Consider the following 144,179-nt stretch of genomic DNA (forward strand, 5'->3'; position numbering starts at 1 on the left):
GAGCCATCTAGTTTCAAATTCTTATTTTGTGTTCTTTATCCTTTAAACCACAACCATTCCTTTGACCAGGACTCAGATTTCCTTGGCTCCTGCTTTCTATAGAGAGGGGAATTTCCAGGCGTAAATCAATGGGACACCACCGATGTTTTAGAATAGGAAAGTCCTGCCTGCCTGTCTCACACTACCGTTAGAGATGGATTCACATGCGTAAGGACTGCATGTTGTAATTCTTGCTATTTGCAGGGACACAATAGGAAAATGATTCCTTCCGAACCTCTGGCTGCCTCCTGCGTGGTTCTTGGGTTTCCTATTGCCTCTGATAGCTCACCTAAGACCCATCTGTCTATCATGGCAAGGAACCTGACCACCTCTTCATTTTTTCCTCATTACTCAGAACTGATCATATTACTAACTACAGAAATAGCCATCAGTCATTCCCTGGCTCACCCTAGCCAGGTGTCTGCCCTTTCTGATCTTAGAAACCACTAACAGATTGCTTACAGCAGCTTTCCCAAGCTGGTACACCCTGTGGTGGTTTACGTTCCCACCAGGGGAGTTTTCACTTTATCCTTTCCACCCAAGCAAGCCCTGACTGGAGCTAGAAAACACAGGTCTAGGCTTTGTGTGCTGGCACGTCCCAGAGGGATAGGCTGGGCTGGGCTGAACCAGCTAAGGAGGGAAGGATTCCTCAAGACTTTCAGGTGGGGAGAAAAATCATTCCTTAGGCTGTTTCTGAATTTCCCAGATAATGCCGGGGATTAGAGAGGCTGCTGGCTAACTTCCCGGTTTCCCTCTCACAAACTCTGAATTGAAGAAGTCCTGCTTGGGAAGGTCTTTTATTTGTCAATACTATGGTTGGTAATGCAGGAGATCCAAGGGAGTTCTAGGGGTACAGACATATTTAGGATTGAAGGTTTAGAGCTGAAAGGGACTACAGAGGTCCTTTAGTCCAATTATCCCACTTGTCTATTTTCCATTTCTCTGTGTTCTCTAGAAAATAGAAATGATGACCGAGGTCAAACAATCCAACAGTTGAGCTAAGATTTGAACCCAACTCCTCCACTGCCAAATCCAGTATTCTTTCCATAACTTCACTCTGCCATATAAACTGCTCACTACTCTTTTTCTGACTTTTAAAGCATGCACAGATTTAGACTTAATGCCCACTTCTAACCACTCCTGTTTAAGTCACCTTATTCTTCAAGGTTCATTAGTTTTACCTCAGAATGAATAACAATTCTTCTCTCCAGGAAGCAATTCCAAGTTGAACTCACCTAAAATGGTATCAAATGGCTCAGTGTGTTGTGTACAACACCATCAGGAATGAAAATGAAAGCTTACAGTTTTTAGGATCCAGACTCAAATGGAAGCAGAGTCAAGACCATGTCTATCCTCAACAATTTTTCCCCACTTAATTACAATTTACTCCAAAAATGTTCCTAATCTTTTTCTCTCATTACTAGGTCTCTGGGCAGTTTTACTGAATCGATGGTTTTTGGCATCTGGTCACCTCGAGGTTCCAGCCAGGAATAGGACATGGTTGGCTTCTCTATAATGGCTGCCATTACTGTACAATTACACAGACTGCTTGGGCAGGAGGGTGGCCAAGCAATTGAAGTGGTCATTGGGGAATTTTGAGGTTTAGGCTCCTTGCTACATTTTCCATTAGTATTCCATACAAAGATTTCTTTTTGACTAGGATTTCACCTTGGAAATCCCTGGCTGGACTAGATAAATATACTTTATCAACTGGTCTAAGTGATAAAAAAAAAAAAAAGGCTTATCTTCAGGATCCCTCATTGAGGAGGGGCTGTAGGGTGAGCAGAACATCTGGCAAAGACTTAAATCTCCTCTTGTCCGCTCAGGCCCTCTAGTAAACAAGTCATCCTCTCTCCCAGCACAATTGTACCTAAGAAATATTCTCCAACTCCACCCTCCCCAACACACACACCACTCAGTCTCACTACAGTTTTTGCTGTAGGTTTAAAAAACAAACAAACAACTTTTATTGTTTGTTCAAGAGGATTAGTTCAGGGATTTCCTCTGAGAAGTCCCCATAAAAGATGTCTCTTACCAGTTCACTCAGTTGCCTATCTGACAGTGCTTACTCATGGAACACACTATCCAGACTCAACTGACTGTATCTTCATTTAGCAACCATTTATTAAGAACTGGGCGGTATAATGGATAAAGAGCCTGGCAGAATCAATATGACTCATCTTCAAGAGTTCAAAGCTAGCTACAGACACACTCACTAGCTATGTAATCCTGGGCAAGTCACTTTAACCTGCCTCAGTTCCTTCATCTGTAAAAGGAGCTAAAAGAGGAAGTGGCAAATCATTCCAGTATCTTTTCCCCAAATGAGCTCCCAAAGAGTTGGACATGACTACACAACAACAGTAGAATATTGTCCCAGGGCTGAGAATAGAAATATAGAATGAAACTTAGATTCTACTGAGAAAATATACATTGTTTTCCTGGCTTCTCTTACAGTAATATTACATTACTGTACCACAGGTACAGGTACCACAATTTGTTTTGCCATTCTCCAGTCAATAGGCATCTATTTTATTTCCAATTCTTTGTTACTACAAAAAAAAAAAAAAAAAAAAAAAAAAAAAAAAAGTTTTAGAGCAGAGATATGTTTGAAGGCATGAGGGCTAAAAATGGTTTAGATATAGAATGGCATTAAATTAAAATCCATGGGAACTGATGAGTTTATCAAGACAGAAAGTATATAGAGAGAAGAGAATCCAGGACAGAAACCTAGGAAACACTCAAGAATTAGGGGACTTGATGAGGATGATGAGGCAAGAGAGAAGAGTGAGAAGAAGCTGTCAGACATTTAGGAGGTGAACCAGGAAAGAGAATTGTCATGAAAATCTAGAGGAGAGAATCTCTATCCAAGAAAAGAGGGTGGCCAAGTGTCAATTGCAGTAGATAGGTCTAAAAGGATTGAGATATCAAATATAGCCACTAAGAGATAACACTTACAGAGCATTTCAGTTGAGCGATGAAGTTGAAAGCCAGATTACAAATATCTGAGGAGAGGAGAGGAAATGGAGGCAGTTAGTGTAGATCACTTTTCCAAGGAATCTGGATGCAAAAGGGAAGAATATAAGGCTACGGTATGAGGGGATAGCAGAACCTAGTAAAAGCTTTTAAAGAAAGTAGAAAGTAGAATTCTGGAGAGCAATTTGGAACTATCTCCAAAGGGCTATCAAACTGTGCATACCCTTTGATCCAATGTCTCTACTGGGCCTGTATCCCAAAGAAATCATAAAAAAGGGAAGGGGACCCACATATGCAAAAAAATGTTTGTGGCAGTCATTTTTGTAGAGGCAAGAAACTGGAATCTGAATGAATGCCCATCAGCTGGGAAATGGCTGAATAAGTTATGGTATATGAGTGTTATGGAACATTATGGTTCTATAAGAAACAATCAGCAGGATGATTTCAGAGAGACTTGGAGAGACTTACATGAATTGATGCTAAGTGAAATGAGCAGAACCAGGAGATCATTGTACAGGGCAACATCAATATTATACTATAATCAATTCTGATGAACATGACTCTTTCCAACAATGAGATGAATCAGGCCAGTTCCAATAATCGTGTGATGAAGAGAGCAACTACACCCAGAGAGAGGACTGGTGGGAACTGAGTGTGGACCACAACATAGCATTCTCATTCTTTTTGTTGTTGTTGTTTGCTTTTTTTTCTTTCTCATTTTTTTCCTTTTGATCTGATTTTTCTTGTGCAACATTTTAAATGTGGAAATATGCACATGTTTAACACATATTGGATGGCTTGTGTAGAGGAGGGGGTGGGAGGAAGGGAGGGAGAAAAAGTTTGAGCAGCAGGTTTTGCAAGGGTAAATGTTAAAAACTATCTTTGCATATATTCTGAAAAGAAAAAGCTATTATTTAAAAAAAGAAAAAAATAATGAGAGAATCAGTAGGCAGAGGTTGAATTTGAGCTGTGGGAGGGGATGACTGAGATGAGAATGTAATCTGCAGAAGATGAGAAGGAATGGGATCAAGTACACACACAAGGGCTGGCCTTGATGAGAAAGGCCTCTTATTTGTCAGAGCTAAAGGAAAAAGAGCAGTATTTGATGTCACAAGATTTTGAGATGAAGAGAAGGGGAGAAAGAACTCATACCAAATGGTTTCAATGTTTTTAGTAAAAAAGCAAGGCTCTACTGAGAGAGAAGGGGAACAAAGGAGGTAAGGGAGGGGAAGATTAAAAGGAGAGGAAGACAAGATTTGGGGTAGATTTTCTGTGGAGAAAGAATGTCAATTTTAGGGAAGGAAGAATAAAAGAGCTGTCTTGCTGGAGTAATGAATGGCCCAGTTGAGGTTGATGAATGTGAATTTATGATGTACTTAGTCAACATAATTGTGGCACTTCCTCTAGGTTTATCTAACAATTTGATAAAGTTTTTTTGATCTAATAAAACTGAGGAAGTGGAGGATGGGGGTACTCCAGGGCTGAGATTTTGCAAGGGAAAATGATAATGAGAGAACAAGGGACTTAGGGTTCAAAAGCAGAGAACAGTATATAGGTGAAATTGTGATCCACTGGAATGTGCTAGTATCCATCATTATACAAACCAATAAAATAACAGTTTTTCAGAGTTTTAACTCATTCTATTAATTCTGATTGCATTTCCCCTGTACTCCTTCAAGATATCTGAGTCATCCCTTATAATAAAGAATAAAAAGAAAGATAGAAAAAAAAATTCAAAGTTCAGCAAACTAAGCAACTTATCAAAAAAGCCTCATGTTACATACAGGTTTATTTCCATTTTTTTTTTTTTTTTTTTAGATTATATCATTGTCAATTCTTTTTTTTTCCCTTATTTATTATAAAAAATTTTTTATGACAGTATATATGCATGAGTAATTTTTTTTAATAACATTATCCCTTGTATTCATTTTTCCAAATTTTCCCCTCCCTCCCTCTACTCCCTCTCCTTGATGACAGGCAATCCCATACATTTTACATGTGTTACAATATAACCTAGATACAATATATGTGTGTAAATCCAATTTTCTTGTTGCACATTAAGTATTAGATTCCGAAGGTCTAAGTAACCTGGGTAGATAGACAGTAGTGCTAACAATTTACATTCATTTCCCAGTGTTCCTTCTCTGAGTGTAGTTGTTTCTGTCCATCATTGATCAGCTGGAAGTGAGTTGGATCTTCTTTATGTTGAAGATTTCCACTTCCATCAGAATACATCCTCATACAGTATTGTTGTTGAAGTGTATAGTGATCTTCTGGTTCTGTTCATTTCACTCAGCATCAGTTGATTTAAGTCTCTCCAAGCTTCTCTGGATTCCTCCTGCTGGTCATTTCTTACAGAGCAATAATATTCTGTAGTCTTCATATACCATAATTTACCCAACCATTCTCCAATTGATGGGCATCCATTCAACTTCCAGTTTCTAGCCACTACGAAAAGAGCTGCCACAAACATTTTGGCACACACAGGTCCCTTTCCCCTCCTCAGTATTTCTTTGGGATATAAGCCCAATAGCAGCAATGCTGGATCAAAGGCTTAAAGATTTATTTTAAAATGAGGTTGTACAAATTTGAAATTTGACAAGTTCAGGCTCTGTCAGGAAAGATGGGCATTTCCATAGATACTAAAACTTCTTATTCTATATTTTACATTTAAGACTTAAGACTTATCACTTTCTTTTTTTTTATTTTATAATTATACATTTTTTTGACAGTATATATGCATGAGTAATTTTTTTATAACATTATCCTTTGTATTCATTTTTCCAGATTTTCCCCTCCCTCCCTCTACTCCCTCCCATAGATGACAGGCAATAATTTACCCACCATTCTCCAATTGATGGACATCCATTCATCTTCCAGTTTCTAGCCACTACAAAAAGGGCTGCTACAAACATTTTGGCACATACAGGTCCCTTTCCGCTCTTTAGTATTTCTTTGGGATATAAGCCCAGTAGTAGCACTGCTGGGTCAAAGGGTATGCACAGTTTGATAACTTTTGGGGTATAGTTCCAGATTGCTCTCCAGAATGGCTGGATTCTTTCACAACTCCACCAGTAATGCATCAGTGTCCCAGTTTTCCCACATTCCCTCCAACATTCATCATTATTTGCTCCTGTCATTTTAGCCAATCTGACAGGTATGTAGTGATATCTCAGAGTTGTCTTAATTTGCATTTCTCTGATCAGTATTATCACTTTAATTCATTAGAAAAGTCTTCCAGCCTCAGATCCAGATCTATGTTCCTCTGGCTCCAAAAAGTGGATCTGAGCTTATTTATTTAAATTTTGACTTAAAGGTTTAAGAGGCAAATAAGGGAATCAGGTTGTACTCTGATTTCTAATACATTTAATAAACATAGACCCACCACTGGTCAGAGATTTAGAGATAACAGACATCTATATTTTGGTTTCTGTTGCCTTTTTTTTTTTTTTTTTAACTTAAAAGGTTGGTTAAAAACAAGATTTTTTAAAAAATTAACTTTTTGTGATTTTTGGCTTCATATTTCAAGCTTCACTATATTATTTTTTCTTGTAATGAACAGAAATGATAATTGACAGTTCAGTTGTGCACAGCCTATCTGTCATATTTATTTGATAAACAAATAATAAAAGTGCTTCTTTGGACCATCCTTATAAAATGTCATTTCTAGCAAACAAGCTAATTAACATTTACAGACATATTATCCATTGGAAAAAATGTGTTTGTGTTCTTTTTTAAGCCCTGGAACCAATTTGGCTTCTCACTACTGGGCTTTTTTGGGAGAAGAAAGGTAGGGAGAGGAGGGAAAGGATGTTCCTTTTTGACCATCATTCTGCACACCAAAGGTAGACAAATAATTAAATGTGTTATAGTTATGTACCCTATGGATACAATCCAAGAGCTTCAAGCAAATTCTTGAACAACTGGCAAGTACTTTTTTTTGGTCTTTCCTATATAACCTATTTCATGAAACCTGAAACATATGCTTATAGATTGCTAAGGCATGATGCTTGTTGAATGTTTCTCCTTGCTTCTATGATACTTTTATAAAAGATTTAACAATTTCAATGCTTTCTAAATGTTACAAGAATAGAAAACACATTGGAGTCTTGGATTTGAAACAGGAAGATGCCAGTGCTGAACTTAAAAGTGATTTAAATCCTTACTTTTTATCTGGAACTCTGAGCAAGTCACTTAACCTTTGTCAATTTTGCTTTTCTAATCTATAAAAAAAGGGACAAACAATAGCATCTACCTCATTTTATTGTTGAAAGGTTCAAATGAAATAACATGTAAAGCATTGTACAAACCTTCTAGTGCTACATAAATTCTTACTATTAAAAAGCTGAAAGCCAGTGGTAATAAGGGAATATTCCCTTTAGTGCCTCATCTCAGGGCTTTCCTGTTAAGGGCAAAATGGACATTTGTCTCTCAATCCTTTTATGACATAACCTTTTTACTAACATGGTCCTCCCCAAAATGACAGAATTGAGAGGAAATACTTAAGTACATATAATTCCCCTTTTGACTATATTATTTGGAAACTATTCCAAATGCTTAAGAACCAATTCTATAGGTCCCCTTTCTAACTTCAGAATTACTTCTACAATTTGAATTAGAAGATGACAGGAGCTCTGTCACTGGGCATAGAAATTTGAGATTCTGGCTACCCACAGTTCTTCAGTATACAAAAACCCAAGCTCAAAAATAGGACACAGCTAAGTCTTTCTACTCTACCAACACAATTAAATGGCCTGAGGTATACTTCCTCACTGCCAGCAGTCATTTTTCAGGTCTCAGATTAATGCTATTATCCTTCATCATTTAAGACAAGTTGCTGCATCATTCAGATTTTCCTCCCTTTTCACATTTATCCTGAGTAATGCAAGACTCTACCTGTTCTGAGCATGTTAAAGTTTCTGGTGTCTTGAAAACTATACTCCATTTCCAATTTATTTTATGCCAAATGCCCCAGGTGCAAAAATTGCTAGCAATGGCTCTGTTTGGGTAACTGTTTTATTATGCGCTGGGCAGAGACAAGTTAATGCTGATAATAGAAAGCTCTGGTACTAGCTTTCAGCATTTATACACTTAAGTTCATCTAAAAGGCTGGGTTGTTTTTTTTTTTTTTTTTTTTTTTTCTTCCTCCTCTGCTCTAATTCTGAAAATGAAAATCATTCAGCTTTAACTTGGAGAAGATGCACAATTCTAGACAAATGTAATTTCTAGCAGAGACACTTGAGTTTATTAGATCAAAACTGAAAGGCTACAAGACATGAGACAAATGCAAAGGTGCCTTTTTTGAAATAATTGAACTTAATACCAATTCTTTCTCCTATTTTTTCCCCAAACTGATACATGGATCTCTTGCCTCCTGTTAGGACAAGTTGGTGCATACTTCGGATGTTTTTTAATTCTCTCTTATGACAATGCATGACTCCACCTGTCTGAGAACATATTGAGAACTTTGTCTGGTGTCTTGAAAACTGACAAGTCTTAAAATATATCAACTATGGCTTTGATAATTGATAATTGAGTAGCCAAGACACTGTGTTACAATGACTCTTACCTAAAATGCACTTTTCTTCCAGAATAGATTTGAGCACATCATCCATCCCAGGAGTAGAATCCATGTCTTTTTCTTCTAAGTGATCAGCTACAGAGTGGCCCAGTTGAAGGTAATCCAAATTGTGAAGGACTTTGAGTCCCTGCCACTAGGAGGACTAACTAAGAAAATAAGGATATTTATAGCCTGGAGAAAACTCAACTCAGGGGTACATGATAAGAGTCAGCAAGTAGGTGAAGCTCTCTTTGAGGAGAGGGAGTAGCTTTTTTTCTGCTTGGACCCACAAGGCAGGTGTATGAGCGATTAGAAGAAATCACAGAGGCAAATTTAAGTTTAGTAACCAAAAAAAAAAAACCAAAAACAAAACACAAACCCAAATAATTAGAGCTATCCAAAGTTAGAATGGGCTGTCTCAGGAAGAAAAGGGTAGGAGATCCTTGGAGATCAGAGATCTTGAGTCAGTAGCTGGAGAACTAGTCTAGGACAGTAGGTTAGACAAGCAATTCTTTTATAGTTAAGAGTCAGTCAGTCATAAAACAAGCCAGATATTTAAGCTAAATGCTGGGGACACAAAGAAAGGTAAGAAATGATTGCTTCTCTTAAGAAGCTTACAGTTTAATGGAGGGGACCAATGCATAAGGATCTATATACAAATGATATACACAGGAAGCAGAAGCAAAATGGGGACAGCCAATAAAAAATGTAAGACGTTGGAAAGGCAGTGAGAAACAGCCCATTCTTGTGAACTTAGCATATTTTGTGAATTATAAGCTGAAGTCAATAGCTGTGAAGTTTGTTGCTATATTTTTTAAGTTCCTGAATGAATTGATTATACTATAAAGTAAGACATTAGCTGGCAATGTCCCTAGTTAAACAAGGCAAAGGGACATTAGTTCAGAATGGCCACTTAGCAATCCACCAACTTTATTTTAATACTCTGGTTGGTGATGATTGAAACAGCGAATCATATAGACATTTATAAAGTCAGGCTAGATTGTTGAAGGGTTTGTGGATTCACAACAACCAAAATCAAACAGTATTCTTAAAAAATATTTTTTTAATTTTTATGTTGCATTTTAAATTCCAAGCTATCTCCCTTCTCCCCACTACAAACTAGAGGTCACTAAATGACACAGATCAAACTGTATTTTCAACAGTTATTGCTTTCATATTCCAGTGCAAAGTGACTTTCTACCAAAGTTGGAGCCACTTTAATATTTTAAAATGTGATAAAAGAATTCCATGGCCGTCCCTGAGATGACTTGTTTCAAAAGCAGATTTCTTGATAGGTACAACTCTTGTCCCTATCCTCTAGTCTAAGAGGCTATCTTGTCTCAGAATTAATTCTTTCCTCTCAGAACGCTGTGTAGTATCTTTCCATTGTGCTGACTATTTCACTCTTGTCTTCCAGGAGATCCAAAACCTTCTGTAGCATCGCCTCACTCATGTTGGGGTCGTGATGCAGGCGGGCACAGGTCAAGATGTGAAGGAAATGGCAACCCTTCTCAGAATCTGTTGGAAGGAAAGAGACAGACTGCTAAGCCAGGACATGTCTGCAAATCCTTACCTAATAAAGTCTCTTCCAAATGATGCTGAGTAAAGCAAGCAGAACCAAGAGAACAACAAGATGATTAATTCTGATGGACCCATTGGCTCTTTTCAACAATGAGGTGATTCAAGGCAATTCCAATAGATTTGGGATGGAAAGGGCCATCCACTTTTACAGAGAGAATCATGGAGAATGAATGTGGATCAAAGCATAATATTTTCACCTTTGTTGTTGTTTGTTTTTCCTTCTCTTTTTTCCCCTTTTGATGGGATCTTTCTTGTATAGCATGATGAATATGGAAATAAAGAATTGCACATGTTCAATCTATATTGGATTGCTTTCTTGGGGAGGAGGGAAAAAAATTTAGAACACAAGGCTTTGCAAAGATGAAACTATCTTTGCATGTATTTGGAAAAATAAAATGCTATTAAAAAAAAAAAGAAAGGCTCTTCTGTCTCATACTGAATTGAAGCAAACGGTGCTTGTGGTAATGTGATCTAATGGAGTGAATACTGGATGTAGTCAGGAAGACTTGGGTTCAAATCCCACTTCTGATAGGTATTAGTTCTGTGATCACAGGCAGGTCGCAACTTCATTTCATGTGTAAAATGGGGCTAATACTTACACTGCTTATTTCACAGGGTTACTGCTAGGATCAAAGCTGATAATGTGCTTTGTAAGCATTGAAGCACTACATAAATATCATTAATAACAATAATAAGTGGGTAACACATCTCTGCAGACTGTTCAAATCCAGCATCCACATATACCTAGTAAGATGTGACCTGGTAGCGGGTATTATTTAGTGAATGTTCATCATTCAGGGCTTTGTCTTATGCCTGGCATATAATAAGTACTTACTACTTGATTATTAACTGACGAGTCTTCATATACCAGACAACAGCAAAACCTCCATACTATAAGCATATGTCAAAAAATCTTCAAAAATATCATCCAATAAAATGTATTAGAACCAGACCAAATTACAGACCAAATTGTTGTCCACAATTCCTGGACATAATGATTCATAAATACTTAAGAATGACATTTTAAATAGATGTCACCAGACCAAATACTCGTCGCCTCTGGGATGACATTAAATGATGAAGTTTACAAATCATAAAGACTTGGCAGAAGAGATTAAAATAAAACGGGAACTCCCTTACCCTCATACTCTCCCCCAGAGCAATATGTATATATACACACAGAGAAAGAGAGAGAGAAAGAGAAAGGGGGGGGGAGGAGAGAAACAGAGAGTTATTTCATGTGTAGCCATGTGGGGAAAGAAAACATGACACACAAACAACCCCACCCCCCAGAAAAATAAAGTTTTTAATGTTTCCATCTGCACAAAAAAAAGAAAGAAAGAAATGGGAATAAGATGAAACGTATATCACCTATTTCTTAAGGGAAAGGTGACCAGGATGCTTCTAGTAAGGCTAAGAATATATGTGCATTCTAATATTTTTATTCCACTAAAAAGACCATTATTTTATCCACTTGTGCAAGAATCTTCAGAACATGAATGATCAGAAAAAAGTAACAGCTGTTCTAGGACCATTCTTACTGCGCTCCATTGAAAAAGATGAGAAGGATTAGGCCATCTTCATCATTACCTGAACTTCTCACCCAAAGAACCTGTTCCTAGGAACTTATTGGAAACCTATCAAACACAGAAGTGATTCAACAGTTACAACCTTCCAGATCTCAGACTATAACTTAATGATGTTCTTTCTTCCTGCAATCTTTCTAGTATAATCCTAGGGATTTTAGAGCTGGAAGGGATCTTAAATACAACCTCGTTCCTTGACTTTATAGATGAGGAAAGTGAGGCTTAAAGAGAGGGACCTGCCGAACTCTTGCCATGTGGCAAAACAAAGCCAAGACTGGGTCCCATCCCAGGGTCCCATAAGGGGAGCTAAGTGGGAGAGTGGATAGGGCACCGGGCCTGGGTCAGGAAGATTTACGCCTGCAAGTTCAGATCCAGCCTCAGACTCTGACTGGCTGTGTGACCCTGGGCAAGTCACTCACCCTGTTTGCCTCAGTTTCCTCATCTGTAAAATGAGTTGGAGAATGGCAAATCAGGCCCAATATCTTTGCCAAGAAAACCACAAGTGGGGTCACGAAGAGACAGACATAACTGAATAACAATATTTACTAATGTATCCCCTATTTTCTTGAAAGTATGTCGTATTTACATTAAAGTAAACAAATACATTAAAAGCCAACTGTGTCCCATTAACTGCAGTAACCAATTGTGATCCTGGAGAACATCATGGTCAAACACTTTGCCTCTCTACGTAAACTTGGGAAATTAACGGGAAGAGAGAGGGCCTAACTGTCTGAGGCCTCACTTTATTAGCTGGGCTTAAGCCCTTGGAACTGGAAAAGGTCTTAAAGCTCTGTCATTTCTCGGTTTTCCATGTGAGGAACAGGAGTTAGAGGTGGGATTTCTTGTCAAAAGCTGCACAGCGTCCATCCCGACTCCAAACCCGGTGTTCTTTGTATGACAATGTTCCCGATGTAACCTTACACCCCGATGACCTTCAGTTATCACGTCAAACCCAGTCAGAGAGAACTGCCCGGAGTTACAGTCACTGCTCTCATTCTGGACGAATGTCCTCCCAGTTTGGCCAGAGGTGACGCGGCCTTTTCCGCGCTCTCCTCAGGTCTTTTTTTCAGACTACCGGGCCTGTGGCTGAGGTGCCTGATGTCGAAGCTGGAACCCCACCTAAGATACCATGTGGCCCTGAGCAAACCATTTTACTTGTCTCAGCGTCTGTTTTTTATCTGTAAAATGAGGACAACAGCACCACCAGCCTCGGAGGGTTCCTGGAAATCACAGAATTAAGGCGCTACATAAATGTTGGCTACTACAATTAGCCGCGGTCCTATATTCTAGGCTACCCCGAGCCCTTCGTCACCCGCCCCGTGCCGCCTGCAGCTCCGGTCAGCCGCCATCTCTGCCCCAACCAGGTCATCTGGGAAATGAGAGGTCAGATCCCCATGTAGGTCTCATTCATCTTCCACTGTTACTGTGGGTTTGCTCCTCCAGGCCAGATCTTTAAGGATGCGGGCTTAACTAAGCAATACTTGCTAAATGCTGCCATCTGGCGGTCATCTTGTCTCACCACTCCCACTTTTTTGGGAGGACCCACTAGCAAAAGAAACTACCTGGGCAGCTTCTGTTAGGATGAGATGGATCAATGAGTGTCTGTGTCTGTGTTGTGCTCGGGCCTTGCCAGGCGTGGTAGGCAGGGCAGTGCATCACGTTTCACTTCTAGGTGGAAGGGAGGGCAGGCAGACACAGGCCGGAGGGGTCTTGGGAGGGCCTGGTAAGGAGGGGGATGGCCCCGTTCTCAGAGGCCGGGCAGGCTGAGAGGAGGTCGAGTAAATAGGAGGGAGGGACTCCCGGGTAGGATGGCTTCAGCAAGGCAGAAAGGAAGACAGAAGTAGAGGAGAGAGCAGGCCTTTTGGAGACTCGCTGAGTTCTCTGAGTAAGGAAGTGAATGGCAGTGACTGGTGAAGTCTTCTCAGTTTGAGACTAGGCCCAAGTCCCTCCATCCCTGATCCCAGAGCCAGGAGATCAGGCCTGGAACCCTGGGACGCAGGAAGTGACAGGAAGTCCCACAGGAAGCAGATACTATCCCATGAGAAGGCTTGGGTCTTTTCCTATTTAACCCGGTGTTCTACTTCCTACTGTTGGCCGGGCACATGACGGGTGTGCTGGGCCTCTCCCTGCAGGGACTGAATAAATGCTTTCTCTTTGTACCTGGAGAGGTCCCATCAGTTAATCTGGGAAAGTGTTCCACACAGGCTGTGAGAGAGAATTCTGAATTATTGAGGGCCTATCACAGTACTAACTGTGGAATTACTGTGTCTCATCACCCACTACAGGGGATTCAGAAACCCCAAACTCCTACTGCCAGGCTCCCCAGCTCCCTTAGCACAGGACCACCGGCCCAAACCAAAATTGTCATCTTTCCACCCAAAGCTCCCATCTCTGCCTCCAGCACACACACACACACACACACACACACACACACACACACACACACACACACACACACACTGCTAGTGGAGATGAAACAGTAACTATCTGTGAGAACCATAACTTTACACACATGGACAGGGAGAAACAGGTAACTTACATTCCCTCTAATGATACCGTAGAGTCAAGGAAATAGTTTCAATAAAATAACTTGAGAGGGGACTCTGAATCAGACAGGAGAAGTCTAGCTGTTGATATTCAATTGGGATTATATAAATGGATCTGTAAAACGGGGTCAGAAATAGGAAACAGAACAAGGATTACAGGATTTGAAGATAGATCTGAACCTTCCTAGTACCTCATAAAGTGCCTCCTTACCCTATAGAGGGCCTCAGACAGCGGGGGAACTTGGGTGAGGTATATTCCATTTAATTTATACATCATAATTTATTCAGTTATTATATCCCCAATCTTGAAACAAATCAAGTTAATATTCATGAAACATCTGCTGTGTGTGAGGCATTCTTCCTGGTGTGAGAATCAAAAATGAAAAATGACCCATCCTTAAAAACTTACAGTCTGTTCTGGGACTACCCCTCCCACACAATAAAAATAATACAAAGCAAAGCATAAAGTATGAAAAGCCAGAGAGAAATACAGTCAAAAGTGCTTTAGGGAAAATCGAGAAGGGCATAAACAGCTGCAGCTGGAAAGATCTGTGAAGGCTTCATGGTGGAGGAGATACTGAGTTGGACCTTGAAGAGAAGAAGAGGATTTCAGCAGAGGAAGAGAATAAGGAGTGGGTTGGAAGGAAACAGGGAAAATATAATAGCTGAATACATTATGGTATATAAATTAAATGGAATATTATTATACCATAACAAATGACAAAAGGTTTCAGAGAAAGCTGGGAAGACTTTAACAAACTGATGCACATTGAAGTAAGATGAACCAGGAGAACAGTATATACAATACTAAACACATTATAAAGAAAAACAACTCTGCAAGTCTTGAGAACTCTGAGCAACAAAGACCAGCTGTGGTTCTTGAGGGCTGCTGATGAAGCATGGTACCCTCTTCTTTTCAGAAAGGTGTTGGGCTCAAAGTGAAGTATAAGACAAAATTTTTGGAGATATAGCCATTTCAGAAATTTACATGTTTGTTTATTGTTAGAAGGGTCCCCTCCCCTTTTTTTCATTGGGGTGTGTTAGGGTGGGAAGGAAGAAAAAATAGATTTTTGTTAATTGAAAAAAATGAAATTAAAATTTAAAAAGATTAGTAGTAAGGTCTAATTAATTATCATTTTGCTATTTCAGCACTTGATGAATCAAGCTTACATATTTATTAGCTATGTGACCTTGTTCAAATTAGTTAACCTTCTTCACTTTAGTTTACTTTTCTGTTAAAAAAAAGAGTACTATCTGTATTAACTATCTCATATGGATGAAGCTCAAATAAAACATATGTAAGTTTGCAAATTTTAAAATATTGTATAAAGTTGGTTTTTCTTACTATAAGAAATTGATTTATCAAATATTATGAACTGTTGCCTCTGAAAACAGGAAAGAGAATCTTAGAACAACTCTAGCAGGAATTCTTCAAAAGTTCAATATAAAACATTATTAATCAATTCATCCAAGCATTTAGTACTCACTAAGTACAAGCCACAGTGCAAGCTATTATTGATTAACAAGGTATGATCCTGATCTTCAAAGAGCAGTTAAATAAGAGAGATAAGAAATGTACATAGAGAAGTGTAATTCAAAGTGTCTCTGGCTTCCTTCAAGACTGTTCAAATATCTACTAAAGGAGCCTTGTCTGGTCCCTCCGTAGCATTATAAAGTTATCTCCCATCTCCTAGGCACATATCTTTATTGTACCAATTCATGCATGTGCCCTCCTTGAGGACAGGGACTGTTTTTGTGCCTTTTCTTTGCATTCAGCTAATCATTGGGTCTGGTCCACAGTAAGCACTTAACAGATGCTATTGATTGAACAAATAAAAATGTCATTAGTACTCTAAGAGTTCAAGGAAGGGAGAAGTTTTAGGGAGTGTATTAGGGAGATGATGAGTAAACTGGTGAGAAAACTCAAAATTACTTTAAATTCCATTGAAGAAACTGGAGAGAAGAGTTTAAGGATGAACAAGTCTCTACCTTATTATACTTTTCTCCCCTTCAACACATGCTACAATCCAGTGAGACTAGGTGCCTCAAACATGATTTTGTTTCCCAACTCTTTCCACTGTCATAGGCCAACTCCTGCACCTGGAATGCTCTTCTTCTTCCACCATCTCTGCCTCCCCACTTCTCAGTTCCACTCCCATCTCTGCCACTCACTGAAGCAGCCTTTTCTGATCCTTTAAATGCTAGTGCCTCCCTTCTGAGACAACCTCCAATTCAGCCTCCACACCTTGTTTGTATATAGTTTTTTTTCTTCTTTGGCGAGATTCTTCTCAATGCATTACTGATGAAACTGCAGTCTGGTTACAAATATTTTGAAGAACTGGCTAGTAACATGAGAGTTGCTCCCCTATCCTAATGCTGGATTATATCCTGAAGTCAGTCTGGAACACCTAGTGAAGAAATTCTCTCTCTACAATTTAGGTCTCAATCTGACCATGTCAAGGACAGAACCTAAACCCAAGTTTTCTGGACATGGAAGCTGCCCTTCTACATTCATTACTCGGAGGTGCCTCACATTTCTAGTAATGATATAAAAATAACTTTTATGATTCTAGTGTTTTAAGCAACCTGTTTGCCAAGAGACTCATTGAAGAGCACTGTTTCAAATCCTTCTCTCTGTCAACCAGAGAAAATTAAATACAATGGAATAACTATTTCTTGAGCATCTGAGGAGGCAGCATGAGCTTCTAACATAGTCTCTAAGAAGGCTTGGGCTTTTTAAAATTTGTTGGGGGTGGAGAATAGCTGGTTATTGTTTAATAGCTGATGTCAGCTCATCACTCTACTGGATTTAGCTTCTGAAAAATGTATTAGTTTCAGTCAATTCAATGCTGGCTTAATAATGAGACTCGGATTTATCATGCAATTGGCAGAGCCTGTTCAGCAGACACAAACCTTCAGGAGCCGCCTTGCTGAGAGACATGCCTAAGAACTGCTACCCTGCAGGTGACAAAAGGCCATTTGTTTTTTGTAAGAAGTGAGATGCACATTTCTTTCATTTGCTTCTCTATCTAGGCTCTTAGCTAACTTCAATCAATTCTGGTCTTCATACAGATCCAGCTAAGTGTTAATGGGCATACATCAGTTCCTGAAGAATGTAGACCCTTATACCTCTTCTTTTCTAATGAAATATGTGGCGCACTGATGCTCTGGCATCATGATTAAATCATCATTCAAAATTCCAAAGGTGAGCCCAAAAGAAAGGCAACGTTTTCTTTTTATCTTAAACAAACTCGGGGCTATAGCTCTGAAATCATAGGAGAATAAGATGTGAGCCAGGGAATAAAAACAAGACAAGAGAATGCCCTGCACTAACAGGTCCCTCTGCTCCCTTTAAAGTACAACAATCCTGCCTGCCTACACTGTGAGCTCACCAGTTCTTCAAAGCTAAACAGGGTTGGGCACTGCAAAGACCAGTTTAAACCTCCATGCTCCTCTCCCCTGAATCAGACATGGGTGGATGCAAGCTTCTGGAACTGAAACTTTCAGATGACAGAAAGCCATGGGGGACATGAGCCTTGGTCACTGGGGAACCTCACACCAAGCCATTCTTTGGAGACAAGTCATTTCCTCCCCACCAACATTTCCAGTAGAATTTGCACATAGCAGGTATTCAGTGATAATGGAAGAATTATCCCTTTCTAAAATAGTCATGAAATGTCTCCCAAGTTCCTCTCCACAGTTCTGATTTAAGGGAAAAAGAGATTATATGGGAAACACTGACCCCACCCCCACCCGAGAAACTACCCACAAAACTGAAATGTGCACTGAGAATTACAACGTTTTTTGTCTATTTCATGGATTGCCATGGCCTAAAAAATATTCCATCACAATAGTGGCCAACCAGCCCCTGCTCTTCCCTAGGCTGGTCCTTGGATAAGAGTGTGCCAAAAGCTTTCCTGTTTGTAGAACCTGTTAGGCCTTATACGCCCACTTGTGTAGAGCAACCAAGGTCAGCTACACACAAGGACATATTTAAATTGTTTGTGAAACCACCATTTAAAGTGGCGTATTCTAGATAGGGATTTTAAAATAAGTGACTAACCTGTTTAACACATAGTAGACTACTTGCTGTCTGCTGCAGGGGAATAGGGGGGAAGGGAGGGAGAAAAATTTGGAGCACAAGGTTTTGTAAGGGTGAATGTTGAAAACTATCATTACATGTATTTTGGAAAAAAAAGAAACTAAAACTTCCGTATTCGTGAGAATATGGGTGTTGCCTACTCTGCAGTTTGATATTTTAACCACTAGAGGCTGACCTAACTCTATTAAAGTAAATGACTTTCCAAACCAACTTTTCCAATCTTTGATGGTAGCAGAAGGAGTACTGGGTTTAGAAATAAGACGCCATACCTGTGCAATCTGGAGTAAGGTGCTTGGCCACTTTGAACCCCAGTTTTCTTATTAGTTTGCAAAAAAAGGCCTGGATATTAGACTTAGATGACCCCTTAAGGATTCAGTTTCTAAAATGGTTTGTTGCTTGCTAAAAGTCATATTTGGCATGTCAATGAGCGCCAGTGCTCAGTATAATTTCATTAACTTTGAAATTTATATATGGGAAAATAGCCTTGGTCCAAAGACAAAAGAATCAAGAAATTATGATAGACGAGGGAGTCTTTGGCGTTCGCAGGATCACAGATTATGAACTAGAATAGATCTCTGTGGACATCTAAATCTAATCTCTACCCTTCCTTCCTCCCCTTCATTTTATATTCTGATGAGAAAACTGATGCCCTGAGAGGTTAAATAATCTGCTCAAGGTTTTACAGGAAATTTAATTTACAGGAAATAAAGGTCAGAATCTGAACCCTGGTTTTAAAGGATCACAAATCTAAAAGCTTGAAGGGCCTTTGGAGGTCACTCACTCCAATTTCTCTTCCTAAGCCTCCCCAATCATTTACCAGTAAAAATATAAGTCTAGTAAGGTCATAGACTTTATCTAGCCTATCTAGTACCTTAGAAATGGAAAAAGTTAAGGTACAGAGAAATCAAGGGAATTTCTCATCATCATATAGCCTGGTAGGAGTGGAGCAGGAACTAAAGCTTCTGCCTCCTTGCTACACCACATTGTCTTCTACATTTTTTAATATATATTGGCAGCAAATGTTCCCTTCTTAAATCATCAAAGGATCTATTTGTACAACTTACGCCTTGGTTTCTGACAATCATTTTGAATGATTCCGAGGATTTTTTTGTGCAGTTCCTTATCTTGACTTGTCACCTAAAAAGGAAATATTGAGAAAGGGGAAGCTTCTTAATATATAAGCTGTGATATCTAAAGCTCTAAATCAATATTTTGAATAGATTCCAAAGGAATTCCACTATCCATCCAATGCCGATAACATGCTTTGAACACTCACCATTTTACCAAATCATTTCTATCCTTATGACTTACTTGAACAATAGGGCTCACTGTTATGAGCTATTTGAGCTATTAAAGGAAACAAAAAATAATTCTGTATCTATATGACAACTTTCTTCTGAATTGATTTCATAATATCTGTTTGAATGTAGACATAATTTACAGAGGAAATCAGTCAAGGTCATACGATTAGTGATAGAGATGGGATTAGAACTGATTTGCCTAACAGATTGAAAGAAGGAATTTCAGTTCATCTTTCACTCGACTGTCATATTAATCTTCCTAAAGTGCAAATTTTTCCTCCCCTTACCCTTATTCAATAAACTCCTAACTTCTAGAAAAAAAAAGTGCATAATTCTCTGGTATTCAAAGCCTTTCCCAACCTGATACCCCCTAACCTTTCCTAACTTTCTTATACCTTACTCCCCTGACCATATACTATGCAATCCAGTGACACTGACCTACTTGTTTCTTGAATAATTGTCTCTGATGTCTAGAATTCTCTTTCTCCTCATCTTTGACTTCGGGCTTCAAGCTCTAACTAAAATCCTACCTTCTTCCCAATTCCCATTATTGTTAGTCTTCCCTTTGTGATTATCTTCAATTTATTGTGTGTGTGTATATATAAATATATATATGTATATAATTTGTATATATAAATTGCTTGTAGTTGTCTTCCCATTAAACTGTCAGCTCCTCAAGGGCAGGAACTGATTTTTGCTTTTTGTGATTTTTGCTTACTGACTCCCAGGCTACGGTTATTTCTGCCAGATTATATAATCTTTTGCTTTGTAGGAAGAATAAAGATAGCTAATAAAATATGGGAGACAAAAAAGTCACCATAGGAAAAACAACCAAGTAGGTTCACAAATGAAGCCTGCCACAGAATTTTAGAATTAGAAGGAATTTCAGTAGCCTTTTACATCAAACTATAGAAGGGGATTTTCTTTCTTTTTTTCCCCTGAGGCAGTTGGGGTTAAGTGACTTGCCCAGGGTCACACAGTCAGGAAGTGTTAAATGTCTGAGACCAGTTTTGAACTTAGGTCTCTGTCTACAGGGCTAGTGCTCTATCCACTGAGCCACCTATCTGTCCTTAGAAGAGGATTTTCTATAGAACATGTGAGCAGCAACTAAATGGCTCTCACCTGTGCATATGTCTTATTGTCTACATCACAGTCAGGAAAACAGATGTCACTTTACATGTCTACCAAGGCCAGCTGGTGTCCTAGAGAGGTCCTCTTTCTGCCAGCTCTGACACGTTCTGGCCGGGTACCCTGCTCAAGCCACTCTGACTCCTCACCCATTTAAGAGACTGGCTCCGAGCCTCACAAAAGTTCCTTTCTAATTTTCCTCCTCATGGCCCCAGTTCCCACAGGTCTCTGCAGGGTAACTACTGCAAGGTGCCCAGGATACAGCAGTCACTTCATAAAGGATTGTTGAACTGAACAAAAAAGGCGGCCTGGCTTAACCAAACTCACAGAATATACAAAGACTTCTGGAAGAAAATCACAAGCTACAAAGGGTCGAGTCTCATGCACCGGGAGCGGTCCCGGCAGGAAGAGTCAGCCATGGCGATAGTGTCATGTATCCCATCAATGCAGATCCCAGTGATTCATAGGAAGAAGTGGCACCGGCCATCCACACCCTGACTCCATCCCCAATTACCCACTTGGCTCTCTCAGGAGTAGTTGCTCCCTACAGACTGGGAGGGATACAGAGTTCAAAGGATGACAACAAAATAAGTATGACCACAGGAACCACTGTCTACTGAAGACTTCACAAGGAGCAACTGCTGATTATATGCTTTAAAAAAAAGGGCAGGTTTCTTAATCACCATAAGGGAGAAGTCTGAATCAACTAGCAGGGTTTACCTTCCCGCAAACCAGGAAAAGATCCTCTCCTCTGGGACATTTCACAAAGATGTCCCATAGGCTTCTCAAACTCATTATCTTCCCCCATATCTCAACCTGTCCATTTTTCCAACTTTTCCTTTTGTTTTTTTTTTAATTCCTTCCAGTTTTTCAATTTACAGTTCTAATTTAAATCCATGAGTCTATCTTCTTCCTTACTCTCCATATCAACAATCAATCTATAATCCATAATCTAATCTAATCTATTCATCGATGGCCAATTTTTGTCACATCCACAGTATCTCTTGAATCTATTTCTTTCTCTTCACTCACATGGTCATTACCTTTATCACTTTTTATGTATACTAGCTTTTTAATTGGGCTCCTTGCTTCTACTCCTCTCTTTATCAATCCATCTTCCAAGCAGCTGCTAAAATAATCCTCCTAAAGCACAGGTCTGACCATATCACTTCCCTACTAAAAAAAATCTCCAATGGTTCCCTCCATGAGAAGTATGGCCTAATTAAGGACACTCTACAAGCTGAGATCCAGCCAGTGGCCAGTAAGTTTGGGTCCTGAAGTATTAGAACAAGGATAGGGTTGCAGCTCTCTTACATAGTATAGGTCAGTAAAGTCACCCGTTTTCTGGAAGACGATTCCCCTTTTCCGTAGTAGTTGTATAGCTTCCTTAAATATGTTGTGAATTGCTTTGGAAGTTGGACGACTTTCTAAATTCACCTGTGGGAAAAAAAGTAATCAGAAAAAAAAGAAAGAAAAGGGGGAAAAAAACTCTTCCCTGTATTGTGCCTAGAAGCAACTTTCCCAAACCAACTGGTTTCTGAATTAGCCTAACAGGATTGTTCTACACTGAGTCAAAAAATGGGAGGTCTAAGAAGAGAACTTGAACTGGGCAGGTTAGCAGGAGTGCATTTGAGGAGGACATTTTCAGAGGTGTAGGACCAGTAACTACTCTGAAACTCAGCCTGAGGGTTTTTGTTTTGAAACCATTGGGCAAAAAGTCTCAAGTCAATCCCAGTGCCTCTTAATTTCTCTCGAGAGTGACAAGACTTTATATTAGTCTCAGCTCTAATATTTACAAGTTCCATTTCCTTGTTCTCATAGAATCACAGCTGGAGAGCTGGAAGGGATCTGAGAAGTCATCTAGTTTGAGTCCATCTCATTTTTCAGGGCAAACTGAGGCCAAATATATGGACATACCCTGCAATAAGCCCAAAGTTCAAAGTGGCAAAGCCAGATGTTGACCCAGATTCTCTGACTCCAGAGCTCTTTCTAGTTTATCAAGGTCCCAGAATTGCAAATTCTGAGCTAAGACTTCAGAATTCACTTACAGCTCCCTCATTTTGAAGAAGAAACGGAGCCCAGAGGTTATTTAAGTGTTTTGCTCAAGATAGTAATGTGTAGAATCAAACTGGATCCCTTGCTTACAAATCTAGTGTTCTTTGACCTTATACTGTTTTTTTTCCTCACTTCCCCCAAATCTGTTTTTACACCTGTAAAATAAAGATAATATACATGTATTACTATCTTATAGGGTTGATGTGAGGAAAGTACTTTGTGAAACTTAAAGAACTGTATCTGAAATTCTTGGGTTCCTGCACAGGCCTCTGGTAGCTTATAGACATGAGTTGTAGACACTCCTCACAAGGGGCAGTTTATATAAAATCTTTCTCCCAAGGATCTCAAAGATATGGACATACTCTGCTATAAGCCTGTCAATGCACAATACTAGGACTACTTTTCTACTTACGAATGGTAGAGCCCAGACCGTTAAGGAAAATATTAAAAGCTACTTGGGGTGTTAGAGTCCAGAAGGTGGTCAGGGACAGGTCTGAAACACAGAGGAAACCAATGACTATAGAAGAAAAACAGTAGCGTTGGAAAGAAGTATTCTGTATTTCCTACTTCTCTGATATCCCTAATCTCAACATCTCTCCGGTTCAGTTGAGTGGCAATGTGGCAGGGCAGAAAGGAAAACAGACCCTAACAGCAGAGATGCGGGTTAGAATTCCACCTCAGGCAGCAGAATAGCCCTGTGACCAGGGACAAATGCTTCACTTTTCAGAGCTGACTCTTACACATGTACTGTGGGGCAAGAATGCCTGTGGCGCCTACCTCCCAGGTTGTAGTGAGGCTCGAGGAAGACGTGTCTGTAAAGGGTTTTCTAAATCTTAGATCATTATATAAATGCCAATTATGATATTTCTTCTTCCTCAAAAGATAGAAGTAGAATGGTTTAGTCTAAAATCAGGGAAGACCTAGGTTCAAGTCAGGCTTCTGATTCACCAGAGAGGTCATTTAGCCTCCTGGTGCCAAGTTACAGAGCAAGGGCTAATATGCATCCCTGGTGGTAATTTCCTCCTTGGGAGTTCCCCACATCAAGGAAATCACAGGTTCAGATTTTGTAAAAACCAACATTCTCTAAGAAAAGGCTTTATCTCCAGACGCAGCCAAAGACACCATTTTGTATTCCTAAAATAGCCTGGGTGTTTCCTCATGCTGCTCAGCTAAGAGCAGTGGGAAGAGAGAGCTCTGGGCCCCTCCCATAGCCAATTAAAAAGGCTATTTCCTTCTTGTCATTCAGATAATGACACCCAGTTTATTTCAACAACAGGAAAAGCTGCTGGCCAAGGAATTCTCTCTCCAGACACCAAGCAATTTTTAATATGAAAGAAATGAAGCAAAAAAGCAAAAAAGCAAAAAAAAAAAAAAAAAAAGACAAACTACTGAAGAAGTGCCATCATGAGTCAAGTTCCATTTCATGCCAAAGCCCCAGCTGTAAAAGAAGGGAATTAAAGAGAATTTTGTCTGTGCAGGCCTCCTAAGCAGCAGAGGCAGAGAGCTGCAAAAGGAGGGGCCTGGAAGAGGGGCAGGAAGGAAGATTTCTGGAAGGTCATCCCCGAAGAACAGGGCCTCACATCCACAGCTTTATAAAAAAGGGCTCCACCCAAATAGGAATTTCTGTAGCTAATACACAGGAGAGGTGTCCAAAGGAAAGTCTTAAGTTAAGGCTGATTTAGCATTTAACTACGTGAACGAATTGATTCACTGGCATACTCAGTCTTCAGACTATTTGGAAATTAAAAATTTGCCAAATAATTGCTAGAGTGGCATCCATTTTTAGGACAGGCAAGAGAACTATCTGGTGACATCTCAATGACATTGGCTCCGGGGCTTGGGGAAGGAGTGCCCCACTCAGTATTCCGGGGGCCCCAAATCCTGTTACTCAGAGGGGGGGGTTGTAGCAACAGCTTTCTTCATCTTTACTCTCTTACCCATAATGATCATAATGGATCTAAAGAATCCTGCCTTTTGTAGTGATCATCAAAATTCTGTGCAATCTTAATTTACTAACACTTGATAAAAGTGTGGTCAAACAATTAAAATAATTTTACTGAGGTTGAAATTTTCTGACCAGAATTGGTAATACAATGACACTTTTAACGATCATTGCTGGGTATCACCTAGTAAAGTAAATGATATATACTAGGCAATGTAGCTGCTGGATATAGTACTGGAGTCAGGAAATCCTAGGTTCAAGTTCTGTCTCTGACATTTACTAAGTAACCAGGATGTCAAGTGAACCTTTCTCAGGCTTGGTTTCCTCATCTGCAAAATAGAATAATAATTAAATGTGATGCTATATATTAAAGGTTTTGTGCCACATGAATGTCAATTGTTGTTATTATTACTAACTATTACTATTACAGACAATATACAAGTATGGTGCTTACTTTTAGACACACAACAGAAAGATATTTTTTAAAAAGTTTGAATCGTGCATATAAGTGAGCCCTACCAGAAAAGCTTTTTGGAAACATTAACTGTGTGAAACTTCATCTCCAACCTAGCCTCAGATGACCTAAAAGCATATTTGTCTATTCTGATTATAAACAGCCCAGGATCCAAAGCACGGGCAGCCTTCTCGTGAGTACAACAGCTGCATTTCAGTCTTGGACAAGAAGATAAAGGCCAACAGATGAGGTATGGAACTCAGGAAACAATGCTACAAGAAAAAGCAGCCATTATAAAAGGGTGGGCAGCTCTTGTCTCGTGTCCATAATCCAGTCCAGGATCCCCAAACATTTACAAGTTCTCATTGTCAAATAAATTTAATATCCTTCATCTGGCAAAGAATTTTTGAAATTAATTAAAATGTGGATAGTTATTAATCAGATTCAATTGATTATATTTGTGCTCAGTGTTAAACTTAAAAAAAAATTTTTTTAATGAAAATGGGAAACAACCATTCTGTAAGCTATATTGTCCACAATGAGGCTGTTAAGAATGAGCCTCTCCTGCATTTGCTTCTAAACTCCAGGCTGTCATTAAGCCTTTGTGGAAAGCTCCCATTTGTGCCACAAGAAAAAAGAACAGAAGATCTAGGGTTACATCAGATTTCACCACCGATCAGTGGCTTTATTTTTCAGGGACTCACTAAGCAGAATTTAATCACACTGATCTCCCTAACTGGAGTAATATGAGGGGAAGATTCATGAATGATTGAAAAACTGTTTTCAAAAGACAAGAGGATCCACTTCAAACGCGTAATTTCCATTAGAACACTCTGCAATGGGTAGACATGGTAGATGGTACAGTACTTTAAAGACATCAACTCAGAGCTCCTTAGATCCTTTTGGAGAAAAGTTACTTGGACTTCAAAATATAAAAATTAAGCCTGATTGTAGCTCTTAGAAAAAAAGCTCATTTCATACAGAGTATATGATCTTCATACTTCCCTTTGGGGTATAAAAACTCACTTCCAAAATGCACCATTATCTATTCTAGTCACCAGAAAGTCAATATTGTCTGGAGACAATCTCCTTGCAATGATTTAATTTGGAAAAGTTCAGTGTTCTGAGGCTTCCAGAAAATCAGAAGAATAAGAAGATACCTGGGAGCTGGTACCTCTCAATTCCTACCTAAAATCCCACAGAAATACTGAAAACAAACAAAATCTCTACAAAAAAACAAGATAAATGAAATTCATCTTATAGACAGGAAGGGAATCAAAGAAATCCTGGTATAATTTTAAAATTCTATAGTAGATATTTGAAGGCAGGAGATGGATATTTATGGTCTAATTATTCTTCACAAAAAAAGCGTTTATCAGGTATATAATGTGTGTAAGGTACGTGAGAGCTTGGGGAAATAAAGACAAAATGAAAACAGGCCCTACTGTCAAGGGGCTGATATATTACTAGAAAGGCTCTAGTTTGTAAAGGAGATCACCTCCCACCCCATCTCCAAACACCCCTCCCACAAGCACAGATGATGACAAGATGAAGGAGAGAACACTAACCACTGGGGGGAATCAAGAAAGGACTCCCTGAGGACTCTCAGATCAACCTTGACCAGAGGTACAGACTGTATGTACATTAGTGGCAGGGAGGAGGATGTACAACCCAGGTATTGAAGACAACCTAAACCCAGTCATGGATGCAGAGGAAACAGCAAGAGTTTAGTCTGGCTGCAATGCAGACTACAAGGAGGGAAGAAGCCCTGGGAGGGGAGAGGCTGGAGAAGTGCTAGACGGGAGGTGCAAACTTTTCAAGGGGAAAGTGGAAAACTTTCCATCAGAGCAACTTAACTTCAAACCCAAGTAGTTTTCTAGCAAAGATTTCTCTGAACCTGCCTCCCCATTTATAAAATGAGGATAATCTGCATTCCCTGTCTCATAAGATTACTGCAGATGGCTCATGTTAGAGAAGCTGCAATATATCATGCAAAACTGTATAGGAAAAGAAATATTAGGATAATCTCTAAGATATACAACCAGAAAAATAGCACTGAGGACACAAAAACAAACAAAAAGAGAATTCCTGTTCTCAAGGAACTTGTGTTCTAATGGGGAAAGATGGCACAAAAAAAAGAGCTGAAAAGGGGAAGGGATTTGAAAATGGGGGAGGGGCTTGATTTTGAAATCTAGAAAGTGAGGATAAGGAACAGGGTCAGGAAGAATGAAGACAATATTAGTGCCTCTTTATCACAAGACCATTGGAACTGGCCTGAATCATCTTATTGTTGGAAAGAATCATATTCATTAGAATTGATTATCGTATAATATTGATGTTACCGTGTACAATGATCTCCTAGGATTGAGCACATTTCAATGGGCATCTACTTTAATAGCAGGTAAATCTTTCAGGCAATTCCAATAGATTTGTGACAGAGAGACATCTATACCTAGAGAAAAACCCTGTGGGGACTGAATGTGGATCACAACAGAGTATTTTCACCTTTTTTATTGTTGTTTGCTTGTTTTTTGTTTTCTTTCTCATTTTTTTTCCTTTTTTGATCTGATTTATCTTGTGCAGCATGATAAATGTGGAAATATGTATAGGAATTGCACATGTTTAACATATGTTGGATTACATGCCATCTAGAAAATGGAAAGGGAGAAGAGAGGAAGAAAAATTTGGAACACAAGATTTTGCAAGGGTAAATGTTGAAAACTACCTTTGCATATATTTTGAAATAAAAAGCTATTATTAAAAAAAAATTTAGTAGGCAAATCCTGAGCTTTTTTTTTTTTTTTTTTCCCTGCCCACATAGAATAAGCCAAATGAGATTAAATTGAGTCAGGTAAAAACTGGTTCATTGTTATCTCAGATTTCTCTGTGGCCAGGTACACTGCTGAGAGGGAAAGAAGGCCCCACAAAATTATACAGTTTTCCTTCCCTGCAGTTTGATGACGGAGCCACCCAATCCTGTCAGGAACCCTGTCACTTACACACTTCATCTCTAGTTTGTGGGCATAGCTGATAACATTCTTTAGAAAAATCCTCACCTGTTCAGAGCAGGACCTGTCAACAACAGGCTGATTGGCTGGAGCCATCAAAGACTCCACAGCTTCTAGCTCTTGTTGGTAAAAGGTATGCACTTTGTTCTCAACAAGGAAGGCTTGGATTTTTTCACTCAGCAAACTTGTTTGATTAAAAAGGTCCAGAGTACCTGGATTGCTACATGTGCGAGAATGAGTTTTAGAAAATTTCAGGAAAACATCAAGAGTATATTGGATATCTTTTTTTATGAGTTTTTCTATAGACCATATGTACAATCCATATTACACATACATGTATATATGTACATATGCCCATATGCACATATCGGTTTCTTAAAATCAATAAAAGTACAGTATTTTAAAATAATATACAATACTATAAAGAGAAAAATTGGAAATAAAGGCATTCATCAAGATCTTAGTATTTGGGGCAAGTGTTTGAAACAACCTTAAAGCTACCCTGACAAAAGCATTTCCCTTCTTGAAAGCTCAAAATTGGCTCTAAAACTTACAATTTAGTGATTCATGGTGAATAGGGATAAATGTCTTGGTATTTACATAAGGGAGCTGTGTGAACACAGAAAATAAAGAGCTGGCCTCAAGAGCCTGGAAAATCTGAGATTAACATAAGATCACCTCTACTATCCTGGGCAAGGGACCCCGGATAAGTCATTTAACCTCTCAGTATTAGAGGTGACTTTCTAAGATTTTACACTGTAGAAAAAGTGCTAATCTACACAGGGGTCATGAACAGTCAGGTGTGACTAAAAACACCCCCAGTTCAGGCCAGCTCCCATGATCTTGTGATGGAAAGAGCCATCTGCACCCAGAGAGGACTGTGGGGACAGAGTATGGACCACAACATAGCATTTTCACCTTTGTTATGATTGTTTGCTTGAACTTTTTTTCTTTCTCATTTTTTTCTCTTTTTTATCTGATTTTTCTTGTGCCGCATGATAATTGTAGAAATATGTATAGAAGAACTGTACAATGTTTAAATATATTGGATTACTTGCCATCTATGGAAGGGGGTGGAAGGAAGGGAAGGAGGAAAAATCAATTTTGGAATACAAGGTTTTGCAAGGATGAATGTTGAAAATTATGCATATGTTTTGAAAATAAAAATTCTTTTAAAAAGAATAAACTTGTTGCCCAATTTTCTAAGTACTAGCAAATATAGTTTTTAAAATTTTATTTTTATAATTGATATCTTTTGTTTCTATACCACCCTTTTTTAATTGTTGCATATAATCCTTGAACCTTGCCTATCAAGTTAAAGAGCCATTCCTTTTAGCATTTTTTTTAAATAAAGAAAAAAAATAGATCAGAAAAATAAATACATTCATCAAATCTGACAGCCTTTGTGTTATTCCACACCCCATGGTCCCCCACCTTTTCAAAGAGATGAGGAAAATACATTTTCTCAACTATGGTATCAAGGGTATAATTACATAGTTGAATTAACATTGCTACGCACATTTTAAGTAGTGATTAACAACTACTTACTTTAATGATTCTTCTTTTGCTACTTTAACATTTGAGAAAGGTTGGTCATAAACTTTTCTGTAGATATCTGGAAGCTCCAACATTCTTGCAATTTGAACATTCCACACTGGATCATCTACTTTATCTATCAGGAAATGGAAAAATGCCATAGCAATTATACCGAAGTCTATTCTCCCCCATGGCAAAGGTTCTACATGGAGCAATAATAAATGAGGCCCTTAGTGGCTCTCCTAGCATATCACACTAGGGGATTACTAATGCTGAGATACATTCAATGGTTCCCAAGTGGTCTCCATGAGGGAATACAACTCTTCTATTATCTAACTGACTACCAGAGGAATGCTCTGGGATGGAGAAAACTGCAACAGAATATAATTGTCAATAGGGTTTTCTCTTTCTTCTCCCTTCCTTCCTTCTTATCTCCCTATCCCATCTAGGATGGAATTGTAGAGTTTACTCACAAGCCTGATCCCATCAACTGGCACAAGAGCTTCATCTTGTTCTCTTTCCATCCTGGGTTAATTTGCCCCTCTTTATACAATCAGGTCATATCTTTCTCCTGGGAGCTCATCCTGTTAATGCAGGACTTAGTGAAGATGCCTGATCGTCTGAGTCCACTGTAGCTCAGAACTTCTGACCTCAAGAGACCTGGTCTCAGCCTCCCCACTAGGAAGAATTACAGGCATGTACCACCATGTCCTTCAAAAAGTGCTTTTCACCTTTGGGATTCCCAAAGGAACACTACTGGAACAATGCAAAAGGTGTCCTACATATAACCTTAAGCTATCATGCTAATGATTAACCAATTTCTTTCTAAATGAATAGAATTAACAGTACACAGCAAGGCTTGATCTTAATATACTCCACAAATGAATAAATAGAAATTATATTACAAATTTATACTTCATAATTTATAGTATAAGCATACGCTATAAATTAATATACTCTATAAATGTAGAGTGACTATAAAAGAGCTATTCAAATCCAAATCTCAAAGCATTTTCACAATTATATATTAGACATGACCAAAATCAGGCATTATGACTTGAGGGCTGGTCTTGGAATCAGGAAGGTTCAGGCCCTGCCTCTGACTCATACTAGTTGTGTGACTCTTTTAATCTCTCACACACAATGGTACTTAGAAGTTACAAATCTACACTGGTGGAGGGAATTTCCATAATGAGAGTTCTCTATGTGTATGAAACCATGAGCTGAGATCCCAATTATTACCAAAACCCAAGAGTAATGCAAACTCATATGAGTCTATTAGCATCCTTAAAAATCAAATGAAGAAATCAATATTCCTCTGTAGGAATTTTGAGTAATTTAAATTGAAATCAGTTTAAGTTGCAAGTATTTGTTTCTGAAAGATTTTTTTAAAATTTCAATTTTATCAAAAAAGTAGTGGCTACTTACAATACATGGAGGCATGGATCTCTCGTTGCTCTCTGTAAACACGAACATATCCTCTCATTCGAACAACATCTCCGATTTCCAATTTAGTTTTCTTATCTATGCTTTCTTGTAGTTTCCTAAAGAGTGAGGTTAAATTCTGCCCACCATCCATATTGGAGCAAACTAAATAAAGAGAAAAACAAAATAAACTTCATGCATTTAATGGAAAAAAAAAACCCAAAACAAGAAAACCACCAAAAAGCCTGAACAAAAACCTTATAAAGTTGATTATTACTGTTTTCTGCTTGCTTTTTTTGAGGGGGGGAGGAGAGGGAATAACTATTATAAATATTTATTCTATTTGTAATTTGTTGTCTTAATTCAGGAAATCCACTAAACGTTTCAGTTTGTCAAGGATGAAAAAAAAATACCTTGCTATAGTGGTTTAAAAAAAAAAAAAAAAAAAAAGGTTTCAATCGGGTTTAAATAAGTCAACATTTGAGAGCAGATAGTATATAAGAAGACTGTACATAAGTGAGGATAGAAAAGTATAAATGAAATAATTTTCCCCCTTAAGGGATTTCTATTGTTTTGGAGAAAGCACAAAATTTCAGGGGGGAGAGAAGGAGAGACAGAGACAGACAGAGAAAGAGAGAGAGAAGAGAGGGAGGCAGACAAAGATAAAAACAGAGAGATAAAGAGATAGAGATAAAGAGAGACACAGAGAGACAGAGAGCACAAATGAATTTTATTTCACATATAGGGATTACATCTTTTCTCACTATCCATATGATCACTAGATGCCACCCAGAGATTTCTGCAAATCCTAAAGCAGATTTTCACAATTAGCATCAAGTTGGATATTGATTTAAATATTGTTTTAACATGCCTTGGAAACAGGGGTTCTTTAACCTTTCCTGTATAATTATCTGTCATCGTGACTTTCCCTATCACAGTTACAATATATTGTTGGTCAGCATAAGGAATTACTGTAAATGGGAATTTGAGGGGAATTTTATGAAAGCCACAGATATCACAGAAAAACTTTAGAGATCCAGAAATGCTTAACCCAGATTTTATAATAAGGTATTGTAAACACCCCCTAAAAGAAGAAGAGAAAAATTGGGACTTCAAAAGGAGGGCCAAAAACTTTTATGCAGATTTTTGAGATCATAGTGCCCCATAACCCTATAATGTGGAATGGCTTAATTGGTGTAATTATTTGTATATAGGATAAAGAGAGGGATAATATCACAAGGAAGGCATTAAGATTAAGGAGGGAAAAGCTTCTTGCAGAAGATGGAACTCTGGCTAAGAATTGAAGGAAGCCAGGGAAGTTAAAGAGGTGGAAATGAGGAGGGAGAGAATTCCAGGAATAGGGGACAGCTAAAGAAAATGCTCAGAACAAAGAGATTTAGTATTGTGTTGGAGGAACAGCTAGGGAGCTGATATCAGTGAATCACAGAGTATGTGGAAGGAAGGAAGGCGTAAGAGGATTAGAAATGTAGGAAAGGGTCAGATTATGAAGTTTAATTAGAGAATTTTATATTTCATTCTGGAGGGGAAAGAGAGCATTAGAGTTTATTAATGATGTGTGGGAATTGGGGGTGATGGGGCAGTAGAGAAGGGAATGGTCAGACCTGCTTTTTAAGAAAATCAATTTCGAGGATGATAGGGAGAGGCTGGGGGTAGAAAGACCAGACAGCAGTTTACTGAAATAATCCAGACCTGGGCATATATGAGAAATGTTAGAAAGATAGAAACAAATGAACTTGACAACCAACTGACTATGGAAAGTGAAAGAGAGTGACAAATAACAAGACCCAGCCAAGTGTGATACTAAGAAGTAAAGATGAACTGCTATAGCTAGGTGATGGCTCAAGGAGAAAAGATTTAGTACAGAAGGAATTAAGATAATGCTCCCAACTAGATTCAATGGCCTAGTCTTTGGGAGAACTCTACCCAGACAGAAAGCAAGCAACAGTGAATCCAAAAGGTACCACTTTCCCTCTAACTGTGACGGCCTCAAAAAACAAGAACTTAACAGAGGCTGAAGATAGAAATGGCCAGCCTGGACCACAGACAAACTCAGAACTGGGTCAGTCTGCATGAAAATGCATAATTGAAAACAGGTATAACTGTAAAAGTAACAGCATTCATTACTCAGTCAGTTCCACGGCTACTTTAAATTTGATGAGAAAGAAGGTTACGCATATAGCCAAAGGATATTTATGGAACACAAACACTTTGTATATAACTGCCACACATGATATTATGGTTCTATATGACCAACATATTTGGGTTACAAAACACTTTTTTTTTTTTTTTTTTTTTTGCTATATTATACAAACTTTGCTACATTTTCTGTTAATATGTGTGCATCTATTGTGTTCCTGTATGCAATCTAAATATTAGGTTAACTGTATCAATAGAAAAAAAATGTATTAAGCACCCACCAAAGTCAGGGACTGTGAAAGAGTCTGGAGATAAAATACAAAGAAAGAAATAATCCTTGTTCTCAAAAAGTTTATGTTCTAAAGAGAAAGATAAGAGAGATAGGAACAGGAAGGGGAGAAAAAGAATTTGGAACTCAAAACTTAAAAACAAAAAACAATCCACCAAATAAATGTATAAAAATTATTTTGATACGTAATTGGGGGGGAAATTATATATGGAGAACATAAAGAAATATATTTATACTTATTTTGAATATTAATATAAAATTCTTTATAATAAATAAATACAAAGCATTATGCTATCCTTTATATGAGACAGTATGTGACATGTTTTCATGAGATTTATGTATTTAGTTTACAATAATTTTATTTTATGTTCTTCTGTTCTATGTGCTAAATAGTTTCCTTATATATATCATGTTTGCTGCATAGAATTCTAATGCTGTTCACATGTACTATGTATTTATATTCTTGTCTGGGACTATGTTAGTTAGTTCAGGCACTCACCATTTTTCACCCAGATTACTGCAATGGCCGCTGAATTGGTCTTCCTGCCTCACGTCTCTCCCTGTTTCAAGGCTGTTCCACACAGCTGCCAAAGTGACTTTGCTAAGGTACAGATCTGACCATATTATCCATCTAGTTAATAAGCTACAGCAACTCTTTATTATATTTAGATCAAAAACAGCTCCTTATTAAAGGGGAGGAAAGTAATAGCATATCAACCAACTAGTCAATAAGCATTTATTAAAACCTGGTGCTTAGAATATGCCAGGTACTGTGCTAGTGATAAAAAGACAAAAGTGAAATATTTCTGGCCATCAAAAAACTTACACTCAATCTAGTTGATGGACAGGGGATGACAATAACATATATTTATAGGCATATTCAGCATATAAAATACCAAAAAAAAAAAAAAAGGCACTAGAAGTTGGGGAGATCAGGAAATATTTCCCATAGAAAGTAATGTTTGAACTGATTCTTAAAGGAAGAAAGGAACTCCAAGAAACTGAAGTGAGAAGGGAGAGTATTCTAATGTCTGTCAGATAATGTCCAATAAAAGAGGACACAATAATGAGAGATGGAGTGTTGTATATAAAAACAGACACTTTTTTTTTAGAAGCTGCACAGGAAGGGGAGCAATTTCCAGTGAGTCTAGAGAAAGAGAACTTCATCAGGCAGTGAAGGGCTTTAAATTCCAAACAGAAGACTTTATAGGCTGGACAATAGGAAGTTAGTGGAGTTGCTTGAGATCAATCTGGCAGAAGTATAGAGGAAAGAATGAAAAGAGAAGGCCTTTGAGACAGGGACAGCAAGTAGAAAGCCAAAAATCATGGCAAGAGGTGATGAGGATCTGAACTAAGGTAATGGTACATAACAGCAGTGAGAAGGAACTGGGGGAGTGAGAGAAAGAGAAATGGCTCTTTCTAGATCCTAGCTTCTTAAACTGTGGGTTGCAACGGGGGTCTCATAACTGAATGTAAGTATTTTGTCTCTTTGTTGCAATACTAGCATGCTGTCTATACTGGATGGTGAAATTCAAAAAAAATCAGGCATTCAGGAATAACAGAACTGAGTGATCAAAACTAGTTGCAGTCACTTATAACTTGTGAAATCTTACATGTATAACGCTGGGGTATTATATGTGAAAAAGAAGAGAGCCCAATGCTGTAAATATTAAACTGCTTAAACCTATCCAAATTTCCTCCTCTTGCTTACATCCATAGATATGTTTTTAAATATCTGGTCACTGTTCATTTCGAGCCAACAGCACAGTAGCTTAACTCGAGGCAGTGTGTGTGTGTGTGTGTGTGTGTGTGTGTGTGTGTGTGTGTGTATGTATTTGCTGATGACAACAAAGAGGAAACTAAAAAGATACCCGTCAGTTGAGGAATAGGTGAATTAATTTTGGCATATGAAAATTACTGTGCAATAAGAAATGGCAAAATAGGCAGTTTCAGAGAAACCCGTATGAATATATATATGTATATGTATATATATGTATGTGTGAATGAATGCAGAATGAACTGTGCAGAATCCAGAACAATTCATGACACTATTAATAATACCATTAAAAAAAACTTTGAAAGATTTAAAGATTATGATGAATGCAACGATCAACCATAATTTCAGACAATTAACAATAAAGCATGCTACCCATCCTCTAATAGATACTATAGATTAAGAGAGCAGAATGAAAAATGGATTTTTTTGGATGTGGCCAACATGGGAATTTGCTTTGATGAACTATAAGTATTGTTATATCTGCCTCCCCACTACTACCATGGAGGTGAAGGTGGGGGTGGGAAAATCAAGGTTTGATCCTTTAAAAATTAATTTAATTATAAAAATAAGCACTTGCTACCTAATATGATATAATGAGAAAGAGTCGTGAGTTTGGAATCAAAAGTCGTAGGTCTGTAGCTCTGCTCCTTTAGGGTCCTTGTGTAAAAACCCTGACAGGCCTGGCCAAGGCAGAAAGGGGAATGAATAGTATGTAGGAAACAACTTGGTCCAAGGACAGCGACTATTCCACTGCTTCAGGTTGGGCAGAGAAGACAGAGAAGGAAGCAGGGATCTTGGATCAAAATGGGCCGCAATTTGGTGGGAGGAATGCATGCAGCACCGATCTGTGAGAAGCACGGTGCAGCTGCAGCCACTGATGTCTGCTCTTGGCTCTCTTCCCCCTTGTGTCACCATGAGGCTGTCCCTGGTGTCTGCTGGCCCAGGGTCAGGGCTCACGCCCTCCTGGAGAGTCCACAGAAAGCCAGTGAGACAGAGACACGACTTAAATGATGAAGCCGGCGTGCCTTGTGAACTATCCTAGCTAAGTTACTGAAGTTTTCTCATTCCACGAGAGGGTTTAGCGAGCTTTGGGGACAAGTAACAATTGTTGTTGGGTTTCCCTGTCATTCTGAGTGGTCTGGAGGAGGGGTGGAGAGGGCAGGAAATTGCAGCCATTACCAGCTCAGCTCAGCCCTGCTCAGCAGGGACACAATGTTGCTGTTTACACTTGATGCCCCTCCCATACCAGCTGCATCAAATGAGCTTCTGATTATATATCCCTGTACATTTCTTGGTGACAGCATAAGACATCTGCATTCCTTGGGCAAAGACCGCTTCAACCCGTCTTTGCAAAGGATGAAAATTACTTTGTTATGGAAAATTAGGAAGGACTGTACTGACTTATTAGTATCCTTGAGAAAGGAGGGAACCTCTGTTTGGGGACTACCAAATTTTTTTTTTTTTACTATTATGGCTTTTCATTTACCAGATATATGCATGGGTAATTTATGACATTGACAATTGCCAAACCTTTTGTTCCAATTTTTCCCTTCCTTCCGCCCACCCCAGATGGCGGGTAGACCGATACATGTTAAATATGTTAACTACAATATATGTATACATGCCCATACAGTTATTTTGCTATACGAAAAGAATCGGACTTTGAAACAGTGTACAATTAGCCTGTGAAGGAAATAAAAAACGCAGGTGGACAAAATTAGAGGGATTGGGAATTCTATGTAGTGGTCCATAGTCATCTCCCAGAGTTCTTTGGCTGGGTGTGGCTGGTTCAGTTCATTACTGCTCTATGGGAACTGATTTGGTTCATCTCATTGTTGAAGAGGGGACCACCAAAATCTTGAGGCAGAGTTCTGGACAATGTTTGAATATGGGACACTGCAGTTTCCATGCTGATATAAGGCAAGCAGTTGCACTATTGTTTACATAAATTCTACCAACTTATAGCCACTTGAGTATTAGCAAAAGTGGTACAAATAGAAATTTTTAAAGAGGAGATAATTGGGTCAGAGCAAAAGCAAAATTGTAAAAATAGATAAGCACTAAGATTTCTCCTCCGGTCTGAGTGGCAGAGGAACACAGCAAAATTGCATGTACTGTCAGATGTGGTCACTTTGGGGATGTTTTGGGTCAATTGTTTTTCTCTGTTACATGGGAAGGCTAGACTTTAGCAGGTGATTGAGAGTAAATGTATTTCCAGAAATGGTTGTAATGTAAAAACAAAAGGCATCAATAAAAGTATTTTTAATATAGGAATTCTTTTTTTTTTTTTTTTTTTTTTAAAAGGCAGAGCATCCTTCTGCAGATAATCTGAAATGTCTGATGAGATTATTTCTAGTTCCCTAGTCAACATCAAGACTGAAATATAAAATTCTGGGGCAGGCAGGTAACGCAGTGGATAGAGCACCAGCCCTGAAGTCAGGAAGATCTGAGTTCAAATCTGACCTCAGACACTTAACACTTCCTGGCTATGGGACCTTGGGCAAGTTACTTAATCCCAACTGCCTCAGTAGAAAAAAACAAAATATAAAATTCTGTTTGACTTTTAAAGCCCATCATAATCTGGCTCCTTTCTACTTTTCCAATCTCCTTATATCTTATTCTTCTTCAAATACTCTGTAGTACAGTTGCATTGGTCTCCAAACTATTACTTACATATGACAAGCCATCTTTCAAGTCCAAGCATTTTCACTGACTGTTGGCCATCTCCCTCCTCACTTCCCTTCTCTGGCTTCCTGCAAATCTCAGTAAAGGCCCTACCTCCTGTAAGAAATCCTTTTTCTAAGTCTTCCTTAATCTTCCCTCAGGGAGTCTCTCATGCTCTATCTGTCTGTCTCTGTCTCTCACACATCCTCTCTCTGTCACCATCCCCATATGTATTGCTATATAGATAGATAGATACATACATATCGCTCTATACATATTTAGGTATGAGAAAAGACATACATATAATATATATGTCTATATTTTGTAGAAAGGGTTTACAGTTTCTACCTAGGTTTTTTGTATCTTTTCTTCTTCATTACACTATGAGCTCTTTGAGAGCAGGGGCTGGGTTTATTTTTCTTTGGATTCTCAGGCCAATGGCACAGTGCACAGGACTGCTGTCAAACTCTTCATAGCCACTATGGGGTTTTCTGGGCAAAGACATTGGAGTAGTTTACCAACAGAGGTTAAGTGACTTTCGTAGAGTCATACAGTTAATAAAGGTCTGAAGCTGGATTTGAACTCAGGTCTTCAGTAAGCACTTAATAAATGCTTCTTAACTTGATTGGACAAACAGAAACAGCAGAATAAGAGCTGAATTTAAGCTTAAGATAAAATGAGAATACAGACTGACAGGCAAGAAAGCCCTTAATGCTAAGGGCTGCATGATGCAGTGTTTGGCATTCAAATATTTTCAATTAAATGTTTAAAAAAAAATCTCTCTTTCTCTCCCCCTGCTTGTCAAGATGATATTTCTCAGATTACTTTCCTCATAGCAACCTAAAATAGCTTACATTTACACTGTCGTTTAAAAAGCAAGGTTGCACACCCTTGTTTGCTTGGTGGCCTGTGGAAACTTGAACTTCTTGTATGTTTAGATATTTTACTTATTGTAGGTGAGGCAGCAAGGCAAAATGGAGAAAGAACTGGCCTCTAAGCAGGGAAAACTTGCATTCCTTAAAGAACATTTAATGTTACCACATTTGATCATCAAATATAGGATTTTTTTTACATATATCCCAGGAAAAGGAAATGTCAAGAAGTGGAGTCAAAATAGACAACACTGGAAAGAAAATTCACATTAAGACTGCTTTCAGGAAAATATGGTATGAAGGAGGGATAAAAGTAATTTTTTCTGCAAATTGTTATTCAAGTTGTCCCAACATATTTAATAAACTAAAGATTCCTTAAACAGTATTATGATAAGTCTTATCTGTCACTTACAGAAGTCCTAAGTTTTAATTGATTCTATTCAAATCATGACTTATCTGACTTTTAACTCAACACAAAATGGTTTCAATAAATGTCCCTTTGGAATTTAATGACACACAGGCTGTCTAATTTCATTAAGACTTAATTAACTTCCAGAACTTTTGTTTAACTAGACTCTCTCTCTGACCCTTAATGATTACAGAGTTTGGAGGGGGAAAACAATTTGCTTACTTTTCATCTCTACAAAATCTTTATCAGAATAATCTACATATTCATCAAGGGTATCCTAGATGGATGAATATGAAGGAAAAAGTGCAGAATTTCATAAGAGACATTCTAAAACAAACCTCATCTTTACAATCACCCAACTGAAACATACAGAGAATAAAAGACTCTACTGTACTTACTGTTTGTTGACTATAAAAAAAAAAAGCGTTTTCTTTGGCATATCAAAATGCTTACTTAAAGACTCTCCTTCAACAAAGTGTCTACTATAAATATGCCAAGACTAAAGATTTCCTGAAGAAGAAAAAAATGTAACTAGCGATAACTCTGAGAGAATCTGATTATTATTATTATCGATTGAGGCATGGAATTTGATTGTCTATTCAGCAAGGGTGTTTGGCACTATTGTTTAAGAGAACATTCAGCATAGAGCCCAAGTGGAAAAGGGAGTGATTCCTTTCATATGATGAAATTATACAAATATTTATGGTCTGTGGTCCGGAGGTCATGTAAAGATAAAACTGGAAAATGGAAATGCTCTATTAATATTCAAATATCAGTTAGAGTGAAGAGAACACATTAGAACAATTAACATCACATCATCAAAAGAAACAAAGATGGGAAATGCTTTTAAGAGTCTTCCTTCCTTCCTTCTTTCCTCTTTTCCACATAGGGTATCATATCTATAGATACTCTTAAAAGCATCTTTTTCCTTTTCCTTTGCACCTCTGAACCCCACCCCAAATATCTTGGGGTTTACTGATTTGATTTCTGATTTGATCAGACCATGCCTTGACAGCCCCTTTTTGCAGTGGCTAGAAACTAGAAACTGAGTGGATGCCCATTAACTGGAGAATGGCTGAATAAATTGTGGTATATTAATGTTATGGAATATTATTGTTCTATAAGAAACAACAAGCAGAATGATTTCAGAAAGGCTTGGAGAGACTTATATGAACTGATGCTAAGTGAAATGAGCAGAACCAGACCATTATACACAACAACAAGATTATACAGTCCTCCCTCACTTAAACCCAATTCACTTGCATGTTGTGACATCACTTCCCTGATATCATGGAACTCTTCAAGAATGAAGGACAAACAACAACATATCTTCAAATAGTTGAAAGTCTGATCGTCACACAAAGGACACTGAAGAGGTATATTGAGGCTGCTCCACAGTGCGTAGACTGAAACACATATCATCATCAAACACATATAATTTTTTTCAGTGAAATGATTTCAATAGTCAATAAACATTCATTAAGTCCCTACTATTGTACCAGGTACTGTTCTAAATACTAAGAGATATAAATATGAAAAAAGAAAGTCTTTGCCTTTAAGGGGCATATATTCTAATAAGGGAAGATAGTATATTAAAAGTGAAAAGCTGGGAGGGAAGTGAAAAAATCTGGAAAAGTCCCATATCGGCCCAGCCAGGTGAGAAATGAAAAGATGACTAAACTGAAATCCCTCCTTAGGTAGAAATTCTAAAGCTCATAGCTTCACCCTCCAACCCCCCAAAGAAAGGTAAATGTTATGGCCCAGAATTTGAAACAAGGTACTAATGCTTATGTACTTAGTTCACACCTTTAAAGGAGTTCATACATTAGAGAGAGCATATATAAGAAGAAGGCCACTAAAGGACAAGCCCACTCTTGGACATCTGGGAGATTCACAAGTCAGAAACCCATAAGCCCACTCTCTGGGAGGAGGAGTCAAGATTCATTCCAACTTCCACCTTTGTGCTGGATGGAGACATTCAGAGAGAGCTCTCAGAACCCAGGAGAGAGATAGGCCTCTAAGAAAGCTATCTGGGCCCAGGAAAAGAGACAAGACTTTGAAGGAGAAAATAAAGGCTCTGGACTTTAACTCCTGGCTGCATATGGGATTATTGAACTGAACTGAAACTAGGGTACCTCTAGAAGTTCCCCAAGAAACCTGCTCCCAGAGAATGATTATAATTTAGAGAAGAGAATATTACATTTTGGCAGCCGAATGTGGGATAGACAAAATCCTAATTTCGGTAGAAAAGCCTCTGATCCCGATTTCTGTGGAAAAGTCTCTCTGACCCAGAAATTAGGGTGAGTACAATAAGGAAATTTTGTTAAAGAAATAAAGCTGAATTTCAGCTGAAATGGGTCAGATGTTTAGAAAACATCTTCTGTTACTCTTCAAGGAAAATGGGTAGAGAGCATTGTCAAGGTTATGAAATGCCAAGGTTTGATTATAATTTGGGAGCAGATCACTGAACTTTTAGAAACTGTGCAGTACATATCTCCTTGGTTTTCTATGGGAAAAGAATTGGATCTAGATGAATGGAAATTAGTAGGAGAGCAACTTTGTCAATACTACAATAAAAATGGACCTGACTCAATTTCCAAAGACACACTTAATACAACTGGCTTTAGGAAATTATATAAGTTATAGAATAAGGAACAAGAAGAAAGCAGGAGGGGGAGGTGCCAACTAAACTAGGTGAAAAGGATGAAGAATCAGATAAGAATGGAATTAAGGAGCATTTCCTATCCTCTGGCTTACCTCTCTCAATTAACCCTTCATGGATGGAGGGAGAAGGAGGAGGGGGAGAAGCAGAAACACAATCAGCATTTCTTATGAAGCAGCTTATGACAAGATTAGAAAAGGCATTGGTTAAGGCAAAAAATGAAGGACAGGATGTATCTGATTTTATAAATGCATATCCTGTGATTAAAGAGCTTGACTCTTTGGGTCAAAAAAGGAGAAGATACACTCCTTTTGATCTGGAAAAAAATTAAGGATTTGAAAAAAGATTACACTTTATGGGGCTACATCATTTTATGTTAAAATGTTACTAGATAATTTGTCTTATGAAATCCTAACCCCTTGTGATTGGAAATCCATAGCCAGGACATGTTTTGAACCTGGACAAAACTTGTTGTGGCTTTCGGAGTATCATGAATTATGTAGGATTCAAGTCAGATGCAATAGGCAAACAGGAATTAATATACAAATCACTTTTGACCAACTAGCAGGTGAAGGTCAGTATGGAGAGAATTCAGAACAGATTAATTATCCCATAACAGTATATGAGCAAATTTCTAAGGCTGCAACAAAAGCTTGGGGTTCCCTCCTCGGACAAAAAGATCAAGGGGAAGCCTTCACAAAAATAGAGCAAGGTCCCAATGAACCTTTTGCAGATTTTGTGGGACGTTTGCAAACAGCTGTCACAAGAACCATTGGAGAAAATGCAACAACAGAAATAATGACCAGACATCTGGCTAAGGAAAATGCCAATGAGATTTGCAAAAGAATTATATGGGGACTACACAAAGATGCTCCTTTAAAGGAGATCATAAGATGTTGTGTCACAATGGGCAGAAATGCTTATTATACTATGATGAACATGGGAAGATAGGATCCCTCTTGGCAAGGGACTTCTAGAGAGAGTAGTCGATGTTTTCAGTGTGGAAAGATTGGACATCTGAGAGCCCAATGTTGATATGGAGACAGAGTGATTAGACAGAGTGAGAGAAGACTTAAAACCCTATGTCTAAAATGCCACAAGGGCTTCCACTGGGCCTTAGAATGTAGATTGACCCAGGGAAATGAGAGGCAAGGTCCAGCCCAAGATATCATACAAAAGATAGGTGGGGCATGATGGCAGCTGAGTTTACACCCAGAGAGTCTTTAGAAGGTCAGGACTCTGATGTGATCAATCAGCCAAAAAGCAATCACATGGCAGAAAGGGATTACATGATCAACCAGCCGAAAAGCAATCCCATAGCAGAAAGGGATTACACTTGGGGAAAATACAAACTTTTTAAACCAACAGGGCAGTGTCCAGTGCAAACAACTCCAATGTAATTGCCAGGTGATGAGGAGAGATCTAGAAAGTGGTAAATAGAAGGGAATTAGATAGGTTAACTGCTTGGGAGAAAGGGTTTGTTCGAATTCCTACAGATGGAGAAGGAAACAGATGGGTGGCAATGAGCACCTAGAGAGAGACAGAAAAGGAGAAAAACCTCAAAACAAAGGAGAAGATATAAGACACATCTGATGTAAGGGCCCTTTAAATAGGTGGGCACAGCGCAACAGGAGATTTGAGTGGCCCAGAAGTAATTTCTGTGGATATAGGACTGCCTTGTAGGTGGGATCTTGGCCATATTGAGATAGCTTTGTAATGGGTGATGGCTCTCTCGCTGGTTGGCTGTGTGTGTGACCTCACAGGCCCTCTTAAACCTGGTGCTCTTTAACCTGGCTCCCTAGCCTGGGGTAGCCAAGCCAAGCCAAGTTGATGGATAGCCAAGAGAGATAAGAAGTTTGGTAGTGAACACGTGGGTCTTCAGACCAGCTGTTCACTAGGGAACTAACAAGTCAGGACATTATGTGAGTAGGTATAATAAAGGCTTTTAAGATTACACGTGGCTGTTCTTGAGTGTGCTACTGGTTATCAAACTATAGATTCAAGAAATCATGTCCAGAGATCTTTGAAGGCCTCAGAGGAGGCGAGCCAGGTAGAGTTGACACTGCAAAGGTCAGTGGTCAAAGGTACTCTGTTGGGCCTAGGACAGACTAGTAATTGTAACTGCCCTCGGGCATGTTACAATCTGACACTGAAAGAGCATGGCTGATAATGAGACTGTTGCAGGATTTGAAAACCATCAGGAATTGTTGAATTCCTTGAGATGAAAAATTGTTGATAAAGACTGTTGCAGGACTTGAAATCCATAAGGAATCATTGGATTCCCTAACACAAGATGAGACTATTGCAGGACTTCAAAACTTGCAGGAATTATTGGATTCCTGGCACATGAACTAATGGACAATGGATTCCTTTTGGACTATTTCTAGGACTTATGGACATGTATAATACCTCATGTTGATTCATGTTATTTGTTACATCACTTCTAACCTGTGTTATGTTACTATGTGGTTATATAATTTATGTAATTATGTATAATACCTCCCACATTGATGGATTTATGTATACCTGTTCCAAGTGAGCCCCTTTAGAAATCTGCTTATCTGATTTGATTTCCCATTGCTTTGGTGTTTTCATCTCCCTTCCTGAGAAGTCAGGGAGGGTGTGACCACTTCCTTTTTATAATATTTTCACTTCTTTTTTGGGCAGTCAGAGAAGGCATGATCACCTTCTTTTTTGGGGGTTCTTGCCTCCTTGAGAAGTCAGGGAGGTCATGACCACCTTATATTCTAAATCAAAAGAAAGCGGGAGATGTTATGGGCCAGAACTTGAAACAAGGTTTTAATGCTTATGTACTTAGTTCACATCTTTAAAGGAGTTCACACATTAGTTCACACCTTTAAAGATCATATATAAGGAGGAGTTCACAAGCCCACTAAAGGATAAACCCACTCTTGGATTTCTGGGAGATTCACAAGTCAGAAACCCACAAGCCCACTCTCTGGGAGGAGGAGTCAAAATTCATTCCAACTTCCACTTTTGTGCTGGCTGGAGGCTGAAGGACACACCTTTGGATTCAGAGACATCCGGAGGGAGCTCTTGGAACCAAGGAGAGAGATAGGCCTCTAAGAATGCTAACCGGGCCCAGGAAAAGAGACAAGACTTTGAAGGAGAAAATAAAGGATTTGGACTTTAACTCCAGGTTGCATTTGGGATTATTGAACTGAACTGAAACTAAGGCTGCCTCCAGAAGGCCTCCAAAAAACCTGCTCCCAGAGAAGATTACATCTTAGAGAAGAACATTACAGGTAAAGGGTAGTGATGAGGTAGAATACCAAGGTTGTTGAACTCTTGCATGGTGATGAGGTTTTCCCAATAATAAACTTTCTAGGGCATATTTGAAAAAGCCAGAGAAATCTCAGAGTAATATAGCAAGGTGAGAAATAAAAAATGATGTAAATAATATCATCAGGGAGCTACAGGACTAGAAAAGGAAAGGCAGTCAGCTTGTCAAAGAATAAAAATGAGGATTAGTTGATAATAATCTGTGTAATCCATAGTGATCCAAAAAATATCAAGAAGACTAAAACCCTCACTTGATCCATCCATACCTGCTGGCTACTGTCCAGTGTGGCTCCTATCTTTCATGACAGAACTGCTAGGGAATGTTATCTATTATCAATGATTCCACTTCCCTTTCTTTCACACTCTTCTTATTTTCTGCAGACTGTCTTCTGACTTTATTTTATCACTCATATGGAATACTCTTTGCTCCTCATGATCACTTCCTGGTTCTCCATTTACCATCATTACTTGATAACCTCTCTTCCTCTAGGGGTCATTCAATCCATTTTTATGACCCAATCAAGTTTCTGATGACAAACATCTAAACAGCCTATCATTCTTAAAGAGTCCAATGCCTGGTTCAAAGCTTTCTCTCCTCTCCAAATCCTAGGGGGCCTTCAAAAACATACTGACAATCCCTCAAACACTTGAACCTCTTCATTTCTCAACTTCCTTCTTTAGCTTACCTCAACACACACTGTGTGGTCACCCCCTGGATCTTGCCATCACACCCACAAATGTTTCATATCCATGTTCATGAACTCTGAAATTCTTTTATCTGATCATAAGCTGTTGTCACCTAAATCTTTCTGCCTTGCATTTCCCAACACTTTCTTCATTCTCCCTGGGGCCTTCAGTCCCTCAAACACTCAGTTCTTCATAAGTCATCACCTTTGCACTGATTACACTTCCTTCCCTTCCCTATCTGGATTCTTTGGTGAACCAGTTTAATGAAACACTTCCCTTTTCTCTCACATCTCTTGCCTCCTTATCCTACTGCTGCCCTTGTCCTGCCAAGTCTCATTCTTGGATTACTTTGACCATCTATTGCTTTCATTTCTACTCATGTTTCTAAACAAAGCTAGAAAAAATCATGGAATTAAACTGACAGAGTCCACTACCAATTTATGTTACATAATTTCATTTGGGTCTTCACTGCATCAAAGCAAACTTTACATGTCTCAATTATTTCTCTATCCAACTAACCACTACAAAGCTTTCCATTCCTCTTTCAATTGTTCAAGGCTCCTCCAACCCCCACTCTTTTAGACGGGAAACATGCCCAATATTTCACTGAAAAAAAAAACCAGACATTTGCAGACAGACCCTCCTTTTCTTTTGCTCCTCATCTCACTAAGCTGCTTTTAACTACTATCTCTTCCTTCCCTTAAGACTCATATGAAGAAATGGCCCTTTTTTATCAAGGCAAATCCCTCCCCATACATGAGTGATCCCATTCCAACCTGTCTTCCCCGGCAGAGACTCTAGTTCTCTACTATATACAAACATGATCATATTGCCCCTACTCTCAAAAAACCCTAATCTGAGTCCTCCATACCCGCTAGCTAATGTCCTACTTGTCTCCTCTTTTTCAAAGCTAAATTCTATGATGTATGTGTTTACACTCAACACCTGCCTCAATTTCTTTTCCTCTGACTCTCTTACTGCTCTACTGTCTGTCTTCTGACCTCATCATTCAACTATAACTGCTCTCCTTAAAGTTACCTATAATCTCCTAATTGCCAAACATCAATCTTTTCTTTTTCTTCAAAAAAATTTTGTTTGTTTGTTTTAAGAGATGGCTCTCTGGGATAGGAGAAATCTAGGCAATGTAAAAAATATATATATAAAAATCAAAATCTGTTTTTTGAAAAAAGCTATTTTCTAAGCAATGTTTTTAGATGTTCCCCAAAAGCTAATAGTCTACCCACTCATAGATGACAGAATGCCTGGTACATGACATGGAGCACAAAACAGATCAGAGATGCTGGTGTCATGGCAACTCATGACTTTGTAGAATTTGGGAATGCTACCATGTAGATAAGTGCTATTTTAGAGTGATACTCCTCTGGCCAAACCACATGATCTTATGCTGAACTAGAATAGTTCTGTCCCATTCAGCAATTGCCCTGAATAACAAAGACCCAGAACTGCTGGACTTTCACAACATACTGCCGGTATTTCCATTAGTGTTGATGGAAATAAGCCCCAAATGGATGGAAAGAAGAATCATGAGAATGTCAGTGAACAAACCCGATCAGTTACATTACACTACATTATCAGCTTTCAGAGCAGCAGCAGCAGAAGCTTTAAGTGTGTCACTGACAGCCTACAAAACCCAGTGGAGTCATCTGAAAATACAGACTTAACTACCATTTTGATTCATTTATACAAATACAATGTATTGGTTAAATCAAAGGTGAATAAATGTGGAAAATTAATGTTATCTGACCTGTAGATGACTTAGTTCCTTGTGAGTTTTTCCAGCAGATGCAGTTTATAACTCCTGTACTGTCATCCACTACAAGAGAAACAAACATAGCACATCAGAGATGTTAGTTTTCCTTGCATGGCAAGCATGCTATTATAAAAACACTTTTGTGCTTTTATCAGTGATAGTGAAAAGAATAAAGTATTAATATTACTTTCCCCCCCAAGAGATAAATACCTTAATCTAGTATAAAACATTTATTCAAATTCCCGTACTTCCAGATATTTCTCAACAGAACCCTAATACAAACCATTTATCTGCATGGCAAAGTTTGTACTCATTGTAAACATTTCTCTTTGAACCCTGCTAATTTTTTACATTATAGAAATCAGTTGCACAAATTGTACATTTCCTGTACCCCACTAACCTTAGACACTCAATATTCTTGCCTCCCCAAAATAGGGTTCTTAGAAAGTGTCAATTTTAGTCTCAAGTGCTCATAGACAAATGAATTAGTTAAAACAAAATATTGTCATAATTATTTATACCCTACATTGACAAGACCATCATGTGACGTCTAGAGCTTTGTGCTATCTTATTATTATCATAGAAAGGGACCTTGAGAAAAAAATTTGGAGGCTCTGTATTTCTTCCTGAGATATTTTCCACTAATTTAATTAATACAGAGAATGTAAGAAGTACTTTGAGCTCTTCAGATGAAAAACTACAGAAGGTAAACATAATACATAAAAAACACATTCCTTCACAGTTATATTCCTAAATGCACATACAAATGTACACATGGACACATAAAGTTCCATTTTACAAATAATAATAATGCTTATCATAAACTATTGTTTTCTTTTAGAACCCTGTGGGTTCAACAGAATTAAAGTAACAGGAACAGGCAAGGCCTTTTTGAAAAAGACAGAAGTCATATGGAGCTCTTGACATCTTAGAAGGGGATAAATGAAGGAAAGTGTACTTTGAGACATTAGCCCAGGGCCTTCTCTAGGGCAGAAAATAAAGGAGGCTCAAGCATCATTGTGACCACTCCCCTAAGCTACACAACCTTCAACATATTGCTTAAACAAGAATCTGCTGGTCTGATTGCCTAAGTTTTAGAAATTTTTTTCTTTTTTGATAATGACATATGTTGGAGGGGTGTAGAAAAACTGGGACTCTAATGCATTATTGGGGAGTTGTAAACTAATCCAAACATTATGGAGAATAATTTTTGGACTATGTCCAAACTATCATACCCTTTGATCCAACAGTGTCTCTAATGGGTCTGTATCCCAAAAACATCATAAAAAGGGAAAAGAAGCCATATGTACAAAAACGTTTGTAGTAGCCCTTTTTGTAGTACCAAGGAACTGGAAACTGAATGGGTACCCATCAGATGGAGAATGGCTAAATAAATTGTACTATCTAAGTGTAATGGAATTATTGTTCTATAAAAAATGATGAGCAGGCTGATTTCAGGAAAAACCTGGAAAAACTTATATGAACTAATGCTGAGTGAAGTGAGCAGAACCAGAACATTGTACATAATAACAGTAAGATTATGAGATGATCAAGTATGATAGATATAACTCTTTTCAGCAATACAATGATTCAAGACAATTCCAATAGATTTGGGATGGAAAATGCCATTTGTAAAGGGCTAGAACTGAGCAGATGCACTTAACCTAGCACTTAAGGCTAATTGCCCATTGGACAATTCTCTATTAACATGTTTGGAGGATGACCCTACTCAACTCTATGCTGGCTGGATCTGGGTGTGGTGAGAGAAGGGAGGAGAGATCATCGGGTAGAGTAGGAGAAAGAGGATCATTCTTTGGTGGTGGAGAGAGAAGAAGGAGGTGTAGATTCCTAGATCTAATCACCTGATGGCGACCCCAAAAGATCAAGAATAAAGACTTTTGCTGATCCTGACTCCGGCTCATTCTAAGATATTCAGGGTCTCAACAGCCATTCACATCCAAAGAGAGAATTATGGAAATTGGATGCAAATCCAAGTTATTTTATTTTATTTTTTGCATTGTTATTGGTTCTTTATTTTTTTTAATAGCATTTTATTCAACATTAATTTTTGTAAGACTTTGTATTCCAAATTATTTTCTCTTCACACACAACAATTCAACATAGGTTAAACTTGTACAATCCTTTCAAACATATTTCCATATTTATCATGTTGTACAAGAAAAATCAGACCAAAAGGGAAAAAATCATGAGAAAGAAAAAAGCAAATAAACAAAAAAAGGGTGAAAATACTATGCAAAATCTTGCGTCCTTATTTTTCTCCCTCTTTCCTCTTTTCCCTCTCCCCAAGACAGCAAGTAATCCAATGTAGGTTAAACATATGCAATTCTTTTAAACTTATTTCCATATTTGTCAGTAATGTGCAAGAAAAAGCAGAAAAGAACAAAAAAGGAAGCAAACAACAATAACGAAAAAGCTGAAAATATTGTGTTGATTTACATTGAGTCTCCATAATTCCTTTTCTGGGTGTCAATGGTGTTTTCTATCCCAAATCTGTTGGAACGGGTTTTGGATCACTGCATTACTAAAAAGAGTCAAGTCCATCAGAGCTGATCATCACATAATCTTCTTGTTACTGTGTACAATATTTTCTTGGTTCTGTTTACTCAGAGTCATGTAAATCTTGCCAGGATCTTCTGAAATCAGCCTCAAGTATATTATTTTCACCTTTTATTTTGATTTTCTTTTCTTTCTCATGGTTTTTTTTTCTTTTGTTTTGATTTGTCTTTTACAACATGATTAATATAGAAATATGTTTTAAGTAACTGTATATGTATAACATATATTGCTTGCTATCTTAGGGAAGAGGTAAGATCAAAATCTTACAAAAATGAATGTAAAACTATCATTATATGTAATTTTAAAAATACAATAAAAAGATTAATTTTAAAAATAAATTTAAGAATCATCAAAGAACAAAATATTTCAAATTACAAAGAATAACAAAAGAGAGGATCTACCTATGATCTTATCAGTGTAGAAGACTTCAATATAAAAGAAAGAAGGAAGAAAACAAGCACTTATTAAAGGCTTATTTTGTGCCAGGCATTGTGCTAAATACTTGACAAATATTATCTCATTTAATCCTAGAAGGAAGATGTTATTATTCCCAATTTACAATAGAGAAAACTAAGGCAGACATAAGTTAAACTACTTGCCCAGGATAACACAGCTAGTAATTGTTGGAGACCAGTGTTGAATTCTGGTCATCCTAGCTCCAGGTCCAATGCCACCTAGCTGACTTTTCCCCCAGAACAAAAAAAAAAAAAAAAAAAAAAAAAAAAAAAAAAAAAAAGAAAGAAAAGAAAAAATTCTGTTCTTTAGGAACTTATGAGAAAAACAACGTGTAAACAACCACATACAAACAAGATTAAAAAAAAAAAAAAAGACAGTGCAGATAATCAACAGAGGGAAGGCATGAGCATTTTGGAGCTGCGGAAAGGCTTCTTTGTGTGATTTCAATAGGGACTTGAAGGTAGCCGGGGAGGCTGGAGACAGAAATGAGCACAGAAAGAATTCTAGGCATGATGGATAGCAGTGCAAATGCAAAGGAGTTTTTTGATTGAGGAACAGCAAGGAGGCCAATATTGCTGAAATGCAGAGTACAAAGGAAGGTGGGAAGGTAGGGTAAAGGGGGTAAAGTATAAGATGACTCAAAAGGGAGGAGGGGGCAGGTTATAGAGGTTTATGCATGCCAGCCAGGTTAGCTAGCATAATCTGGATGAAGATGTAGCAAAGGAAATGGAAGAGTGTTCAGATAGGAAGAGCAAAGAAAGTAGGGTCAAGAAAACCTAGTGAGAAAGAAATATTAGGGAGAAGAGGGTGTTTGGGAGTATCAAAGGCTACAGAGAGAACCAAGAGAAGGTCATTACAATTAGCAATGTGAAGATCCCTGGTATCTTCGGAAGAGCAGTTTTAATTGAATGATGAGGCCAGAAGTCAGATGGCAGAGAGGTAAGGAGAAGGTAAGAGGAAGGAAATAGAGACAACAGATTAGAGATGTTTTAATGACACTCCTTATGTTTTTTTTAACTGCCCCACTCTCCCCTAACAAATGTCCCACTTGAAATAAATAAATCAATTCAAGCAAAACAAAATAACTCATTGACCATATCTGAAAATGTATGTATCATTACATATGTAATGATGTGTGGCCTCTTTGTCTTTAGAACTTTCTTGCAAAGCCAACTGTAAGTGTTGGCTATGATATATTAGGTCAATTATTTTATCAGGATGAAATAAAAATCAGAATGTGTTCAAATTAATTTTAAAAAAAAAACTAAGTTTTCTCTATTCTTTCCCTTTTATTCATCATTTTTGCATGAACTCATGTTCAGGATATTTGAGTTATTCTGTTCTTGTGACACAGGAAACAGCAGACTTGGCATGGGGTTCTGCTTGGCAGGCATCAATCTAAATAAAGCCAATCTAGATAGGGTAGGAAAATTGTTTTAAAATATTTTTACAAGGTAACTAAAAAGAACAAAGATAATGACTGACAAACCAAGTTGAAGGAGCTGGGTGAGAACTGGAATCTGAAAACAGGAAAATCTATTTGTTGCTTAAGAAATTATTTTAGCCCCAACAATGATTGAAAATTGATCCAAACATTATTAAATATCTGGATAAACTTCTGTTGGTACTAGGTCTACCTTGTGCTTTATCAGTATAGGGGACTCCTGATGTGGAAACTCCTTCATCAAAGCAGAGAAGCAACTCATTTGTAACTTACAGCCCCAGAGAACTGTCTGAAGCACTGGGAGATTATGGTCGTTGACAATCACACAGCTAGTATACATTAAAGGAAGGACTTAAACCCAGGTCTTCCTAATTACAAGGCCAACCCTCTAGTCACTCAACCACATTTCTGGCCACTTCATATCTAATTTCTGTGTCTTTCACAATTACTATCCTTTCCTTATTTCCTCCTTTTAATTTCTCCAGTTTCCTTCAAGACTCAGCTTAAACCCCACTTTTGCAAGAAATCTTTCCTCATCTGTCCAACTTCTAGTGCCTTCCCCTTGGAGATTACTTTACACCTACCCTTTATAAATCTTGTAAATATCCGGTTATTTACATGTTGCTTCTCCCTTTAGAAGGGGAAGAAGTGTGGTTTTTGCCCTTTTTTGTATCCCTAGAACTTAGCAAAATGCCTGCCACACAGTAAGTTCTTAGTCAATATTTGTCAACTAACTTCTGTATCCAGAAAATACCGACTCTTCAACAATCTGAAATTCTCTCAAGTTTTCAACTGGGGATAAGGAAATTCTTTGAAGCAGGAGGACATCACTCTCCCAGGTTTCTGGACCACAGTGGAAGATACTGAATGGGACTAATTGGATAAAATTTTCTCAGTTTGAGGCTAAATCACATAATCCCTATTCCCAGGGTGAGAACATCAGGTTTTGAATCCTGGGTTGTAGGAAGTCACATGGTCTCTAAAGGTTATCCCTCAGGATATTATAGGAAATGATGAGACCTGTGGGAAGCAGACAACATTGGTGACCATTGGTCAAGGATGGTTATATCCTTTTAGTCTATCCAATGAAAAGGCTCCAGTCTTTTCCTATTTAACCGGGTATTCTACTTCTGGCTAGCCAGGTTCAGGAGCACATGGTGGAAGCTGGGATGGCCCCCAGTTGTGTGTCTGGGCCTCTCCCTGCTTTCTCTTTGTACCTGAAGACGTCTCTGATTAGTTAATTTGGGAAAGGGGGGCTTGTACCCGTCTCACACAATACCATTTTAGGCTGTTTGGGCTATGATATTCAGTCTACTAAGGACCATGATGGAGGCTTATAAGCAAGTCTTTTAGATTCTCTATTCAGATTCTTTTTAAGCCATTTGAGGCTGTTCCTGCTGAATGGATTGGAGGGCTAGATTACCACAGTGCTATGTAAGGCACAACTCTCCAGCTGATGCAATACCAGTTCCTTTCCAGGGGCAGCCCTGGTCACCCTTTTGTTTTTAGCTGAGAGACAAGTCAAACAGTATGAACAGGAAACAGCCCAAGTATAGCTCCTAATGAGTCAGGCTGACCAAAACTGAGGAAAGAACAGGGAGGGGCAGCCTGGCAGGTATTCATTCTAGAAGCTAAAATAAGGTCTCTGGATGCAGAAACAGAAAGAGCTTTGACTCAGTCAGTAGGAGAGAGTAGGCTTCGAAGTTATTTTCATTCTGAATTATTCCACTATTCCAACACAGCCCTCAAAGGTTTCTTTCTCTTAAGGGCTCCTTCTCTGGGAAAGTTTATTCAAGCATAGTCAAACACCCTGAATCTTTCTTAGATCTTGGTTTATTTTAGGGGAGAGACAGCATCTTTGTTTAAGTCTATGTAACGATTCTTTTAAAAATCAATGTTGGTTTTCCAGAAAGTTGAATCTCCAGAGAGTGCTACTGGTATAACAGAAAGAACACTGGATTTACAGCCAAAAGTCCTGGCATCAAATTCTGGCTCTATCAGTGACTCATTGTATAGCCTTAAACAAGTCCCTTAACTTCTCTGAGCCTCAGTTTCATCATCTGAAAAACAGATAAACTATCTCTTCCCCTAACCTCACAGGGCAGTTATGAGGATGGAGAGAGAATGTCTGCAACTTTCTCTAAATGATAGCTTTTAGGAGCAACAGCAAAGTCAGGATCAACCAGCAAGGCTAAGAACAGAGCTGGTACCTAATGTCCTCAAGCAACTGGTCTTAAAAAGAAAGCTATGAAACACATGCTACTGACCTTTTCTATAGACTGACAATAGAGAGGAGGGGGAAAATCAGATGACTTTATAGAAAGAAATTGCTTCATCACAATCACAACTATTAGACTATGCTCACTACAGAAATACTTAAGGTCCTCTCCTGTTTCTTCTAGGAGCTCCTGGAGGGAAAGGAAATAGCTTGTTTTCCATTTTCACTACAGAACATCTAACTCAGGGCTCAGGATAAAGTAGGCTCTTAACATTGGGAATAATGGGAAGAGTCCAGCAAGCACCCTTTGTGCTAGAATAAAAGCATATAACACTAAAAAAATACTCTAGACAAGAAAATCCTCAATAGGGAATACCTAAGCAGATAATCTATACCAGAGTATAATTAGACAATGAGAAAATACAAAAAACTTGAGAAAAATTCTCAAACCCTGTAAATATAAATCAATCTATAGCTAGTAAGCCTAATATACGTCAACAATACAATACAAGTAATTTTTCATCTTTTTTTTTTTTAATACTGCCAATGAAAGACACTAAAAATGCTTATGACCTGGCTCCTTACACCTGTTCCCAGACAGAGCAAAATCTGAAAAGAATACCTCCCATGCACATATACCCTAGAAAATTAAAACGTAAAAATGAGTTCACTTGTCTAAACTTCAGGTACTATTAAACTGAAAATCAAGTTTTCTATAAAAAATTCTCCTGATCTTTTCAATATATCGATTCCAATAAAATCAGCCAATACCATGTTTTGGTTTGATGCCTCACAGTATGATGTATCACCACAATAAAACAATTGTAGGACAACTTATTTATATAACACATTGTAACTTACAAAGTACTTTTGAAATTACTGATCTTACCTAGATAACTTTCAATGATTTTTTAAAATATGCTAGAACTTTAAAAAAAATTGAAACCAGGGATTTTGTATGCAAAAATACACTGTCTCTCTTGCCCTGCCTTCTTAGAAAGAACATACTAAATATAAATCAACCTTCTCATGATTCCCCAGGATCTTCATTTTTCATTAATGCGATAATACATGGAAGTGTGCAGCACTATCTATCCTGACACCAAACAGTTCTTGTTTTCTACTTTCTTTTCAAAGTCTTTCCATGTCCTTTCTCAAATGTCACCCCTCATTGCTAATATCCATGTCTAATCTAATTTGAAGTCTTACTTTCCCAACAGTTCAAAGGTTTCTCTTATAGAGTATAGAATGCAAATTCTAAAAGAGTTTATTTTCCATTCCCCAATATTCTTTGAGACAATGTGCAGAGTAATATCTGGTCAAATTGGGGTACGACTGTAACAAGAAAACTAAAGAAAACATAACAGATCTTACCTCCATAGCTGTAAAATGACTCTCTCTCTCTCACTCCAACCACTGTCCCCAAAACATCCACTTGTCTTATTGGGTGCCCATTGTAAAAAAATAAACCTGCAAAAGTAACCAGAAAGTAGGGTCTTTCATATATCATGTAGGAAATAAATTATAATGTTAATGTATTGTTAACAGCATTTTTTCCTTTTCTATTAAATTGTTAAATATTCAAGTCCCAGACTCAAATGGATCATAGGGTCATAGATTCAGAATTGAAAGAGAACTCAAGAAATCATCCAATCTTATCATCTCATTTTAGAGAAGACCTGAAGCCCAGAGACATTAAATGATTTTTTTTTTTAATGATTTCTTAAATGATTTTTCACACAGCAATAATTGGCAGAATTGGGATTTGAACCCAGGGCCTCTGAATTCACATGTAGTATTCTTCCCAATTCTTCCCACTTTTGCCATTTGGAATGTCAGATACCAAGAAAAAATTTAAAGGAATTCAGAAAAGGATTTTTTTCACTAGTATAAAGAGCTAGAGATTAATTTAAAATAGTTGGAACTAGTGCCTAGAAGAGAAATATGTATATCACTCTATTGATTTTGATCAACTCATAGAAATCAAAATGTTTAACTTTAATGTATGTAATGTAATGTAATTTATCAGGTTCCCATGTGCCAAGCACAGTGCTAGGTGCCAAATCAGGTGCCAAATAATAACAGCAAACATCATATAGCTGTGGTTACTTACTACAAGCTTACTATGTGCTAGGCACTGTTCTTGGTGCTTTACAATTAATCTCATTTGATCCTCACAACTACCCTGGAAAGTAGGAGCTATTATAGCCCTATTTTCATTCAGATGATAAAATTTAGGCAGAGACTGATTTGCTGTATGTATTTAATGTATGAGTCCTAAAAAATGTATGGGGGCAAGTAGATGGTGAAATAGAACACTGGTCCTGAAATCAGGAGGACCTAAGTTCAAATCCAGATCTTAGACACTTAATACTAACTACCTATGTGACATTGGGCAAGTTATTTTATCTCAACTGCCTCATCAAAAAAAAATACACACACACATACTGTGTAATATATTACACAGACTTAAAGCATTGGGGGAAGTATAAAAAAATAATGGTCTGACAACAAATAGGAACCAAGGGAAGAGCTGGGTCATTCTGTATCTGCCAGTGTTTTGAAAATTAGTCACTGTTTCTTGGAAACCTTCCTCTCTTACAAAAAATAATATGAATTGTATCATCTGGGCCAGTCTTCTGAAGCCAAAAGAGTACTGCTTCACTCCAGGGCTCTTGAGTAGTTTTCACATTCTCTGGGACTCAACAGGAATCCTGAATGAAAAAAATTTCCTTGTACACAGCTTTGATTATCTCTTTAAAGGAAATGTTTCTAGTTAGTTAAATACCAAACACTACTTTTTAAAATAGATTAGAATGTACTGTTGATCTTAGGCAATTTTTAGTCTTTTAACCCACTGGAAAAAGTTAAGTCTTAGCAACAGATTCATAATCCCATTTCTCCCCGCCCCCATTTTCCACCTCACCCCCCCTTAGCCTCATTCAACTACAATGGATCTTTCCATATGGGTGGCATTTGGAATGAATTAGTTTCTTCCTAAGGAGATGAGCTATGAAAAATAGTAGACTGTTCTGGAAAACAGATGCCAGTGGAAAAGGCTGGCTGTCTTCCAACAGGAAAAAAGCAAAACCATTTCCAACAATGATTAAAAAAGGTGTAGTAAAAGTTAAAGAGTAAAAGGCTATCTAAATTTTTCCCGGATGTACACAACAGTAAAAATGTATTTATCAGGTTCCCATGTGCCAAGCACAGTGCTAGGTGCCAAATAAGGTGCCAAATAATAACAGCAAACATCATATAGCTGTGGTTACTTACTACAAGCTTACTAGGTGCTAGGCACTGTTCTTGGTGCTTTACAATTAATCTCATTTGATCCTCACAACTACCCTGGAAAGTAGGAGCTATTATAGCCCTATTTTTATTCAGCTGATGAAATTTAGGCAGAGACTGATTTGCTTAATCACACAGCTCTTAGATGTCTGAGATTGAATTTGAACTGAGGTGGCCTTGCTTCAACACATTCGTTATCTGCGAAGTATCTGCGACTGATGTGGCTGATCAGACCAAGAGGAGCTGTGCCACAGATGAGACACAAATAGTCCTATGAAATTTGGGACTGATTCTCTAATTTTGTGCACCTCAGGTTTCTTTGGGGGTACAGTATGGGGATAAGCATAGACTCAGAGGCACAAGAGCTCGGTCCCAGTATTAGTTCTACCAAAGACTAATAAATTGGGACAACCTACTATCACTCCTCTGGGCCCATTACTTCATCAATAAAATCTAAACAGACCCGATCAGAGGCTTATTGTATTGTAGAAGTGCAGCTATTATCCCATCTTTGTTAACTTATGGAGAAACCCTTGGGTTTTGCAAACTGCAAAAGAAAGGTACAAATGAAGCTAAGTGGTCATTCAGACAATTAAAAATCTGATTAAACTACTAAGTAGACACACAAAATTTGTTATTTGGGGAGGCTCCTGATAAAACAAAAATAGATTTAATTTGCTCCTGAGTTGAGTAAAAAGTGCTACAGTATCTTCACAGGCACCAAGGAACCCCTGAAACTTTTTTGCCAAGTATCCAAGGGAGCACTTGTGATAACCCCTGCAGCGAGGTCAAGGGCTAGTTGTGCCAATTGCACTCAGAAACCACATACCTGGAGCTTGCTGGGACTCTTTGATGTTCAGTATATCTTTTATATACAATCTTGCAAATGCTAAAAACACAGGATCCAAACCCCACAAAAGGGAAGGGGTCTCCTCTCCACATTCTCTGGGCTCCCGCTGCATTTGGAAATGGGATTATCAATTCCAATTAACCCTCAATGTCCAGATCGCTGAAAATAACGTAACCTGGATGCACAAAACAGAAACAAGAATCTGTGGGATGAAGCTCGAGTTGGAAATTTGATTAAAGGATCATGGAAAATAAGTTAAACAGATCTTAGCGATGAAGTCCATCCCTCCATTTACAGATAAGAGAACTGACGTGCAAAGATGGTAAGGGATTTCACAGACCTCTGGGGCCACCTCATTTTACATCAAGATCTTACTCCCCTAAGTAGCTGAGCCAGTTTTTGAACCCACATCCCCAGAAGCCGAGCTTGCATTGCCACGGCACGCAAGCCGTTTCTGAAAGCCCGACAGTCCCATCCGGCTTTGCAACCGCGAGCTTGCATGGGAGATTTAAGGGGGGGGCACCCCCAAGCACAGCCCGGGCGGGTGGGCCCCGCCTCCGCCCTATCGCCGGCTCCCCCGCCCCGGGGGCCTGGGCAGCGCAGCGCCCACTTGGCAGTGCTTAAGCCGAGACCACGCCTCGCAGACGCAAGCCAGTTTGGTTAGGCCACAGGGCCTGGGCTCCGGGAGTGGACGCCGGCCACATGCACGTGACCCCGAGCCCCACCTTCCCGCCACCCAAGCAGCTGCGTCGGGCTCTATCTCCCGCAAACTTCCATTCTTCCCATACCTCAGAGAAAAAGGGAAATGAAAAAAGTGTCACGCCCTCTTCTCCCGCCTCCCCGCGCACGCACACTTCTCGGGGACGCGTCACTCGGGGGCGGGGAGGCCGGGTTGCTTTCAGGCCTGTTCCGGGAGTAACGCTCAGCCCGACCCTCCCAGGGCCAGCCCAGGCCCGCTCTTCCCGTCCGCTCCTTCGCCTCCTTCCTCCCCCTCCCCACAGTCATTGGCTGCGTAGGGGGGGTGGAGGGGCCGCGCGAGACAGGCCCGACACCGCCCCTAAGCCGAAAGCCTGGCTCCCCCGGGGGGCTCTAGTCCGCAGCCTCCTCCTGCGCGCGCCTGGGTTCCGCCCTGGCTCCTTTCTCCGCCCTTCTTTCCCCTTTCACAGCCCGGAGTCTCTGCTGGAAGCTCTGGCCTCTGGGCCTGGCGGACACTTCTGGAGTGCGAGGGAACAAAACCTCGATCCTGGGGTCCTGGGCCTGAGCGCTCCCCCGCCCCTCAGGCCTATTCTGCTTTTCCTCTGCCCTTCTCCGGGAGTGATTGTGCCGCGAGCATCCTAGTTTCCTTTTCCCATCCCCCTCCTTCGGTAAAAGAGGAAATATTTCTATCTAAGAGCTCTGAAAAAATGCTATTTTGTTTGTTTTGTGTAACGGTCTTGAGCATGTTTACTTCCTTAGTCGTGGGAGGCCCCAAGCCGAGCGGATAGGGTGCCGGCCTTGGACTCTGGAAGACCTCGCTTCGTCCTGCCCGCTACCTGCGAGTGACACTGGGCAAGCCCTAAGGCTACCATTTGCTAAGCACTGACCTGTACTGCTAGGAGAGGGGGCTCCCTCGACCATAGAGATAAAGGTTCAGCCCCCGTAAGCCTAAAAGAGGAATTAAAGCGTTTGCATCCCTTCCCACCAGTTGTTAAAAAAGACAATAATTAACTCCGGGACGGTTCTATATTGCGTCTTCAACCACAGGAGACAGTTTTCGTTAAGTATTTTGAGGAGCGGTAAGAGGCTGTCCGAAGAATCAAACTGAAAACCATTTAGAATAAACGTGCAGTGGAAACGAGACTGGAATGGAAAACTAGAGCAAAGAGAATAATGGCAATTACATCCCATATCATTGCATAAATTCAGAAGGACTTCTTCGGAGATTTCAACATTGCCTAACTTCATTTCCTGCAGGGGTCCCTGATATGTGGTTTTAGATTTAAGGCTTTTCCTTAAAACTCTTTTGGAAAATAAATATCTCTAAGTGGCAAGAGCCAGAAGGAAGAGGCGAGAGACGGGTAGAACTACATTTTCCTAACCACGTGAATCTCAAACAGGGTGGGGCAGAAACAGAAAATCACTAGCTGTGCATACTTAAAGGCTTTGGATAATTAATGAATTACTCCCACAGGAATAGCACTGGAGATAAGACGTTACCTAGGGAGTTTACTGGCAATTCCCCCAGAACTTTAATGACCACTCCTTGTTTGCATAAAGGAAGCAATTTTCACCTGACTACAAATTTTTTTTCTGGTGTTTAGGGCATGTTGGAAAAGGTTCTAAAATGAACTGGTCTGAGGGATAAAGAACATTATGTTGAGGGAGGTGCAAAGTTTAATTCAGATCCTGACCTCCTTTTCATGGGATTGGAAATGAAAATAGGATGTTTGAAATTTGGTGGGGTTTCATTCTGATTTCAGCACACCACTGTAAATGTAAGCTGAAGCAAAATGTTAAAACACAAAGAATTTCCTCTACATTCCCTGAGAACAGGCAGTTAAATTTAATTTTCTCTTAAAGTTCAGTAAATTGCTTGATAAATCTTTATTGACTTGTATTAAATTGAATTTGTTTGATATCAAGGATTTTTTTATTAAAATGGTTGATAAAGAAAATTTACAGATCCATCCTCTTTGGGATGAATTCCCATTTCCTTCCTCAGGTATGGCACTAATATTCCCATGTATTCATGCCTGTTCTAATTTGTTTTACCTAAATAACCCAGTCTCTAGACTATAAACTTCACCCACTCCCGAAAATATGGCTTATTCCATTCTCCAATTGATAAATGGTCAAAGGTCTGTTCATACAGACAATTCTCAGACGCAGAAATTGAAACTATTTCTAGCCATATGAAAAGATGCTCCAAGTCATTATTAATCAGAGAAATGCAAATTAAGACAACTGAGATACCACTACACACCTGTCAGATTGGCTAGAATGACAGAGAAAGATAATGCTCAGTGTTGGAGAGGATGTGGGAAAACAGGAACACTGATACATTGTTGGTGGAGTTGTGAATATATCCAGCCATTCTGGAGAGCAATTTGGAACTGTGCTCAAAGAGTTATCAAACTGTGCATACCCTTTGACCCAGCAATGTTACTACTGGGCTTATATCCCAAGGAAATACTAAAAAAGGGAAAGGGACCTGTATGTGCCAAAATGTTTGTGGCGGTCCTTTTTGTAGTGGCCAGAAATTGGAAACTGAGTGGATGCCCATCAATTGGAGAATGGCTGAATAAATTGATGGTATATGAATATTATGGAATATTATTGTTCTGTAAGAAATGATCAGCAGGATGATTTCAGAAAGGCCTGGAGAGACTTAACATGAACTGATGCTGAGTGAAATGATCAGGACCAGGAGATCATTATATACCTCAACAATGATACTGTATGAGGATGTATTCTGATGGATGTGGCCCTCTTCAACAATGAGATGAACCAAATCAGTTCCAATAGAGCAGTAATGAACTGAACCAGCTGCACCCAGCGAAAGAACTCTGGGAGATGATTATGAACCACTACATAGAATTCCCAATCCCTCTATTTTTGTCTGCCTGCATTTTTTATTTCCTTCACAGAATAATTGTACAGTATTTCAAAGTCCGCCTCTTTTTGTACAGCAAAATAACTGTTTGGACATGTATACATATATTGTATTTAACATATACTTTAACATATTTAACATGTATTGGTCAACCTACCATCAGGGGGAGGGGGTAGGAAGGAGGGGAAAAATTGTAACAAAAGTTTTGGCAATTGTCAATGCTGTAAAATTACCCATGCATATATCTGGTAAATAAAAAGCTGTAATAAAATAAATAAATAAATAATCTTAATCCTAAAAAAAAAAAAGAAAGAAAGAAAAAAAATATGGCTTATTGATTTGTGTATATTCCTCAGTCCTCAGCCCAGAACTTGGTCATTTGACAAGTATTTATGCTTAGCTGATCCCTTAAAAGTATTTTCAGCTTTGGAATTTTATAATTCTGCAAAGTAGGATTTGCAAAACTCATAAATATGTATCACATGATAAGACCTAAACTCTTTAAATGGCTGCTCAAAATTAAGGGAACATCTTGCTTTGTATTACAGATGAAATATGGGAAATGATTTGAGCAAGGAAAGATCATGAGATAGTGAAGTTGTGGAAAATAAAGCTGGAGAAGTAACTTGAGGCCAATGAGTATGTCTCAAATATTAAGCTAAAAAGAGTAGACTTTATCTTGTAAAGGAGTGGGGGGGGAGGCTACTGGTGTTTACTGAGCAAGGAAACAAATAATTTAACAAATATTTAGTGTTTATGGCACTATGCTAGGCCCTTTTTGGATTTAAATATTGTCATGATCCTTACCCCTTGATTTGCAATCTAAAGAATAAAATTGGAGGCAAGAAAATGTGTTTGGGAAATTTCTACGATTCAAGCATAAATCAATTTGATAGGTAGAATCAAGAAAGAATTGACATGGGGGTGACAAGATAACAGATTGGGAAGAAATGATATGTTTGTTTTCAACTCCTTAAATGAAATCCCCCTTTCAGTTTAAGTTCATCACTTCTAATCTCATTATTTGTTGTCCAGTGGTATCCAACTCTTCATTACCCAGTAGGCCATATTCTCTAGGTGGTTTTCCTGGCAAAGATACTAGAGTAGTTTTCCATTTTCTTAAGGCAAATGGCAAAAAAGTGACTTGTCCAAAGTCATGCAGCTAATAAAGTGTCTAAAACTGGATTTGAATTAAGGTTTTTCTGACTCTCAGGCCCAGAGCTCTAGTCACTAGGCTACCTAGTTATCCCCTTCTATTCTCATCACCATGTCACTAATTCAAGCTTTGATTGATCTCACTTCCCTGAGCCTCCTCTCCCTTTAGGATATCTAGAGAGTGGAATATCAAGCTCCTTTATTGAAGACAGAAAGTGGACTTTAGTTCTCTCCATTTTGCATCTATAGTTTTCCCTCCTCCTCCCCCCCCTTTTGCCTCCTGCTTCATGTTATAACATTTATGTTCTTATTATGACTGTAGGCTTCTTGAGATTAGGGACTATCTTATTATTATTATTATTTATTAACCTTATGTTCAGTGCTTGGCACATAGTAAACACTTAAGAAATGTTTGTTGAATTTATTGTTTATTGGATTATTAAATATGTTCTGAAAATGCCAGAAATGCTAGTAAGACAAGAGAAAAAAATAATGGCTTAAAGAAAAAGAGTCAAAAATTATGTGATGGTAGCATGATGGTTTTGAGAAAATCTAAGGGTATCAACATCTAAACTGAAACAATATCTTCTGCAAATTTGCAGGTTAGAAAATAAAGACACAGAAATCAAAAGAGTTTTTATAATAATAATAACAAAAATCAGGATTTGAAAAAAAGTATCATTCAAAGTAACTACAAAATACATAAAATATTTGAGAGTTCATCTACCAAAACATATTGGATGCTTTTAAGTATCATGTTCCTTAAAGAAATAAAGAAAAATGAAATAGCTGGAGCAATGTTCTATGCCCATGATTGGACCATGCCAGGATAATAAATAATTCTATCAAATTCAATTTACATGTTTAATATTATATCAATTCAACTACTAAAGAGAAATTGTATAATGCTATACAAAATAACAGCAAAATTCATTTGAAGGAATAAAAGAGTCAGTATATTAAGGCACACAATGGAAAAAAGGTAGAATGAAGAAGGAATAACACAATCCTCAAACTATGTAGCAAAGCAATCAAAATCATTTGGTATTGGTTTAAAAAATGTAAAAGCAAATGAATGTCATAAACTAAATAAAGATCAGAAATAACAAACCCCATGCCCTAGTATAGGAAAACTCCCAAAACATAAATTACCTTGGAAAGAATTTCCTTGTTAAAATAATTGGAAAGCAGTTGAAATTACACTTAAACCAGTATCATACCACATTCCACAACAAATTTAAGATAGATACATGACTTGAATATTAAAGACTATAGTATAAAACTAAACAAGTGCTAGAAGTTAATCACAAAAGATAAGTTTGATTATATAAAATTAGAAAGCTTTTGTATAAAATTAAACCATCTAAAATAAAAAGAAACAGTCAACTGGGAAAAAGTTATCAAATATATCTGATAAGAGTTTGATAAGCAGATAAACTAAAAGATAAACAGAAAACTAATAAAGATATAAAACCAAAAGACATTTCCCAATAGATGAATAGTCAAAGGATGCAGGCAGCTCTTAAAAGAATTGCAAATTATTAACCACCATATGAAAGAATGCTTCAAATCACTAATAATAAGAAACTATGATAGAAATTAGAATTGGTCTAATCATGTTGTGAAGCAATTTGGAATTATGCAAGTAAAGTGACTAAAATGTCCATATCATTGCCCCAGAGATTAACCAGGCATATATCTAAAAGAGGTTATTGACAACCAGAAAGGCTTTATATATATAAATCTACAGTATCACTTTTTGTGGCAGCAAAGAAGTAAAAACCAAGTTGATGTCCATTGACTAGGTAGTGGCTAAACAAATTGTGATAGAAGAATGTGATACAATATCACTGGAATATAAAAGAAAGAATAAACACAAATACAGAGAAGCACGGAAAGACTTGTAGGAACTGGTGCAAAGTGAAGTTAAAAGAGCCAAGAAAACAATATAACTAAAGACTACAACAATGCAAATGGAAACAATAGTAACTTGAATGTTGCAGGATTACGAAGACAAAGCTTGACCCCTGAAAAAAGCTAGAAGATACTCAACTCTTCTACCTTGTCAGAAGTGGGTGTTCATAGGTAGGGAACATTGTAATAGATGTTAGATTTTTTTCAATGTGTTTATTGGTTTTGCTGAATTTTTTCTCTTCTTACTCTTAAAAAAATAATTTGTTATAAATGATGGCTCTGTAGGAAAGATAAAGGGTTCTGAGGCAAATATCAAAAGATATCAATTTTTTAAAAAGAACTTTTGTTTTTTTAAAAAAATACTAAGAACTTAAGACTGAAACTTGGTGCTTAAGGGGTGAAAGGAAGAGAATTTGGTAAAGAAAACATTCAGACGGATCAGAAGATAGTGTGGTCTAGTGGAAAGATCAGCATTCAAATCATAGCTTTGCCTGTAATTACCAAAAACAAGTAAATTACTTGATCTCTCTAGATCTTAGTTTCTTTTTTTTTTTTTTTTTAAAGATGGTATTAGATTTGTAGATTACATCTAAGATATCTTCTTTTTTTTTTTTTTTTTTCTTTTTTGCTGAGGCAAATGGGGTTAGGTAACTTGCTGAGGATCACACAGCTAGGAAGTGTTAAGTGTCTGAGATAAAATTTGAACTCAGGTCCTCCTGACTTCAGGGCTGGTGGTCTATCCACCTCACCACCTAGCTGCCCCTAAGATATCTTCTAACACTAAATCTATGATCCTAATATAGTTAAAGAACTAGAAAAATGTAGTGCCCCTAGAATCTTGTGGGTTGTCAGGGTGACAAGGTTTTTCTTTTATTATTCAATCATTCTTCAACAAATATTTGTTAAGTACTTATGTGTAATATTTTGTGTTTAATTCTGGGAAATCATAAAAATATAAAGAAAAATAAAGGAGTTATTTTTTTGCTTCCTTATTTAGGATTTAGGAGACATTTCTTATATGTAGGCAGTAAAGGTACTAGATTAACCTTAGTTAGGGATAAGGAATTTTAGGATCAGTATAGAAGAAAACAAGGAGTCGACCATAAAATGTAAAATAAGGCTGAAGGGGAGGCTTTATGGTACAATGGGGAAAAAATAAAATTTGGAGCTAGAACATCTAGGTTTTGTTGGGATTTTTAAAAATAGTATTTTATTTCTCCAAACAAATGCTAAGAGAGTTTCTGACCTTCACCTTTGCAAAACCATGTGTTTCCAATATTTCTCCCTCTTTCCTCCCTCCTCTCTCCCCCAGACAACAAGCAATCCAATATAAATTCATCTAAACTTATTTCCATATTTGTCATGTTGTGCAAGAAAAATCAGATCAAAAGGAAAAAAGAACACAAGAAAGAAAAAAAAAACAAACAAGTAAACAAACAACACCAAAAAAAAAAAAAAAAAAAGCTGAAAACACTATATGCCAATCCACTTTCAGAGTTCTTAGTCCTTTCTCTGGATGTGGGTTTTTGCACATGTACAAAAATGTTTGCAGCAGCTGTTTTAGTAATGGTGAGGAATCGGAAAATAAATGGATGCCTATCAGTGGAGAATGGCTGAGTAAATTATAGTATGTGAATGTAATGGAATATTACTTTTCTATAAGAAATGATCATCAGTATAATTTCAGAAAGATCTGAAGAAACTTACATGAACTTATACTGAGTGAAGTGAACAGAACCAAGAGAACTTTATACACAGCAACAACAAAATTATGCTACTATCAATTCTAATGGACTTGGCTGTCTTCAACAATTAGATGCTTTAAACTAGTTCTAATAAACTTGCAATGAAGAGAATCATCTGCATACAGAAAGAGGACTGTGGGGACTGAATATGCTTCATGAAACAGTATTTCCCCCCTTTTTGGGATGTTGTTTTCTTGATTTATGTTTTTTTTTTCTCATTTTTCCCCATTTTGATCTGATTTTTCTTGTGTGGCATGATAATTGTGGAAATATGTATAGAAGAATTATACATGTTTAACATATATTGGATTACTTGCAATCTAGGGATGGGGACTAAGGGAAGGGAAGGAGAAAAAATTTGGAACACCAGGTTTTGCCAGGGTGAATTTTAAAAATTCATGCATATATCTTGAAAGTAAAAAACTATTATTAAAAAAAAAAAAAGATATTGCTGGATCAAAGTAGTATGCACAATTTGATAGCCCTTTGGACAAAGTTCCAAGTTGCTCTCCAGAATGGTTGGATCATTTTACACCAATAATATGTTAGTGTCCCAGTTCTCCCATATTCCCCTCAACATTTATCATTATCTTTTTGTGTCATACTAGCCAATCTGAGAGGTGTGAAGTGGTGTCTCAGAGTTGTCTTATTTTATATTTCTCTAATCAATAGTGATTTAGAGCATTTTTCCATATTTTTCATTTTCAAAAATGGCTTTAATGCATTCATGTGAAAAGTGTTCATATCCTTTGATCATTTATCAATTAGGAAATGACTTATATTCTTATAAATTTGAATTTCTCTATCTATTTTAGAAATGAGGCCTTTATCAGAAACATTGTGTAAAAAAATTTCCCCCAGATTACTATTTCCCTTCTAATGGTGGCTGCATTGGTTTTGTTTGGGCAAAATTCTTTTTAATTTAGTGTAATCAAAATTATTCATTTCCATTTCATAAAATTTGCTTGTTCTTCTTTGGCCATAAATACTTCCTTTCTCCACAGATCTGAGAGGTAGACTATACCTTTTTCTCTTAATTTTCTTATAGTATCACCCTTTATGCCTAAATCATGAACACATTTCGATCTTGGTATAGGGTGTTAGATGTTGGTCAATGCCTAGTTTCTGCCATATTATTTTCCAGTTTTCCCAGCAATTTTGTCAAATAGTGAGTTATTATCTCAGATGCTAGCATTTTTGGAGTCATCAAACAATAGATTACTATAATCATTGAGTGTTGTATCTCATGAATCTAACCTATTCTACTAATCCACTACTTGATTTCTTAGCCATATCAAAAGGTTTTGATAACTGCTGCTTTATAATATAATTAGGTCTGGTACTGCTAGACTACCTTTCTTTGCTTTTTTTTTTTTTTCCTCATTAATTTCCTTGAAATTCTTGACCTTTTGAAAAACATCTGATTTTGAATCCTAGTCCTATCTCTATTCCCCTTGGGAAGGACCATGAATAAATCATTTAATTTCAAAGCATTAATTTTCTCCTGTGTAAACTGGGGGCAATAAATAATAGTTTTACTACTTATCTGACAGGGTTGTTAATAAAATACTAATTCCTTCCCTGTCATCTTGTCTGCCATAGACTTTGAAAGAAGTGCCAATGAATTTGCTCATTAATCAAAAAACAGAAGTATATCTGAATTAAGGATAGTTTGAATCAAGATACAGTAATTTGCAGCCCTCTTTGAATTGAGAGAGGAAGAACTCAAAAGGATTATAGTCAAGGAAGAATCAGACAATGAGAAAGCACAATACTTTATCTGAATAATTCCCCCCAGACCTATAGATTGCTTAGATAAAAGGGGATCCAGAGATTTGTTATTTAAGATCCTCTTACAAAGATAAAGAGGGCAGAATAGAAATCTATTGCATCTTATTCAGGAGATAAGGTAAAAAAGGAGCCATTTCCAAGCAGGGAAAGTGGATGGTGTGTGATGAGGTTTGAATTTTACTTTTTAAAGCCAGAATTGCTGAGAATTGAACAGTCTGGTATTTCTGGCATAAAATAATACATATTGTATATGTGGGCAACATAGCTAATGTTTTGTTTAGTCATTTTAATCTTGTCTGACTCTTTATGACCCTAATTTGGGATTTTTTGGCAAAAATACTAGAGTAACATACCTTTCCTTCTCCAGCTTATTTTACAGATTAGGAAACTGAGGGAAAACAGGGTTATGTGACCGACGCAGGGCCCATAGCTAGTAAGTGTCTGAGGTCAGATTTGAACTCAGGTCTTCCTTCTCTCCAGACCTGGCACTCTATCCACTGAACCACCTAGCTGCCCAATATACCTAATATTCTACACTGAATAGCATGTTTACTGGGCGCATCATACTATCTATTTTGCAGTGGGGAAAAGTAGGGGGAAGAGAGAAAAGGTCTTATAGGGATGAATGAAAGCAACACTATTTTGACTCTGCCTTAAAAGATTTAACAAATACCCATTCAATAAAGATCAGAAAAGTGCTAATTTGATAAGGATAGCAGATAAAGGAAATTGATTGTATGGGTTAGTAGTCAGCCCTCAACAGAAGTGTCATCATTCTACCAACAATAATGCATTGGCTAGAAACTAAACTAAACTAGACATGCCTTTATTTTTGCCTGTTTTTTGTTTATAGAGCTCACAAAAATGCTTTAGGAACAATTTTGATATTTTCAAAGATCAGATTCCAAAGAATATGAATAAATGTTCAAATGAAGGTAAAGAGGAACAATAAAAATTTGGGGAAGAGAGGAGAATGTGATTTTTAAGAATTTGAATTTGCAGAATTCCCTATGAAAGTATTATCATTTGAGAGTGAAAAAAAAAATCAGTTTGATACAAGGTCGTCCAAGGGATCTTGACTACTTAGAGAGAGTTTCTACAATAAAGGTATTTTTGTATCATAGAGGACCAATTTAAAATTGGAAGGGACCTTAAGAAAACATCTAATTTAATTCCCTCATTTTTCAAATAAGGAAACAGGCCGAACTAGATGAAATGACTATTGTTTTCTGATAACCTATATCTTTATTCTTTCAGAACTACAAAACACTTTCTGTAACTAAAATGCTCATACTAAACATCATAAGATGCTTTAACATCTTCAAACCTATTGTAAACAGAAACTAAAGGTCATAGTCATGTTTGTATGTTTATCCTATTTTAAAATTTTCTTTGTTAGATTCTATTAGATGTCTTCCTTTATTTTTTTCCACTGTTCACAGTGGGTATTATATACAGTAAAGTAAACATAAATTTATTTATTTTTAGAAAATTATTCCCTAGATATGAAATTTATAGAAATACGTACTTTTAGAAAGGCAGGAAGAATTGTGTGTAATGCAATTTTAAAAACAAAATTTTAAAAAAGATGATATTATACGTTTTGTTGTGCTTAATGATATGTATAAGTGTTTATTTGGCATTGAATGTTACAGAACTAGTGGATGACTCTCTGGAAGAGTTCCATGTACACAGTTGAGAAAGACTGCTTCATACACAGAAATTGTTGGCCCTGAAAAAGTTCCTCTTCATGGTGATGATGCATCTTAATAACCTTGGTGCTGGCATCAGATTCCACAAACATCTATTATTTAAAGATATTCATAGGACCAGCCTCAGAGTCAAGAAAAGTTGGGTTCAAATCTTGCCTCTGACATATAGGAGCTGTATAATTCTGGGCAAGATTCTTGACCCCTGAATACTCTAACTCTTCTGAAGAATATTTGCAGATTTACAATAGTAGAGGGAGTTTCCTTCAGAAAAGTTCCCTATCTTTTTAAACCACAAGTTTATGTGTGTCCCCGTTCTTGAAATATATAGGGCAATTGTTGTTAACTTTTTAAGATTATATTGAAGTCAAAGAAAATGAAGAACAAAAACTAGCTAGATCTTCAGAAGAGACTCTATTTCAGGTTATGGTCAAAGAAAAACCCAATTTTTAAATTAAGTGCACATAGAGAGGAGGTATTACAATAGCCTGCAGCTTTCTCTTGTTAATGGTCCTTCATTACTTAACATTCTGTCCTGGGCACCACCGTTCAGGAAGGACATTGATAAAATAGAAAATGTTCAAAGTCAGGCAACCGATGGTGAAGGTCCTTGAGTGTGTTTCCTACAAGGATCTACTGAAAGAAATAAGGATATTTAGCCAGGAGAAGAGAAGGATGCAAGAGTTCTCTTCAAATCTTTGAAGGGCTGACATGTAGAAGAGGAAATAGACATATTAGTCCCAGAAGTCAGACAGGAGCAATGAGACAGAGCTGCAGCTGGGTCTTTCACTTCATCATCTCTGCATCTTGAAATGCCATTAATTTTTAAAGTGTTTGTATTCTAGGAAGCATTCCTACCTACCACAAGTTGATACCTATTGTTATTTGTTTACAAAAGCATCACACAGTGGAGTATTGTATTGTTCATTGCTTCATATTGCTTGGTTCTGTTTTCTCAAGTAGGTTAAGTGGATTCCCTTACTCTACGGGATCTTGGATCTCAATTTATAGACCCCTATCAGTGATGTCAATGAGATCCCAATTCATCTATGATTCCTTATCCCAATTAATTTTTATCCATGTCTTATAAAATTCTACACCCAACATTCTGGGGGTTTTTCTTTTCTTTTCTTTTTTTTTATGATGGGCTAAATGATAAGAATGACAACTCACATTTACATAGTGGACTTCATTTATAATAAACCTGAGAGAAAGATCATGTAAAATATGACTCTTCCCATTTTACAAAAGAAGAAACCAAGAAACAAACTACCAAAGTAGTTAAGTGACTTGCCTATGATCACATATAAAGTAATTGGGACATGATTCAAAACCAGGACTCCTGACTCTGATTCTATGTCTAACACTCTATCCCTCATACTTTCATATGTTAGAATTTACTCCCTCTTTACCTTTATCTCATGGAATCTCTTCCCTCAAGAATCATTTCAAGCAGCATTCTGTATGAAACCTTTTCTGATCCCCCAATTACTAGTGTTCTTCCTCCCAAAATTATCATACATTAAAAAAATTCTCTCTATATTTATATGTACATAATTATGTCTTTGTAACTTAAGAATCTATCATAGTGCCTGGGATATAGTAAATGGTTAATAAATACTTCATGATTAGTTGAACATTTCTTCTGTATTCCCCATGGTGGTAGGTCATTGTAGGCATTTAATAAATGAGTAGTTGATTGTTTTAAAAGCTATAGGAGAGATGAGGCATTCTGACATAGATACACTGTATATTCATAATTGGCACCTCTAATTAATATAGTACCCATCCCTCCTTCAAGGTTCTGGAATTAGTTCCATTTCTGTACATATAGTAGTATCTCTAGTGATCTTCTCTGCAATATTGCCTAGTTTTGCTGATGTGGCATTTTACTTGCAAATGAATTATTTGGGCATTTTTTGCAGTTTTCTTGTCAAGAGACCTTATAGAAACATGAAGACTGAATACAAATTCTAATATGATCACCAAAATTCTGTTACTTTTTAAAATTAAACTCACTCTGTATTTTGGATCATAATTTTTTAAAAACACATATAAAATATTAATTGACTTACAGTATTATTGAATTTCTTTTTTTAATATTAGTTTTTTTATTTTCAAAATATATGCAAAGATAGTTTTCAACATTCACCCTTGCAAAATCTTGTGTTCTAAATTTTTTCCCTCCCTTCCCCCATCTCCTTCCCTAGACAGCAAGTAATCTAATATATGCTAAACATATGCAATTCTTCTAAACATATTTCCACACTTATCATGTTGCACAAGAAAAATCAGATCAAAAAGGAAAAAAAATGAGAAAGATAACAAAAAGCAAGCAAACAACAACAAAGGTAAAAATACTATGTTGTGTAAATCATAATTCTAGAGAAGAATTGTGTCCAGTTCTCTGTACATAATTCTTCCTCTGATAAGATAAGGTATTATGACTTAACAGTTACTGAGTTCCCAATTTTGTAACTACTTCTCTGTATTACCAAGTCAGGTCTATACAACCAAACCAAATTGGAGGAGTTAGGCAATTGATTAAATCAGTGAGTAGTCCCCAGCCGTAGATTAGAATCTACTGATATTTCTAGAAGAATTGTTTAGTTTATTTGTCTCAGGAATTTCCCTCCCATTCCCAGCCTCTCTTGCTCATGGAGATGGGGAAAAGGTGGAGAGGAAATGGAAGAACACATTGCCAACTGATTCTCTAACAATTTTACTTTAGAATATTCACTCTTCCCTCAGAGATGTCAAAGGGAAAATGAAAAGTTGATCTTCCTCACTAAAAAAGTTATTATCTTACAGATTATACATTTAATTCATTATTGTCAGAATCAGTGACAAATGTTACTAGTATTGTCACTGCTACTAGAAAATAGTGTTAATATGTAGTCACTATTAATTGGTATAGAGCAAAAGAAAAACTGAGTCAAGAAGACACTGACCTAACGAGAAAATGATGTACTAATGACTGCTCAATATTATAGCAGAGAAAAGGAAATAGGAAATATAAGTATTCAAAGATGGGATCATCTAGTTTGTTTATTCTCTGTGACACTGAATTCCTGATTCTATATGACTATATGATATACATACATATATATATATATATATATATATATATATATATATATATTTTTTTTTTTTTTTTTTTTTTTTTTTTTTTTTGGCTGAGGCAATCGAGGTCAAATGACTTGCCCAGGGTTACACAGCTAGAAAGTGTTAAGTGTCTGAGACCAGATTTGAACGCAGGTCCTCCTGACTTCAGGGCTGATGTTCTATCCACTACACCAACTTAATGCCCCTTGTGATATTTTAAAAAGTGTAATAAGGGCACACCCAGAATTCTAATAGTCTAACAGATCATTCATGTGTGATTGGTTGGTTGATGAGGGAATTTCCCTTCAATGATGCAGATGCCTTAAGCTGGGATGGATTTGTGGTATTTTGTCTCTAAAGACTGAAAAAATTTAGAAGGTGTTCCAGGGAGGGCATCCAAGATGATTAAGGTAAATAAAGATGTATTTAATAGAGAAGTAAATACAACTTAAACAGTGAATGTATAAACAGGGAATATAGAATACAAATGGGAAGCATAGAATGGGGAAAGAGAACTAAAAATATAGTCTGAATAATATAGTCATACCCACTGTGTGGGACAATAGCCCTTATCCAAATTAAGCTCAGAGACTCTCAAAGTAAAAAGCAAAAAGGATATTGTGAGAAAGGGCAATTCCCAACAGACAAGGTATCATCAGTATAGGAATTCAAAGTGTAAGTTGCAAAATACAAGATTATATAAACCCTAATTTGGAAGATCTCCCTCTCCACACTTGCCTGGCCTTCTTGCTATTGGCTGAGAGTCTAGACTTACATTATAATGTACCCAGAGACAAAGAATAGTGCTAATGGAAAGATCAAGGGGGACAGGAGGGAAATGTATGTCCATATAAGATAATGAAATACCTGTGGCTTTGGCTATAGCACAACTTGTTTTTGCAAAGTCCCAAGTTATAATTAGGGTATAAATTGAGGCCACATTCTTATGAGACACCTTCATTCAATGAAATGAGTTCAATCCCTCCTCTTATTTTTTAATCTTTGAAACCTCTCACACCTTTCTTGTTACATTTCCTCAAGCATCTTGTTCTCAATCTCCAATCCCTCTGAGCCTAGTCTGCTGACAAATCCAGTGCTTTAATTATTTTTATCTCGGCCTGGAACCTAATTTAGACTATACATTGGGAATCTGTCCCACCAACTTCCATCTAGAGCCACCTATCACCTCAACCATTTATGTCTTCAGTCATTGGAATAGATAACCTTTCACAAATAAAGATGCTTATCACAAAAGTCAGCAATAACAGAAATGCTAAAAGAAACAGACATATGCATCTAACAACAGATAGATGACTAAGCCAGTATTCATTTACCTACTGATTTAGGATATAATGACCACATATTTTCAGATTGAAAACTACACGTTCTTCCATACTGTTGTGCTCATGTCTTCTATTGACTACTTCCTTTGATTATAGAAATTTGCTATAAGAGAAAAAAGCAGGGGCATGATTATAATAGCATCAAAACTGGTCCTTCAGGTTTAATCTGAGAGCATATATATTATAGAATAAAGCATCCTTAGGTTGGTTTGACATTAGGTATTTGTCATAAATTTCCACCTTATAGTCGGATCCAGGAATAATCAGTTTGATTCTTATTCAAAGGAACACCACTGGGAAACTGAGTCAGAAGGATCCTACCTTAAGCAGAGGCCAAAGTTGTCCTCCCAACTCTTGTTCATATACTAATCTCCACCTATAACAATTCAGGATCATATTCCTCTGAGTAGCTTGTGGCATCTTCCTATCAGATGGTGGATTATTAGCTTGATGATCTATCATACAATCAGACAAATTTCCAAATCAAATAAAATTCCAAATAATACAGCTACAGTCTCAAGAGATTTTCTCTCAAATAGCAAGTCTCATTAATCAAAGCTCCAGTTCATGTAAGTCTTTCCAGGCCTCTCTAAAATCATCCTACTGATCATTTCTTATAGAATAATATTCCATAACATTCATATACCACAATTTATTCAGTCATTCTCCAATTGATGGGCATCCAATCAGTTTCCAGTTTCTAGCCACTACAAAAAGGTCTGCCACAAACATTTTTGCACATGTGGGTCCTTTTCCCTTCTTTAAAATCTCTTTGGGATATAAGCCCAGTAGTAACACTGCTGGGATCAAAAGGTATGCAGAGCTTGATAACTTTTTGAGAATAGTTCCAAATCACTCTCCAGAATGGTTGGATTCGTTCACAATCCCACCAACAATGTATCAGTGTCCCAGTTTTCCCACATCCCCTCCAACATTCTTTATTATCTTTTCATGTCATCTTAATCAATCTGAGAGTTATGTAGTGGTATCTCAGAGTTGTCTTAATTTGCATTTCTCTGATCAGTAGTGATTTGGAGCACTGGAGGACTAGAAATAGTTTAAATTTCTTCAACTGAAAATTGTTCATATTCTTATCAATTGGAGAATGGCTTGATTTCATATAAACTTGAGTCAATTATATATTTTGGAAATGAGGTCTTTATCAGAACTTTGAATGTAAAAATGTTTTCTCATTTTATTGCTTCTCTTCTAATCTTGTCTGCATTAGTTTTGTTTGTATAAAAACTGTTTAACTTAATATGATCAAAATTATCTATTTTATGATCAATAATGATCTCTAGTTCTTCTTTGGTCACAAATTCCTTCCTCTTCCATAGATCTGAGAGGTGAACTATCCTATGTTCTTCTAATTTATTTATAATCTCATTTTTTATATCTAGATCATGAACCCATTTTGACCTTATGTTGATATACTGTGTTAAGTGTAGGTCTAGTTTCTGCCATACTAACTTTCAATTTTTCCAGTAGTTTTGTCAAATAGTGAATTCTTATCCCAAAATCTGGGGTCTTTGTGTGTCAAATACTAGATTGTTATAATTATTGACTATTTTTGTCCTGTGATCCTAACCTATTCCACTGATTGAGTACTTTATTTCTTAGCCAGTACCAAATGGTTTTGATGACTGCTACTTTATAATAGTTTTATATCTGGTACAGCTAGGTCACTTGCATTTGATTTTTTTTTTTTATTAGTTCCATTGAAATTCTTGATCTTTTGTTCTTCCATATGAATTTTATTATTTTGTCTGGATCAGCAAAATGGTTTCTGTAAGGGTCAATGTTAAAAATTATCCATGCATATGTTTTAAAAATAAAAAGCTTTTATTAAAAAAAAATGAGGTTTGAGGTCTGTTCTCTGTCTCCATAAAAGCTATCTAAGGTTAGGACTATCTAACATTAGAGTTCCTTTTGCTTTTTTACTTATTTTTTAAAGGTTGAGGTCTGCTCTTAGGACAAAGGGGAGATTGTCCCAAGCTTCCTTTACAAGTGACAATGGCTTTACACTGCTCTGGGCCAGTGCTGCTAACTTTCTTCTGGTGCTGGGTGAGCATGGCCAAGTCCCAATTTATTCTGGCCTTTTGTTTTTGTATTAGATGTCTCACAGCTAATCTGCCGATCCACTAGCTTCCAAACCAGGAGAGTAGCCAACACTGCTGTATTTTGACTAAGAGCCTCTGGATGCCACACTGCCCTGGGTCCCTGCACTGCACTTATGCTTAGTTGCCTCTCCTGTGCCTGATTGAAATACTTTTTCTGAATTTCTTCCAAAATATCTTCTGCTGTAAATTTGTTACACTCCAAATATTTGTGGGTTCTATGACTCCAAAATCAGTTCAGAGGTTTTATTTGATGTTGATCTAAGGGATGCCAAGTAGAGCTCAAATAATGACCTGTCCACTCTCCACCATCTTGGCTCTGTGGACAATTCTAATTCTTTAACAAAGAAATAAGCAAACATTTGGTCCAAGGCAATCTAGTCTTTAGTAATCCATTTCTTATAAACCTAATTCATTATTTCCACTTTCCCTGATGAGGGCAGATGTCCACGTAAATGGAGTTGCCACTCAATTTGCAATCCCTTCCCATTATTTCTTAGAAAACCTTAGAATTAAACTATGTTCCATTATCAGAATCAATGTTCTCTTCTAATTCATACTTAGGTACAATTTGTTCCAATATTATTCCACTAACCCCTCTTAAAGCAGCAGAGGTCAGGGGAAAGCTTTCACCCATCCTATCAATTGGTCCACTATAACTAATAAATATTTCAGTTTTCCCACTGGTGTCATTCAAATAAAACTTAACTTGAATATTCTGGAGCCAGGTTCCCTCCCTCCAGAGTGATACCTCAATACCTTCTTATTTAGCATTAGACATATAACATACTTTTTAGATACAATTTGTTTTGCAATTAAACATATTTCTCTATGTCAAATTTTCTTGCTTTATTGATATGGGGCTGGGGCTGTGCTGGCATGATCTGCATCAGGACTGGACTGCCATCCTGCTGACCTTCCAAATTGCCTTCAGTTAGAAAATATTCTACTCAGCTTTTTGGGGTGTTCTGATGCTCTAAAATTTATTTAGAGTTGTCATTTATTTTTATTTTTGACTTTTTTTGAAATTGATAAAGCTTTTTAATTTTCAAATATATGCATAGATAGTTTTCAACATTCACTTGCAAAACCTTGTAATCCAAATTTTTTCCTCTCTGCTTTACTCCTCCACTCTCCTTCCCTCCTCTTCCCCCCTATCCCCTAAATAGCAAGTAATACAATACATATTTCCACAATTATCATGTTGTTTAAGAAAAAATCAGATGGATGTGGCTCTTTTCAACAATGAAATGATTCAGTCCAGTTCCAATGATGTTGTGATGAAGAGAGCCATCTATACCTAGAAAAAAGACTTTGGGAAGTGAGCATGAATCACAAAATAGCATTCTCACTCTTTTTATTGCTTGCTTGCATTTTATTTTCTCTTTTTTTTCTTCTTGTTTTGATTTTTCTTGTGCAGCAAGATAATTGTGTAAATATGTTTACATATATTAGATTTAACAAATATTTTTATCATGTTTAACATATATTGGATTACTTTCCATTTATGGGAGGGGATTGAGGAAAGGGGGAGAAAATTGAACATAAAGTTTTGCAAGGGTTAATGTTGAAAAATTATCCATGCATATGTTTTGAAGAAAAAAAACTAATAAAAAAAAGAAAAAAAAAGATCAACAGGAGAAAAAATGAGAAATAAAACAAAATGCAAGCAAACAATAACAAAAAAAATTGAAAATGCTATGTTGTCATCCACACTCACTCCCCACAGTCCTCTCTCTGTGTGCAGATAGATCTCTCCATCACAAGATCATTGGAAGTGGCCTGAATCACCTTGATACTGAAAAGAGCCATATCCATCAGAACTGATCATTGTATAATCTTGCTGTTGCTGTGTACAATGTTCTCTTAGTTCTACTCACTTAGTATCAGTTCATGTAAGTTAGAGTCATCATTTAAAAGAATTTGGAGTGGTTTGGGAGAGAGGTTGGGGGCATCCCTGCCTTTATTCTGTCATCTTGGCTCCATCTCCCCACATTTTCATAAAAAAGACATTGCACATCGCTTAAGCTCCCAAATGGATTCCTTAAAACAATACAGCTAAAACTTCTCTTGTCATGACCTTATTTAATGTTCTCCTTCCACCCAGTAATTGTCAATATCCTTCAGGGATTTTTTATTGCTCCAATTAATATCTTCCAACCCTTTTCTTCTTCCTTTTCTAAACCAGGAAAAGGTTAAGTTCCTGCAAAAGTAGGGTGTTTGCTGCCAGAGTTTTTAAAGCTGCAGCAAACTGCTTTTCTATTTCCTTAAAGTTCCCCAAACTCCCAGATCCTCCATTCACACTGTTTCCTTTCTATTTTTCTTTTTTATTCTGATTCAGTGTTTTTCCTACTTTCTTATATTTGGTTTTAACATCTTCACTATGCTGAATATATTTCCTTTCCCTCTCTATCCCCTTCACTTATCCTTGCAACAAGTAGTGGGGGCAATAGGACTTGAGGAAAGAAACTTTTCCCTCACAATCTTCAATCTTATCAATTGCTTTCCCAACCAACCTTTCTTGCTTTTCTTTTCTTTTCTTAAGCCTTAGGTTCAGGCCCTCAGAAGGCTTTTAGTCACAAAAATTAGCCCTATTTAAAAATACAATAGACTAGCAAGTTAGCTGACAGAGAGACAGTGCCAAGAAACTTAATGATTAGTCTCAAAATTCCCAGAATTTGCTAAAATGTTTTAGCAATTCTATAACTTTATTTCTGCAGATCCAAATTGGCTAGTTCTAGATTCACAGAAATATGTCAGTTTTATCTGTTTGATGTGGCAGTTAAAAATGTTGCCTATTTTGGAACTAGTTCTTTCTGTTTCTAGCTAAAAGCTATTTGCATAAATCCAATTATGTACAGATGGTCAGATCTTTTGTAATTCAACTGTGAGAAACATAGAAGACAAAACACAGGTTCACACACAAACACACACACACATACACACACAAATTGCTTTTAAATTCTTACTTCATCCCAATTCTTGAGCCTGTTTCCTAAAAAACTATCTTCTGAATGCTAGATAGGTTTTTCAAGCCTTTCAAATTGTTTCTTTCCCATGCTTCACAGGATCTTGTCCTCTCTGATGAAGTACTCACTCACCTGAGTTTACCAAAGGGAAATGGAGACACTTTTAAGAACTTTGTCCACCTAGAATCTCCCAATCCCAGTACCCAGGCAGCCTACCAGTTCTTAACAAAGGGAAAGCACTCTTATGTACTTCAGCTGCTTAAAAGTCTCCCCCTGGCTCACCAGTTTCTTACTCTACTTGGGTTGTGCACACAACTTAGGTGACTGATTCCAAACTTTTGTCTGCTGGTTAATCTCCTGAGCTGAAATTAATTATCTTTATTAGCCCTGGTCTTGGAGCTCTGTTTTTACTTTTTCCAAGTGCCTCTCTGTGGAGATTATTCCACTGGAGCTTCCAAGCTGAGTCTGAGGATTCTGTATGAGAAAGAACCCTCACAAACAAGAAATGAGCTCCCAAAGCTGTGTGGAACAGTAACCCTTTCCCAAATTAAAATTAAAATTAAAATCAGAGACTCTCAAGTTAAAAAAGCAAAAAGGATTTATTATAATCTTTTGAGAAAGGGTAACTTCCAACAGACAAGATGTCATGTATAGGAGTTCAAAATGTAAATTGCAAAACAGAGAATTATATAGATCCTAACGTGGAAGGTTCCCACCTTCCTAACCCTTCTTTCCATTGGCTGGGAGCCCAGATTTACATTCTAATCTACCCAGAGACAAAGAATAATGCTAAGGAAAGATGGTAGTGATCTTAGGGGGTTACAGGAGGGAAAAGTCTATCTGTCTAAGATAATGAAACACTTGTGGTTTTGGGCTATAGCACAACTTGTTTTTGCAAAGTCCCAAGTTATAATTAGGGTATAAGTTGAGGCCACATTCTTATGAAAGGTCTCCACTCAGTTCATCCCATTCACTACCTAAGAATTGTGCAATTTCAAAGCAAAGGGTACAAGAGGAACATTTTAAATGCATATGACATTTTCCAGTGAACTCTGGAGAAGCACATGAATGTCCTTCATGGGAACTTTTTTTTCCCCCCTGAGGCAATTGGGGTTAATTGACTTGCCCAGGGTCACACAGCTAGGACGTTTTAAGTGTCTGAGGTCACAGTTGAACTCAGGTTCTCTTGACGTCAGGGCTGGTGCTCTATTCATTGTGCCACCTGGCTGCCCCTGTGGGGACATTTTAAATTTAGATTTACAATATGTAATATATATTGTACATTGTAATATATAATATAATAAAATAGATTTAATTTAGATAGAAAATAAGTAAACAAATTATAAGAAGTCATATTTATTTTTAAACCTGAAGTAGAGGAATAGCTTGGAGTATGTTGGGTATGTCTTCTGTGGAAGACCTATGATTGGGAGGGCATTGGTAAGAATCACACAGAATAGGATAACAGGTTTTGATCTTCAGGAATGGAGAGAATACCCAAGAAACATTGTATCCTATACTTGTGCATGACAAATGAACTGAAAAAGATTAGATCTTTGATAGCTTTAGCCTTGAGTTCACAAAAAAGCATAACATTTCAATACCATAGTTTTAGACTATGCAGTTTTCCTTTTCACAGAATTTTCTCTTTTTCCTTCTGCTTTTGGCAAAGAGGAGCAGAGAATTTCTTTTTTAAAAAGGCTTTATCAAGAAAGATCAGCTTTTTTTTCTTAAGCACCTCCCAAGCAAGTCTGTACAAGTTGAATGTGGATAGGGTGGAGTGCTTATTAGAGTTTTGCTTGGGGACATTTCCTGAACTCATTGCCTAGGTAGATAATAATGATTTAGTCTTTATATTGAAGATTAAATTCTCTGTGTAGCCAGGACATGAATTAAATCCATGTTAAATATTGAGCCTGCCATCCCCTTCTATATTATACCTGCCTACTTTTTAGCTTTTCTGCTGGCTTATCTCCTTTTCCCATTTCTCATATCTTAAAAGCAGATTTCCCCCAAAACTTTGTCTTCTACCTCTTTTTCCCCTCTCTTTTTGCTCCATACCTTAGACATTTCTTCAACTTCTCCTGGTTTCAATTATCATTTCACTTTTGCTAGTTCTGTGGACCACTTCCAAATTGATATATAAAACCTTCAAGGCCACAACTAATGGGTATACAGAATGAGAAACACAGTCTTGAGTCAGAAGACTTTGGGCTCAAATTTCATCTCTGGCATTTTCTACTTATATAATCTTGGGCAAGTTCTTTAATCTCTATTTGCCTTAGTTTCCTCATTTGTAAAATGAACAGGGAAAACTAAATGATTTCTTAAGGTCCCATCAAGTTCTAGATCCATCATTCTATGATATCCAATTCTCTGCTGAATATTTTTATCTAGATGTCCCATGGGTGTCAAAGTTAATATGCCCCAAACTGAACTTATTTTATAACAAATCTACTCCTTTCTCAACTTTATTATTTCTGTTAATAGTTACCATTAATTAGTAAGGGCACAACCAATTCAACTTGGCATATTCAATTCTAATTCCACAATAGCTCTTCCCCTCTTCTCTAGATTGACAGTACCATTTTGATTGAGAATCTCAAGACTTCTCACCCAGACTTCTAGAAGAGAAGCTCCTACTCATCTCTCTGGCTCCTGCCTAATTCTGAACCAGTCTTTCATACAGTTACTAATACCACCCAATTGCTTGTGGAGTGTAAAGATGGGGAGGAAATAAAATCAATACAAGCCCTTACAAAACAGTTAAAAATTAGAAATCTTGCCGGAAATATGCTGTACACAGAATATGATTCAACAATATAATCTGAGGCTGCTGTAATAGAAATATACAGTCTAGAATCAAAATCTAATTGTATTGTATTGGGTTTCACATTTGGACATGACTCAGTCAAACCAACAAACATTTATTAGGCACCTACTATGTGTCAGAAAGGATAATGACAAGTTAAATTACAGGATCATAGTTGGCACATAGTGGCAGGGTTAGAATTCCAACTCAGGATTTTGTTTTGTTTTGTTTTGTTTTTACTTCAAATTTAGTATTCCAAGTGTTAGCCTTTCTTCTGTATCACTATTTCCAATTTCTAAGAGAGGGTAACCTTAATGGTGAGGGGACTCAAATCCATGGTACACAAGGATAAAAGTCAGGACACAGTGCTTAGTAACTTGGAGACAATTTAGGAGAACACATGAATACTACCTTCAAATATTTTAAGGAGTTTCACATAGAAATGGAATTATATTTATCTTAAGTCCAGAAGAAAGAACTAAGACTAATGGGGTAGGAGTTATGGAGACATAGATTTTGGTTTAATATAAGGAAAAACTTCCTTAGAAATGTCTAAATGAGTTCCTTATCACAAAAGATTTTTCAAGCAATGGCTGCATTATATTTGCATGGTTGTACTAGAAAGGATTTATACCCAATATGGATTAGTATAGATGGGCCTCAGGTCCTTTCCAAATCTGAAGGTATATGATTCTATGACCATGAAACTTCTGCTCAAGAGCTACAGCTGCCAGCCACTTATTGCTTATATGATAAAATATGTACTTCTCAGCTTGGTATTTAAGGACCCCCAAAATCTGACTCAATTATACCTTTACAGATTTATTTCACACTGGTTGGTGGTTGTCCTCCATTTTCGAAGAGGACCAAAATGACAATCCCTATGTTAGAGTTACAGTGTAACTCCAACTGTGACTAATACGAGCTCAGAATGCTCTGCTACAGGTGGAACACAAATAGTCCCTATGAACATTGGGGGTGGATTCTCTTTGATGAGGGTATTCCATATTGGGCAGCCATGTGCCCATATCTCCCATGTCATATAATCAGTTCTAAAGTTCTTAAGAGAGATCTTCAGGGTGTCTTTATCTCGCTTTTTCTAACTACCTTGTGAACTCACACATTGGGTTTACATTACTTTAGGGTTACATTTAGACATGATAGAGTCAAACCAACAAACATTAGATACCTATTATGTGCCAGAAAGGGCAATGACAAGCTAAATGACAGGATCATAGTTAAAGAGCTGGAAGGTATTTTGAAAGTCTTCTCTGATGAGGGTATACCATGCTGAGTAATGCTGTGCCAGTATCTCCCATGTCATACAATCAATTCTAAACTTCTTAAGAGAGACTTTAAGGATGTCCTTATCTCACTTTTTCTGACACTTTGTGAGAGCTTTCCCTGTGTGAGTTCTCCATAAAATAGTCTTTTTGGCAAGGGTACATTTGGCAATCAAACAATGGAGTTGTGATGTCTTCAATAGAGTTGGAATGCTTGACAATTTACTTTGACAAAGGGTCCTCAGGGGTCTGGTATCTTATCCTGCTGGGTAATCTTCAGAATCTTCTAGATGGTGCAAGGGATAGAGCATCAGCCCTGGAATTAGGAAAACCTGAGTTCAGACTTGGCCTGAGACACTTAACATTTACTAGCTGTGTGACTCTGGGCAAGACATTTAACCCCAATCGCCTTGCCAAGAAAAAATTAGATATTTCAATGAGCCTGCTCTTCTATTTCACACTACATCCTTTCACATAATCTGTGTTCTAGTCAAATCAAATTACTAACCTTTTCCCTAATTTGTCTTACCCTCTCTCTCACTACTAAAGTCCTTGACACTGTCAAATGCTTGAACATCAGAAATAGATATTTTACCAATAAAAGTAACATTAGAGATGCATTATTGTGGAAAACAGGACCTTTTCCTCTGACTCAAAGCTAAAACCTCAGTGTTTTCTCCCTAAATAGGACATGAACTCTTTGAAAGCAGGAATTATATCACTTCTGTTTGTAACTTCATTGCTTAGCATAATGTTTTTGTACATAAGTCTTTTAAGTGCTTTTTTATTTAATTTCTTCATGTGTTAGTATAAATAGTATTCCATTCTAATAATGCACTGCTTTCTTATCTCTGCCCACTGAAATTCTTTGCTTTCTTTGAAGCTCAGCTCAAGTACTGACACCTTCCTGTAAGCCTCGATTTGAAAGTGATAGTGTTCTCTTCAAAACTTTCCAAGAGATCTACTAATTTCTACCTCATATAGTACTTAATTTGTAGCTTGTTTGATTATAGGCTCTAAAAGGCAGGGACTATGTCCTTTTTCAACTTTGTTTCTCTACAGCCTGGTATAGTTCTTTCCACATAATACTACATTTAATGTTTATTCAAATGAATTTAATAGAAATATTGATAATTATCACAATAGACAAAAGTCACTAATTTGAATATTGTACCTGAATTCTATTTACTTCTGGAGAAAGAGTGAAGAGTGACTGACTTAATGAACATTGGATAAGGAAAAATTCTGAAGACTTGAGCTCTGTAACCTGCTAGCATCTTAGACAAATCAAAATCACTGAAACTGACTTTATTCATAAAATTGTGTTAATGATTGCCCTGGTTATCATATAGGGTTATCATTAGCATGAAGTCAAATCAATTAGCCTCTATTAAGTACTTACTAGTTTCTAAGCAGTGAGGGTATAAAGAAAGGCAAAAAACCAACCTTTACTCTAAAAGACCTCACCATTTAATTGGGGAGACTATGTACAAACATATAACCAGGATAAATTAAAAAAATAATCTCAGGATATGCAACAATCAAGGAATTTTATGGTTAGACTTCTTATAGAAGTGGGAGTTGAGATTTAAAGGAAGCCAGGAAGCAAAAATAAAGGGTGGAAATGGGAGATGGGGTGGGGAGGAGGAATAAATTTCAGGCCTGGTATCAACATGTGAAAATATACAGTTTGGAACTGGGGTGTTAATTATAAGCAAAGAACACACAAGGAGGTCACAATCACTGCATTATAGAGTATAGGGAAGGGAGTAAGATATAAGAAGACTGGAAAAGCAGGAAGAGGTAAGGGCTTTAAAAGTCAAACAGGGTTTTATATTTGATCCTGGAGTGTTTATTGAATAGGGAAGTGACATGTACTTTAAGAAGATCATTTTGATAACTGAATGAAAGATTGAATGAAATGGGGAAATGGAGACTTGAGGTAGGGAGACCATCTAGCAGGCTATTGGCAACATGTGATGAGGTGATGAGGGATTGACACTGCCACCAGTGTCAGGGGGAAAGGAGGCAGGTAGGAGAGATGAGCCAAGATGTCTGAGAAGTAAAAGCTACTTTATAAGTATAAAGTATTATATACCAGCATTCTAAAAATTAATAACAATAAAATTGGTTATTTTTAAAAAGAAATATATTTTCCTTCAAATATAATTGAACCAATGAACCTAATCCCTAATTGCCCATAGTTCTCTGATAGGAAGTAGAGACAGTTAAGGAGTATAGCTTCTTTTCTGAAATTTAACAGCTGGTAGAGGACTAACTATGGTGAAAATGACAGTACATTCATGTTTTTTCCTCATAAGTTGAAACATCAAAGCTTCTTTTAAATTAAAACAACTTTAAGACTGTAGGTTTTTTTCTTTTTCTTTGATAAAAATTCTGTCTATAAGATGACATTTTAATTTTGTTTTTATGTTGCTGGCTAAAATTAAGAACTGTGCATAGTGTTTTGATAAATTATTAAAAGCCTTTTTAAAAACATTTTCATAACATAGACTTATGATTCATTGTAATGAATCATCCCTTCACAAGGTAAAATTTTAAAAAAGAATTGGATTATTTTACTTTCTTTAAATGGATGTTTAAGAACAAATAAGTAGTATGTTTTAAAAATATTTTTATATGTATGTGAGTAATTTGACATTTTTACATCTGTTTTTATCTCATACATATGTTTGTTTATTTTCAACCTTATCTCATGTTAAAATAGTCTTTTATATATTTCTCTCCCCCATTTTGTTGTATTAGATATAAAGACCAGAAATTAAATATATAAATTTAAGATTCATGGAATTGATTCATTGTGGTATATAATGCATGGCATAGGATACATCATACACTAAGGCAATAAGTGCCTATACCTATTTTCTTTTTTAAGGAATTTAATTAAAAGTTTGGACTTGATGTGAATTTTTCCCAATTCTTTGTTTCTGTTGAAGAATGGATATACTCCAACTTTGCAATTACTCTGCTGAGCTTTTAGAAAATGTTTTCATAACATTGAAACATATTCAGATGTTATTTTTCTCTACCAGCAAAGTTGCCAAAATCAGGCTTTGGAATCAATCATAAAAGATTAAGTTTTAGTAGCTAGATCTGCAATGAAGGACATATATTATTAATTTTTTACAAATTGCATCTATCCAACAGGCTCAAGGAACAAATGTGGCCAACACCCAAATTATTGTACATTGCAAAGTCATTGTTGCTTTTGACTTAGCCCTTTTCTAAAATAATAAAATTGTTCTCATTAATTAGAATACACAAGGAGTTAAAAGGAAATAAGTATTAACAGAATGTTGGGTTAAATGAATATAAAATTAACGTTATGTTAAATTGCCAAACATACTATCTATGCAGCCTCTAAATGTCCTTTAATGGAAAGTCATTTACTTTGCAATTAACAAAAAACTTCAGAGATATTTTTGACTTTTTTTATTTGGTCCCCAAAACTTAACTTTACATCCTTGTTATCACTTCTCTCTGTTTTTTACCTGAAGAGAATAGAATAAAAGCTTTTTGGGGAGTAATCATACAGTCACTGTTTTCTAGAAAGCTAATAACTTAGAATTTGGTACAAGCAGTATTCTTCTTCTTCAGGATTCTTTTAAATATTTCCTATTCTTACAGATCTCATTTGCCTGGGAATCATTTGTCAAAGGTTCATTTGTTCACTCACTTAACAAATATTTATTAAGTGACTGCTCTCAGCAAAGTACTATGCAAGCACTGTGAGGGATACAGAGAAACACTATACAGTTCCTTTATAGACTAGTAGGGGAGGTAGACATAAAACTAATGATAATGTAAATGTCATATGAAGGATAGATTAATAATACTATCTCACATTAATAGTGTTTTAAGGATTTCAAAGTACTTTACATATATTATCTTATATATTAATAAGTACTATAGTTCTGAATAGGAAGAAGTAAGTTCTTGTTAGATGAGCAACAGCTTTATGGAGGAGCTGAGAAATGAACTACCACTTGAAGAAAGAATAATATTTCAATGGAGAGGAAGCAAAGAAAGATTTATAAACAAGGGAAATATCATGAGCAAAGGCACATTTCATTAATAATGAAACAATATAATTATTAAATATTTGTACCCCATAAGAAACAATAATATGATGGATTCAGAAAAGCATAAAAGGCATATGAATTGATACAGAGTAAAGTGAACAGAAATATGCATAGTGATTATACCAAAAGAAAAAAAATGAAATTTATAATCACCCCAGGAAGAAGTTGAAAAAATAGACCTTTCAAAACTAACAAGGTTATAATTGTTCCTAGACACATCCACAATGAGATATTCATTTATCCAAGATTAGGAAAGAAGAAAACCAAAAGAGGCAGAGCTATGTGATCTGCATGGAAACCAAATGAAAGCCAGGGTAGCTTTCTGGATCTTAAGACCAGTTTCAAAGAAAAAGAATTCCACAAGCTGAGTAAACTTGCTTTTGCGTGCCCTTTGAGTTATCAGTTCTTCTGACTTAGCAACCAATTAAGGAACTCTGTCATCAAAATGAATACATTTCTGCAAATGGCTAGAAGTAGTTCCCTTCTCTAATTTTCTATATGATAATCTGGAGCCAGGTAGGCTATATCTGTGCTACTTCTAAGCATTGAAGGCCTTTCTGTAAAGAAATAGATAGCAAGGACATGGAGTCAAGAAAGCAGCAGCTGTGTTTAGGAAGTGAATAGTACAGTGTTCTCTGAGCTCTCCATGTAGTTCTTTGGAGGAAATATAGCATCACTGTTAGGGAATTGTGGGTTGACTTCCACAGGGAGTGTGATCAACCATTTGAAAGGTTGAAAGATGAATTTTCTTTGGCTTCTTCTGAAATTCCTGATTTGGGGTTGTTGCTAACTCAGCCATACTTACTCTTCACCTATTATAACCTAATGTTCCCCACACCACTGCTTTCCACAGCTGTGCAAGCTCCCAACTTTCTACCTCTCTGAGGGTGGAAATAGGTCTTTTAAGACAGGTATAACCTGATTTGCATATGTTTTGTAAATAAAAAACTATGATTAAAAAAAAAAACAAAAAAATTTCATTGAAAATTTTTCAACATTGACCCTTGCAAAACCTTCTGTTCCAAATTTCCCCTCACCCCCACCCTCTCCCCTAGATGGAAAGCAATCCAATATATGTTAAACATGTTAAAATATATGTTAAATTAAATATATGTATTCATATTTCCACATTTATCTAGCTGCACAAGAAAAATCAGATCAAAAAGGAAAAAATAAGAAAACAAAATGCAAGCAAATAACAACAAAAAGAGTAGAAATGCTATGTTGTGATCCAGAGTCAGTTCCCACAGTCCTCTCTCTGGGTGTGGCTGGCTCTCTTCATCACAAGAATTGGCCTCAATCATCTCATTGTTGAAAAGAGTCATATTCATCAGAATTGATCATCAATTCTTCTTGTTTCTGTGTACAAAAATGGTTCTTCTTATTCTACTCAGCATCAGCAACTATATATATATATATGTCTCTCCAGGCTTCTCTGAAATCATCCTGCTGATCCTTTCTTATAGAACACTAATATTCCATAATATTCATATACCTTATTCAGCCATTCTCCATTTGATAAGCATCCACTCAGTTTCCAGTTTCTTGCCACTACAAAGAGGGCTGCCACAAACATTTTGCACATGTGGGTCCCTCTCCTTCCTTTATGATTTCTTTGGGATATAATCCCAGTAGAAACACTACTGGATCAAAGGGTATGCACAGTTTGATAGTCCTTTAGGCATAATTCCAAATTGTTCTCCAGAATGGTTGGATCAGTTTTGCAACTTCATCAACAATGTATCAGTGTCCAGTTTTCCCACATCCCCTCCAACATTCGTCATTATCTTTTCCTGTCATCTTAGCCAATCTGAGAGGTATGTAGTGGTACTTAAGAGTTGTCTTAATTGCATTTCTCTGATCAATAGTGATTTAGAACACATTTTCATATGGCTAGAAATGGTTTCAATTTCTTCATCTGAAAATTGTTCATATCTTTTCACCATTTATCAATTGGAAAATGATTTGAATTCTTATAAATTTAAGTCAATTATATATTTTAGAAATGAGGCCTTTATCAGAATCCTTGAAGGTAAAAGTGTTTTCCCAGTTTATTGCTTCCCTTCTAATCTTGTCTTCATTGATTTTGTTTGTACAAAAAACTTTTTAACTTAATATAATCAAAATTATCTATTTAATGTTCAATAATGAACTCTAGCTCTTTTTTGGCCACAAATTCCTTCTTTCTCCACAAATCTGAGAGGTAAATGATATTTTGTTCTTCTAATTTGCTTATAATATCACTCTTTATATCTAAATCATGAACCCATTTTGACTTTATCTTGGTATACACACCACTTTTAAAATTCATTAAACATTTTTTAAGTTTATTTTTTTATTATCACTTTTTATTTACAAGATATACGCATGGATAATTTTTCAGCATTGACAATTGCAAAACCTTTTGTTCCAATTTTTCCCCTCCTTTTCCCCACCCCTTCCCCCAGATGGCAGGTTGACCAATACATGTTAAATATGTTAAAATTAAATACAATATAATTCATTAAACATTTTTAATGAAATTGTCAATTAGAAGGTGAAGTTTATATGTCTATTTTTTTTTTTTTTTTTTTTTTTTTTGCTAAGGCGATTGGGGTTAAGTGACTTGCCCAGGGTCACATAGCTAGGAAGAGTTAAGTGTTTGAGATCAAATTTGAACTCAGGTCTTCCTGCTCTGTCCACTCGCCACCTAGCTGCCCCTTATATGTCTATTTAACAATCAATATGAGGGTGTAATCTTCTTGAAATTTGAGAAAGCAAAACAAGGATATTTAAAGTTTTAGGGAAATCATAAAAGTTAATTTAGATGCAAGGTTCACCTTGATATGTGATTACATAAAAATTTGGACCTGGGGAATGGTTAATCATCTTAAAAAACAATTCTGAGAAAAATTTTGCAAGTAAACATTGACACATAAATTGAAAAATATGTATTTAGAACTTAAGCTATTTAATTCCATTTTTACATGAGGTAATATAACAGAGTTCGAAGTGCTGGAACTCAAGACAAAACTCTTATTACTGTAGACAAATTATTTTCTTCACTTGTGAGGATTTTAAATAACTATCACTTTCTATCTAGAACATATAATGACTATGTGACCTCGGGCAACTCTCTAAAACTATAAGCTGTAGAGCAATTGCCTATATGAATAATTAGAGTTTCCTTCCAGGAACTCCCCTTCCCTACATCAATAAAATCATAGATCTGGCCCTCCAAATTATTTTGCCTGTTTCATAGAGATGTACAGATCCAAAAAATTTTTTCTCTTTAAAAAGATCTTTGAGCCATTTAGTTTTTGATCTGTATTGAAAAGGAGGAAAGATCTACTCAAATGTGCATACACAAAGGAATCATACATGAACACTTATTCAATGAAACTGTGGGTTTTTTCCATGGAATTGTAACAAAGTCAGAATATCACATTTAAGCAATAATTTTTAAATCAGTCAGTAAAACTTTTCAGCCAGTATTTTCATTTCTTTTCTTTTTTAAGTCATAGCTTTTTATTTACAAGACATATGCATTGACCCTTGCAAAATCTTCTATTCCAACTTTTCCCCTCCTTCCCTCCACCCCATCCCCTAGATGGCAGGTAGACCAATACATGTTAATTATGTTAAAGTATATGTTAAACACTATAAAAATATATATTTATACAGTTATCTTTCAGCCAGTATTTTCAAAAGTATCTGATCCATCTAAGAAACAGTATTGACACTTGACCTTTGTCTCATATGTCTCAGGGTATTTTTCACATTCAAAGATCCTACCAACATCATTTAATTGCTAGTTTTCCTGGGAGGACAAGTGCTCACTAAACCACATAATAGAAATTATGAAAGATGTGCTGTCTTCCTTATTAGATATATCATATCCCATTTTCTTTTATCAAAATAGATCTGTTTCCATCACCCTTTATTAGTGGGAGGTGCACTCTGTATGTATGTGTGTTTGTATAATCCTCTGATTAATAAAATACATGCTGTAGAAATTAAGGGGTATTACCATGTTTTTCTTCCTGTGATACAACATTGTGCCATAGTTTGGCTACATTGAAGCCCTCCATTCTTAAATTAAAATTATGTTTTATTGAAATTGAAGAAACACGTTAGAGCACTTTCATATTAACAATTGAACTGGCTTGTCTTGCCAGCTCTAATAAAAGAGATAAGTAATTTGAAAATAACTCAGTTGGCCTGGTTTATAAGAGTGTACCACATCACAAATTAGTTTATCTGGAGAAATCTGGATGCCTTCAAAACACAATAGGACATAATGTCCCTTTGGAAAAGTAAATCATATGCCTTAAGGCAGAGAGAAAGTCCAAGCTCTCTGAAAGAAAAATAGTGCTTGAAAATTCATTTATTTTGAAATATTAGTTTTGATGTTGGTTAACAGTAATACTTGGCTGTGAAATAGTCTTTTTCTATTATTAAATTTCTAATCTTTGCTGTTTGCAAAGTAGAGAAGAATTTAAAGGCATAGTTGTAAAACCAAATGAGAACTATCTCATATATATGAGGGAGAAAGTTCAGTTATAATTTAGGAACAATTTAGGATTAGGGGATGCCATTTATAGCATCTATTTCAATAACAATCAGAAGTCAATCAATAAACGTGTATTAAGTGCTTATGATGTGTAAGGTACAATGCTAAGCCATTAGAGATAAAACAAAACAAAACAAAACAAAAAACAAACAAACAAAAAAACTGTAAAATTCCCTCAAGAATTCAGTCTAAAGGGGGAGATAAGAAAATATGTGCAAACAAGCTACATACAAGGTAAGTGACAGAAGACACTAGAATTAAGAGGGTTTGAGAAAGGCTTCCTGTAGAAGAAAGAATTTTAATTGAATTTCAAGGAAAGCAAGGGAAGCCAGTAGGCAGAGTTGAGGAGGGAGAACATTTCCAGAAATGTGAGACAGCCAGAGAAAGTGCTCAGAGATGGAATATCTTGTTAGGAGGCCAGAATCACTGAATTAGACTATATATATGTGGTGAGGATTAAGGTATAAGAAGGACGAAAAACTAGGTTATGAAGAGTTTTGAATTTCAAACAGAGGGAGGAGATAGGGAAGTAATTTATTGAAATGGGAGGGTAACTTAGTTGTTCCTGTGCTTTAGGAAAACCACTTTGGTGGCTGTATGGAAGATGAATTGGAATGGGGACATAACTGAGGCAAGCAGACTCATCAGTAGGCTATTTCAATAGAACAGGTGTGAAATGATGTGTCAGAAAAGAATATATATAGCAGAGATGTTATAAAGGTGGAATTGACTTTGACAACAGATAAGATATGGAGTCGGGGTGAGAGGTAGTGAGGAGTTGAGGATGACTCCTAGATTGCAAACCTAAGGAATTGGAAGGATAGTGTTGCCTTTCACAGTAATAGGGAAAGTAGGAGAGTGGGAAGAATTTAGAAGGAAAGATAATGAATTCTATTTTCGACATGTCTACTGGACATCCAATGTGAGATGTTTGAAAGGCAGCTGAAAATGGAAAATTGGAGATCCCCAGAGAGATTGGGGCAAGACAAGTAGACTTGAGAATCATTAGCATAGAGATAGCTATTGAGTGGCATCCCAAAAACCTACCCAGAAGAGTATCACCTGTGGAGAGGGTGATGAATAGTGTCAAAAGCCGCAGAGATGTCAAGGAGAATAAGGATTGAGAAAAGGCCATTGGATCTGGCATCTAAGAGAACATTGGTAACTTGGATGAAAATAGTTTTGGTGGAATAATAAAGTCAGAAGCTAGATGGTAAGGGGTTAAGAATGGATATTCTAGAAAACCTAAATTTGAAAGCTGATCATAGGTGTAAATATTATCAAAGGCACCTTAGGTACACAAAATGAAAAAAGTTTTCTCACCTTGCAATTTACAAAGTTAATAGTAAAAAAAGCAAGATAATGTTAAGGAAAACATGGAGGAAGGGAGAATTCTGTGACAGAAAAGGAATTAGGAAGGAATAGGGAGCCTAGGGAAGAAAAAAGAGAAGTTTTTCTCTAAGATGCTTGTAGTAAGTAGCTGCCTTACATCAACCGAATAGGTTCTTAAACTAGAACTGGGAAGAAATGCCAGCTGACGAGCAGTAGAATGACACTGGAATTTCTGGTCTAAGATGACAAATGAAGATTAATTTGGGGAAAGAAGTTCCAAACTCATGTACCTTGACTTCTCAACTGATATTTGTTCCTTTCTAAGAGATTCCTATTTATTCTAAGGGAGTCCCATTTATGATCTTGTAACAGACTGACATTTTTATTGGTATCATGTTTGCTGCCTTAAAAACTCTAGAAGCAAGCCATTTTAGATATTACCATGGTTATTTGGGGAATGACATGTTATTTTTTTTCATTCATTTCTAGGATTGGTAGGGAGGTGGTGCAGTTCATAAACTGCTGGTCCTGAAGTCAGGAAAACCCATCTTTGTAAATTCAAATATGGCTTTAGACACTTACAGACCCTGGACAAATCACTTAATCCTGTTTGTCTCAGCTCCATATCTGAAACATGAGGTGGAGAAGGAAATGATAAACCATTCCACTATTTTTGCCAAGAAAACCTCAAATATGGTCACAAATAGTTGGACCCAACTGAACAACAATAACAAAAAATATTGAATGTTGTCTATCTTTCCTCAATTGAGAGGTGAGCTACATCAACTAGGATTGTTTTGATTACTGATTGTTATTCCTGACTTGAGATCAAATAGTCTCTTAAGGGATGTTGTATACTTGCAAATGTCCTTATCTATTGCCTTTTTTTCTGTTAAAGGATCCTTTTGACTGTATGGTTATGCCTATGTGTCCCTTTTCAGAAAGGAAAAAAAACCCAAACCACAACTTTGTTAAATGTATAAAGCAAAATATAAAATATTGTAAAGAAAACCATTATGTTGATATACAGTGTTGTGTTGTTGTTTTTTAAAATAAGCTCATGGACTCTAGGTTAATTTGTAGAGAGATTTTATGTTTCATGTAAGAACTTGGACTAGTATGATAGATGGGACAGAGCACTGGACTTGAAGTTAGGAAGATGTGATCCTATGTGATTCTAGCTATGTGATCCTAGACAAATCACTTAGTCTCCCTTAACTTCAATTTTTAATTTGTAAAATGAGGATAAGAATTGCATCTCACATGATGATTGTGAAGATCAAATATATAATATATTTACAAAGTGCTTTGTAAATAATAAAGCAATATGCTAATACCAGCTATTATTATGTAATTCTAAGATTATGTAGTTCTAAGAATTTAATATATTTTTAAACATCAATTAGAAAAGGCAATTGAAATGAATTTTTGAAATAAAACTTCAATATTACTCAAAAGAAAGTGCATATAGATTTCCTTAAAAACATTAATAGGTTAAAATAGCATTGCATGTAATCAAGCTAAAAATACTGTGGGCCCTCCAAATATTTTTATACCAGTTCACATTTTTATTGATCCTGTTTTTGCTTATCAATATCACCCTTAATTCCCTTCCAGTAGTATTCCTACTAAGACAATGCAAGGAGATGCTATAATCCATTTGGAATTATTTCCCAAAACAAATTCTAATGAAAAATCTAACAATAAAAACATATGTAAATGTACATTAAAACCTATTAAATTATTTTAGGCTCTCCATAATAAAAGACTGCTTTGCTAAGAATGATTATATTAATCAAGGTATTGGAGCCTATGTAAAGGTTTATTTATGGGGTCTTCAAATATATTAAACTTCCTACTATAAAAAACAATTTGTTTTCTTTTAAAATGTAAATTTGAATTGTTTATCCTTTGATGAAAATATTATAAAAGAAGGTAACATCTAGATTGGGTTGAGTGGAGAGGAAGGAAACATCATCTGGACCAAGTGAGTGAATGATAGGAGGAAAAGACCTAATTCAGAAGAGAATAGAAGAACTAACATAAAAAAAAGAGATGGGAGACAGAGCTAATTTATCTGGATTAGCCAGTGCCACAGGTTAATGAGAAGCAATATAGAAATCAGAATTCCTTATTTAAAACAAAAAGGGAATGCCAAATTATTTAGTGTTAGAAATAGTTTATGGAGAAAGCATGATCTTTACTAGAAGTCCATACAAGTCCAAGATAGGAAAGGAGCTAATTTCTTTTTTTTTTTTTTTTTTTTTTTTTTTTTTTTACAGTATCAACAATGATACTGTACGACGATGTATGCTGATGGAAGTGGATATCTTCAACATAGAGAAGAGCTAATCCAATTCCAATTGATTAATGATGGACAGAATCAGCTACATCCAGAAAAGGAACACTGGGAAATGAGTGTAAACTGTTATTTTTACCTTCTGAATCCAATTCTTCCTGTGCAACAAAAAATTTGGTTCTACACACATATATTGTATCTAGAATATACTGTAATATATTTAACATGTATAAGACTGCCTGCCATCTGGGGGAGGGGGTTGGGGGAGGAAGGGAAAAAATCTGAATAGAAGTGCGTGCAAGGGATAATGTTGTAAAAAATTACCCATGCATATGTACTGTCAAAAAAAAAGTTATAATTATAAAATAAAATAAAAATTAAATTTAAAAAAAGACCTAATTTCTTAAAAAAAACAATCATTGAGATAACATTCATTTTTATCAACTATGAAAATTAACTACATTAGAGCCTTACTTCCAAAAGAAGTATAGTCCCAGAATCCATAGTTTATTTCTTAAAAAAAAGGCTTGTTCTCATTTTACACTAGTTGGATATTGACTAGAATCTTATTCAATCAGTTTTCACCAAAACTATTCTTTCTTACAAATATCACCCTTAATTCCATTTTAGTAGTATTCCTACTAAGATAAGTAGATGGTTGTAGACAATTCATTTGGAATTATTTCCCATAATAAATACCCATGGAAATTTTAACAACAAAAACTGTTGAGTTTAGTTAGAACTTACTAATTTTAATTTTTTTTAAAGAGTATTTAAAAAAATGATTTCTTATAATGTGCACATCAGTACACACACACACACACACACACACACACACACACACACACACACACACAGCAATGGTTATTGTTCCCTGTCTAACTTTAAGGAACTACTGCTGGTCCCACAAGAGCTAGGGTTATTTGCACGTGCACTCTGTACTCTGGACCCTGTCATGTGGGTGGCTTAAACAGATTCAGTCCTAGTAAGACACAGACTCCTGATGAGACAGGATCCCCTTTTCTCACATTCATTTACATATTAAAATATCACTTTAGTAATGTTTTTTTACATATGGCTCATATCTAGGGCTTCTTAGTAAGAGGATAATAAAAAAGGTATTCAAAATACATTATGAGTCAAGTATAGGACAAGTAATTTCTTCTTACACATAAAAGAAATATTAAACACAAGACAAGTGCACATTAACAGAATAGGATTCAGTAACTTTTAACTAATATAATCTTCTGGGCCACTGATCTTAAATTTCATCAAAACACAAAGCCGTTTTCAGGGAATTAATTAGTTATTTTGTCTTGGCTCACAATTGTCCAAACAATTCTTTTTTAAATTAATTTTATAATTATAATTTTTTTGACAGTACATATGCATGAGTAATTTTTTTTAACAATATATCCTTTGTATTCATTTTTCCAAATTTTCCCTTCTCTCCCTCTACTCCCTCCCCTAGATGACAGGCAATCTCATACATTTTACATGTGTTACAGTATAACCTAGATACAATCAATATATGTGTGTAAATCCAATTTTCTTGTTGCACGTTAAGAATTGGATTCCGAAGGTATAAGTAACCTGGGTAGAAAGACAGTAGGGCAAACAGTGGTGTAGCTGTTTTTGTCCATCATTGATCAACTGGAAATGAATTGGATCTTCTTTATTTTGAAGATATCCACTTCAATCAGAGTATATCTTCATATAGTATTGTTTTTGAAGTGTATAGTAATCTCCTGGTTCTGCTCATTTCACTCAGCGTCAGTTCATGTAAGTCTCTCCAAACCTCTCTGTATTTCTCCTGTTGGTCATTTCTTACAGAACAATAATATTCCATAACATTCATATACCATAATTTACCCAACCATTCTCCAATTGATGGACATCCATTCATTTTCCAGTTTCTAGCCACTACAAAAAGAGTTGCCACAAACATTTTGGCACATACAGGTCCCTTTCCCATCTTTAGTATTTCTTTGGGATATAAGCCCAGTAGTAGCACTGCTGGATCAAAGGGTATGCAGAGTTTGATAACTTTTTGGGCATAGTTCCAAATTGCTCTCCAGAATGGCTGGATTCTTTCACAACTCCACCAACAATGCATCAGTGTCCTGGTTTTCCCACATCCTCTCCAACATTCATCACTATCTTTTCCTGTCATCTTAGCCAATCTGACAGGTGTGTAATGGTATCTCAGAGTTGTCTTATTTTGCATTTCTCTGATCAATAGTGATTTGGAACACTCTTTCATATGAGTAGATATAGTTTCAATTTCATCATCTGAGAATTGTCTGTTCATATCCTTTGACCATTTATCAATTGGAGAATGGTTTGATTTCTTATAAATTAGAGTCAGTTCTCTATATATTTTGGAAATGAGGCCTTTATCAGAAACTTTAACTGTAAAAATATGTTCCCAATTTGTTACTTCCCTTCTAATCTTGTTTGCATTAGTTTTGTTTGTACAAAAGCTTTTTAATTTGATGTAATCAAAATCTTTTATTTTATGATCAATAATGATCTCTAGTTCTTCTCTAGTCATAAATTCTTTCCTCCTCCACAGGTCTGAGAGGTAGACTATCCTCTGTTCCTCTAATCTATTTATGATCTCATTCTTTATGCCTAAATCATGGACCCATTTTGATTTTATCTTGGTATATGGTGTTAAGTGTGGGTTGTCCAAACAATTCTTGCTGGTAAAATGGCCAGGCTTGGCCCAGTTCTCTTGTGAGTGGCCACAGTGCTTCACTCCAGAGAACTTTTTTCAGTCACCTATTCAGAAAAAGGAAGCATAAAGTGGAAAAGACTGGCAGGAACCTAGGAGCAAACTTACCTACCACATGAGAGCAGCTGAAGTAACCCATCTTCCCACCCCTCCCTTCATGGGAGAGCTAAAGCAAAGACTACCTTTTTTGCTACATAGAAGACTTAAAAGCAAAAGACTGAACTGAAAGCTATCTATTCTTTTAACTGACAGTTTTCCCATCCCCCCTGTTGTTGTAATGGGTCAGGGGGACAAACAAGGAAACATTCAAGGCTTACCACATTATTCTAAAATAAGAAATTTTTTTGGTTCTGTTCCATCATATGGTTAGAAGCTTTTATCATTGATTTAAAGATAAAAGTGATCTTCAAATTTTCTATGTTCAATTCTCTCATTTTATCTTGGCCAATTCAACTTTGCTACATACAGATGAGGAAACTTGAGACCTAAAGATATTGACTCAAGATATACTCAAGATCATATAGGTAGTACATGATAAAATCAGGATTCTAACCTAGGTATTCCTAAATCTAATACTCTTTAGTCTTACTACTTCTATTCACTTCCATAGCATAAAAGGTCCCAGAAATCCCATTCCTTCTTAGAATGGAAGAATATTGGAAAGATACTTTTTTAGAAGGAATGGTTTTGAGGGAAGCTCTCACTATTGCACAGGATCAGGGATTTGCTAAGTTGTCTAATTCTATATGGTTGTGTGAAACCGTGTGTGTTTATTCTCAGCATGCTTCAAAATAGGATACTCTTAATATAACAAGGCTCTCTTTTTGGTCTAATATGATTATACATTGAGTTGAAAATGACCCGAGGGTTCATCTAATCCAACTTTTTCACTTAATAAGTGAGGAAACTGAGGTTAGGAGATATGAAATGTCTTGGTCAATATCTCACAGAAGAGAGACTTGACATTTGCTTTCAGGTCCTCTAGATTACAAATCCAAACTTGTTCTACTGTGCCACTGCCTTATCAAAGTAATATGAAATACTTTGTGAATTGTGTGTTATCTTTGTGTGGGGGCCATTCTAATCATTTTTAAAAAAATATATTTTGGTATGGTTTGTTGCTAGAGCAAATATCAAATAGTAAATGAAATGTTTGTGAATGTTGTGACACTTAAGAGATGTAAATATCAGAATAACAATTATCTCAAGAGAAAAATTACTGGATATTTAGATCAAACTCTTATTAGTTATAAAATTATAAAATATAAAATTAGAAAATGAGAAGATTAGGAGAAATTCAAGAAATGAAATGTTGATGATAATAAAAATGGTTGCCATTCACACAGAGCCATTTAGGACTTGATACATATCACTTTTATATAATCAGTCTATAAACATGTAAAATATTATCTTAATTGATATGAGCCTATAATAATATTTTGCAACTTCCCACTATATTTGTATAGTAATAGGAATCTTTTGAAAGATTGAAATTTGAAAATTTGGATTTATCAAGTTCTAAGCAGATGTAAAATGATTGTGTATCAACCATAATAAGCAACAAATACAGATTTATAATTTATGTGTGAGATCTGTGGGGGAGAAATGAGTCAGATTGAGGAAATTTTTTATTCAGAATCTGGAAGAAAGGTTAGATACTATATGATTATTGTAGTAATAATGTTATTTTGCTTCCTATCACATCAATGGAAGCTTTAGGATCTTGAATATGAATCCTCTGCAGCAGAATCCAGAAATATGCCTTTAGAATACAATAACATATGTATCAATTTGTAAATATTTGTAGATCTTTTTCATTTTTACATACTAAATCTCACTCTACCCAACAAGGTAAACTTCTCAAAGGAAGAGGCTAGGAATACATGGTTAGTACATAGAGAGGGTTCAGTGAATGTTTGATAAACTACTTTCCTTTAAAAACTCCTAGATGTAATTGTACACTCTTAAGTCATTCTCATTATAAAAATACACACGACTGCTTTTAAGATCTGGCTGTCTTAGATTATCAGGAACAAAAAGAACAAAGTTTAATAGTTGGAAGAGACTTCAGAAACCATCTAATCCAAACTTCTCATTTTATGAGGAAATTAAGCCAAGAGAAAGGAAGAACACTTCCGTGTTCTTTCCACTACACTACCATCTCTGAGGTATTTCTATAAAATAAAGATAGAAGAGATGTAATAGATAAAACAGATAACAAATCCTTGATTTTATGCAAGAGTGGCCAGTTCTGTGAATAAAAGCTTTGTATCTCTGCTTCCCTAAAAAAAAAAAAAAAATTCACATTCCCCTCAAATCATCCAAGTATGTTTCCAACATTCTTCCATACTAAGGAAGAATGGGAATTCTGGAACCCTTTATGCTATGACAGTGAATAGTAGTAGTAAGGCTAAAGTGTACTAGATTTGGAAGAACCTAAGTTACAATCTGGCTTCATCAAGAACTGCATGACTTTGAGCATATCACTAATTATCTTTGGGCCTCAGTTTCTTCATCTGTATGTAACAAAGTCGAATTGGCCAATATAAAATGGGAGATTTGATCTAGATTACTTTGAAGTTCACTTTTATCTTTAAATCAATGATTAAAAATTCTATGATCATGATCATTTGAAAAAGATATCTAAATCTATTAATCTATGAAAATATATCCAAGTCACTATGTCTGATAGTCTGGTACATCTTTACTGCTTTACATTCATTTAATTAAGTTTCTGAACAAACTAAGTTCAGTATTGAATGTTTTGGTACTGAACATTAAAAATTGTGTGTGTGTGTGTGTGTGTGTGTGTGTGTATTTTTAACAAGAATCTGAATGTCAATTGTAAGGAAAGATATACAGATGTGGAGTTTTTTATTTTATTTCTTGAAGATTCTGAAAGTTTCTCACTATATTATTACCACACACATAAGAATCAATTTAACAGTGGCGATTTTATGGAGGAGTAGCAATTCAGTATGATGAAGAAAGTGAATTAGAAAGGAAGATATTTTTAAGCCTTTCTGAATACAGAATTAGATCAGATGATTTGATTATATTTTTTAGAGGAAAGATTTTTTTTTTAAACCAGGATTTGATTTTTTAAAATCAGAATTTTGGAGTTTTCTGGATTATCAGTCAAACATTAGTATTTTGAGAAGAAATTATTCTTAGTATATTCCCAGCATTCTTACAAAAAACTGTAATTATATTATGAAATCTTTGTTAGAGCAACTTGCTATTTCCATTTAACTTTGTTAGTTAAGAGCAACTTGCTATTTCCATTTAACTTGTATGGAACAGAATTACAAAATTGCCTGATAAACTTTTGCTGCATCAAATTAGAAAAAAAAAAATTGCATGAGAATTTCCCTATTATTAAGGGAAATATGCATAAAATTGGGTACTAAATAAGTGCCTAAATGACTTGTTAAGAATCATATTGAATTTTCAAGCTAGAAGAGATATCTTAATATCTCATCTGGGCAATATGATCTTATAAGGAGAACTTATGATCAAATCAAAGTTACAATATTGTAAGCAAAGGTTACCACTTCAACCCTCTAATTTCCTTCTCCCTCCCATGATATACTGTGTAAACTTTAAAGTATATATATATACAATTATGTAAATGCTAGTGATTATTGTATTGATAAGTGCATTCCGGGACATTTTATTTAGTAGTACTAACTCTTAAGACATGCAAGAATTTATTTAACACCACTTAATTATCAAGGGAGCTTGCTTAGGTCCTTTCCAAATAGGAATAAAATTGTCACAAAAAAATATAGATTTTGACCCAAGGGACTCTGTTGTGCTGACTGGATAGAGCTGTGGACCAGACTATTAAAAAGACTGAAATAGCCCTTAAGCATGGGCAAGATCATACACACACACACACACACACACACACACACAAATATATATATGTATATATATACTTGTATATGTATTTGTATGTGTGTATATAATCTGTTTAAAGAAGCCTTAGGATCTGACTACAGCATATGGTAGTAGCTCAGTAAAAAAAGCAACTCAGCGGCAGATGACAACATCACTCTGCAGATGAGCTGTAATAACTTTTTAGGTTAAGCAGAATAGCAGTGCAACACAGTGAGTTGCTAGGAGACTAAGTGACTGAATCAGCAAGGGCACAACTCAAGAATAACACAAACTCTTCTACTAACATGATGACAATCTGTGGGAGATTGATCTTTCGCATAAAGGGAATTGGAATTTTTCTTTGTAATTTTCCTTTCTATTTTATTTAATTAAATGCCTTTTAAATTAACATGTCATTTTTTATATAAGATGATATATTAGTTGCAGATTGAAGCTGTGATTTTGAATACATTATTGTTACAGTGTTAAGAATTTGTGTGTAGCTGAGGAAGATATGTCCTTTGGAATATATATTTTAGGGTTTCAAGATCCCATGATGGAGTCAGTCAAATTTTTATTTAGCTCCTATTGTGTTCTAGGCACTAGGTACTGGTGCTATAAAAAGACAGCTCTCAAAAAGCTTTCAGACTGATGAGGGAGACAACATCCAAACAACTATATACAATGAGCTATATCAATCAAGTCAGTCAATATTTCTTAAGTACCTACTATGTGCCAAGTACTGTGCTAAACACTAGGAATGCAAGTATAAAAAAAACTAGTCCTTGCCCTCAAGGCTTCCAATTAATGTCTTTATTTTTCTTAGTTACATGTGACAATTTTTAACATTCTTTTTAATCATTTTTGAGTTCCAAATTCCCTCCTTTTCTTCTCTCTTTCCTTCTTGAGAAGGCAAGCACTATGACATATACATATGCAGTCATGTAAAACATGTAAAATATTTTCAAATTAGCCATGTTGCAAAAGAGAACAGACATCTAATCAAAAAAATTCTAAAAAAACAAAACACAAGAAAAATAAAGCAAAAAATAAATGCTTCAATTTGCATTCAGACTCATTAGTTCTTCCTCTGGAAGTGAATAATATTTTTCATTATAAATCCTTCAGAATTGTCTTTGATCACTGTATTGATTCTAAATCATTTACAGTGGTCTTTGTACAATATTGCCGTTTCTATATACAGTGTTCTCATGGTTTTGCTCACTTCATTTAGTATCAATTCAAATAATTCCTAGGCTTTCTGAAATCATCCTGCTTATTTTGAATAGCACAATAATACAGTATTCCATCACAATCATATGCCACAACTTGTTCAATCCTTTCCCAGTTTATGAGCCTTCAGTTTTCAATTCTTTGCCACTACAAAAAGAGCTGCTATATTTTTGTACTTGTAGGTCCTTTTCATTTTCCTTTGATCTCTTTAGGATACAGACTTAGTGGTAGTGGTTTTTCTGGGTCAAAGCATATTGCACAGGTTTAGTCCTTTGGGCACAGTTCCAAATTGCTTTCCAAAATGATTTAATCAGTTCACAACTCCACCAAGAGTACTTTAGTGAAAGAACTTTTCTGTTTTCTGTTTCTTTCCTTGATGACAGGTCAATGAACAACATTCCTTAGAATTTGCTGTGAGTCTTGGTGGCCCTTTGTTAAGTTTGAGAGTTCTTTAGTTCCTGAGTCAGAGGCCCATCCTGCAGGCTACACATGGTTTCTTAGAGAAGAAATAGGTGGAAGCTATAGCTAAAGGAGTAGTAGGATCAAGTTATTCCTTGGCTGGTCAGAAGATCTGGACCTTGTGAGTTGCTTAAGATTATAGATCTGAGGTGAAAAGGAACACTCTCTTTTGTCCCACAATAGATTATGACAAGTATTAATGCACTTTTGAGTTTTAATCATTTTGTATCAAGTATTTTTTGTGATAAGAGATACTAAATAAATGGCATCTATTTTGTTCATTAAGTACCTTTTCTAAAATGGATCCTGTTTTTTAGGAGAGACCTTAGACATGAATCATGCTTAAGTTTTGTGTTAGTGGTTTTCTCCAGGGTTCTGGAGAGTGGGGCATAACAAATCTTTTTTTGATTCTCTATTTGAGAAGAGTCTGACTTTTTTAGGAATAAGACTCTCCCAGGACTGATTTGTCTGAATCCAAAACCAGAGTTCTAGCTGGAAGAGAGCACCCTCTTAAGTCATAAATAACGCAAAAATTAGAGAGGTAAGTTAGTATGGGTTTCCTAGAAAAGAGGATAGATAACTTGGGAGGCCGTAAGATCACTATTCTCTTATATCACTATATCTTAAGGGTTGTTATATGGAAAATTGACCAGACTTGTTTTGCTTGTTCTTGGAAGGTGGCACTAAGATTAATGGATAGAAACTCCAGAGAAGTAAATTTCAGCTAAATATAACAAAGTTGACCAACAGTGGTATGGCCCACAACTGACATAGGTACATTTCCTCTTCCCCACCCTAAAAAGGAAGTCCCAGCAAAAAAAAATTCTATGCCACATGTTCTGGAGAGAGGGAAAAGAGTGCTAACAAATAGACATTATTCAACTTGTCTTCTGGAATGGAGTTCCTACAGGCCCAAACCTATACATTTTCCAATCTGTTCACTCTAATCCACTTTTGCTATATTTATTTTTATGTTACCTACATTTCTTAGTATATCCTCTTCCAGAGAACTATCCCTTATAATCACAAATGAGAAAAAAAAGTTCAGAAAAATTAAACCATATCAAGTCTAATATCATATATAGAGTTCCATATCCCTAGTCCTTTACTCTTTCAGTGAGTATTTACAATTCAACTCTTTCAACAGCTAACTTGCATATACTTAATGTTTCTGAATGAACTTTTGGGGGCATTTTCTCTCTGGTATTTAGAAAGATACTAACAATATGATTTTCTAGATTTCAGAAGTTGAGGCTTTTCTTCATAGTCTTCAATTCTTTTGCATCTACCTATATATTATTGGGCTACTAACCAGGGCTTAGTGGAGATAGCTCTACTAAAGGACTAAATTAATTTTTTCTCTCTCCTTTGAATCCCTAAAGAATTTCTTTTTTTTTTTTTTTTTTTGTGGAACATAATGCATTCTTCTGTACTTTCAAGCTGGGCAATTTTACTAATGCAAATCACATCATTTCTGTTTCTTAACAGATGATAATTATTTTCTAAGACTCCCCCCCCCCAAATCAGCCACTTTTTTGATCACCTTTTAATGATCAGCCTCTCCAGACTTAAGTTCATCAGTTACCCTTTTCAGTTTGGTAATAACTGCTAGTACTTAATCTGCTCCATTAGCCACTGAGAACCCAGGGTCACCTCTCCACAAGCTAATGAAGTAGTAAAACAGAACTTTATCGTGGCATTGCATTCAGCCTTGACTTTATTCTGAGCTTCTAGTTCCTATTAGTCCTCACCTTTACACCATCTTCTATTACTACTCTATACAGGTTCAGAATGACTTAGTGACTTTTTTTCTTCCCTCTTTCAGTTGAAAACATCACCATCTGTCCGGTGTGTCAGTTTTGTAACACTGGCGTGGTTCTGGATTCCTCCATCCAGTCAGTACCAATCTTTCCACCTTCATAACGTTTCTCCATCCAGGCTCCTTCTAACTTTTACAGCTACCAATTTGGCTCAGAGCCTCATCATCTCCTACGTTATTGCAGTAGCTTTAGTTTGTCACCATTCCAGTCCATCCCCCACAGTGTTGTCTTAGTTTTCCTTCAAAGCGCATTTCATCTGGACCTCCTCTAACTTCAGTAGCTGGGGGGAAAGGGGGATTAATTCCTGTCTCCTTTTTAAAGCTCTACGGAGCCTCTTCTCTCCCTAGCATCTTTCCACCTCTGCAGCTCAGTACTCTGATCAGCCAGATTGGCTTTCTGTTCCTCTTTCGGAAGACTTCACCACACTAGTTCCCCTTCTCGGTGACTTTGCACGGGCCATCTCCGGGAGAGTGCAATGCCCCCTCCCCTTTATCGGCTTCATAGGACCCCTCTCATTCTTCGAGCCATTGCCTTCTCCGTGAAGCTTTTTCCGATTTCAACTATTGATTCCCTTTCTCTTGAATTTCCTTGTATTTAATTTGTTATTTATTCTCTATATATGTTTATATCTTCACGTGTACTTTCCCATTAGATACAGGTCCTTGCCGGTAGGAATTGTTTATTCTTTATACGTAGATCCTTAGGCCTACCACAGTCTCTGGCACACAATAGACACTTTAAAACGTTAACAAATTTAAAATGTGAGGGAATAAGGTTGTGGTGAAATTTGGGGGGATTTTTTTTTTTTTAAACATTTTTTAGCCTTGTACTCCAGCAGGGACAGGAGACCGGGGACGTCCTTTGAAGTCTGGGGCTCTTTCTTCAGGATGCGACGCCAGAAAAGACCGTTCCTCGCCCGGCTCGCCATACTCTGGAGGTTCAGTGACAAATGCTCACACTCCGGGATGAGGCAACTCGGTCTGACTCAAGGGTTTGTGAAAGGGTGGGGTGAGAATGGGCCAAGGCGCCATAATATTTGGAGTGGATGCCTTCCGCGTTCGGCTTGTCACTACCCAAATCATCCCCAGTCGCCGTGATTGGGCGGCAGGCGATCCCCGCCGCCGTCTCCGCCAACCCCCAGAGTCAGACTAAGGAGAGGCATGGGAAGGCGCGTTCCCCGCAAAGTCCCCACAGCAACCGTCCCCAACGGCTTCCCCCAACGGCTGCGTGAGCCAGCGCGGCCGGAGCGCGCGTGCGCGGGACCCGCCGGGGCCGCCGCTGTGTGCGAGGGCGCGGGCGCGCGCCCCAGGCCGAGGCTCTGCTAGCTGAGGAGGGACCGAGGTAGTTGCAGCGGGAGCGCCGCCTGGGAGACGAGAGGAGGGCGGCGGGGGACGGCCGGAGTCCCGCGCCTCGGGAAGCGGCGCCTCGGGGGCCTAGAGAGCAAGCGCCTGGGCCGGCCGCGAGGGAGGCCGGCGATTCGCCCCCGCCATCCGCTGGCCACCCGCTCCGGGACGTGGTGTGGCGCGGGCCTGCCAGCCGCGGCGCCGGGACAGCTCGCACTTCGACCCCTGCTCCTCAGCGGGCTCCTCGGGGTACGGGGAGGGGAACGCGGGGGCCCGGGTCCGGAGGCGAGGCGCCCTCCCCCGCTTCCTTCCTTCGGGACGGCCGCGGGCGGCCCGCCCGCCTGGGAGGCGCGTTGGCCGGGACTCGCCGGGCACGGAGCGCCGCCTCCCCCAGCCTCCCCCCGCTGGGGGCCGGGACCTCGGGAGCGGGTCGCTCCTCCCCGGGGGGTGCGGACGGCCCAACCCTGCCGGGCCGGGCTGCGTGGAGGAGTGGGGCGTCCGGAGGGACCCCGATCCTGCCTGCCTTCCGTTGAAAAACCTGAAGGGAGAAGCCCAAAGGAAGAGAAACTTTGGCTTTTTTATTGTGGTTTTTATTCTGTAACTGGAGGGAGCTTCGACGGGCAGGAAAAATGTCCTTTTTCAATTTCCGCAAAATCTTCAAATTGGGCAGCGACAAGAAGAAGAAGCAGTACGAGCATGTGAAGAGAGACCTGAACCCCGAGGACTTTTGGGAAATCATAGGTGAACTGGGGGACGGAGCCTTTGGGAAAGTGTTCAAGGTAAGAGCCGAAACCGGGGAGCTGCTCCCCGCGGCCCAGAGTGGGGCTGCCCCAGTGGCGCTGTCTGCCCCAGTGGCGCTGTCTGCCCCTGCCCTGCCTCCCATCGCTTCTTCCAGGAGTGTCAAACTGGCGCTGACGGGCCACCGAATCAAACCTGGCTGGGACGGCTGGCTTAAAGAGAAATGGGGCCTGGCTGCACCCTTATAAATGAAGGAGCTTGCTCCATTCCGGCAAGGAAATGCGAGCGACACTGTTACATATTTAGAAGTTTAAACGTCTGCCACGATGTGTTTTAGTGAGATAAAAAGTAGCTTCTAGGTCTTCTGGCCTGTCACTTAATTAACCCTGAAGTATTTTTAATGAGAAAGTCCTATCTGCGGGGCAGTTACAGTACACAGCACTTTGTCTATTAGTTATCCTGGTTGTCTGGATTAAAACAGGTCGATTTTTATTGTGGATGACTTAGTTTTATTTATATCTAGCACACAGCTCCTCTTTCCTTTATGTTTTTGGATGAGAATAGTGATTGTTTTTTATTCAAGGTCTTCATTGGGAAAAGACTCTACGGAATTAAAGTTTCGGAAGGAGATTTTCTGGAAGAAATGTGTATGCAGAACTAGCAGTAAATGGTGGCTTAAATTTTTTTGGATAAGTTAATTTTAAAAAGAGGTTTGAGCTTTCAACTCTTAAGACAATTAGTGTCAACAATTTTTTTGGTGGTTTTTTTTTTTTTTTTTTTTTTAAAGACTGTGTTAAAAAGTATCTTGGATCTTGGAATCTTAATCCTGAAGTCCAAGAGTGCCATGATATTGGATTTAAAGGAAGTTTGAAGCCCATGACATAGGTGTGATGTAAATGGTATTTCACTTCTTCAAAGCTTGCTCTTTTGCCTGGGAAGGATGTGTCATAAGCTGCATATAAAAGTTAGGGAAGGGATCTACTGCTTGTTGTCCAAGAGTAGGAAAGGGATGGCTTGGAAGGTGGGTAAATTGGGAAAGAAGACTAAGGAGATCTGGAAAAAACAACTGGACTGGAAGTTAGCTTTTCGCCTCACTACCTGTATGACCTTGGGCAAGGTACTTCATCTCTTCAGTGTCTTCATCTGTAAAATGAAGTAGTTGCAATAAATGATTTCCAGGGACTTTCAGACTTAATAGTATTATTTTCATAATTTACCTAGGGCTCTGTAAGACAGGGGCAAAACTAAGACTTGATTCCCTTTTGTCATTTTGAATTCCTTAGGTAAAAGGGAAGTGGTGGGATGACTGGGACAGCTTTTAGTAGCTTTATACAATAGGCACCTTAAGTTGTATTTATATAATATTTTTGTGTGTTTGTATTTAGCACACTGGAAAAGGGCATTGAAAATAATATAGTTCCTTTATATGGACCTTTTCATTTTTCAATAAGAATAAAGAACTTTTGATGATGCTGTCAATTAGGATGTTTGTTTTCTTAAACATCTTTCACCAGTTCATTGCTTCTTAATCGAATGGAACTTGAATATCAAATCCAACCCCCTTCACTTTATAGATGAGATGAGACAGGAAGTGGGATAAGCAGATAGTGAATTATTTCACCAATTTCTTCTGCCATAGAAACACTGTTGAAGAAAGGGAAACAGATGTTGAGAACAAATTCCTGCCACACTATCTTAATTGTTTACTGTGTTTTTATGTAACTTAATTGCTGAGTTTTATGATAAAGACTAAATTTATCTTCATTCTAGCAGGTCATTAATTGAAAGCCTTAGAAAAGAATAAGAATAAAAATGAAGATTATAAATTATATCCAGGAAGTGCAAGATAACTTCCATAGTTAGATTTTTGAAGACATGAGTATTTTGAAATGTTTTTGTTGTACCACTTCTTGTATAAGAAGATAATGTTTCTAGGTAATTTTAACTTGAACTAGCCAAAACTTTGAGTTCTGTTCTGTTTTGTTTTATTCCCAAGGTTTATTTACATTAATTTTGTGTTGACAAAATTATTTATAAAAATTTTAACAGAGGCCAGCCTTTAAAATTTTATTAGTTTTTCCAACTTAAAAATTGCCTAGTTTTATTAGAAAATTAGAATTTATGGCTATTATTACACTCTTAGGCACAAAGATAAAATCATAAATAGAATAACATGCCTTGGTTTATGCATTCAAAAAACTACTCAAAATAGTTTTATTGCTTTTACTTCTATGCCACACATCTCCTCCTCTCCCTCTCCCCCCCCCCATTTCTTCTCTTTCTCCTCCCCCTCAATCATTCTGTCTATCTTTTCTCTACCTCCCTCTCATCCCATGTCTGGAAAATCCAATTCTCCCTACTTTAGATTTCCTTTTCTTTTATCTTGATTAGAAAAAGATTTCAAACTTTGTGTTGGAACTATTTTTTGGAAAAAATTATTTCAAAGTAACTTATAGCTTAACTATGGAGCTGATGAAAATATGCATTTTTTTCAAGGATTTCTAAAGTACTTTTACATTGTGATTTGTGATTTTTAAACACAACTTCATCTTGGAATACATTCAGATTTTAATATAAAAAGCTTTTTTAAAATAAATTTTCCTTCCACCTTGTTTTCCTTGAGCTTCTTTTAAGCTTTTTTTGTTTTATGAAATTTAGAAAAATAGGAAGCAAAGTTTTATACACCTCATGGTGATATTACAGAATATCATTTTCATACATTATGGACTTATTGATGATAGTCTTAGTCTTGAGAAATTACTTTTTTGCTATAGCTGTAAATGCTTTTTTCACAAGAATGTAGATAACTTAATTATGAGACTTCTGATTCATTTGACAGCCAAGAAGAGAGGCCTTCTTTTATGAAGTAGGCAAACACTATTAATGTGAAACGTAGTCTTCAAAATCCAATAAAATTAAAATTATATCCCATTTTATTGGGAGCCTATTCCCTTGAGAACAGTAAAGACTTCGAATTTTAAAACCAGAGTTATAGTATTTAAATTTTCAAGTAAATTTAAAAATCTACATGTTAAGGAAACTTTTTCATTCTTAAAATTCTAATTTTTACCCAGATAAGGGAATATTAAGTGATTCTTTTGTTTTGCTATTTGCAACTTAATTTTTTTTTTTTTTAAGATTGGTGAATATTTGTTGGTTTTTTAAAGGATGCAAGAAAACAAATTTGGCTTTATTTTTACATATGCCAGAAATATTTTTAGTATTTACTATAGTTAGATAATATGGCCTTGAATTTCACTATAACATTTTTTTCCATATTTTTAAATTTATGAATACATTTTGTTTTTGACACAACAGATACTTCACAAAAAATACCCAAGCAAACCCCTCTAGAAAGGACTTTTCTTCTTCCCCTTCCACCAAAAATAAAACCACATATACCTAGCAAGATAATTAGTGTTTAGCAGAAAGAAGAAATGTTTTATTTAACTTAGGTATTTTGGTGCTTATAACAATCATAACTGTATTTGACCATAGTTTTGTTTCTTTGTTTATTTTTATTTATATTGTTGCATTAAATATATATGTTCTTTTTTCTTTGTTTTCTATATCTAACATCATTTCATACAGATGCTTTCTCGTTTTTTTAATTGTTCATATTTAACATTACTTATGGCATAATAAGTCTATTATTTTTATATATGTGTGTATATATATAATATGCTTAGCAATTCCCAAAATGGACATATTTTATTTTCAGATTTTATTTTTACAAATAGTGCTTTTTTGAACATTTTTATTCATAGAAGTTTTTTCTTGATGATAGTAACTTGGGGTTTAGGCTCAGTAATGTAATCGCTTATTCAGAGGATTTAAACAATTTAGTGACTTTTTTAATGTAATTCCAAATAATTTTCCAGAATGGCTAAATGAATAAACAATTTTGCAAACAGTGAATTGGTGGACTTGTGTATAAACTTCTAAAAATTAGTTTTTCTTTCTTCTGACAACTTTGCAAGCATTGTAGATTTATAGTAGTTTCAGGGTTAATCAGCATTTCTCAATTTATTAGTTATTTTGGACATCTTCAAGTAGTTAAAGGTAGCTTGTATTTTTTTTTTTTGAAAACTGTTCATTTAGTTTGAATACTTGCCTCTTGGGCAATTATTATTATTATTTTTATCAATTCTGATCAATTCCATATAGATTTTGTGTTACATACTCTTTAGAAATATTTGAAGGAAAGTTTTCCTCCATCTGTATCTTTGATTTTAGTTGCATTGATTTTAATTTGTGCAAAAAGGTTTTACATATTCTAAAATCAATATTATTGTCGTCTGTTCCTTTTATGGTTACTGATTTTGCCCCATCTGTAATTATGAGAGGAAAAAAAAAAGATTTTCTGGTCTTTGTAAAATTTTTGTTGTATGTTTTTACATTGAGATGATATCTATATACAAAAAGCTTTTTCATCAAAATATTATCCAGTTTTCTCAGTGGTTATAATATAAGGAGCCTATTCCTTTTCTCAAAAACTAGTGTTTCTTGTGGTTATGGAATACTAGACTGTTTTCGCACATTTGTTTCTAAGTCTTACTTCTCTAGTTTATTTCTCTAGTCATTCATATTCACAATCATAATAATCCTTAACACTTCCATCTCCTTTGCTACCCATATCCAGTCAGTTTTTGATTCTTCCTCCTCTACATCTTGTGTTTATCTGTCCCTTTCTTCCCAGTCATCCAATCATGAAGCTAGTTCAGGCTTTTATTTTTTGATAGAACTATAGAAACTAGTCTCTTGGTTGAACTCATGGTTTCCAGTTAATTTCTCCCTCCTCTCTAGTCAGTTTTCAACATAGTTGCCAAAATAATGTTCCTCAGGCACAAGTCTGACTTGTTTTATAACTCTCCACCCCTTTTCCTCTACTTCCTCTCCCTCTCCAGACCCCATGAAGAAACTTCAGTGAATCTTGAGAATAAAATAAAGGTTTCATAACTTGATAATTACAATCTGATTCTAGGTTACCTTTCTACACTTCTCATACATTTCTTTCCTTTGTATATTTTGTAATCCAACTTTTGTTGTTCTTCAAACACAACTTTCCCTCTCTAGGATCTGTACTTTTTATAGGCATGTCCCCTATGGATTCCTTTATCACCTCTGCCTCAGAGAATTCAATGTTTAGTTCAAGTGGCTTCTCCTAAGGTAAGATTTTCCTGTTTGTCTTAGTTGTTAGTTGCTGATTTCCTTCTCAGATGACCCTGTGGCTCCATGTTTCTGGCTAAGTCAGTTAATTTCTCAGGACCTATAGCTACTTACTAAGACTAAATTTCATATCAGTGGCTGATCTCTATTGGTAGGTGGAGTTCTTTTTCTGACAGTTACCTACATAAACAAATCAAAGGATCAGAAGTACTGTAGAAAAAGGTCAAATAATAGGGGAGATGGTAGATATCTTTACTCTTAATCTTATCGGGAAAGCTTCTAATGTTTCTCTATTATAAGTAATGCTAGTTTTTGGCTTATTAAAGTATTATTGATGTTTTGTTTTTTTATAGCACATGATCTTTCCTTCCTTGGACTGTGTCTTCTTTACAAAGAAAAGCAATTATTCAAAACCAGCCAAGGAAACACCAAGTAACAATGTATGCAAGATTCTGTTTCTGTAGTTCTCTACTGGGACAGGGGTATCTCTTCTCTGGGATCAAGGTTATTCATTACAATTAATCTTAGTTCAGCTACCTTTTTAGTATTTTTATTTACATTATAATATCATTATGCATATTTTTCTAATGGTTCTGCTTACTTCATTGTACATAAAAGCCATACGGATATGTATGAATAAATATAAGCACTGTGCTAAGGTGCTGGGGATAATAGTAAAACAAGCAAACTAGACCATTCTAGTCTTCAAGGAGTTTACATTGAAATAGAAGAGAAGGACACATAAAAGAAATCTGAAAGAGGGGAAGAGGCTAATAATGAGGCATCTGTATGGTTTGGAAAATCACTGGGAGAGACTTGGTTCTGGGTAAGATAAGGTAAGAGCTCTCCATTACAATCCAGGATCCTAGAGGCAGATTCCAGAAGTTCAGCAAGTTTCATAAGTTTCACTTAATTCCTTTTTTTTTTTTTAATCCATTTTATTCCATTTTTACATCACAGTTTAGCCATTCTTCACTTAATAGACAGTTAACTTTTCCTAGTTTTTTGCTACTACAAAAATTGTTGCTATGAATATTTTGTTACATGTGGGACATTCCCTTTCATCTTTGACCTTCTTAAGGTATAAATTCAGTATTGGGGCTCCTATGTCTGAGATGTTTAGTGACCTTTCTTTTTGTAATTCTAAATTGTTTTTCATAATGTAACCAGATCCACTGTATAGTAGTATACTACTTCTGTAGCCTTGCCAAAATTAAACATTTATGTTGTTATCTTTGCCAAATGACTATTTGTGAGGTAAAAACTCAGTATTGTTTTAAATTGCATTCACTTTTTATTTTAGACAGGTATTTTTGATTGCAAAAAGTCCTTTTCAGTAGCCCCCTTCTCTTTTTCTTCTCCTCCCCTTCCCCAAGTTTCATTGGAAACTTCATTGTAATGTGTAGAATGAAATTAAAGTTTTTCAACAATGTGAAAGATTATAGGAATATGCTTTTAATACAATTGAAAAAACCCTCGAATTCTAGGCAACTTAAATATAATTTTTCTTGGGTATAGTATTTATATTTCAGATAGCTAGATGGTGAAGAAGATAAAGTGCTAGGCCTGATAAAAGGAAGATCTGAGTTCAAATATTGATTACCTCAGAAACTTACTAGCTACCTAACAAGTCATTTAACTTTTGTCTGCCTCAGTTTCTTCATTTGTAAAATGGGGATAATAAAAACAATTATCTCCCAAGGTTGTGAAAAGAACCAATTAGATAATATTTGTAAAATACTTTGTAAATCTTAAAGTGCTATATAAATGGTAGCTATTATTATTGTCCAATAAGTTTCTCTTATATGTTAAGAAAAGAAAAAAAATGTAATGAACAAAAACATGCATAATATCATTATAATATCATAATATCATTATTTCTTTTGTAATTATTTTTATTTCTATTTTCCAAAGAGTTTTAAATACTATTTATATTGATTTAAAAATTGATGCTATTAGAGAATCATATTAACTAGCAATCATGTAGTACTATCTTTCCTTTCCTAACTCCTTTCCTAAATAGTCTCTGGGAAGTTGTGCCTCTTGCCCAAGATTACATAACTAGTTAGTAACAGACTCAAGCCTAGAACCTAACTCTTCATTCTACATAATTCTGTGCATTTTATCATTATTTAAGTTTAAAATTGATTAGTTTTGAGTGTATCTTTGTAATTCCTTCATGCCTTTGGAAAGCTGGGAAAGGACTTCCCCTCTCTCTCCTGTTCTTCCTCTCCCCCCCCCCCCATTTATATAAAGGAAACATTTACTATTAAAACAATTTTTTAATAGCATTTTTACTACCCAATAACAAAAGAAAAACAGTTCAACAGGACCACAAAACATAACTGTCATAGATGTGGGAGTGTTGGACTTGTCTATGGTCATCCTTTCCATGCATACTGCCCTACCTCCCTCACTGTATGTCTTTCTATTTGTGTGCTTGATCTGGCTAAACCATTTGTACTGATTTAATCTTTATTCTGCCATCTGCTACTGAGATGCCAGAGTCCAAATTCCAGTATCAAATATAAGACTAAAGCACCAAAAGTGATAGCAAATTATTTTGTATTGATTAAGTGTCCTTCCAGTTTTATCTTAAAATAGTCTTGACATATAGGGGCCTTAAATTTTTTTTTTTTTAACATTCTTATTTTTCCTTTCACTTTTTTGGGAGATATTCTGTTTATAATCTTTCTCCAACTTTCTCTATTGTATTTTGCAAATAAGCTTGTAGTCTAAACCAGGGCTGCTTAAACTTTTTCCAAACCTCTTTTTGCCTGAGAAATTTTTTTTTTTGCAAACCTGGGTATTTGGATATATAAAATAGATATACAAATCAAACATTACTGATAATAAATCACATTGCGCATTGTGAGCCACAGTTTAAGAAGCTGGGGTCTAAACCATTGTTGCTCTTTGTGTCTTATCTCTTGGCAAGAAAATCAAATGTCTAGCTGAAAGGCAATTTCTGGATACTTTTGGCCTCCTTGTTGTGGCAACTGTTTTATATCTGTTAAACTTTTCTAGGAAATTTTTTTCTAAATCATTATCTTTTGTGTATTTGACTTAAAAAAAGTTTTCCATTGGAATCCTATTCTATGAACTTATAAAATATTCATAATTCTATTTCAAGATAATTTGTTTTACTTGTAATATATACAATTATATATTATAAAATATATGTAATTATATATTATATATATAATAAAAATAATTCTACATGTTTTATTTTATGCATTTAGAAACTTGTTCTAAGTAAGTGGTCTGTATACTTTACTAGACTATCAAAGAGTTCATGACACAAAAATGATTAAGAATCTCTGGTCTACAAGTTGCTTAAATAGTTTTTAGAGCTATTGCTCTAAACATTGTATTGCATATAATATTACCTCATCTTTATCCTTCTCCAAATTTAGTTTTGATTTTTATTCAAGTTAGTGGTCTAAGTATATATAGAGAAAGCTGACTTGTAGATGACTGCTTTGTTAGTAGTAATCAGTTTTATTTGGAACAACATAGATGAAAGTTGTAGGAGATGAGCAGGCATGGATGGTTGAGATGTGCAAGAAATATCCTTATTTATGAGATCACTGTCCATTAGAGTTTTGGAATATTTGGTGTTTGCCATATCTGGTGCCTTTTGGTTCTCTTTGAAGAAGATATTCATGGCATAATAACATAATACTTCTGAGTAATCTTACACTTGTTGTTTGTTCTTATTCTCATCAGGACGGTGATGCTTTAACATGCAAGTAAATTGGGTTTAAGTGAGGGTGGACTGTGCCAAGGTCACCTGCCTCTCTTTCTTTCCCCTGTAGAACTTTCTGGGTCTGTGCCTTTGCATTGACTGCCTTCCATGTTTAGAATGTTCCCTCATGGCTTGGTTTCTTTCAAAACTTTATACAAACTCATTTCTCTATGAAGCATTTTTAGGTGGTCTTCTAAATTTCCTTTTACTGATTTTCAAAAAATATCTTAATTTCCTAGTTATATATAAAACAATTTTTTTACATTTGCTTTTAAAACTTTTGTTCCAGATTCTTTCTTTCTCCTTCTCTATCTCCCCCCTCCCAATTGAGAAGGCAAATATGAAGTTTTGTAAAATATTTCCATCTTTTAATAATTTTGTGTATATTTGGGCGATATACACACATACGTACGTGAATGTACATATGCATGCATGTATGTATATATGTATGTATGTTGTTTCCCTTCTTAGATTGTTAGCTCCAGTAAGAAAGAACTGTTTATTTAGCTTTTTTCCTTGTGTTTCCAATGCCTAGCATAGTGCCTGGAATATAAAAGCATTTGAATAAATGCTTGTTGATTGATTGTAAGAAAGTTGAAAAGACTTTGGTTTTAACCTGATATCATTAGATAAATTCATAAAATTTAAGTGAGCTTAAAAGAAAGCAAGGGAAAATGATTAGCACACTGATTACAGATTGATGATCTAAAGGTCTTTGGCAGACTAGAAACTGAACTGGATTTAATGAATTGAAATTTAATATGAATAAATGTAAAATATTACACTTTATTGTGAAGGGTCGGAGAAGTATAACTAGACAGCAATTTGAAAACGTTTTGGGGTTTTTAATGGACAGCAATCTACCATAAGTCAACAGTGATATAACCACCAAAAAAGTTAATGCTATCTTGGTTTGGATTAAAAGACATAATTTTCAAGAATAAGGTTGAAGTCTGCCCCTATTTTACCATCTTTATAGAGTATTGATTCACTTCTGAGATGTAGATAAGCTAGAGAATACCCAGAAGAGTGCAATCAGAAGCTGTGACTTTACTTAATATCAAACATACTGAACTAGACTGGTCCTTAGACAATAGACAATCTTCCCTTAACAAAACTTTGATCAAATACAGATCAAAAAATTTATAGTATATGATAACGTTATATGCTGTTGATATTGATAAACTATTTCAAAAATTAAAATAAGAGCTAGTCTTTTAAAAAATACTTTAGAAAATTATTCATTGGTTTCCAGTAGTCAATTATTAGGTAGACCTCTTTTGACTGAAATTTAATGAAGGAATAGGTGAAGTTGAAGTATAAATATGAATTTACATATTAGTATTCTAAACAAGACATCTTAAGATGTTTAATTCCTTTCAGGGAATTGTGATTGAATATAATTTTGGAATTTTACTCAGAGTATTTCTCTTAAGTGAAGGGTACGATTGTATATCTAGGTTTCTAATGACTTAAACACACCCCCCCTTTTTTTTTTTTTAAATGAGTTTTATCTCTTTTTGTGTGCCTTTGACTTAAGCCCTTAATGTTAGAATTGGGCTTCTAAATAAAACTTAAAATATATATTTTCTATACATAAGTTGCAGAGTGTATTGTAGAAGCAATAGATTATCTTAAAACTATTAGTGATTATTATTTAAGATGATATGAATTAAGTTAAAGTGAAATCTGATTATTCAGGGTAATTAGATTAATGTAAAATATCTTATGAAGTGTTTTTGGACAGTAACTTCTTAGACTTTAAAGGGATGACCTTTAAAATATTGACATCCCCCCCTCCCTGCCCCTCAAGGTGGGGTTTATGATATTCATTAGTTAAAGAGTTAAGGAAATGGCTTTATCTACAGCTATTGGTCCAGAAGAGCTAACATGGTTACAGTGAAGTACCCAATCCATTTCTTAAGAATTAATGTTGGAGCATTTATATTCTTTGATTCTTCTTTGATATAGGATGTTAAACACTGTAAAACTTGCATTATGTTGATTTAATTTATGTTCTAAGCATTTCCTGTCTTTTTATATCATGATCTTTGCCTTGCTAATAGTAACTAAAACAGTTTGTCCAATTCTTCATTTTTCCTGCATAAAACTTGTGTTTTGTTTATTAGTTTTGATTTTTAAACTTTTTTTGTTTTAAAAAACTTAGCACTAATTCAAACTAATGCAGACTAATATATTTTTTCCTTTATCTTTCTTACTTTCTGGCTTTTTGTGGTATTTAATCTTAATTCTCTTAATATCTTATGGGGTGTTTTTTTTTTTTAAACAAGCATTCCTATTAGAATTCTTTCTTTGCTTGTCTTCTACTCTCCGTATTACATTTAAGACTACTTCCAAGCCTACATAAAATATTTATCTACAACTTTATATTTTGTTCATGTGTGTATGAGCACATAGACACACACATCTTTCTGTCAATATATTATTCAGTATTGACATCCCTTCCTATTGCCTTCTCTATTCCAGTCTTTGATGAAGAGATATCTCTTCTCCTTGCTTTGACCTTCTCTTCTTTTATCTTCAGCATTTGTCTTTATTATTATTTTATGCCTCTCCTCTTCACTTTATCCTTATTTACCACTTCCTTCCGTGTAACACTCAGGCTCCTCCTTTCCTCTCTTACACCTTGCCCCCCTCCCCCAATTCTCTTAGACCCTATCATCTTTGCACGTTATCCTATTTCATTTCTTCTCTTTTCAGGCAAATTGTTTGAAAAAGCTGTGTATTCTCACTGCTTCTATTTTCTATCCTTTCATTCTTCTGGACAATTTGCAGTTTGCTTTCTTCATTATGCAGTTGTAACTGTTTGTTACAGTTATTGATGATCTCTTAATTGCTACATCTAATGATCTTTTTCTGAGACTTATTCTAACATCATTCTGTACCATTTGATGTTGTTGACCATACTTTCCTACCTATTTTTTCTTGAATATTATTATCTCTTCTTTGGGCTTATTGGTGTCAATTTCATCTTTCATGTTTAATTTTTAGTATTACAGTGAGGTTAGTACAGATGAAATACAGTAGTAGTACAGCAAGGTTTAGCTTTCACTCTACTTGAGAAACATGAAACTAATATAGACAATTCAGAAAAAGACTCCTCTCCTTTCCCATCTCTTGTGTGCTGTTATTTGTTTAAAATTATTAACTTATGCTGTTGATTTTTGAGGATGAAGCATTATAATTGTTTAAAGTTCTAACATGATCATCTTAAAATCATTTAAAAGTGAAAACCATACTTTTAGGAAAAAATATTTATCCAATAAGTGTGAAAGATATGGGGTAGCATTGTTAATAATTATGTCCTTTGATGAATATACTTTTGGATAATTTTTATTGAAAATTTGGTTTCTAAAATTTTAGGGGACAGATTTTGTTGAGTGATTAAATTGCTTTCAGATGCTGTTAGATTTGAGATGTACTAAATACGTAAAATTCTAAGATTATACTTATTATCATTCATACAAAATTGTATGTTAAAGTGACTTAATAATGAGTATTTTAGTATACCCAATTAATTTCCAGAGAGTAGTTTGGTTTCCCAGCATTATCTGTTGATTAGCAAAAAAAAAAAATCCCAACAATTAGAAATATCTAAAAGAAGATATGGCAGGTTCCTTTTAAATTCTTTTAGGTAGAATCTGGATGACTACTTCTCAGGCATATTATTGTTTTTAAATTTTAATTTGACTTTTTGGGTTACAATTGAAGTTCTATACTGTCTCTCTCTCTCTCCCTCTCATACACTAAAGAGGGCCATCATGTGACTCAGATATATATGTAAAATCATACTCTGCAAATAATTGATTTTTGATCAGTTCTTTTTCTGGAGGTAGATAGCATTCTCCTTGATAGATGCTTTGTATTTGATTTGAATATTTACAATATTCAGAATAGCTTGGTCATACAGTTATTCTTTGAATAATATTGCTGTCACTGTATCTAAAGTTCTCTTGGTTCTGCTCATTTCACTCTTCATTGTTTCAAATCTTAACATGTTTTTCTAAAATCAGTCTGTTCATTATTTCTTAAAGCATAGCAAATAGTATTCCATTGCAATCACATCCCACAGCATAAAGATTCTTTTCCTTTTTCCCTGGTCACCTTTGAAACATATCTAATAGTGGTATTGCTGTGTCAAAAGGTATGCACAGTTGTATGATTCTTTGGGAATAATTCCAGATTGTTCTCCAAAATGATTGCATAAGTTCACAGTTCTATCAACTGTGTATGTGTGCCCCGGTTTTTTCCATATATCCTCCAACATTTGTTACTTTTCTCTTCCATTTTAGTCAGTCTCATAGTTGTGAGATGATATCTCAAAGTTGTTTTAATTTTGACTTCTCTAATCAACAATGATTTAAAGCATTTTTTCATATCATATATAGCTTTGATTTCTTCTTCTGAAAATTGCCTGTTCCAATCCTTTGCTGTTTTGTTTTTCAATTATTTTAATTGTGTCCTACTCTTTGTGACCTCATTTGGGGTTTTCTTGGCAAGATACTGAAGTGATTTGTCATTTTCTTCTCTAGACCATTTTACAGATGAACTGAGACAGGGTAAAGTGACTTTCCCAAGGTCACACAGCTGTTAATTCGGCTCAGTTTTGGCACTCTATCCACTGTACCATCCAGCTGCCCATATTATTAAAATTTTTTGACCATTTATCAATTAGAAAATGACTCATATTCTTAATAAGTTTTCTGTAGATTTGAGATATGAGACTTATTTGAGAAGCTGTCTATAAAAATTTCCCTCTAATTTTCTTCTTTCTTCCTAATCTTGGCTATGTTGGTATAACTTGTTTTTAATTTAATATGAAAAAAATTATCCATTTATCAGGCATATTATAGTAGTAATTTCAGTTATAGACTGAAGCCTCTAGATGGCTTCTGAAGACTCTTTCAAATTCTATGATTCTTTGGTTCTTTTGTAATAAATTGTAAAACATTTTATTTCTGATTAAGTTAATATTCAAGTACATTTTTTCTGAAATGATGATGATCATATACATATTAAATGTTTTTGTATTTTATTTTTCTTTTAAGATAGATTTTCTTAATGAATTTTAAAATTAATATTTTAAACATTCTTTTTTTTTTTTTTCCCTTCCCTGAGGCTGGGGTTAAGTGACTTGCCCAAGGTCACACAGCTAGGAAGTGTTAAGTGTCTGAGATCACATTTGAACTCGAGTCCTCCTGATTTCAGGGCTGGTGCTTAAACATTCTTTTAAAAAATGTTTTGAGTTCCAAATTTTCTTCTTCTCTAGCTCCTTCAGTGTCCACTTAGAAAGTAAGCAATATTATATCAGGTATTCATGTAGAATCATGCAAAACATTTCTACATTAGCTATTAAAAATTTTTTTTTAACACATTGCTTTATGAATCACGTTGGGAGAGAAAAAGGAAAAAAACTATGGGAGAGAAAAAGAAGGAAAAAGGAATGGAATAGCATGTATTGGTTTACATTCAACTTCCTTTTTCTTTTTCTGAGTAAAGATGGCATTTTCTGTCCAAAGTCTATTGGGATTGCTTTGGATCACTGAACTACTGAGAAAAGAACCAAGTCTTTCATAGTTGATCATTGAACATTCTTGCTTTTATTGTGTATAATGTATTCCTGGTTCTGCTTGTTTCCCTCAGCAAGTGTAAATCTTTCCAGGCTTTTCTAAAATCAGTTTGTTCATCATTTTTTATAGAACAGTAATATTCCATTATCTTCATATACCATAACTTATTCAGCCAGTCCCCAACGGATGGGAATCTACTTATTTTCCAATTCTTTGCTACCACAAGAGCTGCTCCAAACATTTTTGCATATATGGGTCCTTTTCCCTTTATGATTTCTTTGGGATACAGACCCTGTAGTGGTACTGCTAGGTCAAAATGTATTTTGTTTGATAGCCCTTTGGGCATAATTCCATAATGTTTTCCATAATGCTTGTTTTCCATAATGGTTTGATCATTTTACACTCCACCATCAATGCATTAGTGTCCCAGTTTTCCCACATACCCTCCAACATTTATCATTTTTTCCTTCTACATTAGCTATTGTCACAAAAAAAGCAAAAATAAAGAAAATGAAAAAGTTATGCTTCAATTTGAACTCATTATATCTTAAAAATACATTATTATTGTTATATTTTTCCTTACCTTTAGTCTTCTTACCCTTTCCAGAGAGACTTCTTCAAGATAAACATGATTTTCAATAATACAGCACTACCAGTACTGTTTTCTGAGCTTTACTTTTTATCAAGGCTGCTCATTACTAGCCTGATTATGTAAAATATGTAAAACACAAAGGCTATGTTATAGGTTTTTATATATATGTGTGTGTGTGTATATATATATATATATATATATATATATATATATATATATACATACACACACACACATACATATGTCTAATTTTCCAACTGAAGTTGGGAGAAATAGAGAATAGGAAGTTATTACAGTTTTTATTTTTATTTGTTATTTAGAACAAGAACAGAAGAACAAATTGATAGAATTCAAATCCCTGAATTTGTTCATTTTCATTTTAATCTTTGAGTTATCTTTTAAAATAATTACAAATGTTAACTATAGGAATGATTTTGTTATACTTTCATTTTTAGGCCCAGAATAAAGAGACAAATGTGTTAGCTGCTGCAAAAGTGATTGACACTAAATCTGAAGAAGAACTTGAAGATTATATGGTTGAGATTGATATTTTAGCATCTTGTGATCATCCAAATATAGTCAAGCTGCTAGATGCCTTCTATTATGAAAATAATCTTTGGGTAAGCATTTTACTATCTTTCTATTGACATTTTCTTATTTGAGTAGATATAAGAAGTGAAAAGTTTAAAAATGTAGTTTATAACTCTTAACCCTTCATTTTAGCTGTAATTAATATGACTTAAAAAAGAGTTAACATCATTTTAGGGTAACTAATAGAATGATTATCTAAAGTTTACATATTTTTAGGGTTAAGTTTATACTTTTTTTGGGGGGGGCAATTGGGGTTAAGTGACTTGCCCGGGATCACACAGCTAGGAAGTGTTAAGTGTCTGAGACCAGATTTGAACTCGGGTCCTCCTGACTTCAGGGTTGGTGCTCTATCCACTACACTACCTAGCTGCCCCCAAGTGTGCACATTAAAAAAAAAAAATAGACCTAGTGAACTTTCCCCACCAGTATGGGTAAGAGGGTAGTATCTGAACATCTCTTTCTGATGCTAGGCTGCTTGACAACAACTGTGCCTCACAGTTTGTAAATTGCCCGAGGTTCATAATGATAATTATTTGAGGTTGGGAATTTTACTTTAACCTGGTTCACTTTATTTTAAATGTAGTCATGAGGGAAGCTTAAAACTTGTTGTTTTTGCTCTCCACTTCAGGTCTTAATCTGAAACAAGTCTTTTTTTCTTTTTAAATTAATTTTTAAAACTACTTAAAATTCACAATAGTTAATAAAATAAGGAATTTTATTCAGAAATTAGAATTTCCATGACTTAACAAAAGGTAAATTACTAATCATCAAATGTATAATAACAATTTCAAAGTTGGATGTTTGCTTTGAACTTTCTTGAAAAATAATTTCTTGTTTTAAATTTACTTCAAATTACATAAAACTTACTAGGAATGTTGAAACAATTGCAGTATTTTAACCAGACTGAATTTAGTATTTGGTGAAATATTTGGATTTATGTAGGTAATTTATTTTTTTTTATGTAGGGCTTTCTTTTTATGTTTTTATGTAGGTAAAAAAATTGTAAAAAATTTTATGTAGGTAAATTTGTAAATAATGTTAGCCTTGAAATAAACTGTGTAAGGCTACTTTTGACATAATAACAACATATTGTTAATGAAAAGGGTATTGGCCTAGACTGTCAGGAAAGCTGGGGTTTTGACCTGGCTTTATTCACTCTACTAAACAGTAACTTCATTGTGAGTGCTTGACCCAGTCATTTCACTCTCTTTCCTTAAATGTAAGAGATATGAGTTAGAGGAGGTGATCTTTTAAGTTTCCCCTTTATCTCTATTACTCAGCTGTTGAAAGTAACAATTAGTTCCTGGTTTGGTACTAAGCTTTAGTTTAGTTAAGAATGCTATTTTAAATGCATTGTTGGTTTAAATGCAAGTTTATCTTAGAGAAAAGAGCAAACTAATATGGAAAGAACAACAAATGTAGTCTAGTGGAAACAGCATTAGAACTAGGCATTACTAGTTTAAAAATCTATTATGCCACCTTATACCATTTATTAATAATGTGATCTTTGGTAAATGACTTAATATCTCTTATATAGTAACATAGTAAAATTGTGTTTTTGCCTCCAGTTTTGTTCACTTCATAGCTTTGTGAATAACATTATCTTTTATGAACATTATTAATAGAGAATGGTTAATTTTAAGATTTCACGTTCATTTGCATAAAACTTGCACAATGTCAAAAATCTTTAAGCAATAAGCATCTATCTTTTAGGGATTCCACAAATCAAATAAAAGTATATATATATATATGTATATATATATATACACATATATATATATATCTATATCTAGATATAGATATCTATATCTATATCTATATCTATATCTAGATATCTATATCTATATATAGATATATATATATAGAGAGAGAGAGAGAGAGTGTGTGTGTGTGTGTGTGTGTGTGTGTGTGTGTGTGTGTGTGTGAGTGTGAGAGAGAGAGAGATTTTGAGAGGTAGCATAATGTACAGGGGATAGGTTAAATCTAACCTCAGACACTTACTATGTTACATGACCTTAGGCAAGTCATTTAATAACTGCCTGTCTCAGATTCCTGATTTGTAAAATGGGGATAATAATAGCACCTAGTTTCCAGGGTTGTTGTGAGGACCCAGTGATACAATTGTAAGATGCTAGCACAGTGGTCCCTAACCTCCCATTGCCAGATGATGATGCTGATGCTGCTGCCAACATGTCAGAAAGAACTGAATTTCAGTTCTGCCTCTGACAAATGGTGCTTTTTGATCATTGACGATTATTATATCTCCCAGTGTCCCAGGAAACTAAAAGTAGCTGATAGGAATTTGTGGAAAGTTTCTACACAAGTTTCTACAATCATAAGATTATAGAATTAGTGCTCTAATACATCTCAGAAGTCATTTAGTCCAATCCCCCCTTTTTATATATAGAAGTTATCTACTTCATTCAAGATCAATAGGCTGGGGATTAAATTAGAGTGGGAATTTGGAACCAGGTTCATGGTTTACAGTCTTTCATGTTGTCTATTGGATCATGCTGTCTCAATCCCATTTCTAAATCCTTACTAACTCAGATACTCATATCTTCATTTAGAACTGTTATAAAAGGGATAGAGATAAGGATAGAATTTATGATTTCTTTAGTATAGAGAACTTTGTAGCAAAAAATGAGGTTAAAAAAAAACTTCACTTGTCTGTACATGTTAATACTTCCTGTATAACTTAAAGCCTTAAGGAGTTGCCTAGAGTACTGAGAGGTTAACTGATTTGCCTAACTGGTTGTACAACTAGTATGCCTCAAAGATATGACTTAAAATAAAGTATTCCTGGCTTTGGGGCCAGCTGTCTATCCATTGGACTATGCTGGCTCACTAAAATAATTTTAGCAGCTGTAATATTTGGAATCATTTACCTTTCTGATAGTTAATAAATATGATATTTTTAGGTTTTTCACATTATTAGTACATATAGTTTCTGGGGATTGTACATATTGATACAAAAATATCACCATTTGCAACTTAATATTAAAAGAACAACAAATATTTTATTACTCAAGTATGAAAATCCAATTACAATTTTAGAATTCTATTTTCTCATAACATAATAGTACTTGAAAACATTAAAAAATTTATGTCATTATACTTTAAACAGAATATTCCTAAATCTAAACAATATATTCCTATGATATTTTCTGTATAGACTTTCTTGAAAACTTGTAGAATCATATAAGGAAAAAAATTTTTTTTGCATTAATAGTAAGATTGCTTTCTCTTCTTCTAACAGACTGATTTGGCCTTTTTGATGCTTATGGTAACCACTGCTAAGTTGGTGATGTGAAAGTCTTGAATTTTGTTATTAACTTTAAAAAATTTAGTTTGTATTTTTTTATCCAATGAAATTTCAGATGTCTATTTTTTTACTTACATGCAGATCCTCATTGAATTTTGTGCAGGTGGTGCAGTAGATGCTGTGATGCTTGGTAAGTATCAATTTATTCTTTATATATATTCAATAAATACAAAAGCCTGTATAAAATGTACTGCATGTTATTTATTTCCTACCATGATAGTAAGTCAATAAGCATTAAGCATCTAGGCCAAAGACAGTTCCTGCCCTTGAGGAGCTCATAATCTAATGGTGAGGATAAGATGCAAAAAATTATGGACAAAGAGATATACAGGATAAATAAGAAATAATCAATGGAGGAAAGGCAGTAGAATTAAGAGAGATTATATAAGGCTTCCTGTAGAGGTGAGAGATTTATTTGGGACTTGAAGAAAGCCAGGAAGAAGAGATTTGGTGGGAGGATGTTGCTGCAGGAGATAGGAAGTATCTTGTTTGAGCAACTGGAAGCAGGATGGTGAGACTATTGAAAAGGTCTTAGTGGGTCATGAAGTAGAAGTAGAGTGGAAAGATGAAGGGAGTGTATGTGATCATGAGTGGCTTTGAATGTCAAGGATATTTTTGTGTATGATGCTGTGTTGAAGAACTTCCAGAGTTTATTGAATATGGGATGTGACATGTTTGGACTGTGATTTAGAAAAGTTACTTTGGAGGATGGACTGGAGTAGCAAGAGACTTTTATCAGGCAAACCACCTACAAGGCTATTGCACTAGTTCAGGCATGAGGAGACAAGGATTTATACGAGGGTTGTTCAGAGGAGAGAAGAGCACATAGGTGAAGTTAAACAAGTCTTGGCAACTATGTGATGTACTTAATACTTGAAATAATATAGGAAATCAGTAACTTAACTTGATTTTATTTTCATATTATTTAGTGAATTTGGATATTAAAAAATGGAGAGACTTCTAAATATTTATATTTACATATGATGTATATGTATATTAAAAAAATTCATCAAAATGATTAAGGTACGGTTTAGAAGTATATCGTTAAGTACTGAAAAATACAAAAATGTATTTTGTACTTTTCTCTTACAGAACTTGAGAGACCATTAACAGAATCCCAGATACAAGTAGTTTGCAAGCAGACTTTAGAGGCATTGAACTATTTGCATGAAAATAAAATTATCCATAGAGATTTAAAAGCAGGCAACATTCTTTTTACATTGGAAGGAGACATTAAACTGGGTAAGTAATTCATATAAATATCAAATTCCATTTATCATATTTTATGCTATGAGTGCTCTTTCCCCCTAACTTCCTTTATTGTAATGTGTGAATTTTAATTTTAATATTCAAATACACTAACCCATTCTGTTTTTCTGGAACTTCATTTTTTCAGGTGTGAAATAAGAGAATAGACTAGATGAGTTATGAAGTGCCTTTTAGGTTGAAGGAAAAAACCCCTCCAGTTTTCTGTTTCTGTGGGATCACAAAAAATTATTATCTATCTATCTATCTATAACTACCCTTTAGATTTTTGATCTTATATTTTTTCCAGAAGAATTTCATTATTTTTTTCTAGTTTTATAAAATAGCAGTTTGATCATTTAATTGATATGGCACTGAATAAGTGAATTAATTTTGTTAGTGTTATAAATTTTTAGGTTGACTGGGCTTTATGAGCAGTGAATAGTTCTCCGTTTATTTAGACTTGTCTTTCTAAACAGTGTTTTGCAATTATAATTGTCTAGTTGTAATTATATTGATAGGTAGACTGTTTTCCTAATTTATAATTTTAGAAAACTTCTTGTGATTAACGAATTTTAATGACTTGCTCAAGGTTTCTTGGCTGATATTTGTTAGAGGTGAGCCTTATGTTAGCCCTCGGCTTAATGATACTAAAGATTGCTTTCTTTTCACTGTGCCATTCTTTCTTTGATCTTGCCCTTATTTTAGCTGCCTCTTGAATTTTATACTACACCGGTTTTCAGCTCTTGGCCTTAGTAGGTTAACTAACTTGCCTAACTGGTTGTACAACTAGTATGCCTCAAAGATAGAATTTAAAATAAAATGATGGGATAGAACTGGATAATTTCTAAGTTCCTTTTAAGTTTGAAATCTCTGTTCTTCTAATCCTAGCTATTCCAACTAATGTTCCAATTTAATTTTAAAATTTTAAAATGAAATTTCTACAATTTTAGATAGTCAATTATTGATTACCAAGAAATTAATTCCCTTCAATATGGAATTCAAAAAATTATGTTAGTTAAAAATTATATTTTACATATTACATAAAGATATTTATATATATATGCAAATATATAAATATATTTTAATACATACTTTTTTAAACTTTATTTTATTTATTTTATTAATTTTATAATTATAACATTTTTTGACAGTACATATGCATAGGTAATTTTTTTTACAACATTATCCCTTGTACTCCTTTCTTTTCCGAATTTTTCCCCTCCTTCCCAATATTATATAATTTTAAAAATTAAGCTTTAAAATTCATTTACAAAAAAGTATGCAGGGGAGTTACAGATTTTAAATAAAAGATAGTTCTTGACATCAGGAAGCTTCCAATTTAGTAAGTGTGATGACATGTGTATACAAATGGTTGTAATACAAAATAAAATGTAAGCCTGCAACAGAGAAAATGTTAAGGATAAAATCATAGTAAAATTTATGTAGAAAAACAAATGAAAAATATCCACATACCTTAGTGAAATTCCAATGTATATGGTTGACTTAAACATGAGAAAAAGAATTCTGTGAAAATGGTAAGAAAGAGAGGAGAAAATGGAATAATGTATTTATCTAGTTGTAGAAAGGCAATTTGTAAATTTAACAAATGTAAGAAAGGCACATGATAGGTTTTTTTTTTTTTTTTCCTTTTGGCTAAGGTAATCGGGGTTTTAAGTGACTTGCCCAGGGTCACACAGCTAGGAAGTGTTAAGTGTCTGAGGTCAAATTTGAACTCAGATCCTTCTGACTTCAGGGCTTATGCTCTACCCACTATGCCACCTAGCTGCCCCGCATGATAGGTTTTTTGAAAATGAATACTGTTCAACATAAGACAATATAATTAGATAGAAAATGGATACATTGGGGACATATATGGCAAATCTGACATCTAAAAATTTGACAACTAAAATGTTTAAGGAGCTGTTAAACATTTACAAAGGAAATTAGTTCCCACTTGATAGATAAAAAAAGATTAAGTTTTCAAAAAAAGATTAAGTTTTCAAAGTTTTGAAGTTTTCAAAAGAGGATCCACAAATTTCTGTTAACACTTAAATGTTTTTTGTTCAACCTCACTGGTAATCAGAGACACAGATAACAAAATTTTGAAGTATTATTAGCTCATAGTTACCAAATTGGGGAAAAAAAGAGAAACTCAAAGAAATATGCATTCTTTTGTTGCTAGTGGAGTTGTAAACTGGTAGGATGTTATTGGAAGACAATCTGACAGTATACAGTAAAAGTTGCAAAGCTCCCCCAACCAAAAATTAAACTTGAAATACAAAAATTAAAAGGAGAAATCAATAATATTGAAAGTAAAAAAACTATTGAATTAATAAATAAAACCAAGAGTTGGTTTTATGAAAAAGCCAATAAAATAGATAAACCTTTGGTAAATCTGATCAGAAAAAAGAAAGAGGAAAATCAAATTGTTAGTCTTACAAATGAAAAGGGGGATCTTTCCACCAATGAAGAGGAAATTAGAGAAATAATGAGTTACTTTGCCCAACTTTATGCCAATAAATTTGATAACTTAAGTGAAATGGATGACTTCCTCCAAAAATATAGGCTTCCTAGATTAACAGAGGAGGAGATAAATTGCTTAAATAGTCCCATTTCAGAAAAAGAAATAGAACAAGCTATTAATCAACTCCCCAGGAAAAAATCCCCAGGACCAGATGGATTTACATGTGAATTCTACCAAACATTTAAAGAACAATTAGCCCCAATGCTATATAAACTATTTAAAAAAATAGGGGATGAAGGAGTCCTACCAAACTCCTTTTATGACACAGACATGGTACTGATACCTAAACCAGGTCAATCAAAAACTGAGAAAGAAAATTATAAACCAATTTCCCTAATGAATATTGATGCTAAAATCTTAAATAAGATATTAGCAAAAAGACTTCAGAAAATCATCCCCAGGATAATACACTATGATCAAGTAGGATTTATACCAGGAATGCAGGGCTGGTTTAATATTAGGAAAACTATTAGTATAATTGACCATATTAATAATCAAATTAATAAAAACCATATGATCATCTCAATAGATGCAGAAAAAGCATTTGACAAAATCCAACATCCATTCCTACTAAAAACTCTTGAGAGCATAGGAATAAATGGACTATTCCTTGGAATAATCAGGAGCATATATTTAAGACCGTCAGTAAGCATAATATACAATAGAAATAAACTGCAACCTTTCCCAGTAAGATCAGGAGTGAAACAAGGTTGTCCACTATCACCATTACTATTCAATATAGTACTAGAAACGCTAGCCTCGGCAATAAGAGCTGAGAAAGAGATTCAAGGAATTAGAGTAGGAAATGAGGAAATCAAACTATCACTCTTTGCAGATGACATGATGGTATACTTAGAGAACCCCAAAGACTCTGCTAAAAAGCTATTAGAAATAATTCAGAATTTTAGCAAAGTGGCAGGATATAAAATAAATCCACATAAATCCTCAGCATTTTTATATATCACCAACAAAATGCAACAGCAAGAGATACAAAGAGAAATTCCATTCCAAACAAATGTTGAGAGTATAAAGTATTTGGGAATCCATCTACCAAAGAATAGTCAGAAATTATATGAGAAAAATTACAAAACACTTGCCACAAAAATAAAGTCAGATTTAAATAATTGGAAAAGTTGCAAAGCTAATTAAATACCTTAATTTAGTTAAATCTCTCTAATTTTGGAAACATAATCGAGTGTTTTCAAGAACAAAACAAAAGTCACTTGAGATTTTCAAAGCAACATTGGTTGCAATGGCAAAAAAAAAAAGCCATAAATAACAAAGAAATGGTTTAATGAATTTTGATTTATTAATATAATAGAATTATTCTGTGATTAATTTAACTTGATAAGAATGGATACAAATAAATCAGTAAACCAGAAGAACTGAGTGTCTAAGATCTTTGACCATATAAAAGGCAAAATTAATGAAACTGAATGGATAAGTAGAATACTGGTATGGAGGGAATGGATTAGATATTATACATATTAACAATTTTAGCAATATGTACAAGCTTAATTACATTGCTATTTAATGTTAGAATTACAATTTTTGTTTCTTGGAGCAGGAGGTAGTTTGGACAAAGTTATGTAGGAAACTTCTTTCGGGGGGAGGTTTTGTCTTGTTTTGTTATTTTTTTAAATAACTTTTTATTTTTCAAAATAAATGCAAATATAGTTTTCAACATTCATCCTTGCAAAATCTTGTATTCCAGACTTTTCTCCCTCTCTCCCTCCATTCCCTTCCCCTAGACAACAAGTAGTTCAATACAGGTTAAACATGTGCTGTTTTTCTAAACATTTCCACATTTATCATGCTGCATAAGAAAAAATCGAATCAAAAAGGGAAAAAATATGAAAAAGAAAACAAGCAAGTAAACAGCAACAACAAAAAAGGTGAAAATACTATCTTGTGATCCACATTTAGTCCCTATAGTCCTTTTTTTGGATGCAGATGGCTTTTTCCATCACAAGTTTATTGGAATTGGCCGGAAATCATTGTTAAAAAGAGCCATGTCCATCAGAATTGTTCTTTCAGAGTTTATCACCACATAATCATTTTGTTGCTGTGTACAATGTTCACTTCATTTTGCATCAGTTCATATAAATCTAGGCTTCTCTAAAATCATCCTGCTTTTTGCGTCTTATAGAAAAGTAATATTCTATTACATTCATATACCATAATTTATTCACCCATTCTCTAATTGATGGGCATGCATTTTCCGGTTCCTTGACACTAAATAATGGGGATGCCACAACTTTTTTTACATGTGGTTCCTTTCCCCTTTTTTATGATCTCTTTGGGATACATACCCAGTAGAAACATTGCTGGATCAAAGGATATGCACAGTTTGATAACTGGATATGCACTTTGATAAAGGATATGCACAGTTCCAAACTGCTCTCCAGAATTGTTGGATCAGTTCATAACTCCACCAACAGTGTATTAGTGCCCCAGTGGAAACTTCTTGTATTAACTTCCTTTAAGGATACGGTGAACAACTGGCCTTTAACTTGTAATCTTAGTTCCTGGGGACACTGAAAAGTTAGATCCTATCCATAGTCACAGATCTGAATATGAGTGTGTCAAAGGCAGGACTTGAAGTCAAATCTTTGTGACTCCATGGCTTACCCAATATCAGATTTGGATAAACATATTAATAAAAATGTGTGGTAAAACATTAAAATATAAAAGTTGACCATAAACTGTAAAGCTTATGACCTTTTTCTTTTTTTCAGTTTTCCTCAAAGCTTTGCAGGAAAAGCTTTGTTATATTTTATAACAGTTTTTACTGTTTTTATTTAAGCAATAATTCACATCTTTTAGGACATGAGAATTTGTAACATAGTCATAAGAAACATGTAGCAAAGTGGCTAATCAACTCACTAAGAATGTATACATTTTTGGTTTTTGTGTTTTTGTTTTGTTTTGTTTTGAATTGTTATTGGCCAAATGTATTATGTTTATATTAATAAATTGTAACAAACAATAAAAAATACAATTGGAGCCTCCTGCTGGTGAAAAGAGACTATTTTTGACTATTTGTCAAGAGACTATTTTTTTTCCTGAGGCAATTGGGGGTAAGTAACTTGTCCAGGGCCACACAGCTAAGTGTTAAGTGTCTGAGAACAGATTTGAACTCAGGTCCTCCTGACTTCAGGGCTGGTGCTCTATGCACTGTGACACCTAACTGCCCCATGTCAAGAGACTTTTAAAGAAATTTTTCAATAGAATTAATTTAGTTTGTTTAAACAAACATTTATTAAATGTTTCCATATATGCTGATAGCATTGAGAATACAAAACCAAAACAGTTTCTTTCTTCAAGGAGCTTACATTCTACTGAGCATATGGAGGAGATGTAGGAAATGAATTGATATGTACTAGGAACAGCCATGTCTAGAATATAGAGAGTGTGTAGGTCAGTCATATGAAATTTTATTTAGAAAGTTAAGATGGAGCTAGAGATTAGAGGAATTATAAATTCTTTAAAAATGAAAATTGTCATTAAAAATTTTTTTTTTGTCCTCAGCAATTGCTGATTTGTCTTGTACTGAGTAGGTGCTTATTATTTTTTTTTTTTTTGAATTTTACATTCCAAGGAATATGTAATACAGAAATCTAATTAGGTGATAAAACTTAAAATCAAAAATCACAAAGATAAAAGGCAGTTCACTCAAATATTTTGTGTTCTGGTTCCTTCATTCATGAAATACAATTAGTTCCTACTTTTGCTTATAATTTCAGTGAGCTGAAATTGTTCTTTGAGCTGCTTGAAGAAAATTGTGATACAATGTGATTATGATATGCAGGCAAGTGTTTATCCAAATGGTTTTAAAGGACTGGCAGAGGATTCTAAGAAAATATTTTCATATAAAACTATGCTATTTGCTATTTTTTATTAATTACCAAATTATATTTTGTACTCTGTAGAAACTAAATTATTGATATTTTTACTTGTTAATTATTTAACCTTCCACTTATGAGAGTTAACTACAGCATACTGAAAGTTAAATTTTTACTCCTGAATATATAATATGAAATAATATAAGTTTTGTTAATTCTAGATCTGACAGTTGTCTAATCTCAAAGTTTATATAATGCAGCTTGATGAGTTTTAAGTGTTAAGTTTATTAGTCATTCAAGTTTAAAGCAGAGGCTATTTGGCTTTTTTTTTTTTTTTTCTTTCTACTCCATTTTATTTTAACTTTATGCTTCAATTATTTATTTTTAAAAATGATAGCTTCTTGTTTTCAAAATATATGCAAAGATAGTTTTCAACACTCATCCTTGCAAAACCTTGTGTTCCAATTTTTTTTCTCCCTTTTCCTCCCTCCACTACTCTTGTCCCCTAGACAGCAAGTAATCCAATATATCCAACATATTTCCAATCCAATCCAATATCCAACATGTACAATTCTTCTATACATATTTCCACATTTATCATGCTGCACAAGAAAAATCAGATCAAAAAGGGGAAAAAAATGAGAAAAAAAAATTCTAGCAAACAATAACAGAAGAAGTGAAAAATGATATGTTGTGATCTGAACTCAGTTCCGACAGTCCTTTCTTTGGTGAAGATGGCTCTCATCATCACAAGATCATTGGAATTGATTTGAATCATCTCTTTATTGAGAACCATGTCCATCAGAATTGATCATTATATAATATTTCTGCTCAATTTTAATAAAGAATTTAGCCATACATATGTTAATTAATATGAAAAGATGCTTCAATGTAATTTTGTTTTTTCAAGCTACAAAAAGAAAATTCTATTATTTTGAATTATCTTAACATCACCACTTGTTTTTTTTGATATGTGATGTTTTATTTTTTATTTTTTAACTTTATATTGAATTAACTACAGTTCTGAAAAGAAAATTTCTTAAATCAAGATATAAAAAAAGTATTGGAGAAACATATTTTGATAGGATATTTTCTTTATAACTTTGTTTTAGATAGGAAGAGAAGGATACTAGAGATTGTTGAGAAATTATTTATGCATCATTTATATTTAGGATCTGTTTTAAAGCTATCCACAGGTCTTAAAAATGCATTTTCTTTTTAATTTGTGGAATACAATGAATTATACTACCATATCTTAAAATCAGTTAGTAACATTTTTGTATGGATATTTATTTCAAGCGGATTTTGGTGTATCGGCTAAAAATACCAGGACTATACAAAGAAGAGATTCTTTTATTGGCACACCATATTGGTATGTATTCAGTTTTGTGAACTTATAATATAGTGTAATAAATAACTAATTATTGCTAATATTGGTCACATAGAACAACCTCTACTTGCTTTGTGATTTGTAGTCACTGTTTTTGAGTTATACTATTAAAGTTAAATTTTATCTATCCTGATAGGATGGCTCCGGAAGTGGTTATGTGTGAAACATCTAAAGATAGACCCTATGATTACAAAGCTGATGTTTGGTCTTTGGGCATCACTTTGATAGAAATGGCTCAGATAGAACCTCCTCATCATGAACTAAATCCAATGCGAGTACTGTTGAAAATTGCAAAGTCAGAACCTCCTACACTGGCACAACCATCAAAATGGTAAAGTGTTTAAAATGTAACTTCAAAAAATGTTAAGTTTAATGTTCAGTTCTTCCACAGTTTAAAAGGATATTTAAAGCAAACTTCATAGGTCAGGGACTTTTGTAAATTTGAAAATAGTAATCATCTCATCTATGTTTCTAACTCTTTAGTTATAAGTTTTGGTTGTATAGAATTGTATATTCTCTTTAAAATGTGGGAGGATTGAGCCTGAGCCCTGTTTAACATTTTTATGCTATGAGAAATTAAAATGCACATGTACTTACATTATTGTTAATGGATTGTGTTGTCAGAGAAAAATTTTGAAGTAATGAGCTTTTGGTTTTGTGTATTTTTGTTCCATTTTTTCTATATATTAGTCTTTTCACCCTCACAGAATTCCTTTTAACAATGAAAAACAGTTAAGCAAAACAAAATATCTTAGTAACTACATCTGATGGCATATGAACCGTGGAATCAGTAGTAGAAAATTCCACAAAATGTAGTCCAGCTTGTCCTCATCTTAATACTTTCTCTGTGGGTCAGCCATATTGGTATACTTACTGTTTCTTATCCATTACATTCCATCTTTCATTTCCATTGGATTTTTTCACATGGAAAATATTTTCTCCATTTTCAACTTTTGAAATGCTTTCTTTCCTTTTAAAACTTAACTCACATGCCTCTTTCTTTGTGATCCTTTTAGCTACTAGTGCCTTCCCCTGCAAAATCTGTGTATGTGTATAAACATGAATGTGTATGTATCTGTTTATGTGCATATTTGTGTGTATACATATAGATATATCTTTTTCTGTACACGTGTCTGTATATTTATGCCTTTAAAGATATAAGTGCCACATACATGCATACATAAAAGCACATACATATCCACCCCCTTTGAGGGTAAGGGACTACTTTCATTTTTGTCTTTGTATCTCCTACTATACTATCTGACACATAGTAGATACTTAAATACTTGCTTAACAAATTCAGTTGGTTTAATAGTATTCTTGTCTTCCCCCAGCCCTTCCAGTATTGAATGTTTCCATCTTCTGTCAACTCTGTGAGTTTGGGTGTGAAATGAAATCTCAGAGTTGATTAATTTTTGTTTCTTTTATTACTAGTGATTTGAAAATTTTTTATTGTTATTGTTTTGTATTTCTTTTTTCTTCTTTTTTTTTTTTTTTTTGAAAACTAACTGTTTGTCTGTTGGGAAATTTCCCGTAAGCTAAATAGGAAATAAGATGTTAGATCTAGAACTGAAATGCCATTTAGTTCACATTCCTCATTTTACAGATTAGGAAGCTGAGGTCCATGGATGCTCAAGTTCACACAATAGTAAACATTAGAAATAGATTAGGAGCTAGATCCTCTCATTTAAGAACTGATGTTGTTTCTAACCTGCTCTTCATGTTTATGATATAAAGCCTGATATCTAACATAAAAGAAACTGAGACAGTTATTTGTAGTAGATGGAAGACTGATACCTTTTGTCTGTGTGGCCATAGAGAAATCTCTTTTTCTTTGAGTATCCCATGCCACTTACCTAAGAATATTAAGTTATAGGTGAATAGCACATCTGCCTCAGTGGAAAGGAGTTTTTACACTGGGACTTCCTATACTAATGAGATCAATATTCTTAAGCTTCCTTTCCTTTTACCTTGTGTGAATTTGGTACAAATATTTCCCCTAATTGACAGTTTCTCTTAATTTGCATTTATTTGTTTATGTAAACTTCTTTAATGTCAAAATCATCTATTTTTGTCTTTTATGAGCTCTTCTAAGACTTGTTTAGTTATAAATTCTCCCCCTAACTATATGTGTGAAAAGCATCATATTTCTTTGTGATGACCTCTAATGTTTAAGTAACTAAACCATTTGGAACTTAAGTCTATTTTCTGTCAAAATGCTTTTCATTTTTTTTCCTATTAGTTCTTATCAAATAGAGGTTCCCTTTTATCAGGAGTTAATCCAATATTGATCTACTTTTTTTTTTAATCTAAATCTTACTCTATTGCATTTCACTACCTATTTTATCCTTTTGTTTTTTTAATGGGTACCAAAATTTTTAATGGCTATTTATTTGTAATTTAATTTGAAATCTGGTAATGCTAGATCCTCTTCATCTTTTTTATTTTTTCATTCTCTTTCATGAAATTCTTTGTTTTTGATTTTTCCAAATATATATATATATATATATGTATATATATATATATATATGTATATATATATATATATATATATATATATATATATATATATATATATATATAATTTTTCATAGTTCTTAGTGAACCTTTGTTAGAAGGCTAAGTATGTAAACAGATTTAGATAATATGTTATAAAAATCAACTCTATTGGATAGAATTGCATATTTTTTAATACTGAAGTTTTCACTGTAATTTGATTCAGGGTTTGGTAGGTTACTAAAGAGTAAAATAAGATATCAAGTTATCTGTTTAAATTCCTATTCAAGGTCTTCAAACTTTAAGGATTTCCTAAAGAAATGTTTGGAAAAGAATGTGGATGCCAGGTGGAATACTTCCCAGCTTCTCCAGGTAGGATAAAAAGTTTGGCATGGAATAGCACATTTCATTTTCCTTTTTCTATGGGAAGAATATAATTTCAGATTCTTTGAATATGTTAGATAAAGTGAGAAAATTTAAGCACCCATTATAATACTTCACATTTTCTTTTGTTCTTTATAGGTTCTTTATAGGTATGGTCTGTGTTATGATCCTTTTCATGATTCGTTTTTTTTTTTTTTTTTTTTTTTTTTTGAGCATATAATTGTACAGTGATGGAGAATTATAAATATAGTGTTCATTTTAAGGCATCAGTTCTGGGTTGCTCTAATCTTAGTCTTTCAGAGCTTTTAGATTCTTCATTTCTAAAATTAAAACACTGGTACTACTTGACTCATAGTGTTGTGAGAATCAAATGAAATAATAGTTGTAAAGCACTTAGCAAAGTGCCTGACATATAGAAGGTGCTTAACAACCTTTTTCTGTGAGCAAAAGCACTTGGCAGACCTTAAAATGTCACACAATTTTGAACTGTTGTTATTATTCAAATTAGGATTTTTTCATATTGAAAGAAGTTTGAATTTCATATATAGGTAGATAATGATTGAGTATTTGACTTCTTATTAACCATCGTATTTACTGTAATGGTAGATATAAGTTGAAAATGTTGTATGATTGTATGCATCTAATTTGATGATTTTCTTAAGGAATTTTAAACAAGTATTTTATCTTTAAAAGCACATCAGTGTTGGTCCTCTCCTTCTCCCCCCCCCCCCCCCATCCTATCAGTATAGGATGCTTCTTCATAAGGAAACTCCCTCTATCAATGCAATTCAGTAAATGTCCTATTGCTAAAGGGTTTCCTGGGGCATTAAGATGTTAAGGGAGCTTACCTAGTATTAGACATCCTATATATGTGTCATTCAGAACTTAAACAGAGATTATTCTGACTCTATACTTGCTCTTCCTTCATAATGCCATGCTGCCTTACTCATCGGTGCTAATAATAAATAGGAATAGGGAATGGACCTGTGATTTCATTATTAAAGGGTACCCTTTGGTGAAGAAATTTCCCTTACCAATACAAGTCTACACCTTCTCTACTATTTATAGTCTTAAGAGAGTTGTGTAGGGCACTGAAAGATTAAGTTACTTTTTACCAGTATTATGTGGTCTAGAGCAGCGGAGATTCTTTAGCCTGGTTCTTCTTGGCTCTGTAAAAGTCATCCTGACCTCTTATTTCTTAACTGGTAGATGAAATGATGAAATCATACGAAGAAATTCAAACAATAAACTTTCTAAATTGTATGTGAGAAATTTTCCTTTATTGATATCTTTAAAGTTTAGATTCTATTTTATATGGATTGGATGTACTTTGTTTCCTAAGGAAGAATAGTGATTAATATTTTAAGAGTTTGTGACAAACTATATTACAAATATAGTAATTTTAAAATTATAATTACTACAGTTTTTAGGATATTGAAAGGTAGACTATATTTTTAGAATATTCTTTTATATTACAATGAAAATCATTAATTATAAAAGTTAACTTTTACAGCAGCTAGAATAGTGCTTTTATACTTTATAGGTATTAAATTTATGTAATTAATAAAAATGTAATCCACAGACTAGTTATAGGAAAAAGCTGATGTTTTCTATCATACTGAATTTTTATATTAAGTACAACTTTATAATTTTTCTTCTTGTAACATTTTATTTGAAAAAGAAATGGAAAAAATTGCCAGCATATTTAGATTTTTAAAGAGAACTCTATCAAATAAGAAGATGTTTTATACATGTAAATTTAACTCTAAAACTTAGTAATGCTATCAACATACATTTGATGTTATTGTGTATGTATAATCCAGCCAAATTGTTTTACTACACTAATGGTATCATAGAATCTTTAATTAGACTTTTGGAGTTAGAAGAAATCTTATTTAGGCTGAATTTTGTAATAAGACTGAAATGCATCTTGCCTTAGATATCCTGGCTAGTACCTGATAGAACTAGGATTAATGATATCCTGAGTTGATACTTACTTTATATGTAAGTGCTTCACTTTGTGATGGTTTTTTTTTTTTAAATGACTAATAGCATCCTTTTGTTACTGTGACTTCCAACAAACCCATCCGAGAACTGATTGCAGAGGCAAAGGCTGAAGTAACAGAAGAAGTTGAAGATGGCAAAGATGATGATGATGATGAAGAAACAGAGAATTCTCTGGTAAGTCTAATAATGTAAAATTTCATTTAGGTATAATTTTGATTGAGGAGTTTTTCAGAATGTTAAATATCAACTATAATTTTTATTACAAAATACCATTTTAAAGTTACTTTTCAGCCTCTTTTGTATGGATGAAAAATCTTGTTTGAACTTTGTTTTATCAAGAAATAATTAAAACATTTTAAGATATTTGTTGTATCAGTAAGTAATGTATAGCAGTGCCTTTTATCTATAAAATTACTAAAGTTAGCATTTTTCTAGTAACTTGATCATTAGAGGCATGTGTTAAGAATAACTAACTGGCAATTATTTTTAAAAATGACTTAAAATGTACTTGATCAGAATTTCCAAGAGTAGTGACTTCTTTGCTTTTATTTGTTATTAACTAGCTCCAACTATTCCTTTATTGGTTGAAGTAAATTAGAAATGAGTAAAATTTGGTATGTAATGGAGGTATTTTTAGAGCAGATGCTGTTTGCTTATATATGTGTGTGTGTATGTGTGTGTGTGCGCGCGCGCATATATATATAGTTAGCTGATCAATGCCAGAGCAGAGAATGAGCAGAAGAATGTTACTTTGAATTATTGTTGTTTCCCCCATCTGGACCCTAGGTGAAGTCATAGAAGATATTAGTGATTGCATAAATTTTATTATGGAATGATTTTTGCCTCTGGATATTAAATCACAAGTTTTTTATGCTCTCAAAACTTTTTTTTTGGCCATATATATAATTTCTAGGAAAAGAATACTAAGCATTTTTTACTTGTTAATATCTTTTAGCCTATACCCTGCTAATAAACGTGCCCTCATCTGATCTCAGTATTGCCAGTTCAGAAGAAGATAACTTTCACAGAATGCTTGTGTTCTGGAATCTGTATCAGAAAAAACTGAGCGAGCTAAGCACTATTGGAGACAAAGCTGAAAGTAGTGTTATTAATGAGAAAACTGTTGCTGAGAAAGCCTGAAAAAATTGTTGAGCAGAGAAATATTGACTACATTGCTGATGATCATCTTGAAAATATTGTTGAGCTCCAGAATGGGACAAGATTAATTAAGGAGAGTAAGGCAGAAGAGAAGGAAGAGAATAAGAAAGAAGAGACATTGGAAGTAGAAGATTGTATGAGTGAAGGAAATGCAGTGATCGAAAGAAAAGACAATGATCAACTTACAGAAATAGGTGCTGATCTGAAACCTGAGGAAGAAAAGGAGCAAAAAAAGCAGCAGTTATCTGAAAATGAGATTAAAACACATGAAAAAGACTCTGCTAATCACATAGCAGAATTGGTTTCTGAAGAGACTGGAGAAAAAGAAGAAAATATAAGAGAGGCAGACATTCAGGGAAGTGAAAGTGAAGTTAGGCTTAAAACCGAAGTACAGGATAAAATAGAGGAAACTGAAGTCATTAAAGGTGACGTGGGTGACACAGGCACAGTAGAAATAGGTGAAGTAGAGGATCTAGACTGGAATTCAGCTGGAAACAATGCCAAGGAAGCTCAAATTAATGACAAAAATGAAGTGACTGAATTAAGTGAAAAACTAAAACAAATTAAGCCTGATCCTGAGGTTAGTGGTATTAAGGAAACTCAGGAACAAAGGATAGGTGAAACAAATATTACAGATCATATATCTGTAGAAGGTATATGTGTTATGAACAGAAGTGAGGAACACTTAATTAGTACTTCAGGGGACATATTGATTATTGGTGAGAAACCAGTAACAAGTGAAATTGAAGAAATTAAGGAAACAAGTAGCACTGAAGAAATATTGGTCCAAAACACAATTCATACTGGTGAAAAGTCAATAGGAAGTAAAACTCAGGATTCTCATCAGCCTCTGCTAGACATTGAACAAACAGAATTTCCAAGTGAAATACCAGTTAAAATTGAACCTCAAGTTATCATAGCTTCACAACCCAGTGAAACTCAACCTGTTATACCCAGTATTAATATTAACTGTCAAGAGACAGAAGATAAAGGAGAAACAGGTACATCATCCCAAGCTGAAACCTCACTACATTTAGAGCCTGAGAATCAAAAGGAAAATGACACTGATTCAGGCACTGGCTCCACAGCTGATAATAGCAGCATTGATTTGAATTTGTCCATCTCTAGTTTCCTAAGCAAAAACAAAGACACTGGATCAATATCTTTACAAGTAAGTAAATTCAATTATTTAGTATTTTAGTATTTAGTTAGTTAATACTGGTTTCTCAAGACCATGATAGCATTTCAATTTGTCCTTAATTTAGAAGTGATAGTTTTAAATTATTTTATTGTTATCCTTTGTTTTTACATTATCTTCTTTTCTAACAAAATCCCTTTATTATCACCTGCCCATTTCTGATAATAAAGAATAAAAAAGAAGAGTAAAAATTACTAAATGGCATATCAGTTGAGTC

General features: G+C 35.5%; 2 protein-coding genes across 6 annotated transcripts in view; one reads left to right on the forward strand and one right to left on the reverse strand.

Annotated features, from left to right (window-relative positions):
• Positions 1-8,240: 8,240 nt before the first annotated feature.
• On the reverse strand, positions 8,241-59,771 carry STN1 (STN1 subunit of CST complex). Of its 5 annotated transcripts, none has more exons than XM_074295506.1 (10): positions 59,452-59,771; positions 58,643-58,838; positions 55,897-55,992; positions 47,822-47,890; positions 31,240-31,401; positions 29,824-29,947; positions 28,324-28,495; positions 22,131-22,253; positions 19,452-19,524; positions 8,241-10,090 (listed from the first exon to the last, which is right to left on the reverse strand). In XM_074295506.1, exons 2-10 carry the CDS (start codon positions 58,773-58,775, stop codon positions 9,933-9,935), a joined length of 1,110 nt encoding a protein of 369 aa, XP_074151607.1. In that variant the 5' UTR covers positions 58,776-58,838; positions 59,452-59,771; the 3' UTR covers positions 8,241-9,932. The 5 variants fall into 5 exon arrangements, with proteins under 5 accessions (XP_074151607.1, XP_074151609.1, XP_074151610.1 ...); XM_074295508.1 differs by lacking the exon at positions 59,452-59,771 and adding an exon at positions 59,389-59,438; XM_074295509.1 differs by lacking the exon at positions 59,452-59,771 and adding an exon at positions 59,073-59,318.
• A 48,648-nt stretch (positions 59,772-108,419) lies between these two features.
• The window catches only part of SLK (STE20 like kinase), a 60,322-nt gene continuing 24,562 nt past the window's right edge, over positions 108,420-144,179 (forward strand). The window contains 12 exon segments of the mRNA XM_074295513.1: positions 108,420-108,737; positions 124,252-124,416; positions 127,794-127,842; positions 128,805-128,954; positions 136,629-136,701; positions 136,856-137,050; positions 139,506-139,587; positions 141,652-141,780; positions 142,562-142,573; positions 142,576-142,621; positions 142,624-142,685; positions 142,688-143,935. Coding sequence (XP_074151614.1) covers positions 108,588-108,737; positions 124,252-124,416; positions 127,794-127,842; positions 128,805-128,954; positions 136,629-136,701; positions 136,856-137,050; positions 139,506-139,587; positions 141,652-141,780; positions 142,562-142,573; positions 142,576-142,621; positions 142,624-142,685; positions 142,688-143,935 — 2,361 coding nt within the window. The 5' untranslated portion in view covers positions 108,420-108,587.

This window comes from Sminthopsis crassicaudata, chromosome 2 (genome assembly GCF_048593235.1).
Source record: "Sminthopsis crassicaudata isolate SCR6 chromosome 2, ASM4859323v1, whole genome shotgun sequence".
NCBI lineage: Eukaryota > Metazoa > Chordata > Mammalia > Dasyuromorphia > Dasyuridae > Sminthopsis > Sminthopsis crassicaudata.

What these genes read in the sequence shown, in the direction of transcription:
- STN1 (XM_074295506.1), bottom strand. Translation starts at nt 58,775, where the DNA reads ATGCAGCGGGAGCCCAGAGAATGTGGAGAGGAGACCCCTTCCCTTTTG. An exon ending in AGAGTCCCAGCAAGCTCCAG is followed by an intron (nt 55,993 to 58,642) that starts GTATGTGGTTTC and finishes TTACTTTTGCAG; the next exon opens with GTTTATTTTTTTACAATGGG. An exon ending in ACTTTACTGACCTATACTAT is followed by an intron (nt 19,525 to 22,130) that starts GTAAGAGAGCTG and finishes TTTCCTTTTTAG; the next exon opens with GTGACAAGTCAAGATAAGGA.